The sequence below is a fragment of the Alnus glutinosa genome, chromosome 6 (genome assembly GCF_958979055.1).
Source record: "Alnus glutinosa chromosome 6, dhAlnGlut1.1, whole genome shotgun sequence".
NCBI lineage: Eukaryota > Viridiplantae > Streptophyta > Magnoliopsida > Fagales > Betulaceae > Alnus > Alnus glutinosa.
Window position 1 is genome coordinate 27,430,216 of NC_084891.1, and position 117,268 is coordinate 27,547,483.

At 35.8% G+C, this 117,268-nt stretch overlaps 9 protein-coding genes and 3 non-coding genes across 25 annotated transcripts; 5 read left to right on the top strand and 7 right to left on the bottom strand.

Annotated features, from left to right (window-relative positions):
• Window positions 1-4,633: 4,633 nt before the first annotated feature.
• LOC133870426 (V-type proton ATPase 16 kDa proteolipid subunit) lies at window positions 4,634-6,989 on the bottom strand. Its single transcript, XM_062307552.1, has 3 exons — window positions 6,677-6,989; window positions 6,296-6,581; window positions 4,634-5,042 (listed from the first exon to the last, which is right to left on the bottom strand). The coding sequence occupies exons 1-3, from the start codon at window positions 6,987-6,989 to the stop codon at window positions 4,910-4,912; spliced, it is 732 nt and encodes a 243-aa protein (XP_062163536.1). The 3' UTR covers window positions 4,634-4,909.
• Window positions 6,990-6,999: 10 nt separating this feature from the next.
• Window positions 7,000-20,737, bottom strand: LOC133870425 (lysine-specific histone demethylase 1 homolog 3). Of its 5 annotated transcripts, none has more exons than XR_009900723.1 (11): window positions 20,450-20,737; window positions 17,681-20,265; window positions 15,830-15,971; window positions 13,301-15,619; window positions 12,977-13,070; window positions 11,980-12,470; window positions 10,685-11,395; window positions 10,461-10,535; window positions 9,521-10,029; window positions 8,785-8,857; window positions 7,000-7,121 (listed from the first exon to the last, which is right to left on the bottom strand). XR_009900723.1 is itself a non-coding variant. In XM_062307551.1 (10 exons), the coding sequence occupies exons 2-10, from the start codon at window positions 19,993-19,995 to the stop codon at window positions 9,964-9,966; spliced, it is 6,126 nt and encodes a 2,041-aa protein (XP_062163535.1). In that variant the 5' UTR covers window positions 19,996-20,265; window positions 20,450-20,737; the 3' UTR covers window positions 9,242-9,963. The 5 variants fall into 5 exon arrangements, 3 of the variants coding, with proteins under 3 accessions (XP_062163535.1, XP_062163534.1, XP_062163533.1); XR_009900722.1 differs by having other exon boundaries at window positions 7,020-7,121; window positions 8,821-8,857; XM_062307551.1 differs by lacking the exons at window positions 7,000-7,121; window positions 8,785-8,857 and having other exon boundaries at window positions 9,242-10,029; window positions 17,681-17,810; window positions 17,898-20,265.
• A 975-nt stretch (window positions 20,738-21,712) lies between these two features.
• LOC133871961 (protein DECREASED SIZE EXCLUSION LIMIT 1) lies at window positions 21,713-34,958 on the top strand. Of its 5 annotated transcripts, XM_062309445.1 has the most exons (14): window positions 21,713-21,951; window positions 22,029-22,091; window positions 22,199-22,270; window positions 22,393-22,449; window positions 27,910-28,115; window positions 28,615-28,673; window positions 28,777-28,870; window positions 30,057-30,123; window positions 31,256-31,338; window positions 31,435-31,526; window positions 32,664-32,770; window positions 32,928-33,003; window positions 33,862-33,925; window positions 34,601-34,958. In XM_062309445.1, the coding sequence occupies exons 1-13, from the start codon at window positions 21,848-21,850 to the stop codon at window positions 33,874-33,876; spliced, it is 1,095 nt and encodes a 364-aa protein (XP_062165429.1). In that variant the 5' UTR covers window positions 21,713-21,847; the 3' UTR covers window positions 33,877-33,925; window positions 34,601-34,958. The 5 variants fall into 5 exon arrangements, with proteins under 5 accessions (XP_062165429.1, XP_062165428.1, XP_062165430.1 ...); XM_062309444.1 differs by lacking the exon at window positions 32,928-33,003 and having other exon boundaries at window positions 21,714-21,951; window positions 28,630-28,673; XM_062309443.1 differs by lacking the exon at window positions 32,928-33,003 and having other exon boundaries at window positions 21,715-21,951; window positions 28,618-28,673.
• A 9,852-nt stretch (window positions 34,959-44,810) lies between these two features.
• On the top strand, window positions 44,811-46,774 carry LOC133871885 (aldehyde oxidase GLOX1). Its single transcript, XM_062309340.1, has one exon. It carries the CDS (start codon window positions 44,908-44,910, stop codon window positions 46,546-46,548), a length of 1,641 nt encoding a protein of 546 aa, XP_062165324.1. The 5' UTR covers window positions 44,811-44,907; the 3' UTR covers window positions 46,549-46,774.
• A 6,953-nt stretch (window positions 46,775-53,727) lies between these two features.
• Window positions 53,728-55,177, bottom strand: LOC133870673 (histone H3.3). The gene is made up of 5 exons (XM_062307839.1): window positions 55,027-55,177; window positions 54,823-54,929; window positions 54,461-54,537; window positions 54,280-54,370; window positions 53,728-54,129 (listed from the first exon to the last, which is right to left on the bottom strand). Exons 2-5 carry the CDS (start codon window positions 54,892-54,894, stop codon window positions 53,959-53,961), a joined length of 411 nt encoding a protein of 136 aa, XP_062163823.1. The 5' UTR covers window positions 54,895-54,929; window positions 55,027-55,177; the 3' UTR covers window positions 53,728-53,958.
• Window positions 55,178-59,978: 4,801 nt separating this feature from the next.
• On the top strand, window positions 59,979-63,344 carry LOC133871286 (uncharacterized). 2 transcript variants are annotated; one of them, XM_062308698.1, is made up of 3 exons: window positions 59,979-60,174; window positions 61,103-61,273; window positions 62,220-62,830. In XM_062308698.1, the coding sequence occupies exons 1-3, from the start codon at window positions 60,079-60,081 to the stop codon at window positions 62,256-62,258; spliced, it is 306 nt and encodes a 101-aa protein (XP_062164682.1). In that variant the 5' UTR covers window positions 59,979-60,078; the 3' UTR covers window positions 62,259-62,830. The 2 variants fall into 2 exon arrangements, with proteins under 2 accessions (XP_062164682.1, XP_062164681.1); XM_062308697.1 differs by lacking the exon at window positions 62,220-62,830 and adding an exon at window positions 63,099-63,344 and having other exon boundaries at window positions 59,984-60,174.
• A 3,894-nt stretch (window positions 63,345-67,238) lies between these two features.
• Window positions 67,239-71,856, top strand: LOC133870965 (protein BASIC PENTACYSTEINE6). Of its 4 annotated transcripts, XR_009900804.1 has the most exons (4): window positions 67,239-67,390; window positions 70,214-70,386; window positions 70,497-71,503; window positions 71,621-71,856. XR_009900804.1 is itself a non-coding variant. In XM_062308275.1 (3 exons), the coding sequence occupies exons 2-3, from the start codon at window positions 70,318-70,320 to the stop codon at window positions 71,439-71,441; spliced, it is 1,014 nt and encodes a 337-aa protein (XP_062164259.1). In that variant the 5' UTR covers window positions 67,239-67,390; window positions 70,214-70,317; the 3' UTR covers window positions 71,442-71,856. The 4 variants fall into 4 exon arrangements, 3 of the variants coding, with proteins under 3 accessions (XP_062164259.1, XP_062164262.1, XP_062164260.1); XM_062308275.1 differs by having other exon boundaries at window positions 70,497-71,856; XM_062308278.1 differs by having other exon boundaries at window positions 67,260-67,390; window positions 70,318-70,386; window positions 70,497-71,856.
• Window positions 71,857-73,275: 1,419 nt separating this feature from the next.
• LOC133872109 (small nucleolar RNA R38) lies at window positions 73,276-73,357 on the bottom strand. The gene has a single exon (XR_009900957.1). It is a non-coding gene; the product is annotated as a small nucleolar RNA R38 (small nucleolar RNA).
• A 112-nt stretch (window positions 73,358-73,469) lies between these two features.
• On the bottom strand, window positions 73,470-73,561 carry LOC133872130 (small nucleolar RNA snoR20a). Its single transcript, XR_009900974.1, has one exon. It is a non-coding gene; the product is annotated as a small nucleolar RNA snoR20a (small nucleolar RNA).
• Window positions 73,562-73,612: 51 nt separating this feature from the next.
• Window positions 73,613-73,690, bottom strand: LOC133872129 (small nucleolar RNA snoR64a). Its single transcript, XR_009900973.1, has one exon. It is a non-coding gene; the product is annotated as a small nucleolar RNA snoR64a (small nucleolar RNA).
• Window positions 73,691-78,726: 5,036 nt separating this feature from the next.
• Window positions 78,727-88,328, top strand: LOC133872039 (bZIP transcription factor 29-like). 2 transcript variants are annotated; one of them, XM_062309546.1, is made up of 5 exons: window positions 78,727-78,961; window positions 79,119-80,389; window positions 80,483-80,615; window positions 80,747-80,831; window positions 87,808-88,328. In XM_062309546.1, the coding sequence occupies exons 2-5, from the start codon at window positions 79,140-79,142 to the stop codon at window positions 88,080-88,082; spliced, it is 1,743 nt and encodes a 580-aa protein (XP_062165530.1). In that variant the 5' UTR covers window positions 78,727-78,961; window positions 79,119-79,139; the 3' UTR covers window positions 88,083-88,328. The 2 variants fall into 2 exon arrangements, with proteins under 2 accessions (XP_062165530.1, XP_062165529.1); XM_062309545.1 differs by having other exon boundaries at window positions 78,727-78,935; window positions 79,012-80,389.
• A 1,976-nt stretch (window positions 88,329-90,304) lies between these two features.
• LOC133872040 (uncharacterized) lies at window positions 90,305-100,661 on the bottom strand. The gene is made up of 16 exons (XM_062309547.1): window positions 100,107-100,661; window positions 99,834-99,895; window positions 99,673-99,740; window positions 98,948-99,069; window positions 98,232-98,337; window positions 98,054-98,105; window positions 96,638-96,755; window positions 96,489-96,519; window positions 96,363-96,386; window positions 96,134-96,258; window positions 94,298-94,379; window positions 93,042-93,164; window positions 92,891-92,944; window positions 92,737-92,806; window positions 91,339-91,372; window positions 90,305-90,866 (listed from the first exon to the last, which is right to left on the bottom strand). Exons 1-16 carry the CDS (start codon window positions 100,300-100,302, stop codon window positions 90,538-90,540), a joined length of 1,596 nt encoding a protein of 531 aa, XP_062165531.1. The 5' UTR covers window positions 100,303-100,661; the 3' UTR covers window positions 90,305-90,537.
• Window positions 100,662-117,268: the final 16,607 nt, after the last annotated feature.

Consider the following 117,268-nt stretch of genomic DNA (forward strand, 5'->3'; position numbering starts at 1 on the left):
TCAGGGGGGTTAAGTGTAATTATCCCTTTAAAACTACCGCATGGGTGCTGTAGTGGAAAACGGTACCATTTTTCACTTAAAAAAATTTGCAAAACTTTTAATAAATTTAAAAATTATAAAAATAATAATAATTAAAAACTAAAAATATTGAAAAAAAAAAAAAAAACCTAAGGGGTGGCTGGAGCCACCCCCTTGGCCGATCTGGGGTGGACAAACCACCCCAGTCGGCTTTTGGGGTGGTCCGGCCACCCCCAAAGACCCAAAAACCAAAACAAAACAAAAAAAATTAGGGGTTTGGGGGGTGGCCAGACCACCCCCAAAGGCAAGCCACCCCCAGATTGGCCGTATGGGGTGGTTGAAACCACCCCCAAAATCCAAACCCTTATTTGTTTTTTTTTTTTTTGCCTTTTGGGGGTGGTTTCGACCACCCCATACGGCCGATCTGGGGGTGGCTAAGGCCTTTGGGGGTGGTTCGGCCACCCCCCAAACCCCTAATTTTTTATTTTTTATTTTTTATTTTTTATTTTTTATTTTTTTGGTTTTTGGGCCTTTAGGGTTGGCCGGACCACCCCCAAAGCCGGTTGGGGTGGCCAGCCACCCCTTAGGTTTTATTTTATTTTATTTTATTTTAATATTTTTAGTTTTTAATTTTTATTATTTTTAAAATTTTTAAATTTATTAAAAGTTTTGCAAATTTTTTTAAGTGGAAAACGGTACCGTTTTCCACTACAGCACCTATGCGGTAGTTAAAAAAACTACCGCATGGAAGCCGGATCCTACTAAACAGGGCATAAAACGTGTTTTTCTAATATTCTTACTTAATTGAAAAAATTATTGTTTTGCCTTTCAAACTTTGAGTCATTTTGTAATTAGTTTCACGAATTATTAACTGTTAAATTTTGGCCTCCAACGTTTTAAAAAAGCTCATTTTGTCGAAATATGCCTATACTATCCCTGTCACGTGTCATTTTTTAATTAAAAAAGAAAAAAAAAAAAAGATGGGTGTTTGGGGGTGGCTGCTAGGTTTAGTTTTTTTTTTTTTTTTAAAATTAAATTTTATTACTTTTTAATTAAAAATGACACGTGCCATAAGTATTATAGACATATTTTGACAAAATGGGCCTTTTTGAAACGTTTTGGTTGTTTGGAAGGACTAAAGTCCAAGCGTTATTATCATTTTAACTATTTATTATTACTATTCCATTTAAATAATTTTTTTTTTTTTTTTTTTTTTTTTTTTTTTTTTTTTCAGATTTCTTTATTCTTTTTCTATTTAATCTTTTTATACAACAAGCTACCATACACCTTCATCTTGAGATTAAATCATTGCTAAGAAATTCACAGAAATTTTCATTTGCTTTTCAACAAAATTCAAGAAAGAAAGAAAGAAAAGATAAATGAAAGACCCATAAAGTTTATGTCATGGACAAAGAAACCATCATATTCATGAAATAAGGACATCATCGTGTGAGAGAAATGGGAGAAAAAAAGAAAAAAGTGTGTTGATCATGTGAGAGAGAAAGGATAAACAAAATTAGTGAGAGAATTGGTGAGTGAATATTACTCATCAAAATTGGTGAGTATTTTCACTCACCAAAACTTTTGGTTAAAGTGGTGAGGCTGTTGTGAATAATTTTTTAGTGTTTTCATCAAATTGGCTCACCAAAATAGTTAAAAAGCTGTTTTAGTGAGGCTACTAGAAATGCTCTAAACTCTAATCTTCCCTGCTTAATTAGTCAACTCCTTCTAAAGTCTACACTTCCTTCTTCCTCAAACACACAGTCGTCGACGTCTGAGAGTCTCTCTCCCTCAAGCGTTCATCTCCGTTCTCGATCTCTATCCTACATGGTTTGGGAAACTACCGGCGAAGCTGTTAAGGGGGGTACGTATTAGAGTGATGGCAGGAGAAACAAATACAAAGGGATTAAGGAGAAAGATTTAATTGGAAGAGTTTTTGGATACAGTTACAGCAGTTGGATGGACGGGTTCAATATTGGTGAAACACGGTTACAAGTGATCATATATATATATATATATATATATATATATATATATTGTTGATCTGCTTCTGCACATCAGATGGAAACTTGGATAAATGGGTGACACAGAGGAGGAAGTTGAAGTTGATGAGAATGTTGAAAGTTGTGAAGCAAAAGGGATAGTCATATGTGTCATGTGATGGAAGCATTCTACCTAGCTACTACAATTGGGGTCAATCCCATGATTACCATTCATATGTCTCCATGCATTCAAATAAAGTCATTCTTAAATTTATGTCTGTTAAATTACAATTAAAAAAAGCCATATTAATCGAGACTTCATTTTTTCTAACTGTTCGAACGTGAAGTGGAATAGACTTTAGTAACGGTTGAAATGGGCGGAGTATAATGGGCTTTGGACTTTTGTGTAGTCTTCTTATTCTCTAATAATTTTGTCACAATACGCTCCCGTAAACCCAATAGTAAATCATGTATGTTGAGGTAATATAAAACACTAAGGTTACGTTTGATATACAGAATAATTATTCTATTAAAAAAATGAATAATTTTTATTGAAAATATAAGAATGTAAAATAAAATAGTATTGGAATATCCATTTTCATAGCCCATGAGATAATGGCTATTTCAAATTCTAAATCATTATCATATACTCTAATACCAATGTGCGTTATTCTATACCACTGTAGTATCTGAATGAAATCAGCTCATCAGGCTGACTTCAATGCCAACTGGAGTAGTTTTTTTTTTTTTTTTAATTATTATTATTATTTTAACTCCCTACATATTTCATACCCAAAAAAGAAAAGAAAAACTATTGAGCAGGTGCCATTGCCGTAATTAACGAAAAAAAAAATAGTTTAATACGACGGGTGCGCTTCTTGTACAAGATGCGGCAATATTTCGGCACTATTTCGCATTACTTGACTTTAGAGTGTTCTCCTCCCCCACAATCTACAGCCAATAATCAAAATCAAATCGATCTCAAGACTAATACTTATACACTAAACAATAACAAAATATTTTAAAGCAAACAAAAGCTCAAAAAAAAAATAAAAAATACAAACAAACGGTTTGAGGGATCTGTCTGGACTCTGGATGCCAAGAAACTGAGAAACAAAAAAAAAAAAAAGTATTACTAGATTTGGGTCTTAAAATTATTTATTTTCTCGTGCTTTCTCAGCAACCAAACGAATAAAAATGAAGAGTAGAGATACACCTCCTCAATCGTAGGTGATCATCAAGTTGTAATAGTCCTTAAGTGTTACGTTAAGAGGTAGATGAGAGAAGCGTTTACAGAAGAGAACATAAATGATTATATACATTTGCCATAACTTTCACGTTATATAGTGATATACATGTCGGCTAGGGTGCATGACACAAAAAGTTGGGCTTGTCTAGGTTTGGATGATACGCCCTAAAAGGGCTTTGAGTTTTTTTTTTTTTTTTTTAATTATTCTTTTTTTTTTTCCTAAGACGAGAATTAGACTCGTTTGGTAAAGAGTTTTGTTGTGAATTTTTTTATTTAAAGGTGATACAATATTTGAATTTTGTGAGAGAAAAGCGAAGAAAGTTGTTTAGTTATAAGAAAAAAATAAAAAAGAAAAAAAAAATATGTTGCCAAACACATCATATACGCATCATAAGAATTTACACACTAATCACAAGGGATGAGCGCACCAAGATGTCGGGATTTGGATTTGGAGTGTTGCACTAGGACATTTTTTTTTTTTTTTTTTTTGAACATTTCATTTTAAATAAATGGGCCAAATCATGACACCAATACAAAAGCAACTAAAAAACAAAGAAATGGTGGCTTTGGCGACTGTTGGGGTAACCGAATCATCCCTTTCGGTGGTTCAACCAACCCTAATGACCATCCTTTTGGGCCAATGAGATAGTTCGGCCACCCCAACCACTCGTTGAAGGTGGCCTAACCACTCCAACAGTCCCTCAACCCAAATTTTTTAACTTTTTAAAGAAAAAAAATTTTTAATCCAACCGCATGGCTGTTTCCCCATGAAGCATAGCCGATAACTTTCCAAACAAAGAGCATTTAGACTGAAAATACGGAGAAATTAGAGAATAGAGTCAATAGACAACGTTCCATCATCCATACATTCTGCCGCCACCCCCTAGTCCCCTATCCCTCTTCTATTTCGTTCTTATAGATCTAGAAAGGAGAAAAACAGCAAAAGAAACAACAAAGAGAAGAAAACATGGAACAGCAATATTCGAACCCTCCACCTCCCGCCCTTGAAAATTGAATGACATTTCTATTGATCTTCTGATATTGGGAAAAAAGGGTTTAACCGTTTGATGTAGAAGACATTTGAAAACCCTTATTATTATTACTATAGTAGCAAATTGGGAACAACAATTATTCGCTTTGGATTGAAACTTGGCCATGAATGTAGTAGTATTCAAAGGTTGTCCGACATTGAAAGTGGAAACCACCTGCTAAAAATTAATTGGCCAGACAATTAAGAGCTCCCTTCCCTCTTTTCCCCATCTATCCCCTGATTTCCTTCTTTTTGCGGTGCTTCTTTTTATTATCATTTTGAAAAACTTGGATAAATATACTAAACATGCAAGAAGGTTTTGGCTAAATTTGTCCCCATCTCAGCATTCAAAAATTTCAGGTAAATCACTGGATGAGATAGATTAAAAAGTAGACAATATTTCCAGACAACATTACTTCAATCCGCACAGTGCAGGATCAGATAGATTAAAAAATAGACTTTATTATTAAGAGGGAAACTAATTTCTAATACTATATCCTAACACCATAGCATGGCAACTCCCTAACACATATGGTAAAACAATCACACTCACCAGCAAGAATCAGAAGTAAGAAACACTTCTCGCTCAATAGAAAGAAACCAGAAAACCACCCGGTAGAATGTGCACGCTCAGTCAGCTCTTGACTGACCAGCTCGGGAAGAGAGGATGATGCCAACAATGAGGCCATAGAGGGCCAGTGCTTCAGCAAAAATTAGAATAAGAATCATCCCAACAAAAAGCTTCGGCTGTTGTGCATTTGCTCTGCAAAAGATTCAGTGAAACATTAAGAGAAAACGGCCGAACACCAGGCCTTTTTGATCAAACAGAATACACATAAACTACAAGCATATTCAATATGACATCTTAACACCATCAATACTAGCAGCCGATTACTTCCCAGCCAAATAAAACCGAAAGCATATTCAACAAAACTGACTTTGTCATGACATCCAAACACAAAACACTCCAACCCAAAATAGCTCAGTTAACCGAAGAACATATGTGTATATATATAATTTTTTTTTTTTGAAGTTTTAGGAGGCCAGCTACAACACTTTTGCCATTCAGCTATATGTTATGCCTTAAAACTAGAAAGATCTTACCACCACCCATATCCACATTTTTGCACAAATAAAAAATCAGAATTAAAGAAATCACAGAAATGCAAGTGTTGAAACATGTTCACAAAATTATAGGCTTTCATTCTATACACTAAATCTAGAAATCATAACACTTTTAATATGGTGAAGCATACAAAAGAATATACATGAGTCTTATAAAAGAGGAAAACTTTTTGGTAGTAGAATAGAAGGCAAGGGCGAGTTGGCGACAACAAGTTCTTAGAGTGATAGCAACTAGCAAGGGTTAACATATAAACAGATTTCCTAGTTCTATGCTTCTATAGTAAGTATAAAAGAGTCGCTTTTCTCTTTCTACCTAGGTGCTTTCCTTGTATACTCCTAATGTACTAAGGGGTGCCTTTTTTTTTTTAATAAGATTGGTTTCTTACTTATATATATATATATATATAGTAAGTATACAAGAGATTTTTAAGCTGAAAGACAGTCTGACATAACCATCACACAAAAGAAAAAAATAAATAAATAAAAAAATCACTTTTCACTTTGTCATTAAGAATTAACTCACTAGCTCCAACATGTGTTTGACATAAAAACATCTCTATCGAGCAAACATTCTAGAATAAGAAACGAAATGCTCGTATTAAAATTTCCTATGAAATCCTCAAAAAATTTACGTTACAAACCCAAACCAATCACTAAATCAATCGAGGAGCAAGTACCCCATAATCCTAACCATTATATTTAATTAAACATTTCATATTTTGCCATCTTCGCATTCACTGCCTTTAAGGGTTCTTAATTTTTCCTAAATTCATTGTATCTGAGGGGGCAAAATCTGAACCATGAAGTTCCTTAGATTGATCCTTCAAGCAAGGCCACAGATAACATACGGATATACAAAAACTTATATCTTGAGAGGGGAGAGAGACATACCTGACACCAGCGTCACCGACGATGCCAATGGCCATACCGGCGGAGAGGCCAGCAAGGCCACAAGCGAGACCAGAGGAGAGGTGGGCGTAGCCATCAAAGAGGTAATACGACTTGGCCTTAGGGTTGATCCCGGTGCTGATGATCACGGCGATGATGAGACCATATATACCCAACACTCCTGCCATGACAACCGGCACAATCGACTTCATCACCAGCTCCGGCCTCATCACGCCCATCGACGCCACTCCCACCCCGCTCTTGGCCGTCCCGTACGCAGCCCCCATACCTGAACCCCAAAAAAAAAACGCAACCCGAGTTCAAAACCCCTAGATCCATTACCGAAACTCAATTATGTATTTATCTACGTAAGAATTTGATTACAGGAGAAGACGAGAGCGGCGGCAGCTCCGAGGAAGCCGAAGAAAGGGGCTGTTTCATCGCCGCTGAACGATGAAGACATTTTTTCTTCGCGAAATTGACTTTTCAGAGAAAAACGATCCGATCTGAGAAGAGAATTTCCTTTCTTCTGTAAGCGGAGGGTTTGCTTGTTGATGCTTCTGGATCTCACACGTTCCTCAGCGGGCCAATGCGTTCTGATCTCAGATGCTCTCTCAGTCTTACGACGAAAGGGTGGTTTGTAATTACAGAAACACCCTCGTCTGCATCGAACTTTTTCAGCTATTATACTTGACATTGGCCCATCTGAAGAGATCTGGGAGAGAAATCTTTTGGGCTTTTGCTTTTTTGTTTTTCTAGTGTTATAATGTCATAGAGGCCCAATAAAAGTTGAGCAACATATGAACTGTGCTGATTGGACAGAAATTTCCTACAAATCAATTTATAAAAAATTTATTATAATCCACATATAAGATTGATATATGTCCTTTAAACATGTAAAAATCACATATCTTTTTATTAATGTTATTAAAAAAACATATGAGAAGTACATGTGTTTCTACATGCTGATCCTCTTAAAAATATTCAAATCTCAATAATATCATTACCATCATGTACACCCGGTTACCGTTAGATGCTACAAAATTTAATCAAGATCATAAAATAATTAATTTTCATTTCAAGTGAAATGGAGAAAATCTTACTCCTATCATTATATTACTACAACTTTTATTACAACTAATTTACAAATTTTGAGATGACAGTTCATGTGTCACACTGTTACGCCAGCGACAATTAAATTTGATTTGGTGGCCGACATACTAAGTACTATAAACTTACAAACAAATGTAACAGTTCACGTGACATCACCACATCAGTTACAATCAAATTTAATTATTTAGTGGCTGATATGTTAAGCATCACGTGGACTATTGGGTCAATTTTTAAAGAACATGTATCCCTAGCAACATTCACTTGTGTTTGCTTGTCCATCCTAATAATTTGATGCTGGTGTTTATTAAGCCGCTTGGGTTAGAATGGTAAATTGGTTAGGAAGAGACCATAAGGCCAACTTGTGGGAGTGCAAAGGTTGCACATGGCATGATCATTACCTTGGTTCACTAATATATTTCATGCAGACAATCTCTGCAGTTAGTAAATACAGAAACCAGCGCATGTGGATGATCAGCCATCCAAATAGCATTGCTGGCAATGCCATCAGCTGGTGGGAATGGTAATGGTATGTATTAATCTATTTTGTTTTCCATTTGTGAGATTAGAGTGGAAAAAGTATTAAGGACATAAAGGCAAAGAACATGATCACCCACCAATAGCACTACTAGTACTGATAGCAATAAGACAAACAGGGTGGTAATGATGATGGCATGGAGGACCCCATTCTGTCCACAACACGTGTGATGAGAAATATGACATTCTTGGTATCATACAAAATTCAACACATTGAACAGAATGGCTAAGTTTCAAATGCCAAGAAAAAAGCACAGGAATTCATGTGGCATGCTATAAAGAACTAGATGATATGATCCATTTCACATATTGGATCCCGAAACCTGCTTCGGTAGGTGGGCCTTATAGAGACTCTCTCATATTTGCTACCTAAATTGCTAACAATCCGGGTTGCAAAATTGTTGAAGATCTCTATCCCTATTTTACCGAGAGATCTGCCATTAATTTATGATACATGGATGAGAATAAAAATTAACTGAAAAGTCGGATATTATGTTTATCCTCACCAATCAGAAGTTGAAATGCAAGCAAAAAAGTACATCAAATTTCCTGCAAAAAAATGTTGAATTCAACCTGGGAGAACCATAGAGCTGAACCTAACCCATAACTTTTTTTGTAATCCTTCCTAGAGAATTTTTATACACTTCAATGTTAATTGAGAAGAACATCCAATACATAATTAGCATTTAATAGGACTATGATAACAAGAATAAAGGTATGCCAACAATAAAATGTACAAATAAACCTCAAATGCCAAGGGTCCAACTATAATTAATTAGGTTGGGGAGAAGCAGCCTAAGTATTTGTCAGTGAAGATAGGAATTGCATCAAGAACCAAAACTTACAGGTGCGAACAAGTAAAAAGGCAACACAGGGCATACCTCTCCTGCACAAGACAGCCACAATATTTTTCCCAACCTAGCAACAAGCAAACAAATCAGTAAGCGGTAAGGTAAAACAGGTCAATGGCTGAAAAAGAGGAAATGGTTAGGAAAGGGACATTCAAGTGACCTAATTTCAAAACGTACATACGATTTGACGAAACTCAGCATACATAGTGCAACACCAAAAAGTATCTGAAAGCTGATATTGAAGACATTATCTGCTATACATTGTCAAATTACTTTAAATGATCAAATATGAAACAGGCACCTCACCTTATTTATGTAGATTCCAACATCACAAATCAAGTTATAGATGTCTTTTATTATTCATAAAGGTTGTTAGTAACACTTGGTACCCCAGACACACACATCCATGCTCCCTCGCATGTGCACACAAAATAAAAAACCAAAATCCAAGTAAGAGGAAGTCAAGGCCCTAGTAGAGGTCCATTGATTGCAAAATGCAGTTCCTTTGCTCAAATTTTCGAGATGTTAGTAACTGATGTTCAACTTAAAAAATCAGAACAACATTGAAGTACTTCCGAAGGAATGGAAGAAAAAGGATCTGTATGCTTGTCAACACTAAAATATCCTAATCTGTACATATTGAAAAAAGAGAGGTCAAGAAAAATTGTCTCAACTAGGGGGATCCCGGAACAAAAAACAGGGCTTAACTTTTCACCCTAGGAAGTACAACCTTGACAGATGATGAACCAATTGCTGAAAGTAATCTGGTCTTATCATCCTGCCCTGATGCCTGCAATCCAGATGATCCAAGTAATGATACTTGCGCCCATTTTGAATGCAAGTAGTCACACCACACCCAAAATGGCCTGTTTATGACATACTTCATCATCAGCTCTGATCACATTGCATGAAGGCATGGGATCTTGAGCAGTTTGCATTTAGGGCAATGCCGATTATGACCAAACAGGCCACCAAGAACCATCCCGTTTCCTCCAAAGCACTATCTGGGTCATTAACAGTATCATAACATGTTGAATGAAGCACCAATAGAAGAACTACCTATGCCCCACCACCACCAACATACGCCGCGAACTCCAGCAGAAACAAGGAACCAGACTTCTCCAAATCTTGTACATAAATGCACTAAAGAATAGGTGACTAATCCTTGGACCATCATGATTTCACATCTGGCTTCATTGCCATGTGCCTCTCAATCAGTTTGTCCACAAAGGAACGGATCTGCAAGTTTAAACACAAGAGGACAGCTCAGAAGAAAAGAAGTACCAAAACATTAAAAGATACCACCAAGTCTTCATTATCTCAAAGATATAGCTCTATGGCAAGGTGATAGCAACAAGGTTACCCAGCAGTAATAAAAGAAACCTATTGCCGAAAACATACTTCCATTCATGCTACAAAGAAAATTCTATAACCAAATATGTCGTCATATAAAAATCATCCAGTAGTTATCCAAAATTAGAACTATCAAAATTTCAATGGAAAATTTAGTGTCCAAGCCAACCCCAATGAAAGTGCTCTCAGGCAGCAATGATGCATTTAATGGGAACCAGTGTAGCTAGCGTGAATGTTGTCTATTTAGCAGAAGTAGAGGAAGAAAGTTTCCCTGATGAATGGAACTAATGTTAATAAAATACAAATGGAATGCACACCTTGTTCCTGCGCTTGAAATCTAGAAACTCTGAAACAGCCATGGCTTTCTCTGCATCAGTGGCCTGCTCCATGACCTGAAAATTGAGCTAAGAAAGGTAAGATGGGGAGAAAAAAGCAGTTGCAACCTCCTGTTTAATCATGTTATATTATAATAAGTCAGCATTAAATTTTCAACATTATAAAAAGTGAAAGAAAAAGGTGAGGAAGACGAAACATTGATAACCTTAGTTGCAGTTTTCTTCATAATTGACTTATATCCTTCCTTATCAATCTTCCTTGCTTTATAAAGGGGCATGAGCAATGATGCAACATAATCCACAACAGCCTGCTTAATGTGGTCTGCCCCTCGAGGATGATTTTTTACAGACTCCTTGTTTACTGTAACTTGTGAAACAGAACTCTCATTTGCCAGTCTATCATGATTCCAGGTCGGAAGTCTCCAACTTGTGTTTGAATCCTCCTCATCCTTTAGTTGCTCAGTAGAACGAAAGAAATCAGAATCAGCTGCAGCTGCTTGAGATTGCCATCTGTCAATTGCATGATAGTCCTTTATCCCCACACTACCAGCTGCATCAACCCATGCTTTAGTATAAATACTGCTGTCCACAGCCACACTTTCCCCAGAGTGCTCTCTGAAGTTCAGATGGCTGGCATTTGAGTGGCTCCGCTGCGAGAGGTTATCCACTGAAGCTTTTGAACTGTCAAGGTTAACACAAGCAGCCGAGAAATCAACAGACCAGTTCCTGACTTTGCAGTTCCTAGAGTCTATTTCTGATATGCAATCTTGTCTTCCCAAAACACCACCAGACCACTTCCTTCTAGTATCATACTCATCCACTTGAGCATATTGCTCCCGTCTAGCAAATTTGTGAAATGACGGTATTTTAGGAAGCTGCAGCAACGTGTTACACTTGGCTTCGGATGATGCATATGCCTGCAACATAAACCAACACTCAATTCCTCCAGAAACATAGTGAACAAAACAGAAAAGAGAGGAAAAGATTCATGAAAAAAAAAGAAAAGAAAAAAGAACAGATTATGACAGACAATGTGGCTGCAGAAATGTAGTGCTATGGCACCTATACCATCCATTTCAGGGAAATACAAACATAATCGCATGCTATCCTAACTCACAATATACTTAGTTGATAATATCAACATAAGAAAGGAATGGCGTCATCTCGCTGCAGTCTTTTATGTAAGTAAAAGAAATAATGGTGTCAACAGTCAAGACTAAATGAAATGGCTGTGTAGTTAAAGTCTTACTGCTAATCAAAGGTTAACCTTTATATTTAGGTTTTCCTGCAATTTACACAAACTTGATACCAAAAATAATTCTCAAAACCTCAAGATAGTACTGAAAAGTCATACTTAATGTGCAAAAAGAAATAATGGGACACAGTTCATACCATGAACATCGCATTTCCCTGGCACACTAATAAACATTAGAAAAGAATGTAAAGGTGAGAACACGAAATAGCCGTTCAAAGGCACTGTAGCAAATCAAAAGAAACAAACCTCAGCAGCTGCAATTGCTGCAGCACGGGCTGCTTCTGCGGCAGCAAAGGCAGCCCGTTCTTCTTCAGACATAGCAGCGTTGTTGTCCACCAGCTCAGTATCCAGTGCACCTATTGAACCTTGAGACCTTGACGTAAAATCCAATTTTGAGTCATTTGCAGATTCAAGTTTGCCTGCTTTGCCATTCACTCTCTTCACATTTGCATTGGAAGGGAAATGGCTTCCGGCAGATGCAGGAACCTGCAAGCTTCCTTTATTCTCCAAAGAACCATGATGTGTGTGCAGAGGCGGCTTTCCTGATACCGGATCTTTAAGAGATTTTCGCTTCGCTGAATCTACAGCACTTCCTTGCCTTGATAACTTTAATCCACCATTGGAAGCTTTTTCCTTGCGGAAGACTTCAAGCCACACGTTAACTAGCTGACTTGCTATTGCTCGTATATCACGGCTAGTATGTACACAAACTTTTTCTTTCACAGTTTTCCCTATGCCTACATCAACATTATCAACAATTAAACAATAATGTAATAACATGAACGAAATACTTGTAGAATGAGTTCATATCAACACAAATCCATGCAAACACATTCATATGGGCGTATTTACACAAATTTTAAGAAAGAATGGCTTATAATGAATCCTAATTAAACTTTCATAACAAAAAAAATTCCATGCCAAAATTATATTCAAATTACTTCAGCATGCCCCAGTTTAACACTTCCAAGTATAGCTTGAATATTCAGATTAATAAAACTACATAATTTTTCTTCTGTAGTTTTTTTTTTTTTAGCTGAAAATGTGAAAGATTGTCTCAGAGAACTTTAACACCATTACCGGAACTTCCTTCCAGAAAAAGCCTACGAGGACAGAATCTAGATTTTTAAATCAGCATAAAACTAAACCATTGTTTTCTTTTCTTTTGTTTTTTTTAGACACAACTCAATAAAGGTATGCTTATGTGAATTCTGCATACAAAACCAGAATGACAAATCAATACCTGATGAGCGCACAGCGAGTAAATCAGTTGAAACAAGCACAAGTAGACGAACACAGTGCCGCAACAGTTGGGTCCCGTCCTTACCCATGGAGTCCTATCAAAAGTCATATAGAATATATATCATCAGAAATTTTGTTTAAATAGAATTAACATTTGATGCTGTCAACAGCCAAAGAAATATATATTACTAATGAAAATTCCACATTACCATTCATCAAAAAACAAAAGAATCTCACGCTTTTTTTTTAATGAGATTGGCTTATTACTTATCAAACAAAAAGAAAAAAAAAACAAAAGAATAATACACTAGGGAAGGCATAATACCAGTATCCATGAGTTGAGTGTAGTAAGCCCTTCTTTGGTCCCAGCAAAGGATTTCAAGGTTTCAACAGGAAGATCCAACAACTCTTTGGCCACATGCAATCGTCCTGCAGTGGTTTTTGCATTAAAGAACATCTCCTGTAGTAAAGCTTCCCTTGTCAAAATTCGGGCTCCATCCAAAGAGTTCTTGTAGAGGACATTAGAAAGCTCAACTGCATCAAGTCTCTTTGTTATGTCTCTAACTTCATCCCTCTCAAAGTCACTATGTCTATGTGCAGCCTCCATTGCCTCTACTTCTGCAGTGTAATCATTTCCAGTACTCAATATGTCAATTATGCGCACTGCTTCCCGTAGCCCACTCATCATAGCACCACCAACTGTGTCAGGATGCTCCTTGCAGGTGGCTTCACCAGCAAAAAACAAACAGTTCTCTACAGGCCTGCCCAATAAATCATAATCTTCCCCAGATGCTCCAATAGCAACATAGGAGTAAGCACCATAGCTATAAGGATCCCTGCCCCAGTCTGTCACTACTGATGCAACCGGATCGGGAACTGAAGCCTCCCCAAAAAGTTTGCGGAGAACAATTAATGCATGGTTTACATGATCAGATGAGCTCATATTTTGGCCATCTATAGCTGCCTTACCAACCACCAAAGCTATAAGAACAGGAGCCCCAGCTGTTTTTCTGACATTCCAGAACATAAAGCATTGGCCCCTCTGGTTTGTTTCCTCCGCAGTTGCTCCAAAGTAATCCACAGAATCATTCCAAAACACTTCTGGAAACTCCAAAACTACTTTATTAAGAACTCCAAAACCAAGCCGCTGGATGGAAGAATGTTTCCATTGGGGTAAAGGTGGGGAAAACTTTATGGTTTCTGTTTTCAAGCACCCAAGTGGCACTGTAATCAGGACAGCATCTCCCAAAAATTCACTGCCATTTGACGTAGATACTTTGACTCTATAACTCTGATTACCATTACTTCCAGGGTCCTTGGTGCCATATGAAACATCTGTAACCACATGGTTCAAGTGAATGGGAAGTCCTTCTCCAAGAGACTCAACAACAGTGCTGTAGCCCCCTTTAATCATACAATGAGCTCCCCCAAATCCTCCATAAACATCATCCTGGTTCCAATAGGGAAGAGATACTTGCTTAAGCGGAGCAGCACAGCCATATTCTAAATTAGCAAGATGCCAATCCATAACCCTCCTCTCCAGAGGACTCAAAATCTCCTCTTTAGAACAATTTCTATCTGGAAAACTGCTGTCAACACTACCTTTTTTGGAATCAAAGAAAGCATTTACAGAACTGTGCAGTTCAGTTTCTTCACTATTTTTTCCTGATCGTGCCAAACGACGACTCTTAAGGGCATATTCTAAGCCATCCTCAAGAGACATTCTCATCGCATGTTCCCCCTTTTGGGCAACGAGCAATACCATATCATCAAGAAGACTGTTGTATTCTGCTTCCAAGGCTTCATCCAGATCTGCAGGAACTTTTTGACCTGTAACGATATCATAAAGAGGGCAATCACTGTTTAATACAGTCAACTCAAGACCCAACTGCGCACAAACCAATGAGGAAGGATCCGGTCTTCTTTCAGTGTCCACATCAGCCTCAACACCAGTAATAATGCTAGCACCAAGATCCACTGGAACGGAGAGAGATGAGCGATCTGTAAAGACACGACCGCCTATCCTACTCCTAGCTTCAAGAAGAGTTACAGAAAAACCCTGACGTTGCAAGTGTCGTGCAGCAGTTAAACCAGCAGGACCAGCTCCTACAACAATGATTTTCTTTCTGACCTCTGAATCACATTGCAGAGAACCATTCAACCCAACACGATCATCTGAGGAAGATTGAATGGTATGTGAGTCATTCATTAGCTCAGGAATGATGACAGGGAATGTTCCACCATCCAGTGTTTCACACAATGAACCAGTACTTAGAACAGGCATATTGAACGATCTGCCAGGTAGTTTTGTGTCAATGCTACCATTTTCTTGGTAATCATCAGCTAGGCCGTCTTGACGTTCTATTGCATCAGATAATTCGAGTGCAGCAGGAGTACCAAGGCCGCTATCTTTAGTAGCTTCAAGTGTCTGATTTTCATTTTCAAGGATAACATTGCTCTTTGCCTCAATTGAAGTTTCAGAACTCTTTACCTGACCAACAATAAAAGAAACTCCATCCTCCAAATCTGCAACTGAAGCCCCTGATTTTTCCTCAATGTTTTTTCCTTTTAGAAGCTGATAATTATGCTTAGCATTAATTTCTCCTTTCTCCTTCTCAGTAGCAATTCCAACATTTATATAACCCTGTCAAAATTTTCTAAGCATTAAATATGAACATGAAACAAACCATATAGAAAGAATTATTGAATCCCTCATAAAAAAATATGAAACACAAATTGCTGAAAAGATAATAAGCAGAAGAAGAAATGGCAAAAAGACACATCAATTTTGACAAGAAACAAGAGAACAAAACATACATAAATAACACTTGATAAACTTCAAAAACAAACTTACACTCTGATCAAGAAACGCATAGATCTCCCTAATAAGTGTAGCATGTGGTGGCTCGCCCTTAAAAGGGGTATCAGAGACCCCACAGTCAGAAAGTGGTAAAATACGGCTAACATCTTTACTCCAAAGACCCAATATCTGATTCCTGCATTACACCAAGCAATCAAAAGGACGTAGACTTGTAATTAGCAAAACAACAATTATGGGTCAAAGACAATATTTATGTATAGTTCTAACAGCCGAAATAATATTCAGCATTCCTGGATCAAACAATAAGGAATTTGCAGGACCCATTATAACAATCTTTTGCTAAGCTGATATAAGATGCATAAAGAGGCTGGAATGCAAGTTTGTAGAATTTTCATAGAAAGGCAAAAGACTATTAGAAGCCACAATTTTGAACCTCCACTTAGAAAAGAAAGCAAATCTAAAACAATTTCAAATAATACAAAAAGGAGCTAATCTTTCCAGTTATGACAAATAAGTAGCAAGCTAAATTTGATAATACAAAGCCATATATGTGGACTAATGATAAATCGCAGCACAATAAGCGTAGCACACTAAGCTTCAGAAACGGAGCCACCATTGTAGATTATTTAATCAGCAAAAGAAATCTTATGATGTGATTTTATTGCAAATAGCACCCATTAGTAATGCTTTTTTTTTTTATTAGGCTCTCTAGGAATCTTCTATTTTTATAATTATTCACACCCCTCCTCTCTACCTTCTACCATGGGTGAAAGATAGAGAGGAGCAATGGGTGAAAGCCAGACGGAGCAATGCCGTGTGGAGGTAGAAGAAATAAGAAAGAGAGGAGGGGTGTGAATAATTATAAAAATAGAAGATTTTTTTTTTTTGATAAATAGAGCCTAAATAACAAAAAGCATTACTAATGGGTGCCTATTTGCAATAAAATTACATAATCACGGAAACTATGTTCTCAGTAGGTGCAGCAATTTTGTTGTGGAATAGCACCGCTCTAATCTATAGAAAAGGTTCAACAGAGGATTTTTGTAAACATTTCAAATAAAAGAGATTAAAATATAAATAATATAAAAATAAACTCGGATATCCTTTTGTAAGGGACCTCTTTATGCTCCTCCTTTTGCCCCAGTATCGAGCCACTAAACATGATCTTTTAAATAAACGTGCTCGCAAAGCCAGAATATAATAAAAGTGTGCCATCAGAAAGACTTTTTGGTTTCCAGCTACAAGTGTCCACAGTAATTTAACAAGTTTCATCTATTCCTCAATGCTATAATAAAATGCTAGGAAAGTAAATCCAGTTGAAACTTGATTACATCTAAAAGGGTTCAACTTATAAACAAGTCTTCAACCAATAAAATGGGAACAGTGTTACCTCCACGGATATTAGCATATTTCCAAGTTAGGTGGTTGGGAAACAATAGGGAAATTTCTTTTCTTTTCTTTTTTTCTTTTTCAGTGGTTACCTGAATAACATAAAATGAGTCTTATGGAATTCAAAATTAAGGGAATCTCCACTTAATCCTAAGGCACCCAAAAAAAATGACTTTTTGCCATGGTTCTAGTATACTCACACAAAAATATCAAGGGTTCGCAATAACATCTACTGAATACCATATCAACCACATACAAGGTAATGCATATATAATAGAAACTAAAAGGTGTTTTTTCCTCTTTTTCCTGTTTAGTTACTACAGATTAGTCATTAAGAATTTTAAGCAAAAACTTTAGGAATTAGATTGGATAATACAAATAACCAAATGTGTTATCAACTCTTCTAAATTGCAGAAAAATGCAATTTCTACAAGACAACATCCAAAAACAACACTGCACGCAGTGTAAAGCCAGGTTTCAGAAATAATAATTTACCTGCACTCTAAAAATTCCTGAAGCCCACCTTTGCGCTTCAAGACCTCCTTAAATTTAATCTTCTCAACTGGACCAGCTGCATGAGCTTTCAGTCCAGCTGATACTGCTGCTGCACCACCGATTTCAGCCTCTGCACCAATATTTGAAGAGGTATCATACTTTGCTCTTGTTCTAAAAGAATGGTCACTATCTACAATACCTTGACTTTCAAGAAAACCTTGCTCATGTAACAAAATCTCCCAATCGGCATCCCCCTCATAAGCCATGTCTCCATGCCTATGCTTCTTAGCCTTGCGCACAGCACGCTGGGCAGCTGATAGCTTTTTATCTTTGTTTTCAAAATCACGCACAGATATTGCATCTTCTTGGTAATCTTCATTTTCATCGCCGTAAGCCTCTTCATTGACTAAAAGATAATCATGGCCAGGAACACAAATCTCTTTCGACGCATCATCAGAAGGTTGATTTTGATGTAAAGTGGAGCTGCACATTTGCATCGAGGGAAAAGACTTATTTGGATCAAGACAAGTATCTGAAATTTTTTCCTGGTGGTTCACCTGAAAAGCAAGCCCTGATTTGTGGGCTCCAGTAGACGTGATAGCCCTAGGAGATAACTGAACCTCAGATACCATAACATGTTCCTTTTGCAGGGAATCTGAAGCAAGATCTGGCTCCTCGGTGCAAGTATTAAGAACATCACCATCACTGCAAGTTTCTCCCATCTTCATGCGGGGAGAGGAGTTATGCGAGACACATTTGGATGATAGCTCCAAAATTTTCTCAGAAACTGAATTAGAAATTTCATTGGGAGCGAATTTACATGATTTGTTCAACAATGCATCATCATAGTTAGTCACTGAAATTTCTTTTCCAACCAAAGAAGAGGAAATTTCAAGGTCTGCAATTGATACATTCGTTGTCGGAACACCCTCTGAGTGTTGTGTTAATGAATCTCTAAACCCCCTGTTGGGCTCACCCTTGCCAAACTCATACAATTCTTCCATCTTTTCTGGGCCAGATATGGAATTTGGCATTTTTTCAACATCATGCACCAAAGTGCTTGTGTTAACTGCCGAACAATGCTTTAATCTATTCTTAAATGTCCGAGTTCCCATTGCAGCCTTCTGGCTAGGAGCAGAAATATTGTCCTTGAGTTCAACACAAGTAAACTCTCCATCACAAACTTGATCCGAGCTATCATTATCCACTTTAGATCCCTCCTGAGCATTTGAACCACAGGGGTCCTCTATAGCCTCATCTTGAATTCCTTTAGAAGTAGATCTTGAAGATGGAGAAAATGGAGGTGGATCCTCTAAAATAACTTTGGAAGATCCATCATGTCCGCTTTCACAGGGTCTCATACTCTCTTCTTTAATAGAGGAATCAGAAGTAAGCCTCCTGGTTGAATCACGATTCTCTTCCATGCAGTCAGAAACTTGACAAAAGCTGTCATCTGGTCTTTTATTTTTAGATTTCAAACTATGGCGGTCCAGTTTTGAGGCGGAACCAGATCTAAGTCTCCTTGAGGTCACAGGCTTAGAAGACCCTGAAACACTTTCAGAGCATGGGCTGAACCCATCATCCTCCAAAGTATGAGCATCTCTTTTCTGCTTTAAACTTGAAGATGCCCAAGATTTCCTAATCAAACCAGATTGTGCCTTGCGAACAAATTCTGATAATGAGTCTTCCAAATGTTCATCCACAGACTGATCAGGACCTTCCACAGACCACATACCAGACTCCTGCTCCCTCAAAGAATTACACCCAGATCCCAGAGACTCTAAATCATTATCAGAAGTGAGATGGCCATCTATTGTTCTTGCTGTCGAATTTATCTTGCATATCTTCACTTTCCCTTTACACCTGTATTCTACCCCTACATCCATAGTCATATCAGAACCATCATCACCCGTTACACGAACTTTCTCCACAACCTTCGATATTGATTTTTCATCGCATTCCCTATCCTCAGCAGGCCCACTCAATGATCTATCCGAAGAATCCGCCACATTCAAAGAAGAACTGCTTCCCCTAATAATTCCATACCCACTATCTTTCTTTGGACCCTTCAACTTCTTCTTGAAACTCGCCAAGGTATCGTCCATTCCCCCCAAATCCCCGCTCTCAACCTCCAATCTCTCTTCTCTAACCTCAACCTTTTTGCCCCCATCACCACCACTCTCAGAGCCCGACTTTACCTTCTTAGGGTTTCGGGGTCTCTTCAACCTGAGCAACGACCCAATTGGCTCATCGTCGTCTGACTCAACCGGCTTCAATCTTCTCTTAGAACCAGATTTCTTCTCTTCCCCATCCATTTTCTTAGCCCTAAAATCCAACAAATCCTCTATTAAGCCCTTTATTAACCGTTAGCCTACCTTCAGTGCCCAAATCAACACGCAATAGTCTGGAATGTGAAACATCTTCCACATAAATAATTCAAAGATCATGTTTCGTATTAAACTCGTCCTTCAACTATTTAAAGCAATCTACTCATGAAAATTTGAAGCCAACCCAAAATCCCAAACACCATCACAGCCCAGAGACTCACCAACACATGGAATAACAACAATTTCTTTATCAACTCCCTGTCAAATAATGAGTTCGCACCAAATATTGTCAATAGCTTCTCTCTACTTCAATCAATCAATTCAATGGAAACGAACAAAAAAAAAAAGCCCTAGGGTTATTCAACAGAACGACTAAACCCTAAAAGGAAAAGTGATAAACAGAGAGAGAGAGAGAGAGAGAGAGAGATTAGGGATTTCAGACCTGAGCGCTTTAAAGCTCGAGCTGTGATGGCATTAATGGATTCGTCGAGGGAAGCGAGGTGCGCACGTTAGTGTCGCGTTTGAGGAGTTGTAAAGGTCGCCTCCATAAGCTGCGCCACAACGATGAGTGGAAAAAAAAAAAAAAATTTAATGTAATGGAAAATTAGAAATAGAAAATAACGACCGTATTGACAAGGGCTTTTTCGCCCGGTACGATTCGCGACTTCGCGTGATGAGAGACACAGAGAGACGAAACGTTTCGACTTGCAGAGACTACAAGTACAAAGGGCTCCAAAGGCTCTGTTTGGAATCTAATCCCTGGCCTTTACTATTATTATTATTATTATTTATTTATTTTTTTTTTGGCTTAATCCCTGGCCTTTACTATTTAGTAAGCATTGGCTGCATTTGTCACCAAATTTGTTATTAAATATGATTTTCTCTTGCTGCATAACCCTAAAGTAACTTCAACCAAAAAAGAAAGAAAACAAATTGGATATGAAGAATGATGAATCTACTATTTATGTTTCGTAACATTCTCAATGACTACATTTAATAACGAGATAAATATTCAAATTATAATAATCATGAATATAAAAATAGCCAACAATAATAAATAATCAAAACAATGTACCATCTGGAAAAGAAAAAAATACGAACAGATAATAATCGTTATATCCGCTATCCACACTTATATATTGATGCGGATATCAATTTTAAAATATACCAATAATCTAGTAATATTTGACCTCCAATCGAGAAGAGGGAAGGAAAAAATTGAAAAACATGATAATTACATACATATATATATATATATAGAGAGAGAGAGAGAGAGTATTATTGCTTTTATTATAAATTTTTTACAAATTGATATAGTTGTTTATAATTAATAGAATAATTAACGGTGTATAGTTTTTTTTATTTTTATTTTTTTGAAGAAAATTAACGGTGTATAGTTAACGAGCCACTCGTTAACTAGTTAAATTTATCAATTATATTTTTTCTTAATAATCTCATAATTTACGGACTAAATAACTTTAGTGCTTAGCAACAGTCAATCAAAAATCATAATACTTTTAAGGCAAATTATTATTATTTTTTATATTGAACCATTTGTTCTTCAAAAAAAATTACAGAACCATTTGTAATCTTTTCCTAAATGTAAATGATTATCTCGAAATTTGTTTCTCTAATTTCCGTGAAAATTAATCATAAATTTATTCAAAAGATTTATGGCAACGTATTGCCGTGCAGTTTACAATACATTTCCAGGCAAACGTCAAAACGGCACCGTCTCTTTCGCTTCGTCTCTTCTTCCTCTTGAGTCCTGAAGGCTGAACTCACTCAGAAAGCATCAAATTTCAGTGGCTCAGAGGAACTCAGAACTCGAAGAGCGAGAATGACTAAGAGGCCACCGCCTGATCCCGTGGCGGTGCTCAGGGGCCATCGCGCTTCTGTCATGGACGCTTCTTTTCATCCTTCTAAACCTTTACTCTTCACCGGGTAATGATCCTTATACATACATATCTATATACGTGCACGTTTGGTTTCTTCAACGGGAATTTTGTATTTGGTGGCAGTTCTGCGGATGGTGAGTTGCGAATATGGGACACGGTCCAGCACCGGACAATATCATCTGCATGGTAGTCATATATTATTTTTGTATGTATGTCTGCAATTTGTTGTTTTTGTTAACGTTATTGACTTGTTGGGATGTGCGTGTGTGTATGTGTGGAATGAATGGTTGCAGGGTGCATAGTGCGGCGCACGGGATTATTTGTGTTGCTAGTAGTCCTTTGATAGGAAGCAACAGAGTTATAAGGTGCTTTGTTTCGTATTTGCTTGTTTAGCGTTACTATTTGATATTTATCTTTGTAATTATTGTGATTTTAAGTGGGTTTTTGTGAAGCATTGGTTGTGTTATGTGTGTTCTGATTCGTGTAGCCAGGGTAGGGATGGAACGGTGAAGTGTTGGGATATTGAAGATGGCGGACTGTCCCGGTACGCAACGGATTTTAATGCTTTCTCATTGAAATATGATATGAATTATCACAAAAAATCTCATATGATTAATCATGAGTTGTACATGCGCTTTGGTGAGTGAATGGTGTACATAAATTAAGCCTCAAGTGGCTCAATTTGTTTAGATGCACCCAGGGCAGAACTAGAATTTTGGGTTACAGGGGAGGGGCAAAACTAAAAAGAAGACTTTTGGGGGGTAAAAGAATTAATTTTAGAGGGACTTTTAAAATTTTGGTGGGCAGATTGTGAGGAGGTCCGCCCCTGGATGCACCAGACAAGGTGCTTTCTTTGCATTTGGGGCGTTACAGGGAATGGGTACTTACAAGAGCATCTGAAGCGCCCTTTTTTTGCAGTGGAAGGTTCAGTTGTTAACTATTTAGAAAGGAGGTGGGGTAGGAGCAGTCATCATTCACATGGAATGGATGGAAACTTCTCAATTCAGCATATATTTTTCTCTTAAAGACCTGAGTTCAAAGGATAATTGCCACTGATTATTAGTATTGTGTCTTTCCTGAGAACTGTATGTTTTAATGATAGATGCAGCCATAGGAAATTTTACAGGCATGTCTTGTCAAAAGGTAGACCTGAACATTAGACCTATTCTATGTTAGCCATTCAATATGGTTTCCTTTGTTCAATTTACTATCGTTATCATCTCAATGAATAGATCATAAAAAATGGTTTGAGATTTGGTCCCATAAACAAACTGCTTGAGTTTCAATGAATGACTGGCATGACATTTGGTGTGGGGATCATCCTCTGAAGGATCCCGTTTCAAAGTTATTTTGTATTGCAAGGGACATGGATGCTCTAGTGGCTAACCATATGTTTCCTTACAATGACAAGTTGCATTGGGGTATGAATTTTATCATATTGGTACATGTTTGGGAGGTGGAGTTTGTACCTTCTTTTTTCAATCCTCAATATTTTGTTAGGAGTCGGGGAGTGAAAGATAATTGTTTTCAAGTTCCCTCCAAAAGACAATCTTTTGAAGTCAATATTTTACAAAGGTCCCTTCCGAATGTTGGATGCTCTATTCTTTGGAAGAGCATCTGGAGGTCTAAGGCCCATTTGAGGTGGTGTTCTTCATGTGGGCAGCATCGTTAGGAAAAATTCTCACGCTGGATAATCTTTGCAAACGTCACATCATAATAATAGATTGGTGTTGTATGTGCAAAAAGACTGGGAAACCCATGATCACCTCCTTCTTCATTGTGATATTGCATGACTCGTGGAATTTGGTTTTCAAGATGTTTGGAATAGGATGGGTTATGCCTAGACAAGTGGTGGAGCTCATGGCGTGTTGGAAAAGAAGGTTTAGTCTAAAGGATCTGAATGTTATTTGGAATGTAATCCCCGTATGTTTAATGTGGTGTATTTGGCGAAAAATGAATGTTTAAAGTTTCGATGATTATGAGAAAACGAGCTCGGATCTACAGCTTTGTTTCCTTAAATCCCTCTTTGAGTGGATCATTAATGCATTTTTTTATGTCTCTAGCTTCGTAGATTTTTGTGAACTTTTTCTTATTCTTGATCTAGTTGAGTGTTTTCTCTTGTATACGTCTCGAGTACTTGGGTTATGCCCCTTGTTCTGCTACTCACTCATTTTTTTTTTTTAAGTACAGTGGAAGGCAGATATTATTTGCTTGCAAGAAACTAAGTTGGAACTTATTTCCAGCAATGTGGTGCGTAGTTTGTAGGGGTTTCTCAGCATCTAGAGGCACATCCAGTGGTATTTTGCTTATATGGGATATGATGGTTGTGGAGAAGATCAAAGAGTGTGTGGGAGAATTTATTGTTGCATGCTCGTTTAAAAACATCGATTATGGTTTCTCTTGGGCTTTTGTGGGGGTTTATGTGCCTAGCTCTGATTATAATAGAAGGCTCTTATGGTAGGAATTGGCTGGTTTAGATTAGTTTGTGGAATTTTCCATGGTGCATTAGGGGAGACTTCAATGTCACATGTTTCCGTAGTGAAAGATCGGTTGAAGCTTGTTTTTGTCCCGTTGTGATGGAGTTCTCTGATTTTATCTTTGAGCTGGGCCTCATGGACGTTCCCCTTGTAGGGGGTCTTTTATGTGGTCTAACAACTGTGATTCCCCTTCTTGGTCAAGGCTTGATAAGTTTCTTGTTTGTCCGGAATGGGAAGCTAAGTTTCCCGATTTATTCCAGAAAAGGTTGCATAGATTGTGCTCAGACCACTTCTCCATTCTCCTTGATTGTGGTGGTATTCAGGGAGGCAAACAATCGTTTAAGTTTCAGAATATGTGGCTAAATGTGGAAGGATTTGTGGATAGGGTGAGGTAGTGGTGGTCTTCTTATCTTTCAAGGCTCTTCTAGCTTCATCTTCGATCGCAAACTTAAGGCCTTGAAAGCTGATTTAAGAATCTGGAATGAGTAGCTGTTTAGTAACGTGGAGTCCCATAAAAAATATCTTTGGGAGGAGTTGCATGTCTTTGATGGTTTGGAGGAAGAGAGCTTTAGTTGGTGAAGAGAAGTTGGGGAAAATCATGGCTATCAATTAGTTGGAAAAAAAAGTTACTTTATTGGAGGAGATCAATTGGAGGCAAAAGCCTAGGGCTTTATGGCTAAAAGAGGGCGACAAGTATACAAAGTTTTTTCATTGGGTGGCAAACTCAAATATGAGAAATAATTCAATTTAGACACTGTCAGTAAATGGTTCAGTTTCTTTTGATCAACCTGCTATCAGGGAACACATTGTGCAATTCTATGATAGTTTATTCTCAGAACATTTTAGGTAGCAACCTAAGTTGGATGGTCTTGCTTTCGACTCCATTGATGTGGAGGCCTCTTGGTTGGAGAGATCGTTCGAGGAGAGTGAGGTCCTTGAGGTGGTGAAAGGTATGAACAGTGATAAGGCTCCAGATTCTAATGATTTTATCATGGCATTTTTCCAAGTTTGTTGGGATGTGATCAAGGAAGATATTATGGAGGTGTTCCATGATTTTCATGCTAGTAGTAAGTTTGAAAAAGGCCTTAATGCCATTTTTATTACTCTCATTCCAAAGAAATCCGGGACTATTGATCTTAAGAACTTTCGTCCTATTAGTAGTTTACAAGATTATTGCCAATGGGCTGAGAAGGGTTGTGGAGAAGATTATTTCGAAGCCCCATAATGCTTTTGTTGGAGGCAAGAAAATCCTTGACTTTGTGCTCATAGCTAATGAATGTCTAGATGGCAGGATCAGATTTGGTGAGCCAAGGATGCTTTGTAAACTGGATATTAAAGATGCCTATGAATATGTAAATTGGGAGCTTCTACTTTATTTGTTGAGGAGGTGCGGATTCGGGAAGAAATGACGCTCATGGATAGCATTGTATTTCTTCAGTGCTTTTTTCTGTTTTGGTGAATGGCATTATGTCCGAATTGTTCAGCAACTTCCCTAGTTTGAAACAAAGAGATCCTTTGTCCCTTTTCTGTTCCTTTGTCCGTTTTCTATTTGTTATTGTTATGAAGGCTTTAAGCAAAATTCTTTCTACAATAGTTAATGGGGGGTTTTCTCTCGGGCTTTTTGTGGGGACTAGGCACTCTAGTGTGGTTAATATATCACACTTGCAGTCTACGGATGTCACCTTGATTTTTTGTGGGGCCAATCCTGACCACCTTCGCTATCTGCGTGCCTTATTCTTATGTTTTATAATTGTCTCCGGTTTGAAGGTTAATCTAGCTAAGTCAAAATTGGTTCCTGTGGGTAATATCAATAGTGTGGATAGGTTGGCGGGCATTCTAGGTTGCAAGGCTTCTTCTTTGCCTTTGAAGTATGTTGGTCTTCCATTGGGAGCCTTTTATAAGGCCAAGTCTATATGGGACGATGTTATTGAGAAGACAAAGCGGCGGCTTGCTAGTTGGAAAATGATGTAGAGTGGTAGGGTTACCCTTATCAAGCGCACCATTTCCAATTTGCTTACGTATTTCATGTCTCTTTTCCCTCTCCCTGCTGTTTTTGCAAATCTCACAGAGAAGCTGCATTAGGACTTCTTATGGGGTGGGTTAGGGGAAGAGTTCAAATTCACTTGGTAAGCTAGTCCAAAGTTTGTTCTCCGATTACTGAGGGAGGATTGAGGATTCGAAACTTGATGATGTTCAATCGTGCTCTTTTAGGTAAATGGCTATGGTGCTACATGCATGAGATACAGGCTTAGTGGAAAATTATGGTGGATTCTAAATTCGGCAGTTCGTGGGGTTGGTGGTGCTCTAATAAGCCACCCAAGTCGAATGGGGTGAGGTTATGGAAGAATATAAGGAGGGCTTGGAGGATGTTTTCTAGTCATACTAGATTTGAGGTGGGAGATGGCTCCAAGATTAAATTTTGGCATGACATGTGGTGTGGGGATAAGGCTATCAATGAAGCCTTTCCAGATTTATACAATTATTGCGAGTGTGAAAGATGCTTCCGTGGCAGTTCATTTAGAGCTTATTGGTGGTTACCTTCAATGGAACGTAAGCTTTATTAGAGCGGCAAATGATTTGGAGGTATATGTCTCTGCCTCGTTCTTCAAGTTATTGTACTCTTTGAGGGTGAGACGAGGAGGTGTAGGCAAGCTTTGCTGGGTCCCCTCCAAAAGACCGTTGTTTGATGTTAAATTCTTTTATTGTGTCCTTGTTCGCAAGGATGGCCCTCCCTTCCCTTTTTTTTATTTGATAAATAAATAATGGACCTCACTTCCCTTGGAACAACATTTTGGCGGAACAAGAGTCCCTTGAGAGGGGTTTTCTTTGCTTGGTCGGCCGCCTTAGGGAAGATCCTTATCATGGATAACCTTGTCATTATAATCGATTGGTGTTGTATCTAGAAGAGGGATGAGGAGTCTGTGGGTCCTCTTCTTCTCCATTGTGAGGTTGCTTGTGCCTTATAGAATACTATCTTTAGTTGTGTTTGGCTGTCTTAGGTTATGCCTAGACGAGTGGTAGACTTGCTTGCTTGTTGGAGGGGGTTATTTCGTAGCACTCAGAATGCAGTTTTGTGGAAGATGGTGCCTTCTTGGCTTTTGTGGTGTATTTGAAGAGATAAATGATAGAAGTTTTGAGGACCGTGTGAGGATGGTGATGGAGCTTTAGTCATTGTTTTTCAGAACTCATTACCTTTGGACAATTGTGTTTGTCTTTCCTAATGTGCTTAATTTTCATAATTTTCTTGTTCTTTTTTTCTCTTGTATACTTTATGTGTACATGGGTTACGCATTTGCTTTTCAATGATATTCGATTACTTATCAAAAAAATGTGTGACTGGCATGTCAAGCTTCATTGTGGCGTTTGTCTCATTAATCTTCCTCTAGCTATTACTTATCTTTCCTCATAAGGATTAATTTTTAGTATTAGCTGTAATTTTTTATGCTTTTTTTGGGGGGGTTCTTTTAGTAAGTATGAGCAATAATATTATCTTGAGGTTGTTAAACTCCTGCTTTAATTCTTGACAGAAATCCTTCCCTTACAATCAAGACAAACGCTTATCACTTTTGCAAGCTTTCCGTGGTGAAGAAGCCTTCTGCTTGTGAACCACAAGCTGAAGGGCCTAATTATCATCATGAGATGGAGGTTAGGGAAACTGTTGACTCAGAAAGTCTGGCCGATAGCAGGGAAAAGGCTGAAGGAAGTCTAGCAGAGTGTTCCAACGCTGTTAGAGGTTTGTTCAAATTGACAAATTTGTTCATCTACTTTATACTTGTTTTTTCTCAGGTGTCAGGACTTATCAAGAATATCGCTAATAATTCTAGAATTTTACTTTTGGTTCAAGATATTTATATTCAAAATTGTAATATTGCTTTAGGTTGGAATGCAAATCTGATATGATTGGATATACTAATTAACTAGATTTAGTAAGTTCATGTCTGCAGCATGTATTCTCTTTTATGTATCATGCACTACTTGTTAATTTTATGTATATGAGGCCAGTTAATTATCTAGTTGAATAATAATAATAATAATTGCTGCTAGAGCTTGCCCTGCACTACATGGAGGTGCAGCCTCATAGGCTCCTCCTTCATTTCCTACACAGTTATACTTTTCATCAGCCTGCCTCATCTGCGACTGGTTTCTTGGTGGTTTTATACTTGTTTTGGTGTTTATTGCTACAGGGTACTATTGAAATTAGATTATCGATTAATAAAATTCTTTTTAATCAGAAGTTACACATACAGAAGGACCAAAGTATGTGGCTATAGCAGGAGAGCAATCACATGAGGTCAATATGAAACTTTTGATTGTTCACTTGTTTATTTATCTTATGTATATAATTTTTTTTTTGTTCTTATCACTTATTAATTTTATGTGGATGATATCCAAAGGTTGAAATTTGGGATCTCAATACTGCAGAAAGGTTTGCGCGGTTAACTCAAAAGTCAGTTGGTGGCTCCCCAAACGTTTCTACCAGTGAGAGAGGTCTGTAGCTGAGCTGATGTTATATGTATTTTGACTTATGGTATTTGTATGATTAATAGTATTTTGGGTACCTCATACTTGACAAATTTATATTTTAACTATGTCGAACAGTGCTGTCATATATGTTCATTCATCAATTTGTTTTTTTTTGTTTTGTTTTAATTGTTGCATAAGTATTTCAGAATTTCTTGCTTCAATATGACAAATAGTTGTTGGGAATGTTTCACATGCATGCGAAGCACATGCAGGTGTATGTATGCATATGTTGGTGTATATGTATCCCTATAGACAATTTTTTTTTTTTTTTTATTTGTTTTTTAAAAAAAATCTCTTCTTTCTCTGGTTTTCTTCAAACTATTGGCACTATGTTTGGGGCCTCTGTGAAGCTAGAAAGTGATGATACTCCTTTACTAAGGGCCTTCTAAAGGATTTTTTTTGCCGAAGAAGCCTGGAGCCAGAGTTGGGTATAGTGCTTTCATTTCGGAATCCCATGTCCCCCCTGGGGAATTTTATTTTATTTTTTATTTTTTATTCTTTTAAAAAAAAATATAAAATAAAAAAGGAAAAAGAATTACCTGCACACCAACAGAAGTAGTAACTTAGTTGGAATTTTTTTTTTTTTTTTACATCTTTTTGTTTTTTTATAAGAAATGAACAAAATGCAAAGTGGAACAGTTTAGATGGTTGTTTGATCTCTAGATTAGCAAAATACTTTGACTATGATTACATATCACCTGAGATGTTTGACAGTTTTTCGCAACAAGTGTCATTATTGGATAACTGTTTATTTTTATAAATTATCACTTGAGAAATTTGAGTGTCATTCCTCTTTAAATTTGTTGACGGCTCACATATTGTTTCTTGTTATCTTCTTTGATAGGCTTATTCTTCACTTTGTATATTTCAATTTGTTTCAATGGAATATCCATTTAGTATGTATATTTCTTACCAATGAGCTTTAGCTCAAATGGTACTTTCTCCCTTTCTAGCAAGGTGGAAGGTGAGGTTGTGGGTTCAAGTCCCACCGGGTGCGTGTGTAACTTACCAATAAAAAAAAAATGTATATTTCTGTTTCATATATTTTAATTATTCGATTAAGTTATGATCTGCATTACTTAGCCCTATTTTTTCAATGACGAAAATCTTTTCTTTTAATGCTTTGACATGTAACAATGTTACTCGGAAGGGATGTGCATGGCGGTTCAAGCATATTTACCATCTGAATCACAGGGATTCTTAAATGTCTTGGCTGGGTATCCTTCTTATGTTTCTTGTTCTGCTTCTATTATTAATGTAATTAAGCACCTTATCAATTTAGCAACTCTAGAAGCTTGCTAAAATTCATATGTAACTCTTTTCTTTTATATATATATAAGTAAAATCCACATGTAAACTCCTATTGGATATGCAATGGTTATGTTGATATTTGTTCATGAGGACTTCAATATCAGTAAATATTTTGAGTTGGCCATGTTTTAAAACTTGATGATGATCGACTCTGGATAATCACTGGTCTTTTCTATCTTGTAAGATCAACTTGTTTTCACCATTTTCTGTCGCCAAAATGCAAACAAGTTATCTTTCAGTCGTTTTTTATTTATTTATTATTATTCCCCTTTTTGAACCATTTTTTCTAGAGGTTGAATCCTAATAAAGTCTTTCACAGATGTTGAATTAGTGAAGAGGAGAGAGAGAGAGAGAAGAAGAAGAAGAAGAAGAAGAAGAAGAAGGGCCCTTATTGTGGGAGTTCTTCATGCTTTCTGTTTTATCTCCAAGCTGTTGGGATGGACTTCTATTTTAAGCTAGAGCATATTGTACGTTGTATGTGTTTTAAAATGCTAAAGCTGCTCCCACCAATTAGCTTCAGCTTAAATTATGCTTCCTCCCGGCTCCCGTTATAAGAATAAGGTGGAGGGTGAGGTTATGGATTCAAGAACCATTGGGTGCTGACCAATCATAAGAAACTATTAAGTTGCTCCCATGCAGAAGAATTTTAGATGCAAAGTCAACTATCAAAAGCTTCATTGTCGTTGGCTAATACTGAATTATGTTTTATGGAAGTTAGAATGACTTGTGAACTTTTACCCATTAATTTGTGTCTAATATACAGTTGCTTTAACCTTGCCAGGCCAATTTTATCTTTTTGGAAACCCAACTTGCATATATCCTCCCCGTGTAGTTTTGTGGGATTTTACTCTGAAATGTGCATAGGATTTAGTGAAGTTTATGTATGATTACCATTTGCAATCCACAGACAAAACTGTTTAAATTGTCCAAAATGAGTTCAATTTATGTAATTCTTTTCTTGCTAAGTAAATTGAGGAGAGGAAGGGAGAATGAGATGATTTACATAACATAATTGTGTTCCTTTGTTATATGCGGCAGTTATGAAGATGGTTCCATGCTTTGGTGGGATATACGACATCCGGGAATTCCTGTAACTTCTGTAAAGTTTCATTCTGAGCCAGGTGTGGGACCCTCTCTATATTTGGAAAATGCCCATGTATTCTTCCTCATTTTTTCCTTCAAAGCAAATTGTGATCCATTGGGTATTCTATGTACAGTTCTAAGCATATCCATTGATGAGTCATGTAGTGGGGGTATCACAGGAGCTGCAGATGACAAAATCGTGATGTATAGTTTGGATCACTCCATGGTAAACACTTGTTCACAAGTTCTTCATACTTGTTTTCAGTTTGCTACATCTCCTGTCACAGCACATTGGAGCATATTGGCAATATTGGACTGAAATGAATGGATATCTTCTGTTTCTATACACAAATCTTTATTTTAGTCTTTTTGTTGTTACAAAATGTTGATGTAGCCTAGTACTGACTTTGTTGTTCTTCAAGATTTAATAGAATTCATAGAGTTACGTCACAATATGGTGGCCATTATTATGTTACTGCATGGATCATGTGAAAATAGAGTGTCTAATTGATGGTGATGTGTCTTCGATTGATTATTTCGGCAAAACATATCAATTTAATCCAAACCATAAGCAGATATAGTGTAACTTTGAAAGTCAGGAGGTGAAGTGTAATTAGGCCAAACCACAAGGAGGTAAATTTTGAGTTACCCTTTTCTTTTCCCTTCTCTCTCTTCTTTTGTTTCCTATCTACGACCTTGGAATTTGTTGACATATTGAAGAATTGGTAGAACTTCCATCAGTTTTCAACTTAGTTTTAAGCCTTGCAGATCGATTGCAAAAAATATTTGGTGTTGTAGTAACAGGTCTGCATCATTAATAGCTAGTAAACTTGACATTGAAACAAAGTGATAGGCTGTTTCTAAAATTCAAATATGTAAATCAAATGATAATAATCATGTTAAGATGTGGTTGCAAAATAATCAAAGAGTAGAAAATGAATAGTAAGTTCTTTGAGATAATATCTGGTTTAGGGGAACGTGCAAGTCACCAGTTGGATGTTCTCTTTTTTTTTATAAGTAATAAATTGTGCTTATTAAAAGCGTAAGGCACCTCGAAGTACACCAGAAGTATACAAGAAAAAGCACTTAACTAGAAAGCGAAAAAGAAACAGCCCAAAAAAAGAAAGAAACCCTCAAAACCAAAAGCCCTCAAACCCGAACCCTGTTCATACATAATACATTTATAAGCATGGATCAAAACAGTAAATCAGCTTCTTCTCTGTTTCTGTATGATTTTACTTATCTATTTATTTTGGTGACTTCGTGGTCATATCTTATTTAATGATGATTTACCTTTTTGCGGCTTCCTACTAATCGAAATATTTATTCTTACTTCATGTTATGTTTTGCCTTGTATAAATAGGGCTCTTGTGTGGTCAAGAAAGAAATTAGTTTGGAAAGACCTGGTATAGCAGGCACCTCAATTCGACCAGATGGCAAAATTGCTGCTACTGCTGGTTGGGATCACAGGTTGCTAACAGTTTTTTGATTTGAGATTATTTTTCCCAGAAAGATTAACGAGAATTCTTGCATAGTTTCATTTAGTCTAAGCTAAAATATGAGATCCTTATCAGGCTATCAAATGGTATGCAGCTAATATGTTAAATAAATGATTTGTTGCATATAGAGTTGTGGTGAGTGAAGGGGTTACCCTTGTGAAGTTGTCTTCATTCTCATTTCGATGGGTCATGCTAGTGTATCAGGTGGGGGTATTGTTAACCCAAAATCTTGTGCATGAAATTTCGAGGCCAGGAAAATTAACAAGAAATGGTGCCTTATCATTTCAGTTGAATTTCTATATGGTTGAACGAGTATATTTATTATTCCCGTGACAAATTTATGTATTTGACAATGAAAAAATTTATTGTTTGATTATCTTGACCAGTTTTGATTTTATTTGATCTCAACTGAGTTCCCAAAAGTATTCCTTACGAGCTGCTCTTGAGAGCCAAATGGGAAATCTTCTGATAACCTGAGCAGATATGCAGAGTTTCACCATGAAAACTTTGTCTAATTGGATGAGAGATTCTTGTAGATTTTCTTAAAAAAAATTCAGACGTTAGATTTTAAATCAATGGAATGAAACAAACCCCCTTTCGGAGAATATTCCCTTCTCTTTAAGCGACCTAGATAAAACCATGAAAATTTGCATAATCCTTTGAAACCAAGAAAATGGAAATTCCACTCTGGAGCCTAAAGCAGGAGTTAGCTCAGTTCACATTCTTTCCTTTTGTTCATTTGTTTTGCAATCAAACTGATGCTTAATATGATTTTGTATTATGCAAATCATTCACAAAAAGATGCCTTTTGTTTTCTTGTCTTGACATTAAAATGTATGCTTCTTTTCACACTTGGACTGCTGCGTTCCTAGCTCCCTTAGTAATTAGCTTTCATGATTTTCTTGTTCTTTTTTTTTCTTCATCTTAGACGCTCCTCTTGTATATTCCATGTGTATTTTACTGTGCTTTGCGTTTTTATTGATATTTCTCTTACTTATAAAAAAATAAAAAATAAAAATGTCTGCTTCTTTTCTGAAGTTGCCTCTTTTCATGTGTCGACAGAGTAAGGATATATAATTACCGCAAAGGAAATGCTCTGGCAATATTGAAATATCACCATGCTACGGTACGCCATTTCATGTTTGTCAGTGCAAGAGACGAATACAAAGATATTCTTTTTTTCTTTTCCTTAAATTTTAACATTCAGCTTCTCTTTTTTAACATTAAGAAGTTGAGTACAGTTGATGTGGCCTGTATTCTGCTTCTTTATATTCTGGTACTTTTTTACACAACCCACAAACTTGATATATACTCAACACGAAATCATCCGATTATAATTAAGGAGTCTGACCCGTTTAATTAAATGAGTCGAGTTATAGTTGACCTATATAGTCTTGTACTCATATCTCAATACAACCTAAACCTGACACACAAAATACAAATTGTCACCTCAAGCTTTAGCTTAAATAGCATCTTCTCTCCTCGTGAGAGTGGGGCAGAGGGTGAGATTGTGGTTATGAGACCCATATGTTGGGGGTGTAACTTGCAAATCTTTATAGAGGGTCGTGGTTTTAATAAAAACTTATTCCAATCATATGGAATAGTTGTAAAAGTTCTTCTAAAGTCGGTTTTCTTTTGCCTTTTCTGGTTGGTTGCCAACTTGCCATCATTGTGATATGGAGCTTGTCTCCTTCACAAATCTGGATTTGTAGGTGACAAGCTCCCTTCTGTTTCTCTCACTCATAGTTGATTGTTGTGATAACCTTTTTAAAAAGTATTAACTCTTGCCTTTTTTTTACAGTGTAACGCTGTTTCATACTCAACTGATTGTAAGCTAATGGCTTCTGCATCAGAAGACAGGACTGTTGCTCTGTGGGAACTTTATCCTCCTCAAACTTTATAAAATTACTGGTCTTTACGTGATAAAGAGATTTGTACGGGTCCAGCTAGTTGCCAGAGTTCTGAGTCGCTGACCTCACTCGATGCTCTATTGTAATGGTAATGTTAGGTGAAGACATTAAATTTTTGTTTTTCATTTATTTATGAGGGCATTAAGTCTTTGTGCTTAATTGATGTGAAACGACATTGAGTAGACAAAAAAAATTGATGTGAAACGACATTGGATACTTTCATAACTTGATGGTCTTCAAGTGAGCTCATTCCCCGTCTCTGAAGTCTAGACTGTTGTAGCCGCAGCTGGTTCTCTGAACCATTCTAGCTTTGTTTAGTTTGTTCTGTTAGGCCTGCCCAATTTGTATACTGTAAATTCCATAGATTGGACAGCATGGGTCTTGAGAAATGTGGCTTCTTCTTTTCTTTTTATTCTTTTTTGTTTTTGTTTTTATGGATTGTTATAAATAAATGCCATTGTGTGTTCATTCACGTTGGCTTTCTTTATGGATTAAAGTCCCCAAGAAGCTTGCAATTTTTTCAAATTTTATCTCACAAAGTCAAATTTCGTAATTTACACAGTAAATTCGAATAATATTTGAATTCAACACCCAAACGGACCATATATATATATCCAAAATGAATGGTTTGAATCTAGGAAAAAAATTAAAAAATCAAAATAGGGGGTTGTCGGGTAACGTCTCGAAAGAGTGGCTAAACTATTTTATTATTTGACGCAGTGATTAGGGTGGTTAGACTACTCCAGCCACTTTCAAGGGGTGGCCGACCACCTATAAGAGATTAGGGGGTAATTGGTCACCACTCCCCCCCACCCCACATTAGGGATCGTGCAACCATATTCTCGGAGTAGATTGTTCATTTGGAGTGACTTACCACCTATTTAAAGTTAAAACGATAGTTGACCGACTCTTTATTTTTATTTTTATTCTTATTCTTTTTTATTCTTTTTTAAATAATTAGACGATTGAATGGTCTGAATCTCTAAAATTACATAAATAGAACTAGGGAACTCAATCCTTCATAAAAATGCAAAGGGTTATTGAGCCAAGTGTAGAGTTAGTTTCAACATCAATGAATATTGGCTTTGTCCCTGGGCCATGGCCTCATGTTTCAGCAGAAACTATAGCTCCCAAAGTAAATCAAAAGCCAAATCTCAAAATCGTATAAGAAATTAGAGATAGCGACCGAAAAAGTAGAATTAAGATTCTTATCAATTATCTGCTCAAATTGCTAGCAATTCAAACGAATAACTTCGAGAGAACTTTCATAAAGTCCATCTGTCTCCACAAGTAAGCCAAATATTCATTCAGACAAATAGGTGTCATACGACTCTCTCCGGCAATTACCATACTAAATTATTAACCTATTCGAACAAGTAATCAGATTTGATTTGGGCGGCTATCAATTTAGGCTGGCAAGCCACACGGTTTCTCAAATGGTTGCCTAAATTCCTACAGTCTGACGTGGGAAATAAAGCAAATAAAGCATGATCTAGAAGAAGGCTAACTTAATTAGGATCATGCCCCAAACAATGCTTCAAAGTTCAAACTCATAGTCAATCAATCTTAGCGAGATTATTCAACCAAGACTAATTGCTAATTATTCAGTGATAATTAATTCTTTGAGTTCTTCTCTGACTATAAGCCTGCAAAGCAAGAGTTTAGCAGATATGTTTTAAATTTTCTTTACCTAACTCGACGTATTAGGGTTTGCGTTTGGAATGGGATGCGTGTACATGCAAGTTCTATGATGTGTTACTGCATGATTAGCTCTTATCTTTTCTTCTTTCTTAGCCATACTTCAACATCTTAGCAAGGAGCACGTGTCAATTTTGTATGCTTACTTTAATTTTTGAACGCGTGTCAATTTCGTGTTTTTAGTTGTTTGTTAATATTTTTGTTTAAAAACAAAAACAAAAACAAGATTTTTAACAAGTATAGCCCTTTACGTGCTACTTAGCGATCTGAGTTTACTGTTCTTTATGTCTCATTAAAAGCTCATTTTGACGTGCACGGTTTACTTTATACATTAATGTTAAAAATCACATTTTTATCTCTCTTATTTTATTGGGTTAAGATGACGGTATTAACGGGTCTTTATATTAGTTTTTATTAAAAATAATAATAGTAATAATAATAAATATTGTCACATCAGCCAATAAAATAAAATTTTAATTTATATCTTTTATTTGCTGGATATTAAGAACCACATCATTACAAGCTTGTCGATCTGACGTATTACGAAAGAGCAGTGATTCTTGTACAACTGTAAACACCTTTAACTTGTGTGTGTATACTCCTTGCACAAGTGTGGTTCGGAGTCATTCCTCATTATGAAATATGTTGGTACACTGTGACTCCCATGTGACCTTGAACATGCTTCTGAATTATTTGCTCTTGCTTTATTAATTTCATTTACTTCTTGAGAGAAAGACTCGAAAATAAGAAGGACAATTTTATAAGAGCCTCGTACATTTTCAGTACTGCCTTTTCAAACCTGTAAATTGCATTTATCCTGAGCAGACAAGTGCTGCATTTGAAATTAATGTGCTTTTGAAAAAAAAAAAAAATTGAAGACTCATCCTCAATTTCAGTGCGTGACCTAATTTATAAATTACTCATTGAAGTCTCATTTTAAATCATGGAGATAGCCGCAAGCCATCCCAATCACTTTTAAGGGTGGCCTACGAGCCACCTCAACCCATGGAGGTTGCGGCGCACCACCCTCAAAGGGATGGTTGCCCAACCGACAACCATCCCTTTCTCTTTTTTTTTTTTTTCTTTTTTTTTATTTATTTTTTTTAAAAAAATAGTTTTGTAAATTTATATTTATTTATTAATAGTGACACGTGTCGCCATCTTATTGGCGATAATGTGACATTTAACAGAAGCTGTCAAATTTTTTAATAAAATCTAACTCCATGGAATGATTTGTAAATTAGACCAACCATATAGACCTTTAAATTTACTTTAATACTACAAAGAGCAATTTGTAAATTATACCAACAATAGGGACTAATGATGCATATTTTTCTTTTTTTAATATTAATTATGTCAAAAACTTATGAAAATCGTCATGAGTATTTTAATACTTCTCTTTATTTGTAGACTCAAACTCTCTTCAATAAGTAAGATCCAACCCATAAAACATTTAATTAAAATAAAAAGCGAACCACGAAACAAAGTTTGCACTTAAAATTTTTACTCTTATATTATATATATATATGTTAAATCATTCGTTATCTCAAAAAGTTAAAACTTATAAGAAATCGAGAATGAATTTAATTATTTAATTAATACGGCACTTGTTTTGAATCCGGCAAATGGTTTATTTTTTATTTTTTATGTTTTATTTTTAATTAAGATTGGCTACTCCAAAATATTAAACGTTGTTCTCATGACAAGTCTCAAAAGGTCACTATCACGTGATAAAATCCTATATAGATCACAATCAACTCCAAACTGTAGTCGATCTTAATTCTATTAAGTAAAAATATATATTTTTCTGATTATTTAATACATATATTTTTCTTCTAATTATTAAACACATATATATTAAAGTACTAAACAGATGAATTCAAATAAGATTTACGACATGGCAAAAGATAAGAAGACATCTGAAGTCTGCTGATGCTTTTGACAGAAAAGTTGTAACCACCAAACGATCGTTTTCTTAGTTAACGTTCAAAAGTGGCCAATCCTCAAGCACCAATCTTCAAAGGAAAAGCAAAGAATGATGACCATTAATTCTTGATATAACATGTCTATCTTCAATACTTTTGTCAAAAAAAAATGAGTGTATGTGAGGTGGCCGGGAGAAGATTGGATGTCAAAAAATACAAAAAAAAAAAAAAAAAAAAAGGACATCGAAGTAAAAGTTTAGCTAAAAAACGTGTTACGATCGTAAGAATTAAGGGTTTAACCAAATTAATATCCAATCGTTTTAGAGCTTTGAATCAATAATTAAGCTCTTAAGCCTTAACAATTGAAAACAGAGCATAGACCACATCATTGATTGAGTTACAGAAGAGACGATCTAGAAATTGATTAAAATGTCACAATATTAGATATGGGTATAGTGTTAAGTCATTGAATATTAACATATGAATGGAGCCGTCAAAAGAGAAAGTGTTACCATCAAGGTCTCTTTCTCTCTGTTTCATATTTTTTTTACTGTTTTCATACTTTCAATTCGGAAGATTCACAATGCTGATTATTGGCATTAATCTCTCTCTCTCATATTTTTTATTGTTTTCAAACTTTCAATTCAGGATATTCACAATGCTAATTATTGGCGTTAATCTCTCTCTCTCTCTCTTGTATTTTTTATTGTTTTCAAACTTTCAATTTAGGATATTCACAATGCTGATTATTGGCGTTAATTTCTCTCTCTCTCTCTCTTTTTTTTTTTTTTTTTTTTTTTGACTATTTTCGCACTTCCAATTCAAAATATTCACAATGCTGATTATTAGCATTAATTTCTGACCTAATTAATGTGGAACCAGAGGCTCTCTCTCTTTGTCTCTCTCTCATATTTTTTTTTGACTGTTTTCATACTTTCAATTCGAAATATTTCACAAAATTAATTATTGGCGTTAATTTATGACCTAATTAATGTGGTGCCAGGGGCTGCAATGTTGTACTGATTATCAGATTCAGTTGCAACCGCATGTTTTATTGATGCACGCACGATTAAATCCATAGAATATCAATGAGAAAGGAGTGAAGAAGATAAATATTGCAGAACAAATCAAAACAATGCTGCAAAATCTTTCTACAAGTCAAACTACTCATATACAAAGCTTATTTAAATATAGAATGTTTCAACGATGTGATTTATATATATATATATATATATATATATATATATATATATATATATATATATATATATATATATATATATATATATATATATATATATATATATATATATATATATCAAAAGGTTGCGGATTGAGCTACCATGTGATAATTACATGTTCTATTAAAAATATATGTGAGAATTAATCAAATTTATTTTGGAGACATGTCAGTTTAATAGACTGTGTTAAAATGTCATTAATATATAATTAAGAGTAATGCTAGAGACCACATTTTTATGCTACAACTATCATACGTGGCGATCTCAACCGACCCTTGAATTAGTCAAATTTTTTTCAAAAAAAAAATAAAAATAAACAAAAACGACTTTTATCCCACAACTATCTCACAATGTTTATGTGATAGTCTCAACAAACCCTTGGATCAGTCATTGTTAAAATGTAGTTTCTATCATTTCTTACATACGACGTAATCACAGCTTTATGAAATATTTGTGAGATATTTGTATGGTATATATAAAATTACTCAATAAACTGAGGATTTAATAAAAAATTTGGTCATGTACGTGTCGATCGACGACCCCACTGGATTTGAATTAATTATCTTGTTTTAGTTTCTTCTTTCACTTGTTTAATTAATTTCTATAATTTCCTGGAAACTAAGTTTTATCTGCCAACTGATGCATGAATTCAAAAGATCGAGATGCTTTCTTTAAGGAATATGATCAACTCCATTTTAATCTATCGAAATAAATAGTATTAATTTTATGGTCATGATTTAAAGTCGGTTCACCTAATAGTGTATATAAAGTTAATATTTACATGTCTTTTAAAAAATTTAAATAATGTAGAATCATATACAATGTTACGTGATCAAACTTTAAGGTTATGTTTGGTACGTAATGGTTATTTCATTCGAAAAATGAATAATTTTTATGAAAAATAAAAGAACGTGGAATAAAATAATCTTGAAATAGTCATTCTCATGGCCCATAAAGAAATAGTCAAAGAGAAGATTCAGACCGCCTTTGTAATATAAACCTAAGAGGAACTAGAACAAATCTTATTCTCTTCATGGGCAAGCTTTTTTTTTTTTTTTTTTTTTTTCCTTTTATGGGTAATCTTTTTTTTTTTTTTAAAGGAAATTTATGTTCATCCTATGGAATCTTTAGTAAGCGATTTTAAAATTAGATGCATGTGATCTATGACTGTTTATCTTTCTTATCCTTGGGTGTCAATTGTTGGTTCAAATTTATTAATGGGAGGTGTTATGTCAAAACTAATGTTAGCTGCGAAAACACTATAATGTTTTATTAATCTGGTCTTTCTTTATCTCCAATTTTATGTAATAATAAATCTCGCTGATAAAATTCATGATCATAAGGTCTATAATTGAAAGTGTTTCTCTAAGAATATTATATAAATTTTTGAAAAATAAAATAAAACGGGAGCGAAACAATTATCAAATTTTTTATTTTTAAAAAAAATACATCTATTATTCTTCATCTCATATAAATTGAGCATTTTACTCTAACAAAACAAAACAAAACAAAATAAAAAATAAAAGAAGGAAAATCTTTTATCCAAACTTTATCTATGACATCTTTAACTGCCGCTTTAGCTAAACAATAAATAGCAGAGTTTTCCACTCTTTTGACATAAATTATTTGTTAAACCGACACCATTCTAAGAACATCTGAAGATGGCAGTTGAAACTTGGAAGGGATGGAACGAGGAGGGCGGGGTCATAGCCCTCCCGTTTTGAAATTTTTATTTTAATATTTATATATATATTAGATCTAAAAATTAAATTTGATATCTTCACTTCTTCTTCTTTTTTTCTATCCCATGCCAATTAACATCTACTATTTTGGTCGTAGCTCATCATTTATTCACTTTTAAACGCAATTGACATATTTCATCCTTGATGCGGCCATCACAGTTCGACTATGTTATTGGATGCTCCAGTAAGTTGGTCAAAGCTGGGCCACAATGAACAATTTTGAATTTTGTTAAGGAAGTTATTTCGGACCGGCCAACCAGTCTAATCTAACCAGAAGCAATCATTTGGGAAGATAAATGAACCGACCACATTTAGAGATGACATGGACAGGATCAAGATCCTCATTTTCAAGTAAAATGAAAATAAGCTAAAAAAAAAAAAAAAAGAAGAAGAAAGAAAGTAAAATGATAATAAATTAAAATTGTTCATATTAAAACTGGGAATCGGATAACTTGGTAATAGAATAGCCATTTTTGCATTTCACACCGCTACGGTCGGAAAAGTCAAAAATTTCACCGACTTTTGTTGCCAATCGCATTTTCGTCACTGATATGTTGGTTTCAGTGGCGGTCGGTAATGTCGATCATGAGCGGGTTAGGGTTTGATAAATTATAGACTTCGAGAACGATAACTATACAGCCATCTCAAAACGTCGTCGATTGGAAGGATAAAAATGATTCAGTTTTAGATAGCTATCTATTATTAATAAATAATCATTCAAACGTGGTCGTTTGGGTATATAAAAATGAAGTCAGTTCAATTTGTTGTAATCTCAGTAATTTCAGGTCGGTTTCAATCGAAACACTAACTTCCTAAAACCTATTCTGCCTATCGAACCAACTTTGTCGGTAATGAAAAAATTCTATTGCCTAGCCACTGCCAGCATGCCGATGTCGAGCAATGTCAGTCAGTTCTAGACCGACAAATGGTAGGCAGCTTTTTTACATGACTCTAGTTCATATTAGTTTTTACAAATCTAAGCAAGATAAATCATCATTAGCAACCCAAATTAGGAGGTCTAATACCAATTTTCCTATTCTAACGGAAGAGCATGTTAAAACCAACAATATAAGTAGAGTAATACTACTATTTACACTTATTTTATACTAGTTGGATGATGCGTTTTAAATGATTTATTTATTTATTTTTTAAATGGATGACATAAGAAACAGTTTAAATTACACAATTAATGTCAACCAGTGTGAAGAGTAGCATTACTCATATAAGTATATACAATGACTTAGTCTTTCAACACAGTCAACAACCTCGGTTTAGCAATCAAGTGACCAGTTTAGTCATAGGTTATTTCAATCCGAACGGAGGCAAAAATCTTTTTTGGAGGGCAATGTTGTGGTTGCTGCTCCTCTTGTCACAACCGAGATATTATCCATTCATCCCCTCTCAATTATTTCTAGAGTTGTTGCTATTAGCTCTCTTCTTTTCTATTAGCTCATAGTTTCCTTCCTCTAGTAGCTAGTGGTCGCATACATTGACATGTGATGAATATGTTGACATTTTATTTGAAATTTTAAAATAATATAATACCACATACATAATTAAATACAATAAAACAAAATTCGGACAATAAAATAATTTGTTCCCGTTTTAATCCCGAACGAATTTTATGATCCAAATGAAAGAGCTAAACCATAGAGACTATTTAACCCATGAGAAGAAGCTAATCATAGCATAAGCACTCTCAAACAGACATTCATTGTAAGTACATCCATATCTAGAAACAAACAAAAACGACCGCCCGGTCCGCCCGCAAGCACCAACAGAACAGCTATGACATAAATTCCTTAGCGTATACATCTTAAACCGTTTACAAAAAAGCACAAACAAACAAATAAATGAATAAATAAAAATCATTTTTTTAGTCATATTTTTAAATTTCACCTCCTTATTAGAATTTTTTGTTAAAATTCAAAATATGCCCCTGTTTTATGTAAATTTTATATATATATAAAAATAAAAAATCAAGCATGAGTATTTTTGCAAGAGACAAAAATGGTTTGTAGAAAATTTAATACAAACCATATAAAAAATTGACATGTGTCGCTTGACATGTGAGAAGTACATGTTGTTTAAATAATATGTGCTTCTCACATGCTTTTTTAATAGCATTAATAAAAAAAACATGTGATTATCGCATACTTATAGGATACATGTCATTTTTATATGTGAGTTGTAGGAAATTTATGTCCTTTTGCAAATTCCGTTAAATCTTTACCAACGTCTAAATCCTTACAAATTTTTTTCTTTTTCTTTTTTTCCTAAAACAAATTAGGGATATTTTAGAAATTTTGACACATATCCGTTAGGATTTAACAAAAAATTCAAACGGAATGGTGAATTGAAAAAAAAATTGAAAGATGAATACACTCAACAAAGAGATGAAATTAAAAAATAAATAAAATTAAAAGATTAATACACTAGATTGATACTTTTTAAAATTTAAATGTATGATCGTAAAGATGATGAAATATGAAGGATAATTAGTATTTTTTAAAAATAAAAAATAAAAAATAAAAAAGGAAAGAAAAAGTTCACCGACAATACAAAAGAGAGAGAGAGAGAGAGAGAGAATATGTGTGGTGAAAAAGGCAATTAATTTGTATAGTAATTGGGAATGGCTGTCTCTGCTCACATGCAGCCTCTTTCTTGCACGTGCTCACAGTGAAGCCTGAGAAACTCGGTCGACCCATGCTTGTTTGAGCGCGTGAAGTTACTCTAGCATCAGCAAATGGTAAAAGATGGACCACCTTGGGTGATATTTCATATTTTGGGCATGTCTAATTTTTTAGGATCGGGTCCATGCTTGGGGCCTCCTTCTGGTTACGGAAAAAGCTCTTAATTGAAAGAAAAAGACCAAAACCAACCACCGATTATTGTCATCATGAAATCTCATATTATTTGGTGGGCAGTTTATTGTTGCAAACGGTATATATCCTGTCAACAAGTTATTTAATTTTTTTGAAAAAAATAATTCAGTAATATATTTACTCTGTCACAACCTATAAATCATGCCCAAAAATATTTACTTTTGGTGCGCACGCGGTTAATTGATCGAATACATGATATATCTAAAGATTGAAAACAAAGTAATTAAGATAACTCTTTGTCTTAAAACGAGACAAACGACATGCAATTTACGTAAGTTTATTCTACTGGCCAAATTACTTCTGATTGACCGGTAAAATGAAAACAGTTGTCAAGAATTATATTACTACAAATATTTCAACCTAACCCCAAGATTTTAACCCACATTCATGCATTTGTGCTAGCTCTTGAAAAAAATCTCTCTTATAAAGAAAATTAATCTTGCATTAATTCTCTCACTAAAATGGTCTACAAAATAATAAACCCAAAAAAGACCAAATTAATTAAATGGTCATTTTCACTTGCCTGAATCTAGCCCCACGCGTAAACATACGTGCAGGAGTGAAGGTCTCTCTCTTCTCTCACTTCACAAGGATTTAAAGCAAGACATCCAGCGACACCTGCTGCACCACTGCCCCCGACCAAAACTCAGCAGAAAAAAAAAAAAACAAAAAAACAAAAAAACGAACAACAAAACAAAGAAACAATAATGATACGAAGTTTGATTCTTTCCTTTCTCTTCTGGCAGCTGATCCTCCTCCTCTTTGCCAAACCATCTCTGACCGACGCCGCCGGTGGCCGGTGGGAACTCTTGCAGAAAAGCATAGGCGTCTCAGCCATGCACATGCAACTACTCAAAAACGACCGCGTCGTCATATTCGACCGCACCGACTTCGGCAAGTCCAACCTGTCGCTGCCCAACGGCCAATGCCGCAACGACCCAAACGAGTTAGCGCTGAAGATGGACTGCACTGCGCACTCGGCGGAATACGACGTCGCAACCAACACCTTCCGAGCGCTCTTCGTCCAAACAGATGTTTGGTGCTCCTCCGGGGCTGTGATGCCCGATGGCCGTCTGATCCAGACTGGCGGCTTCAACGACGGTGAACGAAGGGTCAGGATATTCACTCCCTGCGCTAGCTGTGACTGGAAAGAGATAGAAAACGGACTAGTGGCTCGCCGATGGTACGCCACCAATCATATTCTACCAGATGGACAGCAGATTGTGATCGGCGGTAGAAGACAGTTTAACTATGAGTTTTATCCCAAGAATGGTGGACCTGCTAACACGTATAGTTTGCCATTTCTGGTGCAAACCAATGACGCGGGCATAGAGAACAATCTGTACCCATTTGTTTTCCTCAACGTTGATGGGAAATTATTCGTTTTTGCCAATAACCGAGCTGTTTTGCTCGACTATGCCAACAACAAGATCGTGAAGACGTACCCGGAGATACCCGGCGGCGATCCGAGGTGTTATCCTAGCACTGGGTCGGCGGTGTTGCTGCCGATTAAGAACCTGCAAGCACAGTTTGTTGAAGCGGAGGTTTTGGTATGTGGTGGAGCTCCCAAAGGGTCTTACAAACAGGCCACGAAGGGTAACTTTGTCGGAGCTTTGAATACCTGCGCTCGGATGAAGATCACCGATCCGAATCCCCAGTGGGCCCTGGAGACAATGCCCCAAGCGAGAGTCATGGGCGACATGACGTTGCTTCCAAATGGCAACGTATTGATCATCAACGGCGGGTCGGCGGGAACAGCTGGATGGGAATACGGGCGAGACCCGGTCTTGAATCCTGTTATTTACCGGCCCGACAACGAACTCGGATCACGGTTCGAGTTACAAAACCCGACCACCATACCTCGCATGTACCATTCCACGGCAATTTTACTCCGCGACGGCCGGGTACTCGTCGGCGGTAGCAACCCTCACATGGGGTACACGTTCACCAACGTGCTTTTCCCTACAGAACTAAGCTTAGAGGCTTTTTATCCTCCTTATTTGGACTCTCAGTTTTCCAATTTGCGCCCAAAAATTGTGTCACCTGCTTCCCAAGCCGAGCTCAGCTACGGCCAGAAATTAGCGGTTCGGTTTTCGGTCACGGGAACGCTAGCACAGAAATTGGTCTCCGTAACAATGGTGGCGCCGTCTTTTACAACGCACTCGTTCTCGATGAGCCACAGGCTGTTGGTACTTGATGCCGAGAAGGTGACAAATCTTGAGAAATCTACGTATGAAGTTCGGGTCACGACACCCGGGTCTGGCAATCTTGCACCGTCCGGATATTATCTTCTCTATGTGGTTCATCAGGAAATTCCTAGCGAGGGCATTTGGGTCCAAATCCAGTGACAAAAACTGAAGTTTTTTTTTTTTTTTTTTTTTTAATTATTTTTCGTATTGCAATTGGTTGAAAAATGAAGTGTTTAAAAAGTATTATCGGCAACTGAAAAATCCTTAAGATATGGATTGGAGGTTGTTTATGTAAACTTATACCTGATTTTACAAAAAATTAGGGTGCAATGTAAAATTTTCAAATATATGACTAATTAAATAAAGTCACAAGGATTGTTGTTAATGCTAACAATGTCACGTGCCATTAATACGCCGCCCTAATTGGGGGTATTTTTTTTTTTTTTTTTTTTTCTAATGAAATAAGTTAGAAAAAAGGTTACAAGAGATGATCATTTCCACGTCTGGTCCGAAAGGAAAAATAAGAAGTAGGCAATCTTATTAATGAAAAATGGGTGGGCTCACTAATATTAAATTCAAACCAAACAGAAACAACGCTGAAATATATACAAAAGGTAGGAAAGTAGACAAATAAATGATCCGGTCCTTTAAAAGGGCTACTCAATGAGGTTTCAAAAGTAAAAGGAAAACAGATTAGGACAAGCCCAACTACATCCCTACTTGAGACTTGTATCAACTACCAAAAAATGGCAACAAAAATAAAAACGCTATTAGAGTCCGAAAAATGACTGCAAACCAGAGATAACCCAACACAATTCTAAATACAGAAGCTTTCCATGAAGAAAAACAAAATCCCAAAAAAAATAAAAAATATATCATAAAACAACAACTGAAAACCAGCTAAGGGAAGAGCAGTGGGAGCCATCCTTCGTAAGTATATATTGCTGTGAAAAACACACAGCAATTTTTCACAGCAAAATATGTCAATATATATATATATATATATATTGCTGTGAAAAATAAATGAATTGGTGGCTTTTGGCAGTCCACAAGAATATATACACCAGGCAGCATACATTAATTAGGCTTTAATATTTAATTGAGATTAATCTTTCATAACGGGGTTCAATTAAATGGCATGAATTGGTTTTGTAAGCATCTAGTAATTTTTTTTATTATTTAAAATCGATTAATTAGATTATAGTAATTGATAATGCATGACACAAATTAAGCACCAGTACAGAATACGTACTAATAATTACAATTATATTGAAGATTTAACAAGTTGTTTTGTTCTTTTTCCCAAAACTTTTAATTAAAGACTAACTAATAGAATTAATATTAGAAATCAGACTTTTATTTCACTAATATTTTTATTTTGTTGATGTGAGCTACCAATTAGCTCTCAATTTTTTAATTTTTATATATTTTTTTTTAACAATAACGGATCTAAGAACATATTAGTAATATTGTCACATCAATAAAATAAAATGGTAGTTAAATAAAAGTGTAATTTCTAACGAATAATAAATATGATATACATTTTTACATTATCTATTTGATAAACATCAAAGTCGTGCGTCGGGTTTTCTTCTTTTTTCTTTTCTTTTGTTTTAATGTAAACATCGCATGGAGTATGGACGGATTTATGGGGCCGGCAAAGGCCATAGCCCCCCTCAATTCTCAAAAGCAAAAACAATATCAATATATATATATATATAAGTAAAAAAAAAAAATCATAAGGTTAAAAAAAAAAAATTGTCCTACCAACAGAACTTTTTAGTCAGCTCATAAGAGTTTTTTACTCCATTCCTGACATGGAGTCTTGGAGACGAAAGAAACTACGCACGCAAAGAGTTGGTAGGTTATGATCATTTGTACATGACCAACTCTTTTAACAAAACAACGACAAAGCAGAAACTGAAGAACTAGTACTCCGGAGTGCATAAATTGAGGAATCATTTATAATTAAAAAGAAAAGGAAAAAAAAAGAAAAAGATATTGGTTTATTTGAATCAAATGAAGATGATGAAGTTGCCAAAAAATAAAAATGGAGATGATCTACAAAGTTATTCATAACATGTGCCTCAAGCCGAAGGAAAATGCTTGGTTATTCGATGTTTACTACAATTTTCTATAATTTGTGAAATGATTAAAGGTGTATGCATAGTTAACAATTAACAACTAACTAATTAAATTAACAAGTTAGATTTTTTTTTTAATCATTTCACAAAAAATGCTTAGAGTACTACAGATTTTATTACCATTGATTTCCTTACAAATTGGCGTATTTTTTCTTAATCATTTCATGAAAAATGCTTAGAATACTACAATGTTTACTTCCATCGATCTCCTTACAAATTGGCGTAGCAATCCGTAATTTGTGAAATGATTAAGAATAAGTAAAATTGACCCTGTTTGTAAATGAATTTATAATAAAAATTGTAATCATGCCCCTAACATGACTCATCATTTCACTTAGAGTAATGTTAGAAACTATACATTTTTATCTCACAATACTAACAAAAAAATAAAAAATAAAATCTGATAGCTGATTGGAACTGCTATGTTAACATTGTGAAATAATTATAAAATAAAAATGTGTAGTTTATAATATTTCTTGTTGGTATAGTTTCCGGTCCTGTGTGAATCAACACGTCCTTAATTGGTGTTCTTCGAACTTTTTCTAAAAGTCCTATAAAACAAGTAGAGTTAAGAGACTCTTCTGGGAATCTCACTCTGATGCTTAAATTAGTGTTTGAGAAAAATAGTATGTCCGAAAATTTCAATCTCTCCACATACCTGGGTACCAAATGTATTTATAGCGTCGAGTTTACATAGGAAAGTGAGATATTCCCTTAGGATCCATGCCCGAAAACGGCTCCTTGTTTCTCACCTTTCTTCCCCACTAAGGAAGGCATCTTAGTGCTATGTCATCTTTATCACCTACACTGTCATTCTTATCACCTGCAGGGGAATATCAGCGCCCACACTACAGGCTAGGTGATATTTTCGGTACTCTGCACGAGACATTACAATATGCTTTTTGAGTTCCCGAGCCTTGGCTTCTCAACGGCCCAATTCTAACCCGTTTGGCCCATGACTCTCTGGATGGGCCGGTCTAAGTAAAATTATTCCCGACATTTCTCTATTACTTATTATTATACGCCACATCAATTCCGTAAGAAATTTTATAAACTAAATCGTGCGGTGCATAAATGTTAATAACATCCAAAAGGCATATATATACATATAACACCGTACCTGCTGCATGCTGCTAGCTAGCAAGGAAACTTCCGGGATCGTCCCTATCCTTATGCCTACCAAGAAATCTCATAGATTGGATTTTATTTTTGTTTATATAAATATAAATATAATATATTACAAGAATTGTAGTGACTGATTGATTAAATTAATATTCACTTGATTTAAATGTATAACTTAATTAAATATTTGGAGATCGAAGATAAATGTTTCAATTAACGTGCTCTCAACCTTCTCCAAATGTTGTTTCAACTTAATTGCTCCGGCCAGTAGTTGTGAGTTGTCTCAACTCCAACGTACACCAGCGTAATGAAATGGATGTTTTGTCTATTTTTACTCATCACTCACGTTGTTGTTTCAAATTCATGATCATTGCATGGATAACCCATTCAACAACTGCCACCCATTAAAGAGACGACTAGTCGTTTTCTTAGTCTTCTTCATAAAAACGTAGCATTAACTACGTACGTACTGGCAATTAGCCCGGCCATGCCATGTGGTTGCTCGGTTACATGCTAGCTTTATATTCTATTTTGTTATTGCATGCATGCCCAGGTTATATATACTTGAAATTATTACTGCATTATCATTTGAAAGCAGGCATTATGCATGTCATTTAAATCCATATATATTAAATTTATTTATTTAATTGATATTCTAACATTTTCCCTCACTTCTGGACTCAAACTTTTCATTAATAAGTGAGGCACAACACGTAAAATAATTAGAATGGGAGGTGAACGGTAAAGTCAAGGTTGAACTCATGACCTGTATTCTAATATCATGTTAGATCACCGGTTATTCCTAAAAGCTTAAACTGATAGAATTCTGATACATTTTTAAATCACTAATTGTTCTAAACACCATTAAACTTATAAGAAATGAAAAATTTGAACATTTAATTAATATTCTAACAAGAACAAACGAAGTACCCGTCAGATTTATATTAAACTGAACGGGATGCAGGTTTTCTTTTTTGACTGGTTAACTTCTCTGATTCCTTCTTCTAGTACGCATCAAGAAAATTACGAATTTAGCCCTAAGATTTTGCAACCAAAAAATGTGTTGTTAAACAAAAATTACGAAAATATAAGAAGTTATATACATCGATCCAGATAACAAAAACAAAGCAATTAAGCTATAAGCCTCAGACTTCAAACTAGTGTCACAAGTGGCTTCTCTTTCACATGGAAGCAACCCTTCATGCAAAGAAGGTAAGCTTCAAACCCAAAGACATGTTTTTTGTCATATATATATATAAATCCTTTAAAGTTCGTCGTGGCCGGTCCCATGTATCCCTACGTTCGTGATCAAGAAATTAAGGTGAAAATGACACAGATAAAGACAACTTCCTCATTCCAGTTCTTCTGTTTATAAACGAAAAAAAAATCATTACGTTTGCATGATGGCATGCACATGCATGCACAGGGCTGAGCTAGCATTTTTGCATTTAGGATTTAGGGGTAAAATTGAAAATAAAAAATAAAAATTAAGAGATAAAATTTTAATTTTAAAAAAATTATAATAATATTTTTTAAAATAATTTGGTGAAAGCATGGTGCCTTGGGGCCTTGCCCCCACCCCCCCCCCCCCCCCAAGCCACCATGTGACTCCGTCACAGCATGCATTTACAGAAGAACAACTTTTCCAAAAAAAAGGACTTTTTCAAAATATTCACAAAATATTCAAAATTATTGTTACATATCATGTCATAACATGTTTTAAAACAAAAGACACACTCTAAAAAGTATTAACAACGAATTGGGATTTCCAGGGAAATGTGAGTTTGCTGTCCAAATCACTAACGATCTAAACAACAAATTGCTCGAGATCCGAATCCGTTCACAACAAAAGGCCTTTTTGTCTTCAAAGGAGTCAAAATGGAGGCGGCATGACAGTCTGTATAAATGTCACGGGTTATTGAGGCATTGAAATCACGGGTCTGTGTGTGGATAAAGGGTAGGAGTAGCAGTGAATGGCTATCATCTTCCCAATCCCACCACAAGGTGACCACATCACCTGCTCCTTTTCAACCCTTTTGTCGCCATATATAATCAACTTCATGGATCTCGTAACCCTTTTTGTCACCATATATATATATATATATATATATATATATATTTCCTGCTATCATTTTTTCTATTAAGGCCCACATGTACTTTTTAATTTTTTAAAAGTGTCATGTGTCCCTTGAACATGTAAAAAGTGTTAGCTTAATATTAAACAAATGCTAATTTAATAATATAAATAAGGAGCAGAAAGATTTGATTGTATATACTTCCAGTCATGCTTTTTGTTCGAACAAATATGATGAAACCTTGCAAGCAAAAATCAAAGATTCTGAAAAAAGAATTTTAGACTATGCCTACTGAATATCGTACTGATGGAGTACACATGCTGTTTATTTATAAGTTAGATCAAAGACTCCTTCATTCAACACACTATCACACACTATTAAGAAATAGATTCTCATGATCTCTCATGATCAGATGCAATTGGAATAAGTCATATTTATTGGTGTGCCATTAGGGACATATATGGAATGCTCATGTTTTTTATTATTATTATTATTAATTAAAAAAACAAAAAACATGTGTTTCTCAAAGGGATAAATGACACTTTTAAAGACGGTCGAAAAAAATCCTTGTGTAATCCAATATGTATGAAATTCCTGTCCTTTTTGAGAATGCTGTGTTGCAAAGTTGTTGACTAGTGAAAGCAATAGTAGTAATTGAAAAACTGAAACTTGTACTCAAATACAAATGCTATATAGCTTGTAATAGTCACCAAACAACTAATAAAGGAAACGAAAAATATCTCTAATTATGCAACATAATCAAAGGAAGGAAATTTTACAATAACTGTACGCGGAAGTCTATTGCTGGAAATCGTCTAAATTTTGGGGAGAAAATCTTTATTTATTTTTTTTTTTTTTGAGAACATTTTGGGGAGAAAATCCAATTGAAAAGATTGACAGAATATGCCAAAACTTGTCTGCAACAAACGCGGCGCTCAAGCGCTTATCCAGCAAATTTCACAAATATTTGTCCTACATCAGTTGTCTTGCTTTCGGCTCAAATAGATATTCACAAATATAAAGTGATCTCTTCTAAGGCTTTTGTGGATCGGTATCACGGATGAATGGAAGGATGCGGCAAATAGAAAGAATTTTAATATAGGGGCATGGCAACCTTTGTTATATGGCGAAAATGAAAGGCCAGAAACGAAATCCACTTGGAATCAGAATCAGACAACCGCCACAGAAGAAATGATTTGATGAGAGATGGAGACACTACTTTTGATCAAAAACGATAATGATAAAGAGGACAGATTATGTGGCACACTGAAAAACAGTAGAATGCAAGCTATTAGTTATTGCGTAAAATTCGGGCAGAGAAGCCCATGCGTATAACAATGTCAATATGCGGAAGCATTGGGCCTGTCCTTAATACTCGATCAACCAAAAACCAGGTCCAAGAGAGCTGGACCCATGGGCTATAGTCCCCACAATGGAATGAGTAAAAAGGGTTTGAGCTCTAACAGGCAGTCTTTTGTTATCGAGTTGCAATGTGCGACTACACCGACCAGAGAAATCAAACCATGGATTAGGTCTTCATCATCTGATCAAATAAATAGAAAAGCCGCCAGTAAAACAGCGTCTGCCGTTGCTGCGTCAAAGTCCCATCTTCCGCAACGAGGTTGGTAAAGGTTTAACGAGTCAAAGGCTAAACATACAACGAATGCTTCAAATGCGCCCGTGCCAATTTTTACAGGTATTCCATTCACCAACCAGAGAAACACAGAGACCCCATTCGAGCTTGAAGAAAATGCAGAAGGAAAAGAATTACCATTGAAGGCACGGTAGGAACACCAACATACAATCAATCCCACGAAATCTAAAGAAAAGCTTATTCTTCAATAACGAAAAATGCCGAAGCAATCAACCGCAAAATCTAGAGCTACTGCGCAACAATCTCATATCCTTTGCGCGATTGGGGGGGTGGGTATTTTAACTAGCATTATTACGCTAAAAGAACTCAACAACTCAAATCACATCAACCACAAAGATTCAGATTTCCCAATCCTGTTCTAATTCCCCGCAAATTTTTCACAACACAATAATTATAAGGAATTAAATGTTCAAAACAACAAATTCAGATAGCAAATCACTACGAAATTAACCAAGTTTGAGGCGAATTGCCCATGTACTAATCCTTTGTTATAACTACTATACAAAAAATCGAAAGCAAACTACATCATAGCCTAATTTAACCAAATACGAAATCCAAACATAAAGTGCTCCACTTAAGCACGCTCGCCACGGATCCTCCTAGCGAGCTGAATGTCCTTGGGCATAATCGTTACCCTCTTGGCATGAATAGCGCACAGGTTGGTGTCCTCGAAGAGACCCACCAAGTAAGCCTCAGCAGCCTCCTGAAGTGCAAGAACCGCATGGCTCTGGAACCTCAAATCCGTCTGAAGACGACAAAAAATAATATAAGAAATACAAATCCCATAAAGATAACAGATGAAGCAATTTTCGTCAAGTTTCTTTGCAACCAAACAATAACGTATAAGAAATACAAATCCCACAAAAAAATAAAAGTAATTTTCGTCAATACATACCTTGAAGTCTTGAGCAATTTCACGAACAAGGCGCTGAAAAGGCAACTTGCGGATCAAAAGCTCGGTACTCTTTTGGTACTTGCGGATTTCACTGTTACATTCGCAAGGGATGATTGGCATATTAGGGTTTGGAAAGACAAACAAACTGAGAAAATCCTATCAATTCAATAATAATAATTACCGAAGGGCAACAGTTCCAGGGCGATAACGATGAGGCTTCTTGACTCCACCTGTTGTGGGAGCCGATTTCCTTGCAGCCTTTACATAATCAACAGACGAAAAATTCAAAACCGTATTTCATACGTTCTATTTCTGGAAGACGATAGAATTTTTAAAGAAAATCCTAAGCCCCCCGTTTGTTTCTAGAGAAAATTTATCCGCCCCCCCCCCCCCCCAATTAAATCAAAAACTTTAATCGATTTCAAAGAGACTATCAGTACATAGCCGTTAAAGGAAGCAAAAATTTCCCCTAAAATTCTTCCGAGAAACCAATTGCTATCGAAAGAAATAATCTGCCTAGAGCGAAACCAGAACGTAACGCACCTTAGTAGCAAGCTGCTTCCTCGGAGCCTTTCCACCGGTCGATTTGCGAGCAGTCTGCTTTGTACGAGCCATATCTCTTCAGATCGAAAGCACACAACACAAAGATTCTGCAAATTGCAAACCAAGACGCTCTTATCAGAACCAATAAACAAAAAGATCCCTGAAGAATTTAAAAGAAGAAGAAGGAGAGACTGGGGCTCGTACCCTTTGACAGAAGAGGGGCTAGGGTTTCTAATTGCTGTAAAAATCTGAGATCGGAATTTGAATGAGAGACGCAATTGAAGTACGGGCTTTTATATAGGCTGTCGTGGGGGACGTGGAATTCAAGTCTTCAACGGCATTTAGGAGAGGGATTGGAATCTTTGAAAAGTCGTCGATTCACGTGATGCTCTCTGATTGGTTGGGGTAGTATGGGGTTTGTGTGCTATTGGTGGGATAATGTGAGACACGGATCGCCATCGTGGCCGAGTTGTGTTTCTTTTGTGAGAGGAATGTAGAGTAATCGTGCTTCGAGTAACTCACCCGAGTCAAAAAAAAAAAAAAATTGACGGTGCCGGATGAAACCACGTGCTCTACGTGTAGGTTTTTTTTTTTTTTTTTTTTTTTTAAGTTACGTGTAGTTCTTTAAGTAGGGTTTTTTTCTTTTTCTTTTTCTTTTTCTTATCATAACGAAGCAAATCGGACAGTTTGAACAACAAATACGACGGTTTACATCCGACCGTTTATGTCATTATATCAGCCGTACAAGGTATAGAAGTATAAAGTATACTAAAGAATTTGTGACGATTATTATTAAATTTTAATATGATTTTAAAACTTAAATCACATTATTAAATTTCAATATGATATAAGGAGCACTCTTTATATCATTACCTATAATAATCTAATACGAGTAGTGCTATAAGAAAAATTTATCTTTTTTCTGCATCATAAATTTGATGTACCTTTTAAAACTATTATTTGATTAAAATTTAATAGTGATTTATTATAAATCGAATAGTGATTTTAAAAGTCCTATTATTTTTTGTATGACACAAAGAAGACATGAATCTTCTTTCTAACATTATTCATCTAAGACATCTCCAACAAAATAATTACGTAAAATGCTTAACCAAGAAGTATAATTATTTATTTTAGTTACTACTTTTTTACACACACGGTAACAAATTTTATATTTTATTCTCTATGTTTTTTATTTATTTTTTATTATATTATTGTGAACAACACAAATTTTGTTTTGTTCGTGGGTAGGGAGGCTTTTACCATAAAGGATAAGCTATGCTCATAGGGCTCTACTTGTTATATATAGTCTTTGCTTGTTTTGCTATGGATGTCAATAAAGCAAAGGGCACCTCTTCCACAGGATTTAGACAGCTTTGATGAAGGATTGTTTTGTTGCTTTCCTCTAGTTCACTGGGATGTTGTTATTCTTTGGTTCATGAGAGCGGATACATTGTCCTTTGATGAGGACATTTTTTATTAAAACTTGATTTTTTTAATATAAAATGCCTATTGGAGGACGGTAAAACGTCGCCCACAGATCATTTCCGCTGGGTCATGGAGAAGGTGCGGGGTAAAAGTCTGAAAACCAACCTCTACAAGTTATGTTTAGGGGTGACAGTTTAGACCTCTGGAAACAGATAAATGACCTGCTGCATTGCAACACTCCACGCTCGGAAGATGCTATCGTGCTCCAGATTAAATGGCAAGTTCGAGTTAGGATGTTGCCTAAAGGTTCTGTGAAGTTGGTTGGAAACAATATAGGGTTGTTGAATTGATGTGATTTTTTTGTTGGTTGTGTGTTGTTGCCAGGGACGGAGTCAGAAACTCTTATGGGCATGGGCCAAGGGTCCAAAAAAATTATTGGTAGGGGCCAATAGGTTAAATTTTATTTTTTTTACCTTATAATTTTTTTTTACCTAATTTTTTTTGTTGCTTTTTGGAATTTAGGGGGGGGGGGGGGGCAATCCGGCCCGGGTTGTTGCTCTGGTGTGTTTGTTCTTGTGCATAGCAGTGTTTCTGGTTTTGTTTCCTGCTCTATTTTGCAGTTGACTGTTTAGTTGTGTTTTGTGGTTTGTTGCTATCTGTGTATAGCTTTTGTTAGTTTTGCTCCTGACTAGGGGGTTGTCCCTACGCAGGTGGCTTGTTCCAGTATTTTATGGAGAGTATTTACTATTGTGTTTGTGATTTATAAGGGATTTAATTCATACAAATAAATAAATAATTTTTTTTAAAAAAAAAAACAAAAAACAAAAACAAATTTTGTTCACAAAACTTCATTACTAAAATCCTACAAAAATCCTCCTCCTCTCCCTCGCGCTCGCAGTTTGGTTACCAACAAAAAAATTCAGCTGCCAACAACAACAAATGAAAGACACCCAAAATTTCCACCACCCAAAACATTGTACACAATATATATATATACACACCAAACCCTAGCTTATTTTAAGTAATATGCATTTATGTAGTTCGTGATCATATTATTCTTACGGGTTTAAAACGGTGATTTGTAAAATATTTGTCACATGTTTGCGCCATGTGTTAATACAATATTTTCCAAATATAGTATGTAAATTACAAATTTTGAATACCATATCGAATAAGAATCGTGTAACCCCCAAATAGAGGGAGAAAAGAAAATAAAAAAAGTATAGTTCAAATTTGGGAAAATCACCCTTTTATATAAAATTATAAGAGCATTTTTTTACCATTAAAACAATAGTTATTGACTGAACCCAAAAAAAAAAAAAAAAAGAAAAAAAAAAAAAAAAAAAAAGGCTATCAGAAAAAGTTGTTATTCAAGTTAAAATTCAAACTTATTAGGATGCGTTTGAAATTATGATTTTGTAGATAAAAGTGTGATTTTGAATTAAATCGTAGAAAATAAATCATTTAGGAATTGCATTTTTAAAAAAATGCATAAAATTATTTTTTCAAATCGCAAACAATGGGTTACTTTTTTGAAAACGCATAATTTTAAAGGTTAACTTGCGATTTTAAAAGTCAAAAAACGATTTTGTCAAATGCTTAACTATGTTTTTAAAAATCATATATTTTAAAATTACTATTTTAAAATTGTCATTTTTAAAATCGAAAACCCAATCAGCCCTTTAAAATTGTAATTGTACAAGTTCAAAAAACTGTATTAAATTTCACACGATCACTGCTTATGCGAGTGTGCAACATACTGTGACTATGCATATTTTCAAACAACCTAATCAATACTCAAAATTATTTTCACATTTATACTATATTATAACATTTTTCAAATAATAATAATAACCCTCTAAAAAGTATTAATAAACAAAGCTTTTTTGAAAGAATTAGTATCGAATTTCGCCTAAATTTGGCCGAAGGAAAGAACGCTGGCTCCTTTTGTTAAAATTTTTGTTATGATTTTATTTTTTTCCTAAAATAAAAAATAGTAACAAACAAACTCAGCACAATAAAAAACCTCATCTCTCTCTCTCTCTCTCTCTCTCTCTCTCGCTTTCTCTTTCTTCTTCTGAGAGTTCCCAATGACTGATCGGTGCCGGGGGAGGCTCTGAAGCCTCCCTCTTTCGGCTCTACTTTTCCCCTTAGTCTCTCTGGGCTAAGGGGCTTTTGTTCCTCCTTAGGGTTTCCCTTTTGGAGGATTGAGTCTCCTAATCACTAGGGTTTGTGGAGTTTTTGTCCCCCCCGGTTTAGATCCGGTTGTGGGTTTTATTTTCTCATAGTCCGTTTGGGCTATGTTGTTTTCTTGTTTCTTTGCTATGACAGGAAAGCCTGCACGTGAGGTGCTTGATGGTGAAGGGCCGTCCCGGCGTGTCGACGGTGGGTTTGACTGTGTTCTTCAGTTTTCACAATTTTTGAAGGCCCGATCTGCGCCTTTCTACCGTCTTTTGCTTGACACACGCCTTTCAATTGTGTTTGCCGACGTCTTCTGGTCCGGGATCTGCTTGCTTTGATGGTGCTGAGGTGTGGTGTTCGGCGCGTAGTCATCACGCGCCTGGGTGTTTTCTCATCTGGGACCGCGCGTGGTTGACCACGCTCTGTTCTTTTGGGTTGTGGCTGGTGGCGATCGGTGGATGTTGGTGAAAGCCTATTGTAGGGCTGGTTGGAGGCGGCACGTGAGTACACGCGCCATCACAGGCAGTGGGCGGTTTTTTTCGGATGGCAGTTTCTGTGAGGTTTTTTAGTTTCTCTTTCGGTTGACAGGTTGCTTTGTGGTTTTTAACCTAGACAGTGCTTTTAGCCCAGTTTGTATGACCGACTCCCTATTCAAGCAAAGTTATATGTTAACGCAGAGGCATTATTCTGGTTGTCTAGGTTTTATGTCTAGCAATCTGCCTGTATTATTTGTCTGATTTCTGTTTGGGTTGGGTACATACCTTTGTGGTGGTGTAATTCGTATACCCTTGAAGTAATTATGTTCACCTTTATGGTGATTTATGTACCCTTTTCATATTCTAATGAAAGTTAAACTTTCCCTCAAAAAAAAAAAAAAACACTACCAAAAACATAAAAATAATTTTCGCGTCAACATATTTTTTTAGAGAAACGTGTTATGTACTTTGTATAAAGGGATAATTGCACAATTAGTCCGTAGAGTTAGTTTAAATTACAAATCACTTTTAGTGGTTTAAAAAATTAATTGAGGGTCATTGTGGTAAACTATAATTATAAATCAGTTCCTGAGCATGTTTTCCATTCATCAAGTTTATATATTCCGTTAGTCAATCAAGTCACACCCAATAAAAAGTCGACACGTGTCAATTACGATAAACAAAATTTAAATCTAATAAAAAAAATTAAAAAAAATAAAAATTATTGCAATAGTGGTGCGCAGCTACCCCAAAGGAATTTAGAGATGGCCTTCAAGGTGGCCGAGAGCGGTCGCATGCCACCCCTAAATGCCTTTTGGGGTGGCTGCCAACAAGTTATTTTTTTAATTTATATTTTTATTAGATTTATTTATTTATTTTTAATTATAATAAACATATGTCGGCTTTTTTGTGAATGGAAAACATGTTTAAAGATTGATTTGTAATTATAATTTATCACAACGACTGTTCATAAACTTTTTAAACCTCGTTTAATGATTTATAATTTAGGTAAATTCATGAATTAACGATGCAATTATCCTTGTATCAAACAATCATCCAACAGGAGGTTGACATCACAATTATAGACCGTCGTCTCTCTGGCCCAACCCAATGTACCCAATGACATTTTAGGCCCTTTCTGGTACTGAAGGACTGAATCTGACCCTCTGCGATGGACGCTGGAAAGAGGAAGGGCTACGCGTGGGCAGTCTCAGCCGGACTTAACGCTGCTCTTGCTGCCATTTCCGCAAAGCTATTCACCTCTCAGGTACACTCACCTTTCTCACATTCCAACCTAGAACTGTTATTTCACTCTTTCTTTCTTTTTTAAAGTAATTGGCTCCCAGGAGAGGGGTAGGGGAGAAAGTGAGAAACTGTTTGTTCACATGTTGATGTTGGGATACTTATGCCGCCGATCCATTCCTTTCATTCAACTGTTTATACCTCAGAGAAATGGTTTGGATGGCAGGATGCGCAATCCTTATTGGTTAGTCTGTGTCCTGTGAGGCAAATCAACAAACACAATGTGAGCTGCAACAACAAATATGGGTAATATAAAGAATGACAAAGACAAGGGACAAATTTCACCGTTTAAAGCATGGTTAGCACGACCACTTTACAGCTCCCCAAAGCTGCATGCGTATTATAGAAAGCCAATTTCATAGCCCATCAATTAGGAGATACCTCTTCAAAACTACTCACAATTGTAAACTTATTATTTTCCTAGTGGGGGACTCTAACCAATATACAGGATTAGGATCTGGGTCCTCTAGATTTCCTAAGGTAACACTACATTAGAGTTATTAAAATTCCAACCATTACTTTTAATTAAATGGTTTAGATTTTGTCATCTCGGCATTCATCATCTTTAAAGGATCCTTTTTCTTTCTTTTTTTCTTGATTAATTGTATTCTATTGAGTTGTACATTGAGCTGTCAGAATTTGAACAATTTAATTGAGAATAATTGTTACGATTTTAAGAAATTGACCGAGGAGTTATCCTGGGAAATTTAGAGGATCATGATTCTAATACTCACACAAGAACAATTGTTTTCATCTCACTAAGTCTCACATAATAGTGTGAACTTTGCATGCCTGCACATTAACATTTCACCTTTTTCGATTGTTCTCTTTGTTTCTATTTTATTTTTCTCCCATTTGGCATGTGATATCTGACCATTCTTATATCCAAACAGTTTGTTAGATATGGCCTGGTGATATTATTCAATGTGACAATGTGGGGATGTTATGTAAACAGCCTTAAGGCTCTCTCATCTCTACAGGCTACCGGAACAAACTTCGCTACCAACTTCCTCTCTTCTGGTCTAGCTGGATTGTTCTTGTTCAAAGAATCGTTGTCATTTCAGGTAAATCTGTAAATAACTACCCTAATCTAGGGCTGTCAAAACGGGTTGACACGACCCGTTTGACCCGCGAACACGTTAAGGGTCAACCCTGACACGACCCGTTTAGATAAAAGGGTCAAATTCTTAAACCCTAACACGATCCTGCTAAATAACAGGTTGACGCGACCCGACCCGTTTATTAAGAAAATCTATAAAAATAAAAATAAAAACACAAATTTAAATTTAAATTTTTAAAAAAATCATATTATTTCACAGTTGAAATATAAAATATTGAGTTGTTTTATTATTTACTTGTTTTGGTTCAACTTCTAAGTTCAAAAACTTGAAAGAAAAAAAAACTTTGCTAATTTTTTTAGTTTTTGCCTTTTTTGTTCAAGTTCTAACTCAATAAAAGAAAAAGACTAGTTTTTTTTTTGTGAGATATTTTTTTAGTTTAGTCTTTACTCTTTAGACAGTGAGAGAAAGAGAGAGGTAATATGATTGTTTAAATTAAATTTTTAATGTTGAAAAAAAAAATGTTTAAGTATACAGGTCAAACGGGTTGACCCTATAACGACCCTTTTATTAAACGGGTCTAACGGGTCAACTATTTTATGACCCAAACCCTTTTAAGCTTAACCCTAACCCTTTAACTTCGTGTCGGGTTCGCGGGTCGTGTCAAAAATTGTCAGCCTTACCCTAATCGAATATGCAAATCTTAATATAGACTATGACCGGTTTTCTATTTTAGTTCCATGAGTTTAACCAATATCTTGCACCTATGGAATCTTTTCATTTTAGTTGATGCACATGCAGTGCTAGTTTCTCTGAGCAAAAAGAGTCCTGGTTCCAGGAAAGTAGGTGCCTGAACTACTTATTTTTTGAAAAGTAGGGATTGAGTTGTCTAATATTGCAAATGATGCATGGGCACGATAGCTTGATGATATTTCTTTTATTGTCTTTGTAGTATTTGCAATTGTGGATTAAATTATGGAAGAAAATGTGAGAGAATACATGGTGATAACTACAAAAAAGTGAACAAGAAGAAAAATGCTCCTAGACCAGGGGAAAGGCCAGAATGCACTTGGTTTATCTATGTAGTTGCTGCAAATCTGCCAAATTCATATATGACAAAAGGCGACATCCATTATTTTGGATGTCAGATAATCGGTTTTTTTACAGTATTTTACTGATAGGAACTTGGTGTTCTGTCCATTTGGGGATTCTTGTATTTTGCCCAGATGGTGCTTAGGATGTTGGCTGCTAGAGAGAAAGTATGGAGGCCGTAGGTCTATAGTTTAGAGATATGCACTTTTGTGTGTCATGTTGAGCCTTTGATGTGAGAGGAATGGTCATTGCTCTCATGCGGCTGAGTGTGTGAACTTCCAATACAGTATACATGGGCTCACACCAGCTGGCTGTCTTTCTTGTCTCCTAAACCTTTTATTTCCTATTCTTTTCTGGAATCTTTTGGGGCTCGTTTGGCAACACTTTTTAGACGTTTTTTGGGTGTACTTTCCCTGTAACATTCTAAAATCACATCACAGTGGTAATGAAAGATAAATTTTAAGATGCTAAGTTCCTTACTTCACTGGTGGAGTTCTCAGTTTACTTTATAATTGGATTCCAGTCTTGACAACTAGAATTTGCATATATTAATTTCTTATCTTCGATTGGAAGTAATAATATCAATTAGTGATTGTTAATTTGTATTGTTTATTCTTCTAACTGGGAAAGTTTTTTTTTTTTTTTTTTAGGAAAATTAATTGCAGTACTAGAAAGCAATTTTTGTGTTGGTGGCCTTTAGGCACTTGTTCATATTCTGATGACAAGGTTTGTTTGACAGTGGTTTGCAGGTGCTCTTCTCATTGTAATTGGCGTCCTCGTTCTTAGTAAGTCAAGTATTGAGAAGGAACGCATACAGTAGAGTTTTTTTTTTTGGTTAAAAAGCCTCTGCATTACACTTAGCTTTTTTTGGTGGAATTTGTAGCAAAGAACGATTATTTATGTTTGGGAAAACAGGCATATATGTCCTAACTACAAAGAAAGGGCCTCATTTCAGTGTAATTCTATGGTTATTGACATTCTGTTATTTCATCCCTTGGCACAGTTGAAGGACCCAAAGATTATGAACCTAATGCGCCCTGGCATTGTCTTTCAGTCTAAAACGAGGTTCATAGGACATTTATGGTTATTTCATAGACAGGCTATAAACTACTAACTGAAAATATTTATTGAAACAATTTAATTGTTTTACATATATATATATATGTAAGTGAGATTGCATTGATAAAAGAAAAGAGAATGGTACCCAACAAAGACTCCACTTCAAACATCATGTAGCAAGATAAAGCTTACTCCAAACAAAAAGGGCGAAATGCTCATTGGGACAACAAGAGAACTTGGTAACCACAATAGAAAAAGATGTCATTGATAATGATTGGATTGGAGCTGCTGTAGAAGAGCATCACTGTGATGTCCTAAGAGGAAGATGCTCAACGGTGGAAGCTTAGTGGAGATCACATTTGGATTTAGAAGTCTCCAAAGACAAAAGAGGGCAGAGGCTATAGAGATCCAAAAGAGAAGGAGAAGGTGAAGGGGAGCCAATGATCTACCTAGTAACCTAGGAAACAAAAAATGGTGTCGACGTGTGGGTTGCACACATAGTGTCTGAGAGCAGCGATGGATGAAACAGAGATTGATGAAGATTAAGGCTTTCTATTTCCCTTCTTTCATCTCTCTTTCTCGTAACATTTATTGGAAATAATGTTTAAATGGTATAAGAAAATAATAGTGAAAGTTATTGTTGAGTTTATTTGAATGGTAAAGCAAAAAGTAGCTTGATTATCTAAATTGAGAAATCCTAGACTTCTCAAAATTTTCTTCCCAAATAATGTGTCACAATCCTATGAGATTGTGACACATTTCCCAAAATGATAGATCACATAAGATTGTGACACATCATTTAGAAACTAAATTTTAGAGAAAAATTTTAGGATGTGTAGCATTTCCCATCTAAATTTAAAGGGGAAAAAAAAATATTGGAGAAGTTGTTCCTCGTACCCTTATATCACTTGTACAATCAAAGTCTTACATGTGATTTGCTCAAGCTTAAAAGTTTTCAACTTGAGCGCAACCAAACTTAGAGCATTCATACTCGGCTAGTCAAATGTTATTTAATTTAGGTGAAAAATCACCCATATTCATTTAACTCCTTTAACAAAATATTTGGTGAGTTGCTACAATATTCAGTAATGCTCCCTAATAATAATAATAATAAAACAATTTTTTTTATTATATTATTATCTCTCCTCTCGATAAAGATAAAATTAAGAAATTATTGATAAATAATATTTAAATAGAATAGAGAAAATAGATAGTGTGATGTAAATGCTTTGAAAAAGTGGATAACCAAAATAGAAAAAAATGTGATTTTTTAGCTAAAATTGAGAGAAAATTTGTTAAACCGGATATAAAAACACTTAAGTTTTACCTCACATTAAAAAGCGGAGTGGCTTCAACTTTAAGTTGCCTTTGACGAAAACCAAAGCTTCTCTCTCTAAACCCAAAAGTCCAAAACCGTTTGTTCTTTTGTTGCCCCGCGCGGTGGGGGGGGGGGGGGGGGGGCGCCCTCAAGCCTCCCTCCTCTCGACTCTTGTCTCCCCTTAGTCTTTTTGGGTTAAGGTGGTTTTTTTGCTCCTCCCTGGGTTTTTTCCAGTAGAGGCTAGAGTCTCCCAATCATTAGGGCTTTAGAGTTTTTGTCCCTCGGGCTTAGATTTGGTGGTGGTTGAGTCTCTCCTAGTCCTCTTGGACAATGGAGGTTGTTGTTTTTTAGTTTCTTTGGTTTTTGGCAGGAAGGCACTCTTGAGAGGTATCGAAGGAGGAGCGGCCGTTGCCAGTAGTATGTTATGTTCGAGCTTCAGTACGCACCATTCTTGAGGTCTAGATCTATGCATTTTCCGCTGTCTTCTGCTAGACACGCGCCACCCCAGCCTTGTTCGCTGCTTGCTACGGCCGTATTAACTTTCCGTGCTTGACGCGTGGTCATCAAGCGCCAGGGTGTTTGTCACCTTGGGACGCTCGTGATGGCCACGCTCCGTCCTCTTTGTCGTGTCTGGTGGCGCCTGGTGGCCTGTGGTGAATGATTGTTGTTGGGTGTTTTCCAGGAATGGTGCGAGTGTTACACACGCCATCTCTAGTGGCGGCTTTTTTCGACGGCAGCTATGTTTGAGTGTTTTTCCTATTTGTTGTTATTCCTTTAGCAGTTTGTTTTGTGTGTTTAGTTAAACCTAGTATTTGCTTTTAGCCCATAATGGTTGTGATCGACTCCTTGTTCAAGCAAAGGTTTATGTCAACACAACGGTACCATTCTGTTGGCTGAATTTCTTTATAGCATCTGTCTGTAATGATCTGAGTATATTTTGACTCAAGTCTGATGTACATATTTATGGTAGCTTCTTATGTACACCTATATGGTGGTTTCTTATGTACCATTCTGGTTGATTAATGAAAGTTATAACTTTCTTCTCAAATAAAAAGTTTTACCTCACATTGAGTTGTGTTACTTTGACAATAATATCAGTTATAAATTTAGATTGTGATCTTATCTATCATTATTCATTATCCAACCTAATATTTAAAAGGACAAAGCTTTTGGGCGGGTGAAATTTTTTTCAACTCGTCTATTAAATTGACATTTGTCTTTAAAATATGTAATTTTTATATGCTTAATTAAAAATGCACGTGAGAATTACATATTATAAAAACATATATCAGTATAATTGAATTTCTCCGACGCAATTTGTTGAAATTTTTTGTCATATTTAAAAAGTTCAAACTGTGATGAGCCCCATAGACGTGATCGAGTTTAGGTTGGATCCCCAAGTAGACAGTCTATTTTCCTTTATCGGTTGTTTGATTTTAAACTGCGGTTTGAAAAAAAATGACGATTTTAAATTATAAATAAAGAAAAAAAGTGATTTTTAAAAATACTGTTAAACATTTTGTAAAATTGTGATTCGACATTTAAAATCATCCATTTTTAAAAATGCACATCCTTTCTTGCGACTTAAATACGGAAATTTTCTCAATGTCTCAATTATAATTTTTTATTCTTTTTCAAACGCACACCTAAACAAAACACTTCATGTAATTTTGTTTAAAATTGCGTGCATTTGACTTTTGAAATTGCGATGTCCAATTTACTCTTACCATATTCATGCATATTATCCCCTTTACCCATTATTCTCAATTTATCAAAAAAAAAAAAAAAAAGAATAAATATTGTGTGAGCGTGTTTGTCTCACATCAGTTGAATAAAGTTAGTAGGCCGAGAAAGTAAGCTCCTTCCTCTCATCAAGAGATAGGCCATTTTGGTGAGATGTGTTGGATTAAGCTTATGTTTTCGACTGAAATTTTTTTGCTCTCTTAAATTTTGTGTAGATTTATCCCCTTTCCAATTATTCCCAATTTATGATAAAAAAAAATAAAAATAGAGATTCATGAATAGCTCCATTAACAGATTTTAACCGAAAGAACTAAAGCATTTGCCTTTTACGGCCAGGTTGCACGGTTGCTTCTAAAGATTTTTCTTGGAAAGATAAATCCACTTGAGCATGATAATTTTGACCTAGTTATTAAACTGATAACATAGGGCGTGTAATGAAGTGAAAATTTCATACAGAATTGGAAATGATATGACCTTCTATAGTGTATTTTTTCAGTAATTTAATAAAGTAATTATATGAATTATTTTAAAACAAAATTTAAATTTGTTCATAGAATTATTCTGAAAAATTTAGAGGAATCAAGCCCATGTTTTGCGGAGCCATAAGTGCCGTCAAAATTTGGTCATGCTTACACAAAGAAGAGAGCAAAGCTCTAAGGACACAGAGGGATTTTTGTTTCTTTATGCTGGAAAATGACAGTATATATATATATAAAATAAATAAATTGAAAAAGAAAAGAAAAGAAAAGAAAAGAAAAAAGGAACAGTAGAAGCAACAATGTAGACAGAGACAGGTAAAAAACCCCCACAGAGTGGAAAAGAAAATTCTTTAAGCCTCTCTGTCCCAACGGTGTCTTCCACAAATTTTTGATCTTTCGATTTGGGTCTTCGACAAGTCTGCGTTCCTTCCGGTAAGCTTCGATTCCTCTTCTCAGCTCTTTCTTATGCTTTAATTTATTTCTTTGATCATCAGTATTACTTGAGTATTACTACTACTACTACTACTACTCAGTACCAAACACAATCGTTTACCAAAATTTGTGTCTGTTGGTTCTTGAACTGGGTCTCTGTGCACTTCTAGAGCAGTGGAAACTGATTTTTGTGAATTTTGTTCCCTGTGCGTGTGGTGATTGATCTTGGGTGGTTTCGATTGGGTTTTAATGTTTTATGTTTTTTCAAATAGCTCGTACTTTAAGATTGTTTTGGAAATGGATTTTGTGTTTCTATCTTTGGGTTTCAGCTCAGGACTGGATTTTCAAGAACCCTTTTGTAAGTTTGGCTCTGCTGTTACTTTTCGAGGAAGTTATGAAAGAATTGGATGCTTTCTTTGTGCTTGGAAATGTCATTTGGGTGCAATTTTTGTTTTTTTGTTTTTTTTTTTTTGTAGTTTTCTTAAGTAATTATAGCTTCTTTTTTCTTCACGGATAAGATATGTATGTTTTTGAAATACCTGTCCATATATTATGTTTCATAAAGCCAATCATTTTAGACTATTAATATACTTGCTAAATTGGGTTTAGTTTCATAGGGATGCGATTGATGTTTGAAGCAAATATCATGTGTATGAAACTCTTGGATATTTAGCAATGAAAGAAATAAGTGGGGAAATAATTAGAGAACATTAATGGGTTTAAACTCATATTTGTTAAATTACCTTATAATTGTGTTTGCGCACTGTTATGGTTTTCAGACAGCTCATCTTGGGCCTTTTGTTATTGTTCACAATTCACTACTTTGTCAAGGTAATCTAGAATATCAAAGTAGGCCTTACTACTGTGAAGGGAATCTTGAGGATTGACTGACATTTAATAAGTAATGCATTGATCTGGCCATACTGTTGGGCAATTAAGCATCTTTAACCATGTGATGATTCTTTTGATTGTTTCATTGGTTGTTCCTACTGCCATCATCTTTTTGGTTCCTAAAAAGGAAGCCTTTTACTTGATGAGATGAATCTGATAGGGCTTTGAAGAAGTCATTATGCACAAGCATAAAACACCGAGGGAGAAGTTAGAGCACTCACCGTGGAGTAGCTAGACTCAACTTTTGGCCATAGTACATAGCAAAAACAAGAAAACCTTCCTCCAACGGATTATGCAAACCAATGCCACAGTACATTGTTGCTCCATTTGTGAACAGTATCACGCCTCATCTAGCGTGATACTGTTCACAAATCTAGACTTATTTTAGTCCTCTCTCTCTCTCTCTCTCTCTCTCTCTCTCTCTCTCTCTCAACTTCTACCTCCTCTTCTCTACCTTTTCTCTCTCCCAATCAAACCTCCTCCCTACCTCGCCGTGATGGAGTCCCTGATCCTCAGGGTTGTGAGGGCAGCGATTTGGGGTGGGATGGGGCCGGAGAGAGAGTTGTGAGAGAGAGGAGTCCGGTGGCGTTGAAGAGACAGGAAGGGATGGGCAAATGCCGTAAATGGCTGCTCCGTCGGGTTCCTCTTCGTCGGTGCCGTCGCTGCCCCACCACATCCAAAGTCGTTGCCGGAGTATCCAGATTTATATGGGAAGCGTCGTGAAACGGCCAAGGTCTAGATGCTTGAAAGAGAGATTGGTTTTCTTGAGAACGTTTGTTTTGGTTTTTGGTTGAAGTGGGTATTCTTGTATGGAGTTTCTCTGTGTGTTTGTGTGATGGGTTTGTGGGAAATGGAGATGCGGTGGAGATGGGTTTTTTTTATAAAAATAATAATAATAATAATTAATTAATTAATTAATTTAAAAAATGCTTATTTTAATAAAATAGAGAAAAATTTAGATAATCGGATGGAGGATGCCTTTTAAAACCCTTTAGCTAAACTAGATAAAGTAGGTTTTGGTTAGCTATTTTATATTGAAAAATAGATAAGCGTAAGCCATTGGGACTGGTCTTAAGGGCAAAATTACAAAGTTAGCAATTCGTGATTCTTTCATCAGAGTCAAAACAAGTTATATATTGCAATGAAGCGTTGTCAAATTTAGGGTTCTGAAGTGAGAGAATGTTTGTTACTATTCGAAAAACATTATACCAAGTGTACTAGTATCTCTTTTGCTCATATTGTCTCCTTACTTGGTCATTACCTTTGTGATAGACTAGTACCTAATATATTTTGTGCAATCATGTTTCACGTTTTTTCAACACCATGCCATACTATATTTCAGCATGGATCAGTGCTTATACTTGGAAAATTCACATGCCTGTTACCAACGGATAAGTATGTGCATGTTTTTGTTTTATCTGATCAATGCTAAGAATTTACATGGGCTTCTGCTCAAGGTCACTGTCCAGTCTTATATCTTGTTTCTGTATGCACTTTTTAGGGCTCTAGTAACTAATTTCTACTTTAGCTTTACATCTGTGCTTGCATCCATGTTTTGGCTAGAAGCCATTTTAGCAGCATTTTCATTTGATATGAGATTTCTGAGACTCTTCTTTCTAGGTAGTTTAGACCAATGAAATTTGTGCATCAGGTTTCATCATATGCAGCGTTGAGTATCAGTTGCATATGTGACCATCTTGGCTTGTCTATATTCATTGTTGGCTCTTTTGCATAATGTGGGACATGGTTTAATGGAAGCATGTTGATCTTAAACCTTGGATTTATGTGCGATTTGTTTCTTATACAGATTATTTTACACCAAGATGGGTTTCTATTCCTTATGCCCATCTGCCTATATATATATAGTTATGCACAACAGCACACTCCATTAACTAAATATGAACAGTTTTTTCTCTTTGCTTTGACATACAGGATCTGTAGCCTGAATAAGTTGTGGTGCTTGATTGACTAAGAATTGCACTTAAAGTTGAGGTTTGAAATTGTTATCTGCTATTATAGCCATTTGTGGATCTCAGATGGATGATGGAGCGCATCGTGAAAATGGAAGACACAAAGCAGATCAGTACAAAGCAGCTCAGAGTCAGGTACTAGAAGCAGTTTTCTAAAGATAATGCATACGTAGAACAATATATATAAAGCATTGATGAATACATTTTTGTTTGTGAATGCCTGATGTGATGTGGTGTTGTTGCAGTGGTTGATGCAACATCAGCCAACGATGAAACAAATATTGGCCATTATGGCGGAAAGGGATGCAGCCATTCAAGAAAGAAATTTGGCCCTTTCTGAAAAAAAGGCAGCCATTGCAGAGAGGGACATGGCATTTCTGCATAGAGATACAGCAATTGCAGAACGAAATAATGCCCTATTGGAACGAGACAATGCCATTGCCACTCTTCAATACCGGGAAAACTCCTTGACCAATGGCAATATGTCGCCGTGCCCACCAGGATGCCAAATCTCACGTGGGGTGAAGCACGTGCACCACCCTCAGCAGCACATTCATCATTTACCCCACAAGGGCGAGGCTTCTTACAATGCAAGGGAAATGCACACAAGTGATGCCCTTGCAATGTCACAAGTTGTTTCTGAGACTGCAAAGTCACGACGGGCTAAACGAACGAAGGAGACCAAGGGAACGTCATCTGATAAGAAGGCTTCTAGACCTCCAAGGAAGTTTAAGAGGGAGAGTGATGACTTGAATAAGATGATGTTTGGCAAGACACATGAGTGGAAGGGTGGGCAGGATATGGGTGATGGAGGTGATGATCTGAACAGACAGTCAGGGGGTTCAAAATCTGATTGGAAGGGGCAGGACCTGGGGTTAAATCAGGTTGCATTTGATGAGTCTACCATGCCTGCACCATTATGCTCCTGCACTGGAATGCTAAGGCAGTGTTACAAATGGGGAAATGGGGGGTGGCAATCTTCATGCTGTACGACCACCATGTCAATGTATCCTCTACCAGCCGTGCCCAACAAGCGGCATGCCCGAGTAGGTGGACGAAAGATGAGTGGAAGTGCCTTTAGCAAGCTGCTTAGCCGCCTTGCAGCAGAAGGCCATGATCTCTCAAATCCTGTTGATCTGAAGGACCACTGGGCCAAGCATGGTACAAATCGCTACATCACAATTAAGTAGACGTGTAAATTTTTAATTGAATGGAGGAATTGGGAAATAGGGAAACTGCACCTAATAAGCAGGTATGCATCTTTAACTTTTTTTTTTCTTTCAGCCATGGATTAAAAGAAAATGGATTTGGTAATTGGCACAACAGAACAAATTTGTTAGGGATGCAGCCTGTTTACTCTTTCCTGCAGATAAATTTGCTTCCTCCGTTGGTCATCTATCTCTGTTGTCCACATAATAAAGAAAGGAAGGCTTCTCCATCTTCCAAATTGAACCAAGGACTAAGCTTGCCTTGGTTTAGGAATAGGTAATTGTTGTCCATCTGAAGTGATTTGTGTAAGCCTAGGTAGCTGTGAAGTTTGTATCTCAAGGTCCGGTATACTTGTATGAAAAAGTATATTCATAATCGAAATTTTTCTTTGAACAATTTGCCATGTAAGATGATTTTTTGCTACTCTTATCCTTGAAATTCTATAGGTTAAACTCTTAAAATAACCGTTGGGAAAAATCAATTTTGACAATTAGATCATTCTGTCAACTTAATATCCAATTAATTAACAATATATAATGTCAGATCAATCAATTTATACCACATGACTCTCGTTTGATACATGGCATGACTACTGTAGGTGCCAATGACAAAAAAAAAAATTACAAATATGTACCCTAAATAAAAAATATATATTTTAGTTGACGAAACTGCACTATGTGACACTTATAATGGTACATAAGTCATTATGTGTCAAACAAGAACCATTGTAGCATTAATTGATAGGTCTAACATAACTTACCATTAATTAATAGAACGATAAGTTGGTGAAGACCTATTTGAAACCAAGATAAAAACTTGAAATCTTTATTGTCGAAAAAGTTGAAGATTAAATTAAAATCGCATTAAAACCTATAGACTAAATTTGATTTTTTCCTTAATTGATTGAGTAAAATTATATACTACACTCGCACTCTCATCCCACTTAGCTTTATATGGGAGTTTCTAGATTAGTTATTATTAAAAAAATAAAAAATAAAGATTGATGCGACATCATCGGTCCATAATTGACAAGATGATTAAACTACAAAAAAAATTGGACTTGTCGATAAATTAATTAATTTAATTTTCATTTATAACTGAATCATCAATCCATAATTGACAAGATGATTAAACTACAAAAAATTGGACTTATCAATAAATTAATTTTGATTTATAACTGTTGTCAACCGTATACTTTTAATTGTTCACTCTGTTTCTAACCTTTTCCCTTTTTTTTTTTTCTTTTTTATTTATATATAGTTAAAAAATCACAAATAAATTTCACCAAATACTAATAACAAAATTCAAAATTCATTTTAGTCCAACTTTGTGTTGAGAGTTGAAAAAAATTCTTGTGGACAATTTTGACGTAAAACTGGATTCATCGTAACGAAAAGAGACCCTTCTTTAGGGTTGGTTAACAATAACTTGGTTGTCTCTACTGCTTTCAACCGAAATTATTTGAATATTTGAATATTTCCTAACCTTTTTGTGCAAATTGGTGCTTATTTTAAATGATGTATGGACCAATTCATACTCCAAGTTCTTCTTTGAATAATCAGGAGATTTTAATAGAAGGTGGGACAAATGAAATAATAGTTCTATAATAACAAAGCAAAACAGAATCACAAAACAAACAACCCACATACGATTTAAAACATGGATTACATCTTATTTGACTTAACAAATCTCTTGAAAAAGTGTTTTAATTAACAAAATCATGTAGGGAAAAAACACTACTAAAATTTGGATTGTAGAATTGGGTGAAGTATTTCTCTTTCTAAATAGAAAGAACAGTGAACAGAGAACCCTCCAATGTGTGTCAGAATACAAATTATCAGCACCAATGCATCAGACAGGGATAACTGTATGATTTATATTCTCATCATCCACAACACTGTAAAGGGTATTTACTAAAAACAGATTACTTCCACAATTGCATTTCCAAAAGCTCAAGAAAAATATAACAAAAAACCATTAAGAAAAAGAGCAAAAGAGATTGAAACAAAGCCTCAGACCGTCCTAGTTCATGAATTTCGACAAATATGCAAGTTTACCATAAACCTGCATTTCAGTCAATTTCAATACATTCATCATCGGCTATTTATGAATAAACAAAAAAAAAAATGGAAGATTGATAGAGAAAGAGAGAGCATCAGATCTTCCTATTCAAGAATGTTGAATCATAGCACCCAAAACAAAGTAGGAGCACTCTAACAATTCAAAAGACTCATCCCTTGCCCTCTCCAAGCGATCCTCTATACATATATATATAAACAAAACTGTATATGGGAATCGATAAAGGAGAGCTTGAGCATGAGAAGGTGAAGAATTGACTAACAGAGATGAGCAAGGCGGCGAGGTATAAAGCTAGGGTTTTTACAAGATTGCTGAAAGCGCTTGCTTTATAAAGACGCTTGAGGAGGGGCTTTTAAGGGAAGTGGCTGATCGGTGATGGATAAATTTTGACAGACAAATAGTGTCATGACAACTCGTGTCGGTGAAGTATGTGGTGTTGGTGTGCCTTTTGCGGAGATATATTTAGCCCTTTGGGCTCCGAGATCTGGGCCCGATTTTTGACTCAAGCAGAGGAAGACTAGTAAAATTCCAATCCAAGAAAACAAATTTATGTCCTAAGAAAGATCTAACAGTTTAATTTGAAAATAATAATTGAAATTTAAATAATAATAAAACTTGGGTTTAACCTTTTATCGAATTACACTTTAAGGTTTAAAATTGATCAAATCACTTATTAAGGTATGCTCGTTTATCAAATCACTATCTTCCCATGCCAAAAACAAAAAAAATGTAACGCATAGGCCAAAAACCATGACATATTCAATAGAATAGCTCAACGTGTACATAAGTATCACCACAACTTGACATATGACAAAATAATAATAATATTATAATAAAAAAGCCAAAAATAAAAGAAAATAAAAAAGGCTGTGAGTAGGTGGTCACCCACCACAACATGGAGAGCATGGTTGGGTCCGGCCCTCCATAGGTGGGTGGGTTTCCCCCACCAACCAAACGAGGAGGGTATAAACACTACTCCATTCGTCGATAAAATCTACACACGTTTGTGCATGTCACACATGGGTCACGACCACCCAACCCCCACCTCCTTTTCCCATGTCAGAGAGGAAGTGGGTGGATCACTTTCACCCACACATAATTAGCCCAATTCGCCAATGGGACCCATGTCGGATTATATTGATCAACCGTTGAACTAACTGCTACAATTCCTTTGACTATGCTACTTACCAACATCAACATGGGCCAAGACCACCCCCCACCCCCCTCCTCTCCATTACCATTGAGGACGTGGGTGGGTCACCTTACCCAAGCACGTTGCCAATAGTGTGGTGACCACCCATGTCTTCTATGAGGCGGTGGGTGGCTAGTGGCCACCCATCTACCCTGTGTACGTTGAGCTATTTTTATTGTGTCTGATATGATTTTACGTCAACTTGTCACACATGTTTTTTTAAACTCTAACGACGAGTGTATGGGTTAAGCAATTTGATAATGAAACATACAGTAATAAGTAATTTGATAAAATATTAAAACTTATGTCCTTCTACAATATAGATGATAAAATATGTTGTTTGGTAAAATTTCATTTTTCTCTCTTTTGTTTTTATTATTTTTTTCAAAACAAAATTATTAACAAACAACTTAAAATCTAAAACACATAATATTTTTTTTTTGTTTTTTTAGAAGACTAAAAGCTTTTATAAAACCAACAAACAAATACAACCCTCCAATGAAAACTGTAACACTATCCCATCAAGGATAATAACTACAAACACAGGCCACTAAACAACACCAGGCCTTATACACATCCAAACTACAAGAACACAAAACAGCAGACTCAAACACCCGAGAACCTACAAAAAACATAGCATTATTTTACAACAAAATTTATAAGTTCCAACTATACACAAGAGCCAAACTCTTTCTAAGACACTTGAAGTTGCCTTTAGCCAAGACTCTAGCTCGGACTTTCCACTTAATTTGAGCCAAAATATCCTATTCCGTGCGCGGAGTATTACAATGCAGAATATCATTCCTTTGCCTCCATAGATGGTAGACAGTGGCTCCAAGACAAAGCCTTCCCAAGTAAGCCTTAAGGCTTTTTCTATGCAACGCATCAGAGCCCAACTCTCAATCTTATCTCAATCCAATGGCACATTCAAAAAGTAGCAATCCGCCGTAATTCGAGTCCAGATCCGACAATTAAAACTACACTTAAATAAAATGTGTTTCCTACTTTCCTGCCAATCATGACAAAAAAGACAAAAGGCTATTTCCTGAATATCCCCAACTGCACACCCTTTGTTTGGTTACCAATGCATCACGAATTATTAGTCAAAGAATGAAGGAGTGACAAGGGATAGCCATTGGATACCAAACCACTATCCAAAATTGTCAAGAAGGTATCTTGCAGGATGCCAGTAACCTAATCAAAGAAATAATATCTAATAGTTAAAACACTGTTTTAGATAAAAATAAAAATAAAAATAATACCTAATAGTAATAGAGAATATTAATCCATTAAACTATTGGGGCTAGAGGCCTGAGCATAGATTGGAAGGGGTTGGAAATAGGGGTGTGCAAAACTCACAAACCTTGCCTTTGCCTTGCAGCTCCTGCCCTGCCCTACTCCGTGGAACCACGAATTTTTGTTTTTTGACGATTTAGGGGCCAAAATTGATATACCTATGCAAGGCGAGGCGGGGCAGATTGCGAGTTGGAGATTTTTTTAAAAAATTGGGTCCCCGCCCCACCCCGCATCGCAACCCTGAAAAAAAAAAAAAAAAAAAAAAAAAAAAAACCTAAGGTCCCTAACCCCACTTAACCCTAGCCGCCGCACTACCCCTCTTCATTTTTTTCATTTCATTGCCTCTCCATCTTCTTCAATCTTCACCAAAAGCTTAATCTGAATCACGAATCTTGTTTGGGTTTGTATTTGCAAGTATTTTATGCTTTTTCTATTTATGAGATGGTTTTTGAGATGGGACTTTGGTGATTGATCAGAATATTTTTACTCGACTTTGATTTGTTTGTGTTGATCGATCAATTTGATTGGTAGTTTTTTTCTTGGTATGGTTACTTCGAGTATATGGGTTTCTCATATTTTGCTTATATTTAGTTTTGTGGCTGAGAAAAATTGGAAAGAATAACAGAGACAAACAAAAATTGGGAAAAACCCACCCCGCCCCGCTATGCCAAACCCGCACTTCTCACCCCGCATCACCCCGCTCCGCACGAATTTGACCTTTTTTGTGCATTTTGCTGGTGCGTTTTCCTGTAGCCGCAAGGGTGCAGGACGGGGCCAAAATGGCCCGGTGCTCGCCCCTTGTTGGAAAGCAAACTTAAAGCCAGTATTGGGGCTTGGATGGGCTTCACCGGTTCACACCGAAACAGGCAGCCCAGCCCACGTTTTAGTGTTTGACAAAGAAAGAGCTTAAACTTGAAATCCTTCCCTTCCGGAACAAGATATCCTATTTATAGGATGTACTTTATTACAACTAACCTATCCTATATATGTAGGGGACAAGAGCTGTCTTGTCTACGAGAAGGTTAATTGCTTTTACTCCACGTAACCTATATTAATATTCGGTGCAAGATAATTTATTCTATTGATATGACCAACAATAAACGGAAACAAACCAATTTTAAATTAAAAAAAAAAGAAGGGATTATTCAGTAGATAAGCACGTCAGTCAAATCATTGTTGATCGTGACGGTAATTTTACTATTATCTCGCTGACAAACGATTTTACTATTCTCTTCTCACGGTGTTTCAACCATTAGATTGCATATATTTAACGGATATAAGAGATACGTATAATGTTTTTTTTTATCTCCCCTTTGTGATTGGCCGTGTTAATTTGTTATTATTATAAAATTATAAAAATTGATTGACAGTACTATCACATCAATAAGGTAAGATAATAATAAAATAAAAAGAAAATTTTTATTGTTATTTATATTAAATTAAAGATATTAATAAACAACTCAAAACATAAAATATTTTTCAAAATATAAAATTTGTTCACTTTTTATATTTAGTCAAAACATTTTTTTTTTTAAAACTAAAAATTAAATATACTTCCAAAATAAGATTATACTGTAATTCATCTGTCCAATTGAAGGTGATTATATCATGACATAAATGTGCGGATAAGATTATTGTCATGGATTTCATCCTTTCCAGTCTTCCAGATCATTTTCACTACTTTATCATGTGATTCGTTCATATTGAAGAGTTAAAACGTAAAAGGAATAATAATAATATATTTGCCCTTTGTTACAATAAATTGCTACTCCTTTCCTAGTATTCTCAGAATTTGAACCATATTCTATACTTCAGTTCAATCCACCATTTAAAATAAAATCAGGAAAATAGTAACATATAAATTCAAGAATATTACAAATTATGAGACTCAAAATTTGAAAAAAATTTAAAAAACATTTATTAAGTAAGCTGGATTAACATCATCTGCAACTATTTTTTTTTTTTTTTTTTGTAAGTAATCGTCATTTGCAACTTGAAATGAAGAGAAATTATATTTCACAATATTTTATCACGTACAATTCATTAAATTTCAAATTAAATGAATGATTTTTATTTTTATTTTTTTTATGGTATCAGTAATATTTATCACTTTTGCCATGTCTTACCAAATTTTCTAAATAATAAATATTAATGATTTAATTTAAACTTAATAATTAAAACTAATTAGTTGGTCATGCGAACGGTTTAAGCTGTTTTTGTCAAACCACAACAATATATTTTTGTTTGTCTGAAAAAAGTTAATTTTGAAACATTTTACTTTTTATACCACATTAATTATTTTTTAACAATTTCTTTTTTATTTCTTATAACACATTAATTTTTTTTTTTAATTTTTTTTTTCATTTTTTTATAAAAAAATCAATCACTTATTATTACTATTTTTTTTTAAAAGAAATCACAACTCAGACATTTACCAAATACACCCTAACAGTAATCACGGTGCACCGACTGAGGCCGGCCGTGGACCGTGGTAAGTCAAAGGAAAAAGGTCAAATTCTCAAACGAGTTGCCCTGTGGAAGTCCAAAATGTCGCATTCACAAATTTGTACGTATTTCATTTCTTACCCGCGATAAATGGCGGAGACAAAGGCGACATGAAAGCAAACAAAACGCGTAAAAATAATAAAAAAACTCAAAATCTCGTTATATCCACGCGTACTTCACGTGTAGCATATAGACCGGAAGCAAAAGCTTGTGTCTAGTCCGAAAGAGAAGGGAAAAGACAAAAGCTTGTGTCCCCAGCGGCAAATTGCGAACTCTTGGAGGTGTTGCCCGAGGCCTATTCGCCTATGGATATCACCGCCACGCTTGGCTGATAAACTTGGTGGCAGTCGTTGACAACAGTTAGTCGTGCTTTGAGGTTCTTTCGCCGCCTCCGGCCACTGAGGTGTGTGGGTCTGTTCACTGGAAGAGGTGGGTTCTGTCTATGATCATGCTTTAATGTTCTTTTTTCTTGCTTGCAGATCATTGGGTTTCAGTATATTAGTGACCTTTGCTATTAGTGCAGTTTTTAGAGGTTTGATTGATTTCTATACAAGGTAGCGCTTACGGTTCTGTGTTTTTATTAAAGGGTTTAGTATAATAGAGGGAGATGGGTGGCACTGATGAAAGTGGAGGGGTTCAATCTACATTTGGTATAAAGCCTAAGAACCAATTAGATATGCAAAATTTGAGTGCCTCTCAAATGGGTTTCCCTTTGCGTCAACTACCACAAAATTTGAGTCCTGGAGGTAGTGATAACAGTCATAAGAGACCTGGTATACCACCCTCGCACCCGAACAACCCAGCTAATTCACTGCAGTACTCGCAGTTTCCAGGGTCCCGGCCGGCTTCCTGGCAACCGGGTTCACAGAATTTGAGCCCGGGGCCTTCCCACTCCAGGTCTTTATCGCAACCTACGTTTTTTTCACTTGATAACCTGCCCCCTTTGAGCCCTTTGAGCCCTTTGCCCTATCGTGAGCCCGCAACAAGCTCGCTCTCTGACCCAATTTCAACGGATGTGTCTATGGAAGAAACTGCTGTTAGTTCTCATGCCCCATTGCTTCCTTCACCTGTAAATGGAGGAAATGCGTTTCGGGTCAGCGAGGGCCTTCCTCCTCGTAGAGGACACCGGCGCTCTAATAGTGATAGTATTCCGTTAGGATTCTCAGCCATGATTCAATCTTCACCTCAATTGATCCCCATTGGGAGTCGGGGATTTTTGGACCGGTCGGTTTCTAGAAGAGAGAACTTGTTGGGGGTAGACAAGCCGATACAGTTGGTGATGAAAGGGGAATTGAAGAGGGATAGGGATGACAATAGCATTGCTGACGGGACAGGTGAGGGGAAATCCGAGGGAGAAGTTGTTGATGACTTTTTTAGTGAATACATGAATTTGGAGAACATTGATAAAATGAACTCATCTGGTACTGAGGAAAAGGATTTGGATAGCAGAGCCAGTGGCTCAAAGACAAATGGATGCGATAGCAGTGATAATGAAGCGGAAAGTCGAATAAATGGCAACCAAAACAGTGTGCAGGGGTCAGGTTCTAGTTTTGCTAATGAGAAGAGGGAAGGAAAGAGAATTGCCTGTGGAGACGTGAGACCTACTGTCCGACACTATAGAAGTGTTTCAATGGATAGTTTTATGGGAAATTTGCATTTTGATGATGAATTGCCGAACCTCCCGCCCATAGGAGCTCAAGTGGATCAAGACTCACCTAGCAATGCAGTAGATGGGAACTCAACTAAGTTCAGCGTGGAGTTTGGAAATGCTCAGTTCAGTGAGGCTGAGCTGGGAAAGATCAGGGTAAATGAGAAACTGACTGAGATTGCACTATCAGACCCCAAACGTGCCAAGAGGTGCTTTCTTTTTTGAAAGACTTTTATCTTTGTATTAATAGGCAATTAATTTGTCATTGAGTGAATGTCCTGATTTATGATATGCTCATCCAGGATTTTGGCTAATCGGCAATCGGCTGCTCGTTCCAAGGAGCGGAAGACGCGATACACCGCTGACTTAGAACACAAGGCACAAACTCTACAGACAGAAAATACTACATTGTCTAATGAGGTTGCAAAGTTACAGGTGGGTATTTAGGGTGATGAGATTTTGATTTTAAATAGTTTTTAGTTTTATTTGATTCTCCTTTCTCCTTTTTTCATTTACAATTGCATTCATTATATTTTCTTGGTTTTGTTTTCTATTTTTGTATCCAGAGAGAGTCTGTTTTGCTTAAGAGTGAGAACAATGAGTTGAAATTCCGCCTTCAGGCCATGGACCAAGAGTCAAAACTCAAAGATGGTATGTACTTTTTCTTTTGCTCCCTATGTTTTAGTCAGCTGTAACCAACCTTGATTTATTTGCACCATATGACTCTAATTTTACGAGATGTTTCCGTATGCAAATTGTCAAAGAATTAAAATGTAAGCATGAACTCTTTAAGAGATCTTTATCTGCTTGTCTTTAATATTTCTCCTGGTTTTATATTGGTGCTCTTCTGATTTGAACCCATGGTATGTTAGACTAGGTTGGAGAGAGGTTCCTTTTGTTGACTTTGGCTTCTCATTTCACTTTACCAGTTCTTCCTGTTACCACTTTAAGTATATGAAAACTTCTAACTTTGCTGATCTAATTGTTTCTTGTGATCTTTTTCCCATTTGGCAATATTAAATTTTTTCCCATTTGTTGTTAGATGAAATGTTTTGGATTATCCTTAATGACTTTTAAATTATCCAAATATGCATAGCAGCAATGCCTAGTTTTATACGAGGGGGTTAACATAATTGATTATCCTTTGGATTGTTCAATCTCTTCTCCCAAAATATGAGCTTGACTTATGCAATTGGCAAGCATGATTGATCTATATCTGAATGAACACAGACAAAGTAGCATTTAGTGCTTCATTTGGTTATAATGAACCTTAAAATTCAAATAGATTTCCTTCTATTTGTGAGTAAATGTGATTATGAGAAATCAAATCCAAGAGACTCCTGTCTTGATCAGTGTCAGTAAAGCATGCCTAGGCATTATTTAAGTGCAAAGCTTAGTGAGGCTCACATCTAGCGCCTTAAGGTACCTTGGTGAAGCTCCTTGGACGAGGCACAACATAAGGCACAAAAATTTGCATTCTCATACAAAAGTTACAGGCGCAAATAAATGTGTTGGATTTTGTTTTGTACTAATTCATGGTTATTATTTTTATTATTGTCTTTATTGTTGTGGCTTTGTAGTTCTTAGATGATGGATATTAGGAATTAAAATCGTAGAGTAAGCATAAGAAAACTTAACTTTTCTACTATCTCTAACCCAGTTGTTCACCTTTTAGTTATGTTCACTAGTATTTGACTCTCAATATTATTTTTTTAAAACTAATAAATGTTACTTGATAAAGTCATTTGCTTGAGTGATTAATTAGAAGGGAAAAATCATATTTAACCTTTAAGTTTTCATTTGATTTGAATTTAGTCATTGGGTTTTTTCGATTTTAAGAATAAGCTTCTTAAGTTTTACTCATGTTTTAAATTGGTTCCTCTTATCACTTTACCGTCAAAGTTAACGATTTTTTATTTGTCGCATGTGTCTCATTGACACGCCATGGTCTATCTCAACTTCAAATGGTTTTTCCTCAAACGCTACAAATCTAGAATATTAAGATGACAAAGGAGATGGTTTTTGTTTTTGGAGCTAAGGTCCCTTTTTTTTTTTTTTTTTTTTCTAATGGATGATTTGGCACTTAATGATATGACATTGATATCAGGTGTTGATGCGAATACTATCATGTCAATTGAGACACAAGTGACATATGACAAACCATTCATTTTGACAGAAAAGTGATAGAGGAACCTATTTAAAATCTGAGCAAAACCTAAGGACCATATTCTTGAAATTAGAAACCCAATGACTAAATTCAAATCAGATAAAAACCTAGGGGTTGAATATGATTTTCGGCTAATTAGAATTCATGTAATGTTGAAATTTCAATTGATTGACACGGGTGTAATGAAGGCAATTAAGTTTTGAAGATTATCTCTTTTGCTTTGTCTACAAATATTTTACTTTGTCTCCATGTATTTTTTTTTTTGGGTCTCCAAGTTTCAAGGTTATTTTTGTATTTTATATATTTTTATTTTTCTCCAAGTATTTTGCTTGGAAAGCACTCCAAACTTAGCCTATATAAAGGCATATGGTTTGTGTTATTTTTCATGGTAGTTTTAAAAAGGGTTTTCTTCTTGTGAGTGTTCTGTATCTCTAGGCAAATTTTCTATTGAGTGGTGAGTGACAAGCATGTTCTTTGCTCTGCATCCCGTAAAAATGTGATGATGTAATGAACATCTTATTTTCTGTGTATTTTCTGAGATAAGGGTAGGTTGATTCGAGCCCAACCTAAGCTCCAAAAGAAAGAAAACAAAACAAAACAACAAATTCATCCAAGTAATTTCCGTACTGAATACAGAGGACTACTTTGGCTTATAAAGCCTTGCACCAAGAGCTAACTACCTAACTTCTAAACTAACTCTGCAACTGAATACAAACTACTGTCTTCAGTCCATGTGCATGCTTAGTTTCTGCCTTCTAGTATCTTCTCCTTTTTGTATTGATTGCTCTTCCTTAGTGACCATTACAATTATATCCATTACATTACCCCCTCCTTCAAAGCACCTTGTCCTCAAGGTGCGGGTTAACAAGAAAAAATAATACCTTGCTCCTCATCTGTAGCCAAAGCGTTATCAAACAGCTACCCAAAAGACCCAAAAGATCAAAAAGACATTCAACCATTCACCATTCACCATTCAACCCATTCACCCTAAATGATCTTTCCAGATTCAAGACATTCTCAACCCTTTTTTACAACCATGTGCCACCGATTCAGCTGTTGAAACCGCACCCAATTCTCGGTGCCCCACGGCGGTCGCCACCATGAAGATTTCCAACGCCATCTATGTTTCCACATAAGAAAAATCACACAATTTTCAGTCACGGATTGAAACACAAAGGAGCTCAAAACAAAAATATTATGCCGCATCTTCAATGGCTGGATTAAAGGAGGAATTAATGTCGGCAAATGATTCGTGATTCCTGGATCAAAACTCCATTTGCCACACCAAAGGAAGAAAATACCATCCTCCAAATTTCTTTCTAGCTTTTTAACAAATACATTCTCTGCATCACAATACAGCTCCTCCCTGACTACAAAAAAATTTCCGACATCTTGCTCCAACATATCTTCAATCTTGATTTCTTGATTTTGTGCATTGTCGACACCCAATGAGCTCCAGATCTGAATCGGCTCCTTCTGCTTTGTCTCCACCATCAGAGGCCACTCTTCCATTACCCTAATCACTGTGGACAGATCTGTAATGGATTCTTCTACATCATCTTGTAGAACACCTTTCGGTTTGAGATCTAAGAGACTCCGATCCGGTTCTACCCTTTTGATTTGCTCATGCAGTGCTTCTTCGTTCTCGAATTCATGCACAAGTTCTTGCATTGAATTGGGACCAAAACGCAATTGAATAACCTGTTCAAGGGCTTCCCAAGAATCGAGCAACCCCAAAGCCGATGCATTTCAAAACCCAACTAATGCATCACCCTCCATATAAAACGAAGCCATGGGAATCTTATATTCGGTGGGAACATTGCTAAAATCAAAAAAATTGTTTGACTTTAAACAACCAACTTGAAATATTTTTCCCGTCAAAATGGGGAAACTCCAGCTTAAGGTTTCTGACCTGAATATCCGAACCATTACCAAAACGAGTCTTTGAAAAACCGAAGGATGATTCTCCCATCTCCCGGCTATGCCGACCCTCCAGAGGACCCTGTTGCACAAATGCCAGCGTTTCCATTCCAGGAACCGAGTTCCATGCCAACATCACCTCCAAGAGTTGATCCATCTTCGACGATAAATCCTTGATGTCCACTGCGTGTTGATTAATCTGATTCTGCATTTGCGTTTGTTGACTTTGCATTTGGGCTTGCTGGCTTTGAGAAATCTCCCACATCCCCTTCGCGCTTTCCATTTGCTGCTGCAACTCACGTACTCTTGTACCTTCCGCCATGGATTGTACCGCTCTGATACCACTTGTAATGAACATCTTATTTTCTATGTATTTTCTGAGATAAGGGTAGGTTGATTCGAGCCCAAACTAAGCTCCAAAAGAAAGAAAACAAAACAAAACAACAAATTGATCCAAGTAATTTCCGTACTGAATACAGAGGACTACTTTGGCTTATAAAGCCTTGCACCAAGAGCTAACTACCTAACTTCTAAACTAACTTTGCAACTGAATACAAACTACTGTCTTCAGTCCACGTGCATGCTTAGTTTCTGCCTTCTAGTATCTTCTCCTTTTTGTATTGATTGCTCTTCCTTAGTGACCATTACAATTATATCCATTACAGATGATCACTACAACTCTATATCCCTTAGGTGAATTTCCTTTGGATGGTGAATTTTTAACTATCCTTTTGTTCATTCTTCATTTAATTGTTTGTTGTTCTTGAATTTTGATCTTAGAATTATAATCTTGAATTTGTTTGAGATTTTTGGGATTATTTGATAGTATATTGAGAGTGAGGCTACATTATTATTCTCGAGGTTTGGATAGTTGGTATTGTTATTCTAGTTTGCTCGTTGTTTTGCTTTTCTTTGTATTTTCAGGCATCAGATTTTATTATTTCATATTATGAAGTGCAAAAAAGTGTTAGAGAAAAATACACATAGCATCCTCAAATTGATACCTCATTGTCACTTAGGCCACAAAACTTTAAAACATGACACTTGACCCCCTCCAACTACCACTTTGTTACAAGTTACACCCTCCCTTAGCATCTGGCGATAAAATGGACCGAAAATGCCATACCTGATGCACACGTGACTCTTTTTACTTAAACTGCCTAAATTACTTGAACAGTCATTCCCACGAGGCAGTGGGGGTGGTTTGGTCACCCCTTTACTAATTTGGGGTGGTTTAGCAACACTTTCAGGTTTTTTTTTTTTTTTTTTTTTTAATTAATTATAAATTTTAGGGATAATTTAGACGTTTTTAGTAAAAAATTAGCACGTAGTATTTTCAGTCTATTTTGACGCCATATGCTAATATAGGGTTTAATGTACCATGAAGTGGTAGTTTGAAGGGGTCAAGTGTCAATTTTTAAAATTTAGTGGTCTAAATGATAATGGGGTGTCAGTTTAGAGGGGCTATGTAAATTCTCCTCAAAATGTTCAATTTTATATACAACTACATTTATTTTGATATCTATATACAAGTGCTTTAATTTGCATTAGCACTTTACCCCCCTTACGCTCATTCCTGGCTTTGCCCTTAGGCTCTAGAATACTTGAGTACTTAATTACATTGGTTTGATGTGAAAATAAAGATGCTGTTAAAAAATGCAGCCTCACATGCTTGAAAACACGTTGTAATGGCAATTCTTGTTAGTTATCATGATTGCTTTGTTCTCTTTTCTCCCTCTAGTTTAGTGTTTTTTCATGTATACTTTGAAGCTGTTTGGTAAGTTGTGGAAAATGGAATGTTTTATTTGAATAGTAGTAATAAATGATTGATGTGATATAAAATTTGAGAATGTTTTATAGAAAAGTGAAAAAGTTTTGTTTTGTAGTAAGTTTTTTTATTTGAATAGTAATAAAAAATTATTGATGTGATGTAAAAAGTGTAAAAAAGTTGGAATGTTTTTTATTTGATTTTTTTGGGAGAAGTGAAATGGGAATTGAAATTGTTTGGATTGGTTACTAAACAAGCTCTTTATGTGTTCTTGGGGGCGCTTTATGCTTTTAACGATATCCCTATTACTTATATAAAAAAAAAAAATGGCAATTCTTGTTGGTTGTTAAGTATTGCTATAATTTTGATACAATAGTTGCAGCTTTGGTGGGCCTTTTTTTGCTTGATGTTGCTATGTTGACTGGAAAATTATCCATGCGATATGTACTTTTACATCTCCCCTTCATCATGAGATGGATTGTGAGTTTTTATTAGTGCTGCATTAACCACATGTTTCCTCACACGTTGGAATCTTTTCCTAGGGATAAGTTCCACAAGCTCTCCCCCTTCCCCCATTAAAAAAGAAATGCACATAACAGGTTTCACAATATCATCTGGGGGATTTTTGTAAGATTCATTTTCCTTATAAAGAAATAAAGCCTTGGGGAATAAATAGTCACAAAGTAATCGTGAACCCCCCCCACCACCACACACACACACAAAAAAAAAAATTCCTTAAGATATATATTTTTTTTGGGGGAGCAAATAACATTCAAGAAGATCAAAGTACAACCAGTGTAACACCCCTATTACAACATCAGACCAGCAAGAAACAATGCCAGTAGAAAACAATAAAATTGGAAATAGATCAAAAGCCTGGTCCATTCTAGCAGTTTGAAAGTAGTAGCCGATTGGAGAAGGATCCTGGTTCGACTGCTGGAGAGTAGCTAGTGCAGGAGTGAGCAAGATGAACTTGTTCACCGCAATGAATCCGGCCAAACTGAGACTAGTTGATCTTGATTCATAGTGAAGGGAGGCTGCCATTGTTGAGTCATCACAAATGGAATGTGCTTTTATGCAGTGTAGATATGGACGCTGCTTGTTATGGCCTCTCAAATCAAAATCCAAAGCAACTGAAAAGGAAAAGAGAAGAAAAAAAGAAAAGAAAAAAAGAAAGACTAAAACTCACTTTATTTTCCGCGATCCAAAGAGAGCAGTGATTTACCAAAGACCCTTGGTGGTGGTAGAGGAGGGGAGGAGGGCGGCAAGACATTAAAGGGGGCTAGATTTGGAGAAGAGCAAGCAAGATCTGAGGGAAGAGAGGGTGGGAGTGGCGGCATAGGGAGATTTTTTTTTTTGTGGGGGGGGGGGGGGGGGGGCTGGGAGAAGGGAGAGGAGGATGAGGATTAAAAGAGGAAAAGGGAAAGGAGGTAGCGGTGCTTCACCAAGAGCACCACTTCCTAAGGAGCCGGCAGGAGGTTTGAAATTCGAACTAGAGAGAGAGTAATAGTTACGTTGTGCTACCACTTCTGAGGGGTAGTGTCCCCTTCAGATTTGCAGTTATCTACATTATACCTTGTCAGTTAGCATGTAAATATGCGTCTCAAACATGTTGCATTTATTGATATTTACTCTTAATTTCCATCTCTCATCATGAGGAACTTAATGATGTGGCTTAATATCATCTTTTCATTATTATATTAAGTTGTTCCTGATGGTATGGCTGCATTTGGGCTACTCTATATTCATCTGTTTTGTCTATTGATGTGCAGCTTTAAATGAGGCCTTGACTGCAGAAGTCCAGCATTTGAGGCTCACTGCGGCAGAGTGCAGTGGGGAGGGGTACCTCGCGGACTGCATGGCTCAGCAGCTTTCTATTAATCAACAGATGTTCCAGATGCAGCATCCCCACCAGCCCACGCAGCTTTATCATTTGCTGCAGCAGCAACAGCATCTATTGCAACAGCAGGCACAACTGCAGCCACAGCAGCCTCTTCACAACGAACTGCGGAATGGTGACGCTGCTAAGCAAGAGGAGAACCAATAGGTTGGCCAACCCAACTGCTAGCTTCGATACAAACTGCATGGTGTGTTAACTTCTTCTGCAAGATGGGTAGTGTGCAATCGTATATAAGCTTCTTTAAATCTTCCAGTATATGATTATTGTTTAGTTTATTAAACTTAGTCATTTTTTAATTGGATTGGTTGTGTTGGGATGTAATTAGAACTTGAGCTAAACTCTTTTGTTTAGTTCTTTCTTTGGGGCTACAGCCAAGAAGAGTTCTTTCTGACATGAACAATCTTAAGTTTTGGCTTCATGTTGATACTCTTTATTTCCTTGTCTAGGCCATGATATAGCCGCTCGTTTAGTTTGTTATCCATAGATGATATTGCTCCAGAATTATGCTCACTGCAGAAAATTTGCCCATGCCACGTCAGCATAGTGATTGTCATGTGAAGAACATTTCTAATAAAAACTTGCAGGACTACCCAATATCTCTGATTTTCGGTAGAGTAATGTTTGAGATATGATACGTTTACAACCTTTATACAAATACAATGGTTAGTTTCAAAAAAGGTTAGACATGAGTTGCAAACGTATTATGTCTCCCAATGTTATACTTTAGAGATATGATGTGTGTACACCCAACAAGTTTTATGAATTTTATTTTTTTTTTTCAAAAAAAAAAAGAAAAAAAGAAAAAAGAGACTATGGGTGTAAAAAGATCATAACCCTATACTTTATACACAGTCACACTATGCTGCCAATATGACATGGGCTAGTAGCTCTTGATTTTTTTTAAAAAAATATTAGGCCATGCCACATTAGCGTAGTGTGAAGAATAATATTACTTCCTGACATGGTTTTAGTATGGTGCATGGTTTAGTGGTCCATTGAGAGCCGACAATGAACCGGGTTTGGGCCAGGCTACCTGACCTTAGGCTTCGGCCTCAAGTGATGGGTTGGCCACAGGCCATTCCCATCGCACTTTGGGCCTAAACTAAGGACGTACTTTGCAAACACTAATCCAGTTGTAAGGAAGAGGGACTCGGATCCCACCAAAAAAAAATTCTTTCTGAAATATCATATATTCACAAATGACCGAATAAAATACAACTCGGTAAGAAAATAAAAAAGAAACATGCACTTGGTATGGGATTCGAATCCTCGGAGAATAGTCGATTCACGGCTTAGATCTCTTTAAATTTAAGCCTAAAAATAAGACATGTGGACAAACACATCTCTTTTTTCTTTTCTTTTTTCCTTTCTTCACTTTTCTTAAAACCTAGAAGCTTCTTCTCCTCTCTACTTGCTTTCTACTTCAAATCAGCAACTATTGTAACTCCAAAGAAAAAAAATGTTAGGAAATCTTTAATCTCTCTCTTCCCTGAAACCGGTCGGCCTTTCTTCCAATAGGTAGTAACCAGACATTACGGTGTATAGAGCAACGGTTGAGCTAGCACGAATAGTGAAATAAGGGAATCAGAGACAGGAAAACCAGAGGCGCCGTCTCTCTCTCTCTCTCTCTTTGGGGTTAGTACAAGTTTGTCCAGATCCGACAATAGAGTACAATCTTGCTTCCAACTTCAAAAAAAAATTACCAAAATGGAGGCAAATGAAGGTACTGGACCTAGTGGCTTGGCTTTGAAACCTCCCATACTGGCTTTCTGAAGAGATGGATATTTTTCTGTTTTGGGTCTTTGGATCAATTGAAGCACTTGATAGTGGAGCAAATGGTATATAGAGCCTAATATGCCATATCTTATATCACTGTGTTTGTCAAATTTTTTTTTCAGAGAGATAGAGAGCGGAGAAGAAGCTTCTGATTTTTACATTTTAAGAAGAGAAAAAAGTATAGGGAGAAAAAGAGAGAAGTCCTCGTGACTTACTACTCTCCACTTCTAATGAACTAGAGAGGATACGGATCACTTGGTATGAGGCTCGTAGCCACGTACCACACACCGATCAGTTAGAAAAATGCTATACATTCTTTAAAATGACTTTTTAAAATCACCATTGAATTTAAATACTAAATTTTCTAAATTTTTTTCAAAAATTTGGTTCCCAACTAGAATGTCAACATTCCATGTGATCTATTGTTTTAATAAATAGAGGCATAAAGGTGATAGGATAGTGACACATTACTTAGGAACTAAGTTTTTGAAAAACTAAACATTTCTCCAGTTTAATAGTCTCAGGTGAAAAAAAAAATATATACATTTCAAGCCCAATTGGAAGAAAATTTATCCATAAAATATGATAGAAGCTGCAACTAACATTATCTCATTTTACTGAGAAGTCCAAAATGAAATGTTAATACAGGAGAACTGTTTTTCTATCAATTAAACAAGCAGATTTTAGCGGGGCTGAAGAATTAAAAAAGGAAAAGAAAGAATTTAAAACAATTAAAAGAAATGCAAATAAAGTAGCCAATTGATCATAACGTATAACTCTCTATGAAGAGAAACAAAATTTCCAGCTTGAACAGGGAATGTGAAACTTATGATGACTTCCGGGGCCTTCCTCTTTTACCAGTTTTCCCTTCGGAAGGCCGTGAGCTTTTATTTGCTGAAGGAGGGCGACCGCGCCCACGGGCGGATTTATTAGCACCCTTACCTTGACCTCTACCAGAATTCCCACCTCGCCTTTTCTCCTCCGCCTGCCCATTGACCTGTTCTTCACCATTTTCACTGTCATCATCACTGTCCTCTTCCTCTGAGTCAGAGGAATCTTTCGACTTCTTCCTCTTGGAGTTATTAGAAGCTTTAGCAGCACCCTTTTTAGGAGTTTGCTTGGCAACAGGAGCTTCAATTTCAGGTTCCACACTTCCTGCAAAAAGATTAGTTTTGATTCAGTGCCCACTATGGACCCCCATAACTTCAATACTATGTTGAGACCTAGTTTACTAGATGGATCATGGATCTGCAGTCTTTTGACAGCCAAGTTTCGGTCAACTCTTCCATGCCTGGCCCCAGGAGCCCAGGCAGAAATTTGGCCCTTATAAAACCACAAATAACATTACCCACCTCATCAAAAGTTCTCAGTGAGCACACGGAAACTGATCCTCTCCAATTCATTTCCAGTCCTTGTAATAGTAAAGACAAAATTGTCCTTTCACATTTCTCTGGACAGTTTTGTCCTTACTTTTTTACAAGGACTGGATACTCTCCCATTCATTTGAACTGGAGAGAATCCAAATACAGCACAAATATTACTTCTGCCCAAAGCATCCAACTAACAAGAATTCTTCCAACAATATGCAGACCAACTATTTACATTACACCCTTTAACATCAGTATACCTTCACCAGAAGTTTTGCCATCATATACATCAAGCTGGAAAAAAAAAAAAAAAAAAAAAGAAGAAAAAAGTCCAAAGTTAATAACTGCATTACCTGTATCATTGAAAGAATGTAATAAAAAGCAGCAGCTAACACAAGATATATAGAAGTAGATCAATCCCATAACCAAAGAAAAGAAAATGAGGAATGCTATTTAGTAGACTCCTATTCAACTTCCACTCAACTGGGATGATGTGGCAATAAAAATCAACCCTCGATTTTTTTTATTTTTTATTTTACAAGTGTTGATTCAAGGACTAATTTACACTACCATACCATCAAGTTGTATGACATAACAATTTACTAAATAACATTACTCAAAGAAAAATGTTGCTTGGCATTATACTTTGCTAAAGGAACTAAGGAGCAGCTAGCTGCCACTACAAGTGGATTCCGAAATAAACATTATGTGAATATACAGAGGACAGAATTTTTAGAAAATTTTCTTCAAGCTCTATTTTTCACCAACACAAATACCATATCAGAATCATCATACTCCCAAAACATTATCAGTAAGGACAAAGGGAAAACGCAAGTCACATATGCACTATCACCCCCAAAATGACTAATCAATTTGGAACTTCCCTATAATCACTTATAAAGCACAGTTTCACCTAGTAAGTAAACAATATGAGACTTAGCACCTATGAATATCTTTATAAGCACTCACTTTATGTGCTACTCATTTTTTAATATGAGACCAGGGTGTTACAATCTCCCCCCTTCAACCCCAAACGTCTCAATCAGGGCTACGTCATGCAGTGCTCCAATACTACATGGCGTTATTAGCAAGCTCCAATATCGTTTGTAACAACATATGGAAATCACTAGTCACATATGTGATACAACCTCAAAATAACTACTCAATTTTGAACTTTCTTAAAATTATTTATAAAGTTCAGTTTCACTCACATATGTGATACAACCTCAAAATAACTACTCAATTTTGAACTTTCTTAAAATTATTTATAAAGTTCAGTTTCACTTAGTAAGTAAGCAATGTTAGACTTGGTAACTATTAGTCATTATAAACTACCCACTTAATGCAAGCTACTCATCTTTCAAATACTCCAGGGTGTTATACTATCAGGCACTTATCTACTCCGTAAATAATTTATGACTCCTAAAACCCAAAAGTCAAACCATATTTCTTCTGGCATCAATGTTCATCAAGTCCCCAGCCTAGAAGCATAATTTAAATGGACTACATTAAAGAACTCAAAACTCACTATGAGATATTGAGGCTGAACTACAGAAGAGTGAACTGGCAATAGTCAACATACAAAATAAGATACAACACCATAAATAAAAGAGCACTTAAAATTACAATAAGAGGATGTGACGTTTTTGAATAATCACCTGATCAAGTCGGTCACCAACATTTGTTCTATCAACAACCACCATGGAATGGCCCAATCCACATGCAACACTACAGGAAAAAATATCCATCATCACATCCTATAGGTGCAATTAATAAAAACAAATAGAACAGTAAAAAAAGATAAACACCCACCTGATAACATGCATGCCCTCAAGAATATCTACCTTTTTGGGCATTGCAGAAGATCTAAGCAGAAGAAATAAACACAAGCAAAAGTTAAAGAGACAAAAAGAAAACCCTTTAAAAGAAACGAAAGGAATTATTGAAAGTGACAAACACATACTTCTGCCCATTAGGACCAAATCCCAGCTCTCCATATTGAGCATGGCCCCAACTAATGCAGGAGGAATCAGCACCAACAAAATGGTGCATATTACCTGAATCCATGCAACGTAGATTCCAACCACTGTGAAAAAGCAGACAAGGAAAGTTATCTAAACAATTATGCTGAGTAGCACAAAATAGATAAGAATAGTTCAACCAAAACCTCAAAAAGTTTCCCTTCATAACTTGGAAGAGTATATCTTTTGAAGACAGCAAAAAGGAAACTATATCACTGTACAAGGCATTGCTTCAAACCGGGAATGAAGCCCAGGAAGGAGGGAAACTTGTAAAGCTGAAGAGAATACAAAATCCAAACAAGTGGGGACACGGACAGCCAGGTTGGAGGCCAATTAAATGTTTCTGGCAGTAGAGGATAATTTTTTTTTAAAAAAAAAAGAAAAAAAGAAAGAGGGATAGCATTCAGGATTGAGCCAACAACTGGTCTCTGATATGCTTCAACAGCTGGTTAGAAGTGTTTAAGGCATCAACAAGCCAAGGTTCATGATATAAAGGCAAACCGATTTTCTAAATGAACTCAAAAATAAAGAAGTGTTTTCAAGTTAGAAAAGAGATGCTACAACGTTCATTCTATTAACAAAGTGCTCTTGGTTCTGCATCACCGCCTAGTCAATTGTGCATGATTCACACTAAGGTAAAGGGAGTGATTGACTCGACTTGGTCTTTGGATCAAATCTACAAACAAAAAATAAGTCCAAATCCAAATCCCAAAATTCAAAAGATAACACTTAAGTCTTGGTGGTAAAGCCTCATTGGTATAGTACTACAAGCCTCAGTTTGAAATCACTCTTTCTCACTGATGGTGATGGGATAAAGAAGTTACAGCAGCACCTAACCATCCAACTGCAGAGACTAATAGCAAAAGTGTGATGGACAGATCAAGATTGAAGAAACCAGAACCAAGATCAATTTGCCATCAAGACTCAATCAAATATAGCAAAATCACTGAGCAAAGAAGGGACAATTAAGAAAGGATGGAAGAATGAGATTCATTGATGAACACAAGAAGAAAAACAGGTAACAAGCACCAAGATCATCAAGCGCTATAAAAGGGCACAATCTTACCAAGAAAACAAGAGAAGAGAAGCAAACTAAGCGTAACACTTTTAAGAGAATAATAGATAGGAAAAAACAGCATGAATGGCACGAGAAAATACTTTCTAATGAACCGGGAAAAATAAAAAGTAACTGCTGGACCTTAAATCCATGAGAGGTTTAGGATACATCCAGTCATCACCAGCGCTTTTTATTTTGCCCCACATATACAGCTGCCCTCCACCTGGAAAATGGATTAACTTTAAAAACAAACCAAAAACCAACTTGTTGAAGGGACAAAAAGGAAAAATTAGGGACTAATAAGGTTCACATAGAAATATGCTCTCCAAACAATTTTATTTTTATATTCCTTGGTGTATATCCTTTTTCTTTTTTTCTTTTCTTTCCTTTTTCTCAATTTGCATAGTAAGTAGAGTCTTATAGATGTACAATCCAATCCTGGAGCCCCTCACCAATCCTAAAGTAGGATCCCAACTTTAACAGTCTAGCATAACTGCTGATGAGACAGTTAAAACAAGGCCACGTGGGTGTTGCATTGCTATTAATAAACTGGCAATTTAGTCTTGATAACTCAGTAAGGTGCCCAAGCTGCAAGGTTAGTCATAGGGGTGGGCAAATTAACCAATTGCTGCCCACCGAACGCCACTGAACCGCCTTCCGCCTCCCAAAATAATCGAAATTCGGAATAAAACATTTATACTGAAGTCAGTTCAGTTTGGTAATCGGTATAAATTTTTTCCCGGTTAACCGACCCAACCCAAAAAAAAGTAAAACAATGCCGTTTTGATCCTACGGCTCTCTCTCTCACAACCGTTTTAACCAAAAATTTCGAAAGTAATGCTTATCGGGGGAAAAAAAAATCAGTGAATTAACCAATTTAACCGACTATTTCGGTTCAAAATTCGAAAATACCCCTACCGTCACCGATTTAACTAATACCCAGCCCTAGTCAGTCACATCATTCCTGTATTTTCTACAACCCTCAATTAAGCCAAGTGGTTGCTACAAGTGAACTGACATCTTGGTTCTCATTTTTCTTTTTCTTTTTCTTTTTCTTTTTTTTTTGGGGGGGGGAGGGGGTGGTTTGCGGGGCTGTTGGAACAAAAGAAAACATGAACAAATTAAATTGAATGCCATATAACATCTTAGTTTTAAAATATAGCTTGCCAAACTAAAGATAATTCAATTGCCTTCTGATGGAAATGATGCACCCCAGCATTACCACAATTAGAAATTCATTCTCGACTCCGGAACAAAATTTTTTATTCAACATTTTTCTTTAAAAAAGACCGACCACAATGCTTAGCTCTCTGCCATACAAAAACAAATCAGAGAAGGTGTGGGTGTGGGTGTGGGTGTGGGTGTGGGGTAAGTGGGTAACCAACACAGCTTTTAAGCATATATTTGAATCTTGCCACAGCCCACCCAAGTCTTAATCATATATTATTTAATCCTGCACATGCACTAGATGATTGTCTACACAATTTGTTTGTTCATTCGTGCACTTATATGCTAATATCTGCCGCTAGATGCTTGCATTCTATTGATTCTAAACTAATGCCATCCATTACCATGTTGTTCAAACACCTTTATGTATGGTGACAGTTGTCATTAAGCATCATCCCACACGCTTCTAAAACAATCTAGGTTTAAAACAGGGCATGGTGGGCGCATAATGATATCTCAACTTTAAGCAGAAAATTATTTTGTTCTTATTCTTTTTTCTGAGCTAAGCAGACAATCATTTTGTCCATTCATGCACTTACATGCTAAGATCTGCCACTAGATGGTGGAACACTTTGCATTCTATTGATTCTACACTATGCAACACATTACCATGTTGTTCCAACACCTTTATGTATGATGCCAGTTGGCATTAAGCATCATCTCACAGGCTTCTAAAATGATCTAGGTTTAAAACAGGGCATGCTGTGCACATAATGATACCTCTCAACTTTAAGCTAAGTTTGCAAATACCTGCAGTGCAAGCAGAGTTAACAGAACCAGCTGAAATCACTGAACTTGGAGGTACAACATTGTGCTTTTGAAAAACATCAACGCGACGAGGGTTCCACTCATCCTTCTGCTCCCTATGTCCGAGCCTACAAATCAGCATTCAAGGAGTTACATGCACAAGAAGCTGGGCACTATGCAGAAACAAAAAAAATGGAAAATACATTCACTATCTGAAATAGTAAGAACCAACCTTCCGTAACCGCCATAGCCCCACCTAAAAATAATTCCACATAAACAGTCAACAACTGTAGATGTAACGCCAAGTCAATAGGAAGAAAGAGAAGGTCATTAATAAGTAAACTGAATAAGCACTTACGTGTAAACATAACCATTTGAATCCACTGCCACTGTATACCAAAAACCAAAAAAGTAAATAAAATAAACATAACTACAATTGCATGCTGAAGAGGAGGAAAACGAGAGGGGTCAGAGAGAGAGAGAGAGAGAGCAGATGCTATTAACAACCAGTATGGTTCGTTCCACATGCAACTTTGACAATGGTTTCCCCAGCAAGAGCAGCTATTGCTCTAGGGCGTGGTTGGGCTTCATAGGCAAGCTTCACTGAGCTGTCTTTAGTATTATACTGCAGGTACATCCAAGATTATGTGAAACATCATACCAAAGCAAGTCTCACTTTTCAAAGGTGTGTGTAGGCGTGAGTGTGCACTTGTGCAAGTGTATAAATCATGCATCCTTCTGTTTCTGTATTTCACTATAAATGTATGACAATTTTATCCAGGGTAGTGGCTGTAGCGGACTACGTGATGCAAAATCAAAGAGGCTTTCTACAAAATAGCAGTGATTTAATGCTAGGATCACACAGCAGCTTAGAGTGCCTTAATAACTCTGTGTTGAGCAATAGGAGATTTAGGAATATTCTCTAACTTCACCAAATATGTGGGATACTTTTGTAAGACGATTTTTTTTTTTTTTTTTTTTTGATAAGTATTGTAAGACGAATTCTATTAAGGCTAGCTGCTTAGTCAACAGCTTGCTCATCATCACTCGGTCTGGAGTACTCACTTAAAAGCAACCACCTTCAATTTTCAATATGTCGGACTTTTTCTTTTAATCATCTCGAAGGGGATATTTTGAGAAATAAGATTGCAACTACTAAGTACTTGTCTCTATAGGTTGTTGATTCACAAGACCCTTAGATCAAGAGGAAAGATGCTTCTTGTTCTAAGTGAGGTACAATGGAGTTAGAAATTTCCTCTTTATAAGCCTATTTCCTAAGTCCAAATCCTATTGCTAGCCCACCATAAGTATTTCAATGATTCGTTTTTTTTTTTTTTTTAATTACTTCCATTAGAAAGGCCATCATCTTGCATCAACTTCACAGATGTCCCTTACTCTCGGTATCAAAGATTCTGACATCATGGGAGATCCTATAGGACATGATTGATACTTTTGGACGGAACTGGGATAGGATACGATTGACACAAAATTTCCAAGAATATCTCAATTGGTTACGTTTATGTAAGTGACAATAAAAAGGGGTCGGGAAAACGTGAAGCGGAAAAAAAATACAAAAGAAGTGTCTAACACGCAAACACACCAATGATTGAAAACCGTTAAAAACCATCTGGGGATTTTTTAAATGAAAAATCAATAGATTTGTATTGAAATTGGCTATGACTAACTACCATTTAACTTTTAGTGGTACTCAATGGTTCTACACACATGATAAAAATGTTAACCCAACTATATTGCCTCTATATTCAAAGTTGACAAAACATATATAGAAGCACAGGGACCAAAATTTTGAAGAGATAAATGTCTTCAGCATCCCATAACCATGACACGAGTAAGACTTGTGTCAAGTTATCTAAAGATCATGGGAGAAAAATAAGAAATAATCAGAATAACATAGCTGCATACCTCATTGTCTGTTCCATGCCCAAGTTGTCCATATTGTGGAAGACCTGCAGTCCTATAAACCAATAAACAGTCTGCAAATCAGCAAGTAATCTGCTTAAATTTGCGAACCACAAAGCCAGATGAAAAATTGGCTGAACAACCAAAAAATAAAAAACCCAAAAGTATCCACAAACCATACAGTATAGTAGCTCCTTCAACAGAAGATAACCACACAGTGAATTCGGCCCCACAAGCAGTATTTTTTACTTCAGACACAAGACAGCGGACAGGAGATGACTCGATTTCTACAAAAAATAAAGCAACGATATAAAGCAGCTGCTTGTCAGTAACTAAAGAATGTTTTCATGGAAACATAGAAACAAATTAAGAACATTAACAAGGATACATGTTTCCCCACAAGTAATAAATAACTGCAATTACTATGAGCATTATAACTGAAATCACATGATAATTGTTTACTAGTAAAACTGTGTACAGAAATTAGATCTAGATATGAACCTAACCAAGTTAATGAATTCAGTGATCTACATTCAACATATTTTCAAGAGCAAACTTGATAAAAGCACATCACACATCTCTGAATCACGATGTAGCTTTGGTAGAAATCACAAAATGCTAAACATAGAGTGAGCAAGTCATTAATTCTTCATGATAATTCCAAAAATGTCCTTCAAAATATCCACTTGAACATGAAATCAGATAGATTCGCCACATGCAAGAGAAACTTGGGGCTATTGATGCACCCTGCCCAATATGAAGTAAGATTTTAACTATTGAATCCAAAAATGGTGAAGCAGGTCTCAAAGTGATCACCCTAGCAAACCAAATTGCCATGAGATTTGCATTGGAAGCTTTTAGAAATTTCATTAAATCAAATTTATAAAATGAACCTACCATTTCGTGCTGAGCCTGAACCCAGCTGCCCATGTTTGTTCCAGCCAAAGGAGAGGGAAGTTGCTTCTGCAGTAACCACTACTGTATGACTCTTCCCTGCTCCAGCTCGAACAATTTTGTACCTTCAGGGCAGCCATAACAACTCAAATGACAATATTAATAAATAAATAAGTAGTGACTCAAAAGTTCTATGAAAACATTTAATTCCAGAATTTAAAACGAGTCACAAAAAGAACCAAACCATGCAATTAGCATGCTGTAATACAAGAAAATCTAATTCTTTAACAGAACCATCATCATAGTCATCACTCACAAGTTAAACAATTGCTACAAACCCTGTAAGTAATCAAGGCTATGAGCAAGTGTACATACAAAGTCTGACAACTTTAGCTACTTAGTTTAGTGCCATCCCTTAATTGTTTTTCATAACTTCCTTCGAATTCTTTTTATTCAAGAATCGAGCCCTATTTCATATCAGACACTTCAATTCTATAACCACTTTATACGTCATCAAATTACAGATTCATAAATTTTAATCTCTAGAAGTCAAACTCTAGCCGCACTTATTCAAAACACTCGCCAGCACAAGGGAAGCCATAAAACCAAGAGGATGTCCAAAATCACAACACGCGGAATATGCACAGTAAAGCAGCCTATTGGGACAGAAGCCACCCCCAAAAAAATTAGGAACAAACGCTGTAATGAAGTCGATCCCGGCAACTTACTTTAAAAGTTCAGAAACCACAGTCGGCCTATCCCGCTGAATTGTATCTCCGTGGCCAAGTTGTCCCTTCTGCACACCAATGCTTCATGACTTAATAACAAAAAGAACAGCTAGAAATATACTACATACTTCCATAAAATTCAAGTTTAAGTCTCATCATGCCTCATTGCGCCCCCATGTGTAGCAACGCCCATCAACATCCAACGCCACGCAATGACAAGATGCTACATTAAAAATTTTAAAAAAAAAAAAATTTAAAAAATTAAAAAAATAACGAATAATAGTCACTTCGTTATTATCAACAAAATAACGTATAATAGCCAGAACCCACGAACAAAACATGCCAACAGTAATCGGCCAAAATGAATGTTATTCTACTTCAAAAAACCGATAAATACTACCAAATACGAGAACTCCAGCCTAAGCGAAACTTACTGCAACCCGAAGCGACGAATCGGATGTCAACGCCGACGAGTGGGCGAAGACGAGTCGGAGAGACCAGGTTGCCCTCGAGACCCCTGCGCTTACCAACCGAGTCCCAAGACGTGGCACCGCAGAACAAGAGTTCTCCTCCCCTTCTCTCCTCCTCCTCCACCCCATCAACCTTCTTCTCCGCTTCCACCGCCGACATTCCCAACGGTCAAAAAGTTTTTGCAACACAAAAAAAAAAAAAGGGAACACAAACCCAGCGGTATCCCGAAATGGCAGATCTAACGGTTAGTTTTTAAAAGAAGAGTAAGAACAACGGACGGCTGGGATGAAGTTGGGAATGGCGGGAAACGGGTGGTTAACGGCTAGTTGAGGAGATCGGAGGGTGTTGGGGATTAGGGTTTTATGCCTCACAGACGAAGACGACGGAGAAATGGAAAACCCTAAATTTGGAATGGGAAGTAGAAATAAACAGAGGAATAAGAAAGGGATCGTTTGGGTTTTCCGAGAATAGGGGCCTCATTTAATAATGGGAAACAAATCGTGGAAAAAGAGAGAGAGTGGAGGATATTGATAAATAGATTTGTTTTGCTTTGCTTTAGTTTTTGGATATATTTTTATTAACCTTTTTCACTTTTCTTCTCTTTTCTAGTCCTTGTCTTGGAGATTTTTTCTTTTTTCTTTTTTCTTTTTTCTTTTTTTTCCGTGAGTCTCGTCCTCGCCAGACTCTTTGCAGAGAGCGGGGGATTCCGGTGAAGCTTTTGACTCGGCTCACAAATCAGTGGGATGGATTTGAATTCTTTTTTTTAAAAAAATTAATTAATGTATAAAATTTAAAATCAACGGCTCTCTTTAATAAAATAAAAATTACTCTTAAAAATATAAAAATCACATCAAAACAATCTTTCAAATAAAACCAAGGCTTTGTTTGTTAAATAATTTTATTTTTCACTTTTTGTTTAATATTTTTTAAATTAAAAATATTAATGAACAACTTAAAATATAAAATATTTTCAAATCTGTTTTCATATTTATATCACATTATAATATTTTTTTTTTTTTTTAAAAAAAAAAAAAAGAGCTCATGTTCTCACTAAAATGTCTTCCATTGACATTCTAAATAAGGTTATTATTTCTGTTATTATCCATGCCCCTTTTTCTTTTGGTATGGGTCTATATAAGAAGGTACTTATATCTTTCTTGACTCCTTACAATTTTTTTAATGCACAAAATTATCTAGAAGAGTTATTTAGGGTTTATCCCAAATATATCTATTACGATAATTTAACTGACACATTTACTTGTTAGAAAAATGTTGCATGCTACATTCTCATTTCACCTACATTTTATTAGGTTAATACGACAGTGTCAATCGGGCTTTAAATCAACCATTGTTTAAAAAAAAAAAAAAAAAACTAATGAACACTGTAATAAGAGAGAAGTGCAATATTTAAGTTTATCTCTTGCTTGTTAAGTAAGATATCATGATGATGTATGAGGTTAGGTGGAGTGGAGGTACATTATTGCTAGATGTTGTAAATGTGTGAGTTACATTTGTTTACCAATAATGGCCAACTCGAATATAGAATCAATCCAGTTTACCACTCTCAAGTTTTTTTCTTTTTTCTTTTCTTTTTTTTTTTTATTTGAGGGCATTTTGAAAATAATAATGTTAAGGCGAGTATATGCACAAAGTTTTCATTCAAATTGAGTTGGAACAACTTTCTAAAATTCAGTATATTAAACTGATTTGTGTTTAAAATGTTAAAAATACATATGAAAATTATAAGAAAAAATTACAATTTAACCCCTTAAACTTCTAACCGTTTTACAATGAGCTCCACAAACTGCCAACACTTTGACTCTAACCCTCCAAATTATCAAAACGTTTCAAAAATGTCAATTTTATCGAAATATACCTATACTACTCCTACCACGTGTCATTTTTCATTATAAAAATAATAAATTTAAATTTAAATTTAAAAAAAAAATAAAGAAAAAAAGAAAATATGTGTTTGGGAGGTAGCTGCCAAAATAAAATAATAATTATTATTATTATTTTCAGTTTTTTAGTTTTTTTTTTAAAAAAAATTAATTGAAAAATGACATGGCAGAGGTATTATAGGCATATTTCAACAAAATTTGCCTTTTTAAAACGTTTTGGTAGTTTTGGAGACCAGAGTTTAAGCGTTGGTAGTTCGTGGGGCTACTTGTAAAACGGGCAATTTGAAGGATTAAACTGTAATTTTCTCAAATTATAAATTTTATTAACTTTAAAAACAGTGTGAAGGATGGGCCAAATAAAGAGAGTCACCCGTATGCTGCCCAAATAGCCGAATCTAATCGGATTTTAAGGCAGCAAGGCCAGCGGTGGCCCTCATGCCATAGGCCTCGCATGCGTCAAGGCTTAGTTTTGCTCATTCTTTGCAAGCCCATATATACCTAGTTTTGCCCATATAGAATTCAGCTTGACCATGAAGGGCTATGAGACTGAAGAATGCATTAACTCACTTATAATAATAATAATAATAAAGAATATATTAACTTAGGTTTGATAGGGTTGCTATAAATTTTATTATAAATTACCTTCAAATTGATGTGATAGTCCAAATAATACTTATCACATCAGTTACTAAACAATTAAGAGTCTATTTGGCCCTGTAATCTTGTCAGCAAAAAATGTGGTTTTAAACAAAATCACAAAAAAATATCATTTGAGAGTATATTTTTTAAAAAAATATGGCTAGAAATATTGGATTACTTATTTCAAATCCTTATGTTCCACAAGAGGCATCAGATCTAAAGCAGGTAGAAAACCAGGTTCAAAATTGCAGAAGATAACAGTGTTTTAAGATTCAAATGTTTTAGTTTGTAATTCAAATATTTGTAACAACCTCATCTAAATATGAGGCTCTCAATTTTTGTAATTCAGCTTGATGTAGATTATAAGTATAAGAAAATACAGAGTTCTCTGTCGTGGAATTACAAATCAATTTTTTTTTTTTTTTTTTATAAGAAAAGGTAAAAAAATATGAATTTTCAAATTGCTGGTCAGGAGGGGATACATTTTTAAAGCACACAACTTGAAAGGTTAAACTACAATTTTAAATGTCAAATTACATTTTTACCAAACGCATAACTACGTTTTGAAACCACTATTTTTGAAATCTCACGTTTTGAAACCACAAATTCAAACGAACCCTAAACTTGTCTATCAACTTTCGTTGCTTACTTTTTCATCCATATTGATAATGAAATGGTGACCCTGAGTAAAAGGGAAACAGATTCTCTCAGTTAATTTATTTGTAAAAGTAAGGACAAAATTGTCCTATCACATTTTTTTTTTTTACAATTATGCCCTTTTATAATAACCGGAAACTCTCAAATTCATTTGAATTGGAGATGATTCAAATATGAGTAGAAGTAGGAAGAATTGGACAAGCAAAACTATAAGTGATCGAAACAAACTAGTTGAAAGGGCATCAGACGGGGAAATCAATTCCCTCAAGCCAGGTTATAACCCATTGTCACTATCTCTTTCTTGCTCGAACATGGCTCGGCGAAGTTCCGTCGAGCACAAATCCTATAATTAGCACAAGTTTGACTTCATATTGTAGTAAAAGTTGTAATATGCTGAACATTTTTCTTTAGTAATAAAAAATCTAGAGCAAAATGAGCCAGGGACGACAGCTTGGTTAATTTATTTTTGTGTCAACATAAAATTGAAAGCATTCTCAAAGAAGGATTAATGTTTCATCAAACTGATTAAGCACGTACATCCCATTTTGGTGGAGCTGAAGATGGAAACTAGAAGGAAAAAAAGAAAAAGAAAAAGAAAAAGGTAGTGGAACTGGCAAACAAATATTAGATGCAAAGAAAAGGCCATACATATATAGTTTGGAATGGAATAATATAGGAGGACCCTCACACTTTGTTGGTCCATATATACTTGAAGACATCCAGCCAAGGATATCCATACAAGAATGAATACCTATCATTAAGCCTTTGCTGATTTTTTTTTTTTATGCCCATAGCATGTGAATCACACAACGTGACCAAGAAAGAACTGCCCCTTTTTGATGATTTATTTGGTTGCTTCTCTTTGGTGGTGAAAAAAGAAAATTCAAAAATTCTGAAAGGAACATTTGATCGCTTCACTGTGATGGTGCTTTGCTTTCCCCACGTGACAAGGGCTCCACCAGGGTTACTATAATGGGTGGACAGTATCTATATATATGCCGTTGTACCTAAACGACTGTTGATTGCTGAAATAATTCTCCACCTACAAGGGGGAAAAAAGCATGACTGCGTGCCTTTCTTTTTCTTTTTCTTTTTTTGTTCTGATATATCGATGATTGTGGCTCCGGCCTGCTTTAATTGCTTTCAAATGGGCTTTCTAAATATATATATATATAATATTATGTACATGAGGAGTGTTTAAGAAGAAAACGCTGTCGTTGGATTGATAAAAAAAAAATGGATTTGATTAGAGGTCGGTGTCTTCATTGAGGAATCCAAAGACGACAGGATGGAGACGAGGCAACCATGCCAAATCGGTGAAGGCTGAAGACCTCACAACAGATTCAGTGTATATCTGCACAAACCTTGAACCTAACCATTCTTCTCTCTCATCTTGGAAATCATCGTTCAAACACGTTGCTTAACATAAAAGAAGTCATCCATGGTGTGTATATATATATATCACCTCTTCCTTACCTTAATTTATTTTAAAAAAAATAAAAAAAAGGCAATGTAGTGAAAACTTGTGTCTTTAAGTGGTGTTCAATCATTACTCTATATATATACATATATAGATACAACTTTTCACCACATTGCCACATTGGCAAGGTAGTCCCCCACTACTTTTTGAATTTTTTTTATTTTTTAAAAATAAATTAAGGTGAATGACCATCTTGCCACATAGGCAAGATGGTGAAAGGTTGTATATTTAGGTGGTAGTGAATCATTACTCATATACATATAGAGTTTTTTGATATTAAGTTTGATTTAATTTCTTAATTTAATGGTTCATTTGGGTTTTCGATTTTAAAAAGTGCGATTTAAAAACGTAATTTTTAAAAACGCAGTTAAGCGTTTAGTAAAATTGCAAATTTTTTTTTTAAAAAAATGCAATTACAAACGATATATGTTATGCGATTTGGTTTTATCGCACTTTTTATTTATAAAATTGCAATGTTAAATGCGCTCAAAGTATTTATCGTATTTGTGTATTGTAATCAAATCCCTGTACTGTATTCTCTCCGCATAACCCAATTCCCTTATAAATAGTATCATTTGTATTGCAAATGCATCAAGTTTTTTTTTTTTTTTTTTTTGAACCACAGTGCCTTTCTTCTCCATTAACGGATAAACAAACCCCAAAGGGGTTACATAACCAGAAATACAACACAAGAACAAATCACCAAATCCAACTACAATGCTCAAAGGCGAGAAACAGAGCCGAACGGCCATCATTGTGAACTAGAGATAACGAATCTCTACCCACAAAATTAGGAAAAATTTAGCTTAAAGCAGCTATCAAAAGGTAGACTGTGTAAAAGAGACAAGAATATACAAAACACAACAAGCAAACAATGATCTCAGAATACAAGCACCGGGAAGAAAACGACAACCGAAGTCAGCATGTGTTGGGCACGCGCCTTCTCCGAGAACCGTCAAAGCAAAGGACGACCTTCACAAACGTAGATCGGCACCTTCCAAGGCCGGAGAAAATGTAGCATTGAAGTCGTTAGCTTAAGGCTGAACTACCCCAAAACTTCTTATCTCCATTTTTTCTCTTGGTTTCACTATTTTTTAAAAGAGTAATGTTAAAAATTATATTTTTATCTCATAATATTGACAAGATAAGTTCAACTAATTCTTTATTTTTTTAACAAATGCTGATCTAAAGATTAGTTGAAACTGTCACATCAATATTATAAGATAAATATGTAATTTTAAGCCTTACTCTTTTCACAATATACATTTCATCACAAATTTCTACAATTAAAAGAGAGAGAGAGAGAGAGAGAGAGAGTGAGAATTGGTGCTCAATCTTTCCAAGGTCCAAAAATCCACGTAACTAAATTCTCAAGGGTCATTTATAAAATTTTAAAAAAATAAAAATAAAAAAATAAAATAAAAATCTCAAGGGTCGTAGTGGCCAGTCTGGTATCGTGTACAATATGGACGTCCTTCGTCGACATGGCTAAGATTTGTTTACCAAACCAGATTGACCATGGTTAGGGGCACATGATATGGAAAAGGACCATTTTTTTTTTTTTTTTTTTAACAGAATATGGTTAAGGACTTAAATGAATCCAATAGCCACGTAAATAACATCATCTACCCAAAAATGCTATTTCAACCATCTTTTTAAAAATTAAATTTTGTTGTATATAGCCGTACACATATTGTTACATCATTTAAAACACATATTATGTAGCCATAAATGTATAGTTAGATTTATAAAATTTAATCCAAACCATAAAATAAATCATTTTATTTCACTAGATGATCATCCTCACCTCAATGCCAATGGCAATGGACCATTTTAGCATGTCCACTCCTAGCTCCAAGCCTCCAACCCATTAGTTAGGGGTGATAATTTGTTTCCGCATGTTGAATTCGGATAATATCAAAACATTAATATAAGACGATATATGTCAATTATAACTCGAACCATTTAATTAAATTAGTCATATTTCATAATTATAATTCGGGTTCATATCGAGTTCGTGAATCGTGTAAAAAATTATCATTTTTATAGTCGCGTAACTTGATATATTTACTTAAATGAACAAACTCTTTAACCCTAACAAACTAACTAGTTTATAAAAACTTGACAACTCTTCCATCAGCATCATGGCATAATTTAGTGGAACCCCACATGATAGCATCATGGCATCCCACTTGCAGTTTCAGCAGAGCAGAGCAGAGCTCAAACATGGGCATGGCGAGCCAGGTAAGCCGATCGATAGACCACAGGACTCCCATGTGCTCCTACGTGTTATCCGACCCATAGAGCCACGTGGCAAGTGGCAAGTGGCGACAAAAAAGCTGTCAACTGGTTAGGTGTATGGTTGGATAGACACCAACGGGCTAACATTATTTAATTTTTGGTTCAAATAGACTTATCTTTAGTTGTTAGAATAATACTGAGACAACCTCCGTTGCTTCCTCCTAACCCACCGTTTTTCATTTAAATCCTAAGCCTCGCATCACGTGACACGTGGTACTGATAGAAGGCCCGGTTGGGTCGGGTCCCCCCCTACCGTCTCTTGTCCAATTCTCGCTTAATTTCTCGCCAATTATGTTAGACTCGCGATAATTTGCCTCATTTGCTGAACGTTGGGAGTAAAAAAAAGCATCATCAGATACAGCCACCGTTTTTATTTATTTTCGTACCTTATCTTTGTCACACTATATATAGGATAACATTATTTATTAAATGCACGGTGAAATGGTCACATGAATAGGTCACATCATGGCATTAAACTTAAGTTCTTGTTAATAGTAATGATAAATATATCCCTTTCATCTCATCCCATATTTTTTTTTTATATGACTAACGTGTTAGTATTCATCAATTATAAAAATAATAATTTTTAAATATTAATGCTAAAAAAATACATTTTTATCTTATTATTATCACATCGTGTGCTGATTTACCAGTGTCAATTAATTACTGGATTGATCTCCATTAAAAAAGAAGAAAAAAATAAAATATGAATCGATATTGGCATTAGTGGCACGCCATGAAAGTGAAACAGTGATACTGATACATTTAATTCAGTGTTTGAGAATGGGTGAAAAGAAATAAGAGATAATCAAAGTTTATAGGTTTGGTTTGGCCCTTTTATGGAACTCATACTTTTTCAACTGTTCATACCCAACCCATAAGGGCCATAACCCCCATGTAGTACATAACTGTTAACAAATAAACCCCGTTTTATTTTTATTTTTATTTTCCCCATCTTTTGTTAAAAATAAAGCAAACAAAACACTCATTCATTTAATTTCCTTTCTATTTATTTTATTTTTGCAACTTTTGGGTCCTGGGATTGAAAACCCAAACACATATCCAGATTGCAATGTATGCGTGATCTTTAGGACTATCAATGGGGCCTAGGAAAGAAGCGCTACTTGATCATTTTGTTTGCATTCAACAATTATAGGAGCCTAGGAGGAGGCATCTCTCTCTCTCTCTCTCTCTCTCTCTCTCTCTCTCTCTTACTTTGTCTTTTTCTTTTCTTTTTTTTTTTTTTCCTTTTCTAAACTATAAGTAAGATTTAACGCTGCGTTTGGTTGGATTTAAGTAAAGGTAATTTTACAGCTAAAAAAAAAAAAAAAAACCTAAAGGTAATTTTAATGCCTATAGCACATGCAAACAAATTTCAGCTCTTCCAGGTTTGTTCACTGTAAAAGGGTAATGGTGTGGCACACTCTTTGGCAAAGGAGGCTGCTCTTAATTTTGCTGATCATATTTGGTTTGAGGCTCCTCCTAATTTGATTTGTAGCTTGCTTTGTTGGGAACGTGTTATTCCCTAGATCTTCTCTTTGAGGTCGTTTTTTCCTTGATGAATGAAGCGGTTCTAATTGTTCAAACAAATAAAAAAAAAAAAAAACCAGAAGGCAGTTTTTTTTTTTTAAAAAAAAAAAAAAATAGAGATACGAGAATTCATGCACCCTTGACCATGTGAAAGTTCACTTCTTTGAATATTTTAGCTATTTAAAATACATATTTTTTATTTTTATTTTAACTATTAATTTTTCAATACAAGCTCGATCAAATAGATTATTTATTTCTCTCTACTTTTTTTAAATATCATTTTTTAATGTTTTAAGAATAAATATATAGGACGCTCACAACCCAACAACTCTTTCTCCGACAAGAGAAACAATATTTTGTACTTATAATGTGTTGCACTGCATAACAATATAGTAATTCATGTGGTAACAAATGGAGACGAAGTAATTATATTTAGAATTAACTAATTCTATTTTAGATAAATTGATTGTGACCATTTGTAAAATATGTATATAAAAGTGATTAACTATTTTATTCCATGAAAAATGGAAACGAATAGGTTTTATTTGGTCATATATAAAAATAAAAAAATAAAACTGTATATAAAGTTTATATTCTGGGAAATGAAAGAAAAAACCGCAGTATATATACAATTTTTATTCCCTATCATGTCTATTGTTATTTTTAAATACTTTTGTACTAGGCAACCTTTTTTTAAAAAAAAAATGGAAAATGTAATCATTTCGTTAATACACCCAAAGGGTAACGTAAATACAACCAGACTGAGTCAAACTCGATCAGACTAATACAGGAACGCAGAACAATACAAATATCCCATCTCAGTTACCCCATAACTCAGATCATACCGATAGTTGCTACAAATAAACCTGGTCAACAGAAAGGAACCTCTGCGTTAATATATGAACCTCTACTTACACTATGGAGTCGGTCACAAACAATCTGTGCTAAGAAGCAATGATCAGGCTAAATCTAACACAGAGCAAACTGTCAAATACAATCTGTATACAAGAACAATAAAACACTCAAAACAGAAGCTGTCGTTAGAAAAAGCACCACCGGAGATAGCACGTGTAGAACACGCGCCGACACCGAAAAATCCCCTGCAGAAGCCAAACACCATAAACCCCCAAACTCCACCAAACACGGCAACAGAGACGGAACGTTGCCATCACGCGCGGCCCAAGGAGTGAAAAACACCCTGACGCGTGATGACCACGCGCCGTTCACCGGTGAGCTTTCCGGTCGTAGCAAACAGCAATAGAACTAGAGGACGACGGCGAGCAAGGCTGTGGGACATGTGTCGACCATAGGAGGACGGAACATAGCAGATCTGGCTTTGAAGAATGATAAAAACTGGAGCATGCCAAATCGTTCCGTTGACGACATGAGCGGCGGTCTCTCCCCCTCCGGGACCTCTCTTGAGTGTTTTCCTGCCAAAACAAAGGAAACCTAAAAAACTAAAAAAATCAAACCACACTCCATAGTTCAAAAGGACTAGGAGGACTAAAACCACCACCGGAATAAGGCCGGGGGACTCAAAACTCCACATCCCTAGTGGCTGGGAGACTCTAACCTCCACTAGAGCAACCTATGGAGGAACAAAAACCTCTCTAACCCCAAAAGGGCTAAGAGAGGAAACAAATCCGGGGGGAGGGAGGCTCCCCCAGCAACCCACCACACTGTTTAGAAGAAAAGTTTTTTTTGAAGAAAAGAGAGAGTTGTTCCCTTCTCCAGAACTATTGCTAGTTTGTACTAGACAACCTTGTGTACTTGATGAGAAAAGCATAATGATATTTTAGGAAGCTTAAGTAATTCCTACAGGATGCATATGAATAAACCGAACATGAAAAATTGCATATTATTATTAGATTTTTAATCATTCGAAAACATGGCTTTAGTCACATTCTCGGAAAAATCAGATTCTCATACATCAATTTTTTAAGAAGAGAAATGCTATACACGCTCGTACTCTCCCGCATTCGTAAGTTTACACTCTTTGACATGGTACTAAAAATCACTATTAATTAAATCTAAAATTCAATAATAATTTTCAATTCCACATTATGCACTTCAAAATATAAAAATAAGAAAGTGTATATCATTTATCTGATTGAGAATATAAATGTAGGAGTCGTACTTAATTAGTTAATTGTGTATATGGACACAATCTAGAAGAAAATGACAAATATTTATATATAATCACGTGCATTTAGATAAGTGATTAGTTGTGGATATATATTGCCCAGCAATGAAGTTCATTAAAGTACTCTCTATCATTATCATGAGTACTACAATTTTTATTGTAATTTTTTTTATAAACTCACGTGGTAGTTTAGGTGAATGCCACGTGAGTCACTAGGGCGAAAAAAATGAACAACATTTGATTGGTAAATTTAATTTGTTAGTGGTTGATGTGACAATTCATAAATGTTATATAGACTAATGTGTTAGTTTGTAGGAGAATTATAATAAAAATTGTAGTATGCCTAATAATACTTGAAAGATAGTGTTGGGCTTGTGAACACGATACTCGGTCGATCAACCAACTAACCAGATAACTGCTAAACAACTCCCACGCTAAATCACCTCTGAAGCCACATCAATAACCGTCCTCGTGATTTCCAGCGTGAAGCAACATGCATAATGAGGGTTGTAGGGTGTAAGGAATATTCACATTAGAGAATTCTCTATTGAAAGCATAATACATGGCAGACAGTTATGACAAAATTCGTTACAAATAGTAGCATACATTAGCACTACAAAAAAATTGGCCTTTTGAGCCGTTTTAAAAAAGTGGCTATAATTAGAGCCGTTTTAGTTAAAATGACTTGAATTAGAGCCACTTTTTTAAAACGGCTTCAATTTATTTTTAGTTAAAGTGGCTCTAATTAGAGCCATTTTCACTAAAATGGCTCCAATTGTAGCCGCTTGAACTAAAACAGCTCAAATTAGGTTGAGCCGTTTTTGCCGCTTTTCTAAAACGGCTCAAATTATAGTCGTTTAAAAAAATAAAGTACGATTCCAATAATAGAAGATCTGATCAATCAAGTGTATTACTTTAATTGATCAAACATTCAATCAGTCCTAGTGCATTAGTCTAATTGATCGTACTACGAACAATCACATAGATCGTACTACGATCGATCACATAGATCGCACCACAATTGATCACACTTAGATTGTATCACGATCGATTACACTTAGATCCCACCACGATCGATCACATAGATCGTTTTACGATCGATCACATTTAGATCGTACCACGATCGATCACATTGATTGTACCATAATCGATCACACATGATACCATGATCGATCATATATGATCGTACCACGATCGATCACACTTAGATCGTATCACTATCGATTACATTGATCGTATCACGATCGATCACACATTATCGTACCACAATCAATCACATAGATCGTACCACAATGAAATTTCGTTCGAATGTGCGATTGATCCTAAGTAATAGTCCGATTGATCATAATAGGATCATAGGATCGATAGAATATCTGATCGATCCAAGTGTATTACTCTGATCGATCGAACATCCAATCAATCATAGTGCATTAGTCTAATCGATCGTGATAGAATTTAATCAATCAAATTTGATACAATGAATATTTGATCTAATGTGTTTTCAAGTTCGGCTTATTTACTTAATATATGTGAATTAACTAGATAATGTGTTAGTTTATGAACTAACTAGTTAGTATATATGTTAACTAATACACACATATATAAATATTAAGTAACATATATTAATAAATTTAGTAAACTATGTATTACTAAATTTATTAAAAATTAAAAACAGTTGGAGCTGTTTTCCCAAAACGACCCCAAGTCGTTGGGGGGAGGGGGGGCGCGGTCCGCGCGCCAACCCCTTTTTTTTTTTCAAAATTTTTGAAACCCTTTTTCTAGTTTTTTCTGTCTTCTTCTTCTTCTTCTTCTTCTTTTCTTTTCGTCCAACCCAGAGAGATTAGAGAGAGATTGAGAGAGAAAGAACACTCTCTCTCTCTCTCCCCACCACCTTCTAGTGAAGCCCGCCCACTCACCGCACCGGACAGCTCGTCGTCGGAGGCCGGTGGGCACGGCCCAATGCCGGTGAAGCAAGGGAGTTTGAAAATCCGGGGTTTTCTCGGTACCTAAACAAGGGGGAACTCGTTTTTGGGTGAGGTTGGCTTTGATTTTCATTTTTAGTTTGTTTTGGAGGATTTCTGCTTGAGGAACTGAATGGGTGTAAATTTTTTGAAAAAAATTTGGGGTTGTTTTGGGTTTCCTCTTCCTCTGTTAATGGCCGAATGGATATTGTGAGAATTTATGAGTTTGTTTTAAGCTAAAAACCGAATGGGTGTTTTGGATTTTCTGGTGTGCGATTTTTGTTTTTCTTGATGATTTTGTACCCTTGCAAGAAATATATTTACACACACACTCTTAAAGTCTAAGAGTGTCAATGTTCTTTGGACATGTTATCTCATGTTGGTTGTCCTTGCTGTAGAATGAAAATTATGACTGCATATGTTTGCTTCATGTTAGGCTGATTCATAAAATTTAGGTGTAAATAAGTTGAAGTGCTTAGCAGGAGCATGCTTGTTTGGTATCATGGTATGGTGTTAACATATGGTTATATAAAATGGTACTCTATTGACTCTTCGTTAATTAATATAATAGTTTAATATGTGTTGCATTTCCCATTCTCTGTGCTTCATAATGTTAGAATATTATTGTATTGATTATAATTAACTGCTTTAACACCTTGTTGAAGCTGATCAAACATCCAAATGTTGTAAAAAATTTGGAGGTACTAGCAGTCTTCAATTTTTCCTTTTTTTTTCTTTTTTTTTTTTTTATGCAAAAAGGGATCATTCTAGTATGTTTTGTTTCCAAAATTTGTATAGTAGTTCAAATAAATGTGTAGGATTGTACTGCTTGTGAAATTGAATGGCAACATTTATGCCCAATTGTTTGTTTATCTTGTACATAATATGGTCACATTATGATACAAAATATTGTTTCAAGCTAAGTGTAATTCTATGAAGTGGCAAGAATTCCCTGATGACTATAGTGGGTTCTGGAACCTTAGACCTCAGTTTTGACTCTCTCCATCATTAGTTAACTTTTGCTCAACTATGATTTGTTGTTTACTTATGACAATTTTTGTGGCATGGCAGGGAAATCAGCTATTGTTTGTGGCCTGATTGAATTTTGGTTGTTGAAAATTAACTTCAGCTGATATCTAATTGTAGGTCGCAGATGGGGATCTACCCATCATTGCTTCAAAATGAGTGAGTAACCTTGTTTCTATGAATTTCTCTAATATATGAATCTTTTTGTGTTTCTAATGTGTCAAATCATGCTTATTTGTGGCTAGGCTGGAAGATGGCACTATGTTTGAAAAAAAAATGAATTGATGGAGAGCAGCCTTTGGAGTTTATAATCGATGAAGGTCAGTTTTATTCATAAACTTTACCGATATCCTCTTTATCTTATACATTTTGTTTGTTAGATTGTTAAAAAGCAACTTTGAATAGATTTTGCCTCGCTATATTTAGAACAAGTAATAGCTGGTCTAGACCAAGTAGTGGCAGCAATGAAGAAGGGAGAGCGGGCAATATTGATAATAAATCTTGATTTTGGATTTGGAAGCAGTGAAGTAAGGCGGGATCTTACTGTAATTCCACCATCTTCAAATGTAGTCTATGAAGTTGAAGTGTTATATTTTTTGAAGGTAACAATCATTTTGATCAAATTGTAGATTTAACAATGAGATATTCCCATATTTCTGAATTTTTCATAAAATTATTATTATATGGTAGGACAATCTGATAGAGAGAACTAAGCATGTATGTACTAGTGGAAGAATTAACAATTAAATGAGATGTATAAAAGAGATTATGGATGACATAAAAATAGAGAAGCAAAGCAACATAGGCTGGTCTTTGCCGGTATTGTTTGTACAAAATATGCCTATTAAGATCCAATGAACGAGATCCCTGAAGTCAGGCAATTCAAAATGTTTGAGTCATTAGGTTCACAATAGTCTTCTTCAAATAAGGCATTGGTGATCAAAAGTTTTATAATCATTGTGCAATGTTTGGCTTTCATCATGGGAGTACTAAAAGAATGCTAAAAAGTTAATATGAGATAAAAGATGTGTTTGCTGATGGAATTTGAATGTTTTTCCCAACTGCTGAATTGCTATGCATGATTCTTAGTGGTTAATAAAGTTTTAACTTCATTATTTAACTGTCACTAATACATTATCACCACAACTACAATCACATTACCACGTTCACTGTGTAGGCACCATTTAAAGTAGCTCCAAATTGCATCTGATTCTTAGTGGCTAATGGCTTTGAATTTTTCATTTTGAACGAATTTATTTATGTCATTTTTCTTGTGATATGCTGGCTATGATCATTTAAATTAGTCTTGTGGCTAGTTGGGCAATTTTTTTTTTCAAGGTTTGGCTGTTGGCAGTTTGTGGCGTTCTTGTGTTGTGGGTTTTTGGCCGAATTTTATTAACTCAAAGCAGAAATATGTGATCCAAGTTAATTGCTTTTTGTGAATCGGATTTGTTTATTTGTATTCTTTTGAGCTGAGAATCATCTTCTTATTGACTGGTTTCTCAATTGTTTGATTTGAATATGTGGAACCATTAATTTTTGTCCTTATTATTGATAGATTGTGTAGTTTGGAATGAGTTTTGAATTTGTAGTGGATCAGGTGATTTGGATTTTGGAGTTTCTTGGTTCTCAATAAATTGTGGTGGATTGGGTCATATGGGTATGGTTTTTGTAAATAAATTTGAGTAAATTGCAATGAATTGAGTATTTTTGAATATGGTATTTTAGGAAATTAATTATTATTATTATTATTATTAAATATTTATTTAGGGAAAATAATAGCTTTTTTTAAATATATATTTTTAATTATTTTGAGCTGTTTTAGTGATAAAACAGCTTTAACCAGTTAGAGTCGTTTATCCAAAACGGCTTAAAACGGTTAAAGCCGTTTTTATTAGTAAAAAAGGGCTCAAATTAATACTTTAATACTGGCTCTTTTGAACCATTTTCAAAACGGCTTAAAAAAAACTGGTCAAACCATCTTGAGCCCTTTTTAGGCCTTAAAACGGCTCAAAAAAAGGGCTCAAAGAACGTTTTTTTTTTTTTTTTTTTTTTAGTGTAGGTAAAATGAGACTTGTGTCTCTAATCTTTATACCCTATTTTGATTTCTCTAAGATTATTCACTTAAATTCATATTGACTTAAAACATCATAATTGTCTTCTGTTGACCCGCTCTGATAAGCTATTTTGCTAAAAAGAAAAATATTCATTGCAAACACTTTTGATCGTTACCTCGACACATGGTCACTGTTTTAACCGACATTAAGAGAGTTTATTTTCTCAACTCCGGTAGAATTGTCAAGAGCAAAAAAATATTAATGATACATTTATAACTTATTTCAGTTGTTAGGTTTGTACATTGTAGTTAATACGACCTCATCTAATACTATACATGGCCATTCAATTTGATAAGGCCAATGGCCTTTAAAAAAATGATCCATCCTTAGACTCTACTTTGTATTGTACCGTTCATCTCTTTTTTAGTTGCTGTTTTTGCTTTAAATAAGAGTTTTATTATCTTTAAATCTACCCTCATTGACGATCTATAGAATGAAAGTTAGTCAGGTGTGATAGTTATTTCTCATGGCTTAAATTTTTCGGTGTGAGAGGTTATATTTAACGGCCGGTTTAAATAAATTTTTCTATGATATTTAGCTACTCTTGTCTTAGATATAGTCTGCTCGAAGCAAATTTGCTCTTTAACTATTTTTGTATATGGGTTAGCGAAAGATGGAAGTCATAGATAACATTTTATTGTGAGAATTTTGTTTGTATCTATGACTTTGCAACCTCATAGCATGTGACTATGATGTTACAGAGTTTTATGCTTTGTGCTGTAAGAGTTTTATATTCGTGATATTTGATCAATAAAATACTCAAATATTTTGTTTTTAAGAAAAAAATAAAAAATGATAAGGCCAATGAACAATAGCGAGTGGGGGTGCCCTCTCAACTCTAGGGCTTAAGCCTTCCAGCGACCTTATGTACCCTCATTTCAACAAGTCTGATAGTTAGTTCAACAATAAGAGGTATAATCAAGTTATTAAAAATCCTTTTGAGCTTTTATTTATTAAATAAGATCAACCTAATAATAGAAATAATCATAACAAATTATGTGAAGATTATTTTTAGAATAATATATATTTACATAATGACTGTTTTCAAAAGTGGCAAAAACAGTCATTATGCTTTCACCAAATTTTGTTTAACTCAGTCTGTCCATATCCATTAAAAAAGTTAACAAATTATGTGTCACGTATTCAAGCCATCACGGAAAAATTAATTAAACACTCGTACATGCCCATTATCGTTACACCGGCATATCACTTAAAAAATAAAAAATAAAAACAAACGCGGTTAATAGATGGGTCTCAAAAATGGGGTCCCACACACCCACTCACGGAGTGAAACGGTGGGGGTGATTCCGTGAAACTAACAACATATTGTTATATTTATTTATTATTAACATTTGTTGAGTGTACAATGC

Coding starts and splice junctions, on each gene's coding strand:
- LOC133870426 (XM_062307552.1), bottom strand. CDS start 6,989: ATGTCAAGTATAATAGCTGAAAAAGTTCGATGCAGACGAGGGTGTTTC. Junction 6,582..6,676: donor CGCCGCTCTCGTCTTCTCCT/GTAATCAAATTC, acceptor TTTGGGGTTCAG/GTATGGGGGCTGCGTACGGG. Junction 5,043..6,295: donor GTCGGTGACGCTGGTGTCAG/GTATGTCTCTCT, acceptor AATCTTTTGCAG/AGCAAATGCACAACAGCCGA.
- LOC133870425 (XM_062307549.1), bottom strand. CDS start 19,995: ATGGATGGGGAAGAGAAGAAATCTGGTTCTAAGAGAAGATTGAAGCCG. Junction 15,972..17,680: donor CAGGAATTTTTAGAGTGCAG/GTAAATTATTAT, acceptor GGTGTAATGCAG/GAATCAGATATTGGGTCTTT. Junction 15,620..15,829: donor ATGCGTTTCTTGATCAGAGT/GTAAGTTTGTTT, acceptor AAATTTTGACAG/GGTTATATAAATGTTGGAAT.
- LOC133871961 (XM_062309442.1), top strand. CDS start 21,848: ATGACTAAGAGGCCACCGCCTGATCCCGTGGCGGTGCTCAGGGGCCAT. Junction 22,092..22,198: donor CGGACAATATCATCTGCATG/GTAGTCATATAT, acceptor GAATGGTTGCAG/GGTGCATAGTGCGGCGCACG. Junction 30,124..31,255: donor TTCTTAAATGTCTTGGCTGG/GTATCCTTCTTA, acceptor TATATGCGGCAG/TTATGAAGATGGTTCCATGC.
- LOC133871885 (XM_062309340.1), top strand. CDS start 44,908: ATGATACGAAGTTTGATTCTTTCCTTTCTCTTCTGGCAGCTGATCCTC.
- LOC133870673 (XM_062307839.1), bottom strand. CDS start 54,894: ATGGCTCGTACAAAGCAGACTGCTCGCAAATCGACCGGTGGAAAGGCT. Junction 54,538..54,822: donor GGAAGCAGCTTGCTACTAAG/GTGCGTTACGTT, acceptor GATTATGTAAAG/GCTGCAAGGAAATCGGCTCC. Junction 54,130..54,279: donor AAATTGCTCAAGACTTCAAG/GTATGTATTGAC, acceptor TGTCGTCTTCAG/ACGGATTTGAGGTTCCAGAG.
- LOC133871286 (XM_062308697.1), top strand. CDS start 60,079: ATGGACGCTGGAAAGAGGAAGGGCTACGCGTGGGCAGTCTCAGCCGGA. Junction 60,175..61,102: donor CAAAGCTATTCACCTCTCAG/GTACACTCACCT, acceptor ATATCCAAACAG/TTTGTTAGATATGGCCTGGT. Junction 61,274..63,098: donor AAGAATCGTTGTCATTTCAG/GTAAATCTGTAA, acceptor TTTGTTTGACAG/TGGTTTGCAGGTGCTCTTCT.
- LOC133870965 (XM_062308275.1), top strand. CDS start 70,318: ATGGATGATGGAGCGCATCGTGAAAATGGAAGACACAAAGCAGATCAG. Junction 70,387..70,496: donor ACAAAGCAGCTCAGAGTCAG/GTACTAGAAGCA, acceptor GTGTTGTTGCAG/TGGTTGATGCAACATCAGCC.
- LOC133872039 (XM_062309546.1), top strand. CDS start 79,140: ATGGGTGGCACTGATGAAAGTGGAGGGGTTCAATCTACATTTGGTATA. Junction 80,616..80,746: donor ATGAGGTTGCAAAGTTACAG/GTGGGTATTTAG, acceptor TTTTGTATCCAG/AGAGAGTCTGTTTTGCTTAA. Junction 80,832..87,807: donor AGAGTCAAAACTCAAAGATG/GTATGTACTTTT, acceptor ATTGATGTGCAG/CTTTAAATGAGGCCTTGACT.
- LOC133872040 (XM_062309547.1), bottom strand. CDS start 100,302: ATGTCGGCGGTGGAAGCGGAGAAGAAGGTTGATGGGGTGGAGGAGGAG. Junction 98,106..98,231: donor GTTGAAGGAGCTACTATACT/GTATGGTTTGTG, acceptor ATTGGTTTATAG/GACTGCAGGTCTTCCACAAT. Junction 91,373..92,736: donor TTGGTGACCGACTTGATCAG/GTGATTATTCAA, acceptor TTTTTTTTCCAG/CTTGATGTATATGATGGCAA.